This window comes from Uranotaenia lowii, chromosome 2 (assembly GCF_029784155.1).
Source record: "Uranotaenia lowii strain MFRU-FL chromosome 2, ASM2978415v1, whole genome shotgun sequence".
Classification (NCBI taxonomy): domain Eukaryota; kingdom Metazoa; phylum Arthropoda; class Insecta; order Diptera; family Culicidae; genus Uranotaenia; species Uranotaenia lowii.
In genome coordinates, this window is record NC_073692.1 from 81,202,039 (window position 1) to 81,316,710 (window position 114,672).

At 33.6% G+C, this 114,672-nt stretch overlaps 1 protein-coding gene across 2 annotated transcripts; it reads left to right on the top strand.

Annotated features, from left to right (window-relative positions):
• The first annotated feature begins 1,665 nt into the window (after nt 1–1,665).
• Nucleotides 1,666–94,581, top strand: LOC129748612 (FK506-binding protein 2). Of its 2 annotated transcripts, none has more exons than XM_055743273.1 (5): nt 1,666–1,807; nt 18,314–18,492; nt 84,555–84,643; nt 84,715–84,902; nt 93,718–94,581. In XM_055743273.1, the coding sequence occupies exons 2-5, from the start codon at nt 18,314–18,316 to the stop codon at nt 93,898–93,900; spliced, it is 639 nt and encodes a 212-aa protein (XP_055599248.1). In that variant the 5' UTR covers nt 1,666–1,807; the 3' UTR covers nt 93,901–94,581. The 2 variants fall into 2 exon arrangements, with proteins under 2 accessions (XP_055599248.1, XP_055599249.1); XM_055743274.1 differs by lacking the exon at nt 1,666–1,807 and adding an exon at nt 10,995–11,212.
• Nucleotides 94,582–114,672: the final 20,091 nt, after the last annotated feature.

Sequence of the window (114,672 nt, forward strand, 5' to 3'; positions counted from 1 at the left end):
TTTATCTTTAACTTAGTTTATGCTTATCTTTAACTTAATTTATGATTCCGCGCCGGTCTCCCGGTGCATAGGGCCGTGAGAAAGTACCTCCACTGTTGACGATCCAGAGCCAGCGTCTTCATTTGGTATAAATAAAGTGGAACGAGGTTCCAAAAGAAGTAGTCTTAGTTCAGACATAACAGTGGACACTTCATTGAATCCGAAATATTCTACAGCGACCAAAAAAAGGTCATATCCTATAAAGTTCGCCATCCAGACTTTTCCACACTCTTCCAGACATTTTTTCAAAATCTTCCAGGCATTTCTGAAAAACAGTTGAGTGTTGACATCACTGATTGGTAGGTGAATGATTGTTTTTTTTTTCTTTTTTATTAATGAGGAATTTGCCTAAACTACCAAATAATTTCAAAACAAACACTGATTGCAATTAAATTTTCAAGAAAAACCTTAATTTTCTGCAAAGAATTCTACTAAATTTTTGCAACATTCCAAAATGGTTGGCTCTATTCGGTACATCCTTTTTAAACAACATTCGTGGCCCGACTTAAAAGTCGTTTTGGCGAGGGATGCACGGATGGATCATCCTGAAAGATGGAAACTTATTTAATTTTTGGCATTTCGGCGAGTTATGGAATACTAAGTAGAATTATCAGACAGAAATTAAAGCATTGATATCCTGGAAAGATCAAAGCTAGAGCGTTTTGGGTAGAAGAAATCGAATAAGAGTTTGAAAGTGTGAGCTAGGGCTTTTGTTTTGCGAACTGCTTTGGACTATTTGGACGATTAGAGGAACAATAGATGAGATCAATAAACCCATCGCCTTCCTTTCCCACATCGGAACACAGACGGGCCGAACACATGAGATTGCTTCGATCTTTCCACCTATCAATGCAATAATTTCTGTCTAATAATTCTATTTTGAATTTCATAGCTTGCCGAAATGCCAAAAATTAAATAATAATATAACCCAGTGCCGATTTTTTCGGATCAAAATTCGAAAAAAAAATAAAAATCACTAAAAGTCGTTCTAAAGACGTTCGTTTATCACTGTGTCTTTTAGAAACCCAAAAAAAAATCGGCATGATAAAATGATAAAAAAATTATTTGGACACTTTATTTTGCCCCTCACTATGTATGAAATATCGATATCTGAAAATCCGTTTGAACAAAATCTGTGTTTTGCAGACAACTTTTGCATCTGGCATCACAGAATGGGTTGTTCATTTTTCTTTTTCCTCATTCACTTCTGAAACCATCATAAATGATTGCGTTTGCCGGAGGGATTCTCCTACTTCCCCTTTTCCTTTAGCATATGTTCATTTTACACGTCAGTGTTGCTCTTTCCTCCTCCAACAATCGTAAGATTCTTATAGCTATCTCAGTCGTAAAGTGAACTTGCAGAATTCAGAGAGCATGTCTCAAAGTATAGTAAAGTATGCAACCAGTTTCGGTTCATTTGCTAGAGGGGTTCACAGATGCAAGATACATCATATTGGAAGCATCTTCACTTTAGACATTGAAGCACCCCTTGGTCAGCAACCTGTTGAATATCAATGAATTCCATCCACCTCTCCTCCCTCTCTCACCCACAATCATTCAACTGGTTTGGTATTGTTGGGTATTTTACCGTAATGAATTCATTCCGTACAACTCAGTGATTCGAACGATTTAGTCGTGTACGGACGTGTGCTTCGAGAGTGTTTCGGTAGTGATAGTTCTGATACCGGTGTTATTTTTGGGTTTACGGTGTGTGATCGGATTCCAGTTGTTTCCTCAGGTCATATCCGGAACGATCCCTTTTGGCAAGGTAATTAGTAGTTTATTACGGATTCCAAACCGTGGAAGTGCGCCTTCCACGCATTACCACTACAAATCGGCGGCCATTCGGAATTGCCTTGTGAGTGTTATGCAAATCCGATGTTGGCGCTACCGGCCAACTCATTCGATTGCCGTATTTCTTTTGGGCACGTAATCATTTACGATTTGTGGTGCTCGCTGTTTGAGTTGTCTCCGGTTCTAAATGAACCCCGAAAAACGTACGAGACGGCGAGGGGCGTACGAATCAACGTTGCTTATCGTTTTTTTTTGGTCGATGTTGTTGAACGGCCAATCCCGCTGCCTAACGTCGCTGCATTCCGTCATCTGTTTCCATTCGTTGCTGTGTGGAATTGTCGATAAGCCTTAGCTCAGAACTTCTCTTCCAATGACCTGTGTAGGTACCTACCAAATCGTCTACGTACTAAGAAACGTCTCGCTTGGTCAACTTGCTTGCCGGCCGAGAGGAACAACGTGGCACTGTTTGGGCGTCTGCGAAAACGATTCAGCCCACTCTTAGCCAGCAGACGCAAGCTTTTGATTTGGTACTGCACAAACATCTTCTGTTGCTGCTAAACCGGAACACGAATTCATACATATGTGTATACTTATCCAATATAATCTGAAAAACCAACTTGGTGCCGTAGCAGGGCAGTGCGAGCGAGACGGTTAATGTTGTTGTGCATGCCTGCCTTGGGTTGTTGTGTTCAATTTTTATTTTTAGAGTTAAAAAATGTTACAATTATCTTGAAGAATATTTGATAGACAATTGAACAAACAGCTTTAAAGCTTAATATAATTTTGGCACTGATGGATGTGACAAACTCTGAATAAAGCTCTCATATCAGCTGTTATGATTGTTCAGTGGTAGATTGTTGATCCCATTGAACAATCAAACGATACAGAGTCGAGATATTTTAAGTGCTAGCAGGAGCAATAAAAGCAAACTTTAGTGAATTTTTCTAACTGTTTATTCTACCACGTGTTTTTGTCCTGTGTTGTCCTTAGTATTTTGCAACTTGAACTCTTTTAATTTCGCCACTTATTTATCTATTTATTCGTTTTGTCGCATTTTTTCTCGTTTATAATATAAAATTGATAAAAGTCAAATTGGTTTTAATTAAAGTTTTTGATTATGAGGTATCCAAACAAGTTTTGTTTCTTTTTTAATCTTTTGTAGCTGTATTTTATTTTGGTCTGACAAACATGGACGGTGATGATGAAGTAATTTGTTCTGACTGCAAAAACAACCTTGACAAAATCATCACATGTTTATATTGTTTTAAAAGTTTCCATTTGCGTTGTAAAAATTTGATTGGCAGTGCAGCTAGAAAAATGAAGGCACAATAAAACTTTTGCGATCCGAATTGCGCGTGCATTTATGCCAAAATAATATCGTTGCGTAAAGATCATGACACAATTATAGAAAGCATAAACATGAAAATAGAGGAGACTGTTCACAATGTTGTTTCCAATGAGATGAACTCTATTAAAACGGATATGAGATCAGTTACTTCTGCAATAGAGGCGTCACAGGAGTTTTTATCTTCGAAATTTGACGAAATTCAGACAGACTTCGAAGATTTAAAATCCCGTAATGATGCTCTAGAAACAGAAGTATCTGGTCTCAAATCTAAACATTCCAAACTTACGGATCAAGTTCAAAAGTTGGAAATTAACCTTGACCGTTTTAACAAAGAAGCTATTTCAAAAAATATGATGATTTTTGGAGTGCCTTTTAAAAGTGGCGAGAACACTCTAGATTTGGTCCGTAAAATTTGTGGGTCGTTCGGCTATGAATTAAAAATTGAGCACATTGAAAACGCTGTCAGATTATTTTCTTCTAATAAACCAAACGATCATTTCCCACCCATCAAAGTATTTTTAAAAGATACAATTATTAAGGAAGAAATTTTTAGCAAGAAACGAAGTTTTGGAAAACTTGCTTCTACCTTAGTTGATTCTTCATTCCTTGGAAACGGAAAACCATTGAACGTCACAGTTAGAGATGAGCTTACACCACTTTCTATGGAAATTTTAAATGAACTACGCGAGTACCAAGATATTAGTTAGGGAGTTAAATATATTTGGCCTGGTAGGGGTGGTGCCATTTTTATTAAACAAACAGACATTTCTAAACCTGAGATTATAAAAACAAAACAAGTCGTTTTAAACTCAGGACAACTTAAAGCTTAGTTTAAAAAAAATTGTCCATCTGTGTTTACTAACCATGAATTTACCACATGTTGAAAGTCAGGTTAAGCAGTTCATGAATTAAAATCTAGATAAAATCAAGCTACTGTATGATTTCAACTTAAATGTTATAAAAATTGATATTTTGTACCGATGTTATTAAAACGGTTTTGTTATGTTGTTAGGTAAAAATAAACATGTTCGTCGCCATGGGACCCATAAACGGGTGACATTCTCTTACTCAAGGAAGCCGCACAGTTTCGTCACGCGCTGGAGTTCTAGGAACCACTCATTATCACATCGAATTTTAGTTCCCGGTAGAGCAACCTATAGGTATGGCCATGTTACATCGTGTTTAGCTATCAACCTGAAGGGTCGCGGGTCGAAACTGATAACACGACAATTTTGTTCACAAGGTTTTTTTGATTGCTGGAGTTAGTACTACAAGATGCTAGCTATGAATTTCTTGAAAAATGTACGCCTTAGTGTTGAGTTTGAATCAGATCTTTTCTAAGAAACATGAAGCTTCACTTTGTGTGTTCGTTCAGAAAAAAAGGACTGCTGGTGGTGACCGCTCATTGGATGATTACTTGTGAGCTGAACACAAAGCCGTTCGAATTTGTAAAGGAACTTCAAAGAAATTAGATTAGCTTCAGCCCATTGATCGAGCTTATCAAGCTGTGATTGACCTGTTTTACGAGACTTTTGGTTGCTTTAGTAATTTATTTATTTAAGGATATATCGGCTGAAAATTCTTGATTTTTGGGATGCTTGGGCAAAAGGCTTGTAGTGGGCGAAAAACACATGCGAAATAAACATGGAGTGTATCGATAGAAAATCCAGCAGTCGACCGATGGAACTCAACATGTTCGTATGAAGCGTTCACGGTGGTGAAAATGGCTAACGCGCCGTTGTACAGAAGCGATAGAAAGTAAATCACAAACTTTTTGGGGCTTTTCTCTTTTATAAGGAAATACGTATCTTCTTAAATAACTTTCCAAGAGGAATAATTTTGCAGTTCCTATAGTATAATTTTTTTAGAAAAAAAAAAGAAATCTCCTTTTTTCATATTTAAAGGACAAACACGAAATTATTGCTACCCTGAAAATGCAAGCCATTTTTCTTATAATGTTTAAAATCAAACCAAAATTTTAGGGTACTTTACTTCAAAAATCAAAAGAAAAGTTAAACGATGGAGACTTGAGAGTAAAATTAAATTGAACGCATATTTGCTTGATACTCTCTATCAGAGTCTTCACACTGTCATCCAATCCAGCAGCAGTTTCTCAGTTTTTTTTTTTTTTCATTTTCTTAACATGTCGTCTTTGACTGTTTATTTGTTCTTCCGAAGTTCCCGCTTCATTATTGCCCAGTACTGCTTCACCGGGCACAGCTCCGCACAGTTTGGCGGATTCATGTATTTTGGAACAAAATGGACAGAATTGGCCTCATACCACTCCAGGACATTTTTCGAATAGAGGCATGATGCCAAATCTGGCCAAAATAGCGGAGCTTTGTCATGCTGCTTCAACAACGACAAAAGGCGCTTCTCGAGGCACTCAGATTTGTAGATCTCGTCATTTACTGTGCCCTTTGTCACGAAAGGCTCACTCCTCAGTCCGCAAGAGCAGATGGCCTGCCAAACGTGGCATGTGGAAGCGAACTTCGAAATTTTCTTCTTCTTTAGTTTGTCGTCCACATCGAACTCTTTTGGTGCTTTATTATTATGCTGTTTTAATATACCTTCCGTATACATTATAGAATGGTCGTATGAAAGTTAAAAAAAACAGCATTTACCTACCCAAGTGGAGGCAATATACACACATAAATTTCATTTCTTTCTAAAGTGATGAAAACTACACCAATTGTTATCTGACACCTAATTCGTATCTATCTGGAGAATGCAAGAGAGCGCAAGATTTTGCTCTCATAGCTTTCAAATAGTTGCCAGCGACAATGTTTTCCAGTTCACTAATTGGTCAATATAACTCAATTCTCATCTGATTTTTAGCAATCTTGATGTACCGTAAACTGGGGGGAACTTTGATCAGCTGGGTAGCTTTGATCAACATGAAATTTTTGCAGATAATCATCAATATCTAAGTATAAAGTTGAGATATCTGAAAACTGATTACTACGTTTGAAAGCCTGTAAATTTAGTTACAAATAAACTATATTTGGTATTCATAAGAAGATTTTTTATATTACCTAAAATGTAATATTAAAATGTTTAAGTATCTGGTTTTTTGAAGGCTCACAAACAAACATCTCTCCTGATCAAATTTGACCATTTAGAGGCAAATGGGTTGTTTTATGTGAAAATTGAACTATTTTCTTTGTTAAGGTTAAGTTTAAGTGTTATTTTTATGGTCATTTGATGATCAGGAGTTGGCCATGAGTGAAAATAATGGTCGGTCGTGTTTTTGACAGCTCCGCGAAAATTGCCTCGGAAGTTTTTGTTTAGCATCGAAAAACGTAAAACCAAATCAAAGGATCAATCCGGATATGAAGATTTTAAAATATTCTCAAGAAGTGTACTTAATTTGAATTATTTGGACCACGGCACTGCGACATTTTATGGAACTGGCTCCCAGCACACGAAGCGTCTTCTAATCGATCAACAAAAAAGCCTCAAGAAATGGACTAGATAGGCCCACATCGTCAACAATTGATCTGGTTACCCCGGTTTGGTGAGCTCGTTCCATTCTTTTTGATATAATTTTTGCATTCTTTAAACATTATTTTAAATTATCATCAACCTCAACATTGAATTTAAAACGGAGTCCAATTACTCCAAAATTCAAATTTTTGGTTTGATATAAAAATGGTGAAAATATCTTAAAATGTAATTTTGATAGGGAAACATAAACGTCAACTAGACTTTATACTTGACGTGATCTGCAAAGTTCGAGAATTGAATTTCTTAGGTCAGGATCTAAGAAAAGGTTTGAGTCGGCTTTGCTGTTCGACTTTTTCATTTGTTAACCATAACAATTATCCATTAAGAAAAAGATTCTCATCAGATCAAACATAGAAAACTGAAATTTGCCTGAAAAATATCTTCTCAATGTGACAAAAGTTGAAAACATATGACGATTAGATGCTTAAGACACGAAATCAGTAATTAAGTAATAAAAAATTCAGATAAAGAATCCAAATAAGTTAAGTACCTTGAAAATGATATCGAGTTCTCAATACTTAGAAAAATCATGAAACTGAAGGAACAACACAAGGCTTGAAACTCTCAATGAATTTATTCTCTGTTTTAGAATCTATAAGAACACATAATTATAAAAATAGGAATATTAATTTCGCATCAATTATACTTATAGTTACTTATTTACCTGATTTTACCTGGATGATGTCCGGTTAAAATTCTGTAGATTTAATTTATTTATATTAACATGAAGCTTTCTATTAAAAATTTTCACTTGGCAGGATTTTATTATATATTACAATTTGATTCTATAAAGAAGTTATTATTTCTGTTTTCATGCATTACATCGTAGGCGATTTGAAAAAAAAAGTAATGAGCAAATCATGATATTATCTAGGGATTATGAACATTATTACACTGCAAAAACAACAATATTTTTGTTAAAAAAAATTCATTATTCAAAAATTTATTGCAAATAATAGCAATGAGTTCTAATATGTTAAAGATTCGTTTAAACAAATCTTTAGTTAAAAGAAAAGCAGGGGTTTATATGTTTTTATTGATAAAATATAAAAAAAAGTGTTCGTGCGTTCTACATAAACAGTAGGAGTACAGGAATATATGAGGTTTATTCTTCAAGATCACAACACAGTCAAAAGTGTCTCCAGATCATATCCTTTTACTCAATCTCCCAAACAAAATTATTTGCTAGGATGCAGAGGTGACCTCGGTCCTAATGCACAATTTTTTATTCTTTCATCCCTTTCTCTTTTTTCGTACCTATCTATTGACTACTAGGACGTGGCCGGCGCCGGTATTGATGTTAAAAGTGAGAGCATCAGGTTTGGACATTGTGAATGTGTTGTCAATCCCAGACACCATTCTTTTGACCTCTATTCAAAATTGATGGCCTCGGTCAATCACGGAGTAGCAACCATTGGCGATGTGGAATTCATTCTACTGAGCCACGCCTGCGATTATGGAGTTCGAAATGCGTTGATATTGTTTCAATAAAAAGAAATGTTAAATGTCAATATAACAAGCTTAAAACTGTTACAAAAATTAAGCATTTTCGGGTTCCATAGTTTAAAGGTGGATGTGAGTAGTCAATCAAGCTAAGCTAAGATATTTTTATGGTCATTTGATGATCAGGTTTGGATATTGAAAAAAAAACGGTCATTTTCCTTGAAAAAGCTCGTATAGAAAAAATGACTAAAAACCCTATCAAATGGTTAAGTTCAAAGAAAGAAAGTAAATGGGAACAGAGCGAGGACTTCACGAGGGAATTTCATGAAAGTTAAATTTCATTTGTTTTTGAGGAAAAAAAAATATTTAGAAGTGTTTATAATTTTTGTCCCTAAATGTATGCAGCAACAATGTCCATCTTTTGAGTAAATTTGTTTTTGAAAAAAAAAACGTTGATAAATTCAATTGAGTCCAAACAAAAATTACTGTTATCAATGTCTTGAGCCTTCTGTGCTAAATGGCATCCAAACAATAAATTTTAAGTTGTTGAGGTACGTAAAAACCATAGTGATCAAAGTTACCCTGAAACTCGAGATCGGTTTTGTAACAAACAATTAATTATAAACACAAATGTCGTTTGAATTTACTGCAATCAATGATCATGTTTAATACTCCTTACCTCAGTAAGTGTTTTAAAGCTTTTAGGTATAACGAATAAGCAACCCCTTCCAAAATATTCAAGAATGAATGAAAAAAGTGATCAAAGTTCCCCCAGTTTACGGTACTGCTGGTTGCAGAGAGAACATGACGATGATTTTCTCACTTAAAGCTCGCGCGGGAGCAAAATCATTTTCAAATCTACAAACATGACGGACTTTCTATCATATCCGATTGAAACTGACTTCAGACAACATTTTATACGATCTTTTCACTATGCAGTTGGAATTGCGATTTGCAACACCATTGTAAACGACTTTAGTAATCATTCTTATACAATTTCATGTCTTTTTAAGTGTCTGAACACGAAGCAATGATGTATCTCACATATTTAAGATGTTTTCTGTGGTTAGATAAGCGCCCCTCTAAAGGTAGCCATTATGCCCTTAATTCACCTACAGTGGCCAAAAGGTTGAAAGTCAAAATATCTAGTCCAATAAAACAAGGTACTTTCTGGAAATAACATTTGGGTTAGTGGCATTGGGGTATCAGTAAATTTCTTGGTGCTGCTCTTGTACCCCTTTGGCTCCAAACAAAATGTGACTTTCAGTTAGCAGTGTTTTTTCAACGACAACAAAACATAAGAAAATAGTGAAACAAAATTATGATTGAAATAGCATAGGGGAGAATGAGGATACTTGATTCCTTAGCTATATCTCGAAACTGGAATGTCTTACAAAGATCAAATGTTCTAGAAAAATGTGCCAAAATGAGCAAAATAACAATGCTTGCAGTTTAAAATTTTTTTAACAAAATAGTTTTTTGAGTAATTGAACTTTTTTTGATAAATTTCACAAAATGTAACATGAAGATCTTTTTTCATCACTTTAAAATGTTCCTTACATGGGAAAATTATGAAAAAAATATTTGTTCCAATGTATCAATCGTTCGAACGTAAAATGAACTTCATAATGCCATATTTTCAAAGCAACGGAAAACTCTCAACTTTTTTCAGGAAAAGTTTTCTAAAATGTTGATTATGGGTACAATTGATCCCCCTTCCAAACGGTATATTCTTCTTCTGAATTGATCGTTATGATTGCTGATTACGAAATTACTAATATTTATCCAAAAACTAATATTTATCAAACAATTGTCTGAAGAAAAGAGCAAAAATAATTATTTTTTTCTAAATTATAAAAAATAGCGCCTTTGAGTATGCAATGTTATTAGCGTTAGGGCAAAGTTATAGAATATTCTTCTTATGTCTGCTATAAATTGTGAAATGAGAACAAACATGACCGAAATAGTCAATTAACATTCTATCTTGGGGTTTTGTTTGATTTTTATGCAAGGATAAGGGCTTCCTGAATAAAAGATCAAGTCTCCTTCAATAGGGGATTAAGTCTCCCCTACCTTCAGAAAAATCACAATTTTTTTACTCCCACGAAAATGCTTCTAGTTCTTCAACGGGTTCAAGTATCGTTCTAATTTTTGGAGCATAGAAACTTGAAGTTACAAGCTGTCAGAAAATGTCAAAGACGGCGAGTTGCTAAATTTTTCCAAAAAGATATGGTGAAAATAAGAAAAGGGGATCAAGTATCCCCACTCTCCCCTATACGAAGTTTGGGCAGTGAGTGAGAAGAGGGGAAACCTCAAATTGCATTATTTAAAAAATATATATATACCTGGAAAATAAATTGCTGTAAAAAGTCATTTAAATCATTTTCAAAATAGAAAAACTATTGCCCAAATAACTACTAAGTTATTTAAATAAAAATAAAGACTTAAAAATGTTTTAAAATTAATCCAGCCACTTGACCAGCACTGTACCCAAGCATCCCAAAACCTGATGGAGACGGTACCATGTCTTCGTTATTTCAGACCCCAAATGGATGAATTGGAACCACCAGTTTAGCTCTCTTTCAGCAGTGCGGGCCAGATCATAATATACGGATAGGTAGTAGCTAGTTTGCCTGACTAGGAACACTATCTAGCGCCCCTAGTCGTCGATTCCAGCCCAGACGGCAGCTTCATATTTGCGAAAGCACACGAAAAGTCACGACGACGACGACGACGACGGGAAAGGCAGAAGAAAGTTTCATCGTTGGAACCTAGGAGTAGGCCATCATCATCCGTTGTCGTCGTTGCTTTCGATGAGCCCGCGTGTTGGTTAGTTATTCATTCATTCAGTGGGTTCAGTCTTTCACGTTAAGTCATCGCGGACGGTCGTCAAATCGTGGCGGGTGCGCTAAGTTCGGAAAAATCGAAGTTCGGGCTCCAAAAAAAATTAAGTGGGTCTTTAATCTACTAGTGAAAACTTTGTGGATTACCTTTCATTAGTGGGCTAGTGTTGTTGCTATCATTCAAATCGGTACCTGGAAGCTAGCAACGATTTTGCTAAGTGACATATCTTAACGGAAGGTTAGTATTGGGAGTCCGATTCATCTGGTGATTGCAACTTTCGAGAGAAATTGTCCAAATTCGGATAGCTGCAGGTGATGTGACTTGTGGAGCTGAGCCGAGGAAGTGATTGCAAATATAAAGTGCAGAAACCAGTTTTCGAATAACAACCTTACTCATGCCGCCGGTTTCCAGTTCGGCGGGTCTCTGAGCTGATCGTTGGCTCTTTGGGACCTTTCTTTCGAGGAGAAACATCATCGTCACACTTATTTTGCAAAGTTAATGATTGCGTAATTCGCAGGTCTTTGTTTTTTATTTTTTCGAACTAAAAAAACATGAATCGAAGAATATTTTTATTTTCAATGTTCTAAATCTGAATATTTGTTTACTCAACTAAACTACATGATCAAATCTTTATTCTTCTATTAGCGTATTATAGATGGTGGAGAATAAATGTTAGTCACCTTCGGCACACAAATATTTTTGATAAAAAAAAATTACATAAATCTGATTTTCATTTCTTCACAATGTTGGCGTCTAAAAAGCCATCGAAAATTTTCATTTGCATGGACTTACATGATTTAAGGCGATGAATAAACTAGTTGAAATAAATTCTATTTTATTCGATCATTTTTATTGACAGGTTTTTTTAATGTTTAATTTAAATGATCAATACAAGTTGTGAGAAATTCAAGGGTAAGTCAAAGAAATCAAAATTTCAACATTGGAATAAACTTGTGAAGCTTCTGACAATTTATAATTTAATCTCAACAAGTTAGATGCAATCAAAAGATAAAGAAACTGAACAACTTTAAACTATTTCGAACTTTTTTCATTTATCAGTTCAATTTGAGAAAATGGATGTAACAATTCGGAAATCTTTAGTAATACTTTCAACAATTCAATATTTTAGAAGTTCTGCAGAACACCGCCTTTCCTAGCTTCGGTTATCTGAGCATCCGTGGTATCAGAACTTCCATTTTCATACAAAATAAAAGGTAAATTTTATTTTATCATTACGATAGACTGTAATGCTATTTCATCGTCAAATTACCAGCATTGAGTTGGTCTATTTATTTCGTGTATTCTGAGGTTTTACTTCACCGAGGTTTAGCTACCCCCGACAACCGACAAGCGGAGTTTTACTGTATGGAGATCTATCAAATTTTTTCATAAAGTTCAAGTACCTACTCTTAATTTATTTTTTTTAAGGCTAGTTCTAATTGATCGCTCTAGAGTGTCATAGATTTTAAATTTAATTTTTTAATAATTCTAGTGCACTGAATATTTCCAATTTGTTGGTGATAAGTAAAATAAACATTACTTTAAGGCTGAGCAAATTTTCACTTCTTGTTTTTCACAGCAGGTTAAGCCAGAATAAGTTTAAGCTTCTGGTTACTTTTCTCAATCCTTGAATGGTTATCGAAGTCACCAGATAGTAACCAGCAATGTATAATCAATGTTCATTAATGTTTCCTAAATGACTTCTCGTAGCTCCATTTCGCAGGCATCTCTGAGCGGGCACTCGAAACATCACTGGCTGCTTTCTACTTCTGCTAGTGTTAAAATTAGTATCTGAAAAGGAAATTATGGAGTGAGTTGCAAATGGAACAAAGCGAAAGTATAAAATTGACAAACATGCAAAATGACATTAGAGCCAAATATGTAATACAGAATGTCGTATCTGCATAAGACCGCTGCAAGCTTTGTATAAAAATTTCAAATTTTTAAATTTTCATACCTCCCACAACTTTTTGTTGTTGTTTTTGCTGCCATAAATAGCAATAAAAATTTTGGAAGTGATCCATCCAGCCCTGAGAAAACAAATTTTGTCATTCAAAATTCGCCAGAGTTGTACTGAATATTCTAAAAAAAATATAACTTTGGTTGAAAAATATTCCTTGATTCTTGCAGTGCAATTCAAGTGAAAAAAGTACAAACTAATTTGTACCTAAGAAAAATTTGGATGTTATACAATTTTTTTTACAAAATACTTGTCTATTTGAAAGCTGTGTAACCATAGTAAGAGAATGAAAAATCTCAGAAAACTGCTTTGCATAGCCAGGGAATTTATTGATAGGTATATATAACCTTTGGAAAATCATTTCATGAATTTATTAAAAGCTCTAGCAAGCAAAGTCTTCTGTTTTTAAATACTTTTAAATTGATTCAAATTTTTTATTTGAAAATGGATATAACTTTTTTCATGAAATCCTTAGCTGATAGTCAAAAATTGAAGATTAAAAATAATCAAAACCAAAAATCAAAGACAAACTTTATTTCAAGCTTTTTAAAATTTTCTGGATGATTTAATGTGCAAAAATTTCTTTTGAATTACAAATTTTTATTCAAAATCGGAATGCGTTGCGCTAACTCAGAAACCAACAAAATCATCTGAAATTTTACACTGATGCTTGGTGACGCACAATGCATCCAAAAATTATATGAAAGCAAAAAGTCATGTTTTCAGCGGTGTAATCTGCATGTTTTCTCGAAAAACTTAATTTATGCATGTTTCGTACACATAAGCATATTTCTCACTTGTTTTTGTATCGCATATTTAAATTGCAGGTAATGCTGAGCAATTCTTAAAAAAGTAGAATTAATATCGTGATGCGAAACTTTAACATCAATTTTCTGGAAACACGTCAGATGGCTCATACGACCAAATCAAAACAAATTCTCGATATAGTGCTTTTTTAACCACTATAGTTTGTAAACAATCTAGAAAAACAATAATTTGGACCAGAAAATTTCGGACAAAATTAGACCTTGCTTGTATCAGTTGAAAATACTCCACTTTCCGACGTGTGCATTGGCTAAAGCAGCCTTCTATCAATTTTCGAAAAAATAACCACACATGGTAAATCTCATTTGATTTAAAATTTTCAGGTCCAAACATGCTTTTTTCTGAAATATTTGAAACTGAAGGGGATTTAAAAAAATCAAAAAAATTACACAAGTGACAAGATAAGTCTCATTTGGTTCAAAATTGTAAAGTCCGAACAAACGTTTTTCACAACAAATTGAAAAATATAGGAGAATTGAGGGTAAAATGCAGAAAATAAATCAAATTTAATTTAAAAAAATAGTAATTGGGTTCGGCAACACTGGAAATAAATAAAATAAATCAAATTTCTATGGCATCATTTGTTATTTTGGCACAATTTGGTAAAACAAACAAAACAAAGTTAGTCATTGATCTTTTCTTGTAAGTGACAGGCATGTCTGAGTGAATCTCTGAATTGAGATTCATAAGAATCATAAAATCACGAAAATGGCGTGGTTGGTAGAATAAGGACAGAGAGCGCAGATTGTCAAGGCTGCTGCTACGAACAAAATTGTTTCTAATTCGGCCTCTTAAAAAAGACGGATTGGCTTAGAAAGCACAGCTTTGAAGGCTGCTGCCGATTGTTTGTTCTAATTTTATCACCCGGGAGATAAAGACGAAAATGGCTTAGGAAGCGCAAATTTTTGAGGTTGCTGGTGCTGATTGTTTATTATTATTTGGCCATTCGAGGGAAAAAGACGGAATTGGCTTAGGAAGCTCAGATTTTTAAAACAGCTCCTGTTAATTGTTTGCTTTGATTCGGCCCTTCGGTGGAAAAAGAAGACGGAATTGGCCTAGGAAGTACAGACTTTTAAGGCTACTGCTGCTGATTGTTTGCTTTAATTTGGCCTTCCGGTGGAAAAAGTCGGAACTGGCTTACGAAGCGCTGATTTTTAAGGCAGCTTCTGCTGATTTTTTTCTTCCATTAAGCCCTTCGATGAAAAAAAAAAACGGAATTGGTCAAGGAAGTGCAGATTTTTAAGGCACCTGATGCTGATTTTTTGGCGTTTTGGTTTTGTATTGATTTGGCGTTTCGGTGGAAATTGACGGAGAAGCACAGTTTGGGAAAGTTGTTGCTAACAAAGTTTTTGGATTGTCCCGGCTCTGGTAAACGAATATAGAGCGACAGGAAAAGCACAGATTGGGAAGGCTTTTGTGAAGAATAATTTCGGATTGGATTAAGAATATGCTGACAATAAATAAAATTTTAAGATTTAGAAAGCTTTTGTTAGGAAAGGGATGTAGAATTTGTATCAGGGATATTTCAAAAATAAAATTTTGTATTTGTGAAAAATAAAAGTCTGTGAATAAAAGATTCTATTAACAAAAAAGTTGAGAAAAAAATGTAGGAATGAGATGAAGGATAGCAGAAATTGAATAATGCTGAATATGGAATAAAAATATAAAATATTTGGTAGATATAATTTTGTTTTGGAGAAAAAAAAGTGGATAAAATGAAGGATATGCAGAAAATGAATCAAATTTAATAAAATACATTAAATAATAATAATTGTATCCGGCATCACTTTAAATAAACAAAATAAAATAAACACTAGGCAAAACTAGCTAAACAAAGTTAGTCATTGTTCTATTCTTGTGAGTGACAGACGTGCTTGAGTGAATCTCTGAATTGGGATTTCAAAACAATTTTTTAACAATTTTTCATTCGAATACCCAACTAGAATTCAGAGGCTTCAAAAGGGCTTATCTTGTTAAGGGTGTCCTAAAAAATATTACCTTGTTGACTGATTCTTTCTCAAGTTTCAGACAATAAACTTTAAACCATTTGTAATCTTTTGGTATTTTTTCTTTATTTTAGTTCAATACCATATTCGTACAATCATACATAAGGCCCAAATATTTCTACAAATTATTGCGCAACATCTGATATCAACTACTTTTATATAGAAACCTACTTTTTCGTCATTTCTTCCTAAAAATAAACCTCTTTGGGACGCTCACTGAATGCCTGCTTCGAAATAACACAATATTTTTCAATGGGTCTTAATCATAGTGCTTTGGAAGAATTTTTGATACAAAAGTGACTTTTTTAGGCTTAATATCACTTTAGGATGCCCTTTGAACAGAGGATCGAATAAAACTAAGATCACCCTTGAACTTTCAACTGTCCAAAGAATGCAAATCCAGCTAGAAGTAATTTTTACAGTGAATCGAGTTTTTGTTAAAAAACATACATCGTTATAGGACCATTCCGAATTTAACTTACATTTTACAATGCACCCAAACACGAACAAAAACAAAGATTTCATAAATGGTATTTGCGATGCAAATCGATACAGTAGTTTTGCAGATGGAGCCAAATCTGTAAATCGTTTTTTTTTTTTTTGCAAAACTAAGAAGTTTGCTAAAATTTCAAAAGCAGTCATACGTTTTAAATTATGTAAAAATTATATTTATGTCAAGTTTTATCAATAATCTAACGGAAAATCATTCTAATTAGTCTGAAAAATGTGGTACGATGATTTTTATTCGAGGCCCTTGGTGCCGAAAGGATATAAGTAATATCTAAGTGACTTTTGGTTTTAATTTTGCCGAAATTTGTATTTTTTAAAACATTGAAGTATGTCCATCAAATTAAAAAATAATAAAAAATTATTATTCTGACCAGTTTTCAAACTTCTGAAGTTACTTTTCGACATATTTTTTCACAACTATCCTACCGCACTTGTGGTTGCATGTGAAATTTATCTGACGCCATGTACCTGTTGCATAACCAACCGCAGATTCGCATGCTGCAGCTACAGTTTGCTTAACTCTCTAGATACTATCAGCCCGATTGCATTCATAAGTCTGAAGTGGGTACCGCATCCAAACACATGGTCAACAAGCCCAACCGAGGCTGAAAGAGGATCGCTTAACGCTGGTTCACGATTTAGCGCTTTCCCAAAAGCACAGAAAACTAACCCCCCTCGATGATGGCGGCCGGTGACGGCCTCTAGAAAATCTTCATTATGCTAACCGTTCGCGAAGAAACACTTTGGGAGACCCACTTTCTAAAAGTCATCCAAACAACTTCACAAATCCTGTCCACATGTTCACAGACGAGGCCGCCTATTGGATTTTTTTTTATATTTTACTTGTTTTTTTATCTGTATCAAAATCATCACTTTTTCTGGTTACCTATTTTTAAATTTCTCAACAGCCATAGTGATTATCGATAAACCGAGAAACACCGTGAGGACTACTCCCATTTTTGTATCCAACCATAATTTTGTTTCCAAAGATGATTATTTTGGTAATTTCTTCTGTTTATTTTTTAATTGAGATGCAGAAATGAACTTGATACAAATGTTCAAACTTTACAAACTGGCGCAAGAAGCACAAACTCCATAGTAACCAGTTCCAGTGACATTGAGTTCAGTGACTTTACAATTTTACCATATCACAAAAATCTTAGAAACGGCACGGTGCTGTGAATGGAATTTGCGAACTAGCTTTTCCACTTAGCTACCTTTGGCTTAAGATCTAGGCCTAGCTACCTTGCCTTGACTGCAATGTTTCCTCTACCTCTACCATATGCTTAGAGGTTCGGTGCGAGTAAGTTCAATTCTTAGGTTAGCGTTTTGCAGCCAAGATTTTTTGTAACGAAATGAATTTGCGGCTTTATCGGTGAGGGTTAAAGAGTTGAAATGAAAGACGGATAGAAGATCAGAAGAAAATTCTAAGGTGGTGAAAAGAGCGAAGAGCATTTGAAATAGAAGCTTGACCACATGCTAAATTCTTTGCCCCGCATCAATTAACTGTATTGAAGAAGTAGTACCCAATAGAGAAGGCACTACATTTTTCGATACAGTTAATTATGGATGGTTCGACCGCCATGTGAGTGTGCACATGTGCTGAACGGACGGCAAGATCTATCCGTCTTTCATTTCAACTCTTTAACCCTCACCGATAAAGCCGCAAATTCATTTCATAAAACAAATTCACGGTGATTTCTCCTCTTAATTTTTTTTTTTAACGGATGATTACACTAACAATACATTATGTTGCAGTACCTCTAATCTAATCTTATTTTAATGTTAAGCTACAATTCAAATAGATTTCACAGTTGAACGGCCTTATTGATAATCATTGCCAAATTATGTGGAAAATTGTGCAATCACAAAGAGATTACACCTAAATTCTGATTATTTTCAAACTCACTGAACGAACAGAATAACACTAACCGACTAACCTTGAAAAAACCACAATCTCTTCAAAAAGGTACAATGCTTGCTCTAATCAGAACCACCATTAATTATTCCTGCTGTGCCTCTTCTTCTCAATTGCAGATGATTTCCAAAGTGCTAGTCCTGTCCTGCCTGGTGGCGGTATCGATATGCGCCGATTCAAAGCTGAAGGTCGACGTGGTCAGCGTACCTGAAGTTTGCAGCACCAAGAGCAAATCCGGGGACATGCTGACGATGCACTACACCGGCAAACTGACCGATGGAACCAAGTTCGATTCAAGGTAAGACGGGGGAAAACGCTAGAATGAGGAGCATGGGGAAGAGAATTTTTAGGCGTTACAAAGTATATTTAAGTATTGATTGCCGATGCAAATCTCACTGAATATCTCCTAGCAGCGGTCATTTATGGGGGTCAAGCAGAGGGGTCACTTGATTTACAACCGTCAATGCTGCAATCGTGGAGTGGGGATTTTAACGTGGCCAACATTTGTTTGGGAATCACACACAAATCGATTGTGGAACTAATGCTCCACATTTTGGCACCTGCCATTAGCGATTTTTTGCTTCCATTGATTTGGCCGTGCGTAGCACTTGTTGAGTTCCCGAGGTTATCAGCTTCTGATATCTCCCCCTAGGTCATGCAACTTCGTTGCAGTTGCTCATGATTTTCCATAGCTCGTTGCAGTTGTTGATATGCAAAAATTAGCATAATACCATTGAAAGTGTGATCAGCATAACAATTGAAACAAGCTTTGCTTTTTCTCGATGGTTATTAATAACATTCAAAATCATGGAATCAAAAATTGGTTGCTGTAGCCTAAAATTTGTGGAAAACTATAAGATCTTTTGGTATTTTTGGAGAATGATTTGCAACATCATTATTTAAATTGACTCAATTATAAACAAGCACAAAAAACCATATGTCCTTTATAAAACTCACCCAAAATCATATTGATGATTATGCCATATTTTTTGACATTATTTATTTTTATTTTCATAGTATTTCATCCCACGACATAACTGGACAAACATAATCCTAAAATGCTAATCGGTCCATGGCGACCGTTCTCCATTTTCTCAGGCATCCCATATTCACGACACTTGGTCTAACCATCTCGCTCGTTACGTCCCTGCTCGTCTCGTTCCTACTGGATTCGTAGCAAACACCTGTTTTTCAGGACAGCCGTCCGGTATTCTCTCAACATGTCCTGCCCAGCGTATCCGTCCAACTTTCACCACCTTCTAGATACTGGGTTCGCGAAGAGTCGCTCAAGCTCGTGGTTCAGCCTTTGCCCACACTCTCCGTTCTCCTGCACGTCGTCAAAGATGGTTCCTAACACTCGTCGCTCGAATAACTCCGAGTGTACGCAGGTCCTCCTCGAGAAATATCCTCGTCTCGTGCCCGTAGAGAACAAACGGTCTAATAAGCGTCATGTACAGGAGACTGAGTCGATTTGGGGTCATTTTCAAATTTCTCAAACCCTGGGATCCAAAAATCTTCGTTATGGTTGTAAACTTTTCCATGGTTTTTGTGCCAACTTATAAAATCTCCAAAGGAGATTTACCAATGAACAACTTTGTTGAAGATCTTAAGTTAGTATCTTATGAGGCAAATTGATATACAATAAAATCCATTGACATCACTGCTGAATGCCTAACGAGGTATTGCATGACTACTTTCCATGGAATGCTTTGGTTACACTTCGTGCGAGAGTTAAGTCTTCCCGAGCGCAGAAGCTTGAGGAGTCCATAGTAGGCACAACTTTGGCTGATCATTTGCCGCCGGATCTCACGGCTGGTGTCATTGTCGGAGATTACCTGTGAGCCGAGGAAGACAAAGTTTTTGACTATCTCCAGCACGTCGCCGTCGATCGTGACCTTGTTCTTACTAAAAAAGCGGGCTTGATCGGTCTCGGATTCGCCAGCATATACTTCGTCTTTATCATTAATCTTAATCACTAACCCAATTCTTCCTGCTTCGCGTTTCAGTTGGCGGTAGTTCTCCTCCACCGCCTTAGATGATCTGTCGCTTATCTCAATGATGTCGGCAAAGCAAATAAGTTAACTGGATCTGTTGAAAATCGTGACCCGTGCTTTGCCCACCGTTCGTTGAATAAAACCTTCTAGCGCCACGTTGAACATCATACGATCGCCTAGTCGAAGCCCCCTGCGTGATTCGAATGAACTGTACAATTCACCCGAGAACAGCTCATAGCACTGCATTCCATCCATTGTCGCCTTGATAAGACTGGTCAGCTTCCCGGAAAAGCCGTCCTCGTCCATGATTTTCCATAGCTCGTCACGGTCGGTCGTGTCGTATGCGGCTTTGGAGTCAATGAGTAGATGGTGCGTAGGGACTTGGTGTTCACGGCATTTTTGAAGGATTTGCCGTAGTGTGAAGATCTGGTCTGTCGTGGACCGTCCCACCAAGAAGCCGGCTTGATCACTTTCCACGAATCTGTTCGCTTGTGGCGTTAGACGGTGGATTAGGATTCGGGACAACACTTTGTAGGCGGCATTCAAGATAGTGATCGCTCGGTAGTTCTCATAGTCCTATTTGTAGCCTTTCTTGTAGATGGGGCATATTATTTACCCCCTCCTTCCACTCCTCCGGTAGCTGTTCTGTGTCCCTGATCCGGACCATCAACCGGTGTATGCAATCGGCCAACTTGTCCGGGCCCATTTTGATGAGGTCAGCTGCGATGTCATACTTCCCAGCCGACTTGGAGCTATTCAGCTAGCGAATGAATTACTTAACTTCACTCATCGTTGGTAGTGGCTCCTTTACGTCGCGAGTATACTTCCTCCTACCGTCTCGGTCTCTTGCATATGCGCCGTTCAGGTGTTCAGGTGCTGCGTCCACCTTTTGATCACCTCACGATTGTCTGTCAGGATGCGCCCGTCCTTATCCCGGCACATTTCGGCTTATGTCACGAAGCCTTTACGGGATGCGTTGAGTTTCTGATAGAACTTTCGTGTTTCTTGGGAACAATGCAGCTGCTCCAGCTCCTCGAGCTCCTCCTCCTCTAGGCGGCGGTTTTTCTCCAAGAAAACTTGGGCTTGCTGCCTCTTCCACATTTCGACGGGTGCTTCTTTACACTACTGCTACCCGCGCCCGGCATTCTCTTCTTCCATTGCCCTCATACAATTCTCGTCGAATCAGTCATTCCGTCGAGTTCGTTCCACATGCCCCGTGACGTTCTCCGCAACGTTATTGGCTGTTTTGATGGTATTCGAACAGTCCTCTAGAGAGACTTCCTGACGCTCGCCTACTGCCGGCAGCGCTTCTTCGAGCGATTGCGTGTAGTCTGCCGCGACCCCAGATTGCTTCAGTCGTGCGATATTTAACCGAGGCGGGCGCCGGTTTCGTGTGTTGTTCACTACGGAGCGTTTTGGGCGCATTTTCACCATCACCAGATAGTGGTCTGACTCGATCCGCACTGATCCTTCCAATTGTCGGTCTAAATTCCTCCTCCTGGCCGACCTGAGCGTTGAAATCCCCGATGACGATCTTGATATCATGTTTTGGGCAACGGTTGTATTCACGCTCCAGCTGCGCGTAAAACTAGTCTTTGTCGTCACCGGTACTTCCGAGGTGAGGGCTGTGCACGTTGATGATGCTGATGTTGAAGAACCGGCCCTTGATTCTCAACCAGCACATTCGTGAGTTGATCGGCCACCACCCGTTCACGCGCTTTTGCATCTTTCCCATCACTATAAAAGCTGTTCCAAGCTCGTGTGTGATGCCGCAGCTCTGGTAGATGGCACGACCATCTGGGTACGTTCGTACCGTCGTACCGTTGAGTCTCCTAATTGCCCAGTATTTCTCAATAGAGGGCAGTTGGGTGGGTATAGGTTTTTTGGAACAAACTTTACCCCTTTCTCTACTACCATTCTTCAACGACATTGCTGTAATGACAGCGTGCCAAATCTGCCACAGGTGCGAATGCCCTCTAAAATTATGAATTTTCGTGCAAATTTGTCGGCAAAAACAAATTTAAATTTGGCTGGAACATTCCCCCGAGCCGTTGCCAAGTAAAATGGATGACCTGATATTTGCCCGAAGTCTGCCTTGACATAGGTTTCATCGTCCAACAGAAAACACCTGTCGAACTTGGTCAGCACCTGGTCGAATAACTTCCGAGCACGAATTTTGGACACACTATTCAGTTTTATGGTCCGATTTGGCTTTTTGCTAGCGCGATACGACTTGATTCCTTCCCGGAATCAAATTCTTATCACGGCACTACATACGTGAAGCTTCCAAATCCGTCCACCAGGAGCGCCACAATATGAGCAAAAGTTTTTCCAATTCTAAATGAAGTAAGCTTCATATGCATAGCCGATTCAGACTAGATAATAAGTGGAAACCACGTATTAGATTACAGTATGGTTTTTAAACACTGATACGTTCCACGTAAAAAAACTGTGCTTATTCCCGAAAACAGTGTAAAATAGACCATTCAAATTTTGCAGCTCTGAAATTTGAAACAATAAGACATGTTACATGACATTTAAGACCTGAGACCTGAGATCTGAGACTTGAGACTTGAGACCTGAGACCTGAGATCTGAGACCTGAGACTTGAGACTTTAGACATGACACCTGAGACCTAAGTCCAGGGACATGAGATCTGACACATGAGACCTGAGACCTGAAGAATGAGGTCAAAGACATGGAACATTGGACTTGAGACCTGAGACCTGAGACTAGAAACCTAAGACATAAAACACGAGACCTGAGACCTGAGACATGGGACATGAGACCTGAGACCTGAGATTTGAGACTTAAGACATGACACCTAAGACCTGAGACCTGAGACCTGAGACCCGAGACCCGAGACCTGATACCTGAGACCTGAGACCTGAGTCCTGAGACATAAGATATGAGACCTGAGGCACTAGACAAGAGCCCTGAAAGATTAGACATGAGATATGAGACTTTAGACCTGAAACAAACTACTAGTGTTAGTACCATTATAAATATTATAGAAAATGTAATAGAAAACAGTTTTCTAATATTTCCTATTAGAAAAATATTTCTCAAGTACTTTATTCGGAGACATGTCTTTAAATATACGACTATCTCAAGATATATGCTTCTCTTTTTTTCAAATTCGAGAGATATTCGGTATGTATGGTCAAAAATTCGCTCCGGTATAAATATCGATAAATCGGCATATGTGGCATCGCTGAATGTAATCCTTGTGTCTTCTCAGCCAGTTAGTCTCAGTGTAGTTAATAGCATCTTTGTCTTCTATGCCAACTGCCTTGAGTTCGAATCTTGATCATCGAATAACATGGTACAATAGAATTTATGTACGGCAGTTTAAGACATTAATAGGTCATATCTTGAAGTTGCTTGTATACACTTAGGAATCAAGATAAGTGCACACTAAATAACACAACTTAACAAAATTTTCAATTCAAATAAAACATTTTATTTTTTTAACTGATCTTGTTTTTTGAAATAAATAGTATAGGTAAAATTCATTAAATATGTTTTTGCATTTTCTGGCAAAGCAATACAACATTTCAAATATTTTGAAAGTTGATTTTTCCTCAATAATCAACACTCTCGTAGACTTCGAGAAATTCTGAGTTCTGAGAAAAAGATTGTTGAAATTTTTTTTTCGTTATTTTCTTCAGAATCTGCAAAAAAAATGGGAAATTTGACAAAATTTAAGAGAAATTTCAAATATATTTTAATTATTTATTTGTTCAAACCTATAAGTCGAATAGTTTCGCATTCTTCAACAAAGTTGTTAAATGTGTAAAAAAATTATTCTCAAATATTCCATGACTTTCTTGAACGATGTAAGAAATAGTTATAATTTTTGCTATTCCAATTTCTAAAAATTGTAGAATTAAATATTTTTAAAAGGCTTTTTTTTCTCCGAAAGAAGATTATCTTAGCAAGATCTGAATCCATGATTGAGTGAAAGATAATTTTTTTTTTCAAAATCAGCTTTTATTTTTCATGTGGGTTTATTAGTTAGGTATCAAAGATCGATTTTACCCAAAACTGATCTTTTTTTAAATTTCCATACGCCATGTCATCGAAACTATAGGTGATAATCGTTTAAATGTTTTGAGTTTAAAATTGCGCTATTTTTTTTAAACAAGGCACAAAAAAATGTTTATTCCTTGTGTAGTATTCAGTGCAAGTAATTAAATAAAAACCTATTTTAGAAATTTTCATACCGAATACCGATTTTTCGGGCTTCAAAATACCAATTTTAATGTGGCATCACTGACCTCGTCAGATGTGTGTCAAACTCTAGACTCTAGATGAAAACCTTAAAACCGGCTGACTTGGCTAAGACCGTCTATGTCTTTTTTTAAAAAAAGAACGGGTGCGTAAAGAATGTTTATGTAAATAAAACTGGTCGTGTATTGCAAATTGTTGATTTTGATTAGAAACCTTTTGTAAGGTCTTTTGAAATTGCGCAAAACTCTTTAAAAGCTACTTGGTCCAAAAAAATACATATGAACTAGCAAACAAAGCTAGTAGATATTTGAAAAAAAAAATTAAAAAAATTATGCTGTTTTATGATGGTTGTATAATTACAGTTAAATATCCCGCAGAAAAAAAATTCTGCCCTTATTCATTATCTCCGATTGACTTTTGAACTTCAATCCAATTTGTGCGACCCTATTGTAAAACTACCGATCAGCAGACATTTCCCAGTCCCTGCAATGCCCCAATAAATCATCAGCTGATTTTCCCATCGTTGTTTCCGGAACGTCATTGTCCTGTTGCACAACACACTTACCAAATACCCACACATGAGTTGGTATCGAAGCTCCAATACAAAACCATTATCGACCAACGACCACAAATTGTGTGCTGGCTGCTGGTGGATGGATGTTGGCTACTGGCCCTTGTTTTTGTTGTTGTCTGTTATCAGCACTTTTCGATCAGGTGCGAACAGAAAACAATACAAATATGCGTGTTGATTAAAGCCACTTTTTCAACCTCACCGATAACATCCTCCTCTTCTCACTCTGTGTGTGAGTGTGTCTGTTGTAAATTTTGCAATGTTGAGTATGCAGAGGGCAGCCTCCGTTGTCTATACAAAACTATAGCTGAACCCCTCACTTTTGACGCCCCCTTGCTCCATCACAATCGCATCGAGATTTATGTTGACAAACTATTCATCTCTGCGTATTTGTGTAGGTATGGAAACACGTGGCAGCTTGAGATTTTTTTGTGTGTGCCATGAATGGGTGTCACTTTGGCGCCACAAGATTACCCTCTATAACACAGCTTTTATGTGGATTCGATTGGTGTTGGACGGTCGGCTCGATCTTTCAGCTGTTTTAAGTGAAGCTTTGGTTTTGGAAAAAGTGTCGTAAAGTTTATATGGAAATTTATTTGGCTAGTCTTAATGGATCATTATCAATATCATATTTTTCTCTGTTTATAATCCAAAAATCGAGTTGTCTCAAGCTACAATTATAATTTTGATATTGTTTTTCGACTGAATGATTTTTAATATTTGTGGATTTAAACGGCTTCGTCAGTCATTTGTGGGAATAAAAATGAGTTATTTATATTATTGTCCAAACGTTTCGGCCATTTATTGTGGCCTTCTTCAGTGGGTAACTGTAGGGTACTTCTGTCCATAATGCCCTTGCGGGGTAGAACGCCAGCAACTATAATTTAATGAATTTTGAAGATTTGCGAGGTTTTTAGTGGATTCTTTGTACACGAATGTGTTCTTAAAATCAATACCTTGTAAGTTTAATAAAAATGATTACCAGATATTCATTTAAATACGAATAACAATCAAATAAAATTTTGTGATGGCTATTCATCACTAAAGTTGTAAAAAATGATCCAATGAAATAGGCTTGAATGAAATGGCCAATGAAAAACATCCTCACAATTGATTTTATTAGTTGTACAATTTATATACTCGAATTATCAATTGATGAAAAACTGTGGTAAAGTGTTGTTTTATGGTAAACTGAAGATTGATTAAATTTTCAATATCCGATCAAAATGCCCCCATCAATTTTTGGACAAATTGCCCTCCTCTCCAGGTGCTGTTCGGTAAGATGTAAACAAAACCACGTGTTTTATTCTAAATTTTGAAGTGCAGTTTTCTATGCATACAGACCGATTATCGAAATGATATATCGGTCATATCCTTTGCTTAATACTAGCTTATCATTAGGATGCATAATAATTACAACTTTCGATCGGGTTCGAGTAAAAAACGTGCACTGAAAATCGAATCGGTTCACTAAATTTGTCGCCAAAAGCAGCAGAAAAATTTGGTTGACACTGACACAGTTCAAAATAAAATCAAAAATTTCAAAAAAAAAAATTTTTCATTGGAAAATGTTAACAAACCACTTGTTTCTATATGTAGATAAAAATGAAAAAAAATATTTTTTTTTGTCACTTTTTTCAGAATTAAATTTAAGATTTATTTTTTTTTTCAGTGTGAATATTGTGTTGTTTTCGAGTCGTTTTGATCCAATGTTTTGGAGCATTATTTGCCTACACTGGGGCGTTTAACATCCAATGATTTCAAAAGTTGCTTTTAAAGGCGTTTGTAAAAAATAGAAAATTTTCATAGTTTTTTCAGTAAAAAGTGATTTTTTGGACACAATATGAGTAGAAGATAGAAATACGAAGCTCATGTTGCAATGTATTTGGGTGTTCTTATGTTTATGTATTCCGCATACTCGGTCATTTCCCTTAGCAGGTGCATTTTCCCCCGAAATACCTTAAATTATTGTAATTTTGTAACATTGTCTAAATTTTTGATATGTGAACATATTTTTTACTCACTAATTGTCAGGGTCGTTTTTAGTCTATTTTTTGTTGTGATTACATATTGTAGTGCCTGGAAATGAACACAAACACGAACACATTAAACTTTAGAACCAACGTAAACAACTTCAGTTCCTCATATGCAAACATCCTACAATGTACAACCACACGAAAACCAAGAACAAATGTTAGTAGCATAGCAATAACCAATCACGATCAAAACACTAACACAAAATCCCAGTAGCCATTAGTAAACAAAGCGCTGCCGCACAGCTTATCTAATGGTGAAGCGTTGAGGTTCAATTTTCGACGCAGTGAGTTTAAAAATAGGAAACGTTTAATTTTTCAAACTAACATATTTGAAACAGTATTCACAGATAAAATTCGCACTACAATATTTAATCACAACAAAAATAAGACTTAAAACGAACCTGACAATGAGTAAGTAAAAAATATGTTCACATAACATAAATTTAGACAATGCTACATAATTACAATAAATTTACAGTTACCCACTGAAGAAGGCCACATTTCCACCATCATTTACATTGAGTCTTAGCTATCATTGGATGTAAGTGTTACTTTTGTAATCAGGTGTTATCCGGAAAATGGTTCTTGTTCCTAGCTGGCAAACGGCAGAAGGACATAGTTCGTGAGCTGTCCGATATAAGTGTGTGTAGAAGTTTTGTATACCGTACAGTTAAAAGATACCTGGAGACCGGAAGTGCCAAAAAACGGTATGGTGGGGGACGCCGAGCTACTGTGGTGACACCTGCCATGGCGAAGATCGTCAAGAAGCGCCTTAAGAGATATCCTCGTCGTAGTGTCTCCAAAAGGTTTAAGACCTTACGGTGACGCTGGTTTTTGTCCCTGAAGGAATGAAGATCAACCAAAATAAATGTCGGGAACTAGTTCTACAGAATGTCGTCGAACCGTGGGCACGTCGACATTTTGGTTCCAAGGATTGGGTTTTCCAACAGGACTCGGCGCCGGCTCGAAAAGCGAAGAAAACCCAACTTTGGAATGCGCAATATTTTCCAGGGTTCATTTCGAGCTCCGAGTGGCCGGCGAGTTCGCCAGACCTGAACCCTATGGACTTCGCTGTTTAAAGTATGTTGAAGGCCGAAGTTTGCTCTAAGAAACATGAAGATATGGAGGTCCTGAAGCGACATCTCGTTGCAGTTTGGGATAAAATACCACAAGAACACCTGCGGGCCTCAAACGATGCGTTCCTCGACCGTCTGCGGCGAGTGGTTAAACTCAAGGGTGAACAAGTCGAACTTTACCAGTAAATTTTGAAAAAGTAATTTGTTTTCAAGAGACATTGATTGAATTTGAAATCAAAAGTTGTTGTTTTGATCAATTTATATGTTTATTTCAATGTAGATGGAAGATTTTGAACGTCTAAAAGCAGGCTCTTGTCTCGCACTATATGCTGACTTGCACCAGAACCGATGAAGAATTTATTCTTCCGTTACTGCTGGTGGCTAGTGACAACAGTATGCAAACGAAGAGTATGTTGATTCCTGGAATGTTGTTTTCTGGTAAGTCCAGATCAACAACCTTTTGCAGCTTTCTTCGTGTTTCCGCTCAGAGCCTTTATGTCGTCTAACCATCGCTCAAACCACCTCCTGCAAAGCACCAAGAACTCAAACGCTTTGAGCGCTCCAAAAAGCCGGAAGACAGCGTTCATCAGTACGTGACGAATCTGGCTTCAATGCGTCGCTGATGTTACTAGAAACTAACCGCAGCCAAAAATACCCCCTCCAAAGCCACAGAAAAATAAATCTGTCGGCTTGGATCAGCTCACGCGTGTCAACTGCAGCGCAGCTCCATATCCCGAGAGTAGCACTCTCGACAAGCAGCTTCTTCCAACCTCAAATCCGGGCTAATCAGACCTGCCAATCTTTTCAGACCTGCCCAATCCTGGTTACAGATCCCGAGTGTTCTCCACCCACCGTCGGAAATGAACTCACGCTACTAATCGCATCGTGGCGTGAAGGCATCGAGAGTAACCCTTTTGAAACCAACTTTGCGGCCTTGAACTCCAGTGGCACCTTCTGGCTGACCTGGACCTTTTTGTGGCTTCTGCGCTGGCGATTCTCTACGCTAGTGGTCTCATGAACTTGGGACAGCTCATATATGCTGACGAGAGTAACCCACTCGGCTATCAACTCCACCCAATTGTTCCGGGTGGACCTCCCGACCGTCGCGCTGAACCATCTCGTTTGCAGTTCATTGGACTCCTCCCGGCCGTCGGATGTGAGTTTACACTCCCTAACCGCAGCGTGGCTCATGACGGCATCAAGAGTAACTCTCGTGATCCGCGAACCTTCCTGGACTCTGACGGTACCTTCTGACTGGTCGTGGAATTGCCTCTGCCTTGGCTGCTCCCTCTAAGTTGACTCGTCTCGGCACTGGCTGGTTCTCTGGCTAGTGACCCTCTTCTTGGTAGTTCTCTGGCTGCAGGCTGGTCCACTCGCTAATAACAAGTATTGGAAGTACCCTTCTCACTAGCTCTCCTAAATCCAGACGTTTCTGGGCCCATAACCTTCTGGAATTGATTAATTCAACGCAGGTTTCAGTGGTGAAATAGATTTGTTCGTCAAGGTTCGTTCATCAAGTTCTAAAATAACTACTCATTACATTAGCGATTTCTTATTCGTCACTATTCTTCTATACTCACTTTCCCTAATCGGGAATGTACTCATTTCTCAATGAGTATTCTGCGACATTTACTCATTTTTATATGCCAACACTTCTTTGTAACTGCAAACAACAATATGAGTAAGTATCAGGTTGCGTGTAGGATGGTGACAATTGTATGGGGGACTGAGATAAAGAGAAAAGATACGCCAATGATCAAGCAAATTGTGCAGCCAATGATTGAAATTGTGTTAAATTGTGTCCAGTTGTGCGGGAGAATGAGTAAATTCGAGTTAAAATGAGAGTGCTCAGGAAAAAATAATTTTTGCGAATTGTTACAATTTGCTGCAAATTGTGCAGTAATTATGTAATTTTGATCAATACCATTCCAAATACCAAGAATTCGCTCTTATTGCTATCCCCGGCATTCATACCGTGTAGGTACATAATCATCAACCTACTGTTCTCAGCAATCATCAATTGAGAATGCCATAAAGAGAATGGCCCGTTATTTATTGAGTAAACAGAAACAAAATATGCTATTTTGGTGATGTCGGAAATTTCTGAAGCCGGCGGAAAACGGTTCTTCTGCATGCATCAGAAACCGTAAATATCAACAAACGTTTTTCAGTTATTTTTGTTCACTTTGTTAAAAGAAAATAAATACTCATTCTCTTTTTTTCAAAAAGTCGCAAACGAATAATTTAATTTGGTGCATTTCCCTTTTTCAAAAAAATGTTATCAAAATTTTATTTTCAGCTAATTTTTCAATAAAAACTAATATCAAAAGTTAACGGGTACTAACAACGATTTATAAATTTTAGTTTTTCCCAATACCCTAAATCTTTGCATTTACATTCGCATGAAAAATTGCTAAAAAATTTGGATGGCTTACAGTCTTTGAGAATTGCACTACCTTCTATTCTAAATGTTGCTACAATTCTTGACTTATAATTTCAAAAGTAGCAAAGTCTTCCGATTCGTTGCCTAATACCTTAAATTTTCTTAAAAATTAGCCCCCACAAAATGTTGAAGGTGCCCTGTCCGAACTCTGCGGACTATGTGAGGGAAACAAAAGAGTATATTAGTTGCGTGAAGTAACTCGCGTTTACCAGGGAGCACAGGCAGAGATCTCTACGATGCATCAATACATTTGGGGAGGCTTTTGAGAGGTCAATTTGGAGAAGGTGAACCCTGAGAGATGCTAGGCCAGCAATGCGGATGATGATTTTGTCCTACCTCACCTATTGTAACTTAGTTAAACGTAGTTGATAAAATTTAGGATTTAAAACGCCTTTGCCATTTAGGGTTTTTTAAGGATTTGCCTATAAAAGTATTGTAGGTTTTTTCGAAACGCAGTTGTGCATACCAAGTATGACATAAACGTAAGAGTGTAGAAAACGATACATGTTACTCGGAAAATTAACAGATCGTTTACATGTGCCACGTTAACAAGTCCGAATTAATGTATGTACTGCAATTGTCAGAAAATCTGACTTCAAAAATGATTTATGTAACTAGAAATAAATTTCTTCAACAGTTGTCTCTTTTTTTTACATTAAATAAGTTTTATTTAACCTTTAATTTTTTGTACATAGCAAATTTTTAACGGTTTAAGTGTTCTGCGAATGAGCAACTCATCTTTGATTTTTTTATATACATTTAGATATGATTCTGCAAGAAGCATTATGAGGTAGGCAATGAGTTATCATTATTTTTTTTAATTATTTAAATTTAACTACCATCTTAACCTAATTAATTAACCTAAGTTTTCCATTTCTCGGATGATAGCATGTTCAGAAGCAAGGCACCTCTCTCTTAATCTAACTCTGTAATTTTGAAATTTCGTCTGGAGGATATCCAGGCAAGCCCTTTTGAGAACCTCGACTGTTCTCGTCCAGGGAGGTAGATTTAGGATCATCTTTAAGATCTTGTTTTGGGTGCGTTGGAGTCATAACCTATGGATCTAAACACAACTTTTCCTCACTGGCACAGCATACTCAATGATAGGGTAGATGATTTGCTTATATAGAGACATTTTGTTCTCTAGACTCAATTTGGAGGTTCTGTACATCAACGGGTACAGGGACCGGATTAATAAATTACATTTGGAGATGATTTTGTCAACGTGTGCTCTGAATATCAGATGACTGTCCAAGGTGAGGCCCAGGTAAACTACTTCATTTGACCAATCGATAGTGGAGATACCAAACCGTTTTTTGACGTTGTCAACTGGTATGAGTTTTAAGGATCTCGAATGTAGAAACATGATGGTTTGAGTCTTAGTAGCATTTATGGCAATTTTCCAACTTTTATAGTATTCTGTCAGAGTGTTAAGGCCTTTTTGGAGACTGTTTGTCAGAGAGCGGATGATTCGACCTTTGTGCATTATAGCTGCATCGTCCGCGAGTTGAGATCACACGCCACCACCAGGGAGTGATGGGATGTCAGCGGTGTATATATTCTACGGAATAGGACCCAAAATGCTTCCTTGAGGAACCCCAGCCATAATGTTGTTTTTCTCTGAACAAGCCCAATGAAGGGAGACTCCGAATGCTCCAGGGAGGTAGCTTTTGATTATCTTAAGAGCAAGTTCACTGGTGTTGGGAAAAAGTGGTAGAAATTTTGACATTTTGAAAATTTTACCATGCAAAAATGTTTTCAAGATCTTTGGGCGTTGTATTTATACAGCACTGTTTCTATTTCAGCCGTATTTGATAGAAATATTGCTTTTTTTTGCATCACAGCATGCGAAACTACAACGCGTGTTGTTATAAAACGTTAAGGCCACAGATCTTGGTAATGTTTTTGCATTGCTAAATTTTCAAAATGTGCAAAAAATGAAAATAATTCTGCCACTTTTTGCCAACACCAGTGAACTGGCTCTAATAAGATAGTCAGATAAATTGTATCGCTTCATTTTAAAGATCAACCTTTCATGCCACACATTGCCGAAGGCTTTTTCGATGTTCAAGAGTGCCATTGCTGCTGTTTTAGAAACTGACTTGTTGTGCCGGATGTAGTTATAGACACGGGCGAGCTGATGAATTGTTGACCTACCACTACGAAACCCAAACTGCTCTTTAGGTAAGACACCGTTTGTATCGACAAACGTCAATATCCGGGTTTGTACGGCATTCTCGAAAAGCTTAGATAAAGAGGAGATTAGACTTATTGGTCTATAGCTTTTTGGGATGGAAGGATCTTTCCCAGGTTTCAGAACTGGAATCACTTTAGCCAACTTCCATTCTGAAGGAAAGTAGGAAAGTTCCCAGCACTGGTTAAATATTTTAGCAATGAAAGCGAATGAGTCACGGCTACAGTTGTCTCTTTCAGAATTCAATGGTGTTACTTAAAGTTAAGAAGTACATAGTTCATATTGAAAACTTTTTTTCTTCATGGATTATAACTGTTTCGTCTAAAAGTGTTTCGTTTAAAAAATTACGCTGAGAACGAATTTGTCAAAATTAATTCGAAGGGGAGATATTCGACGCGAGGAATATGTTTTCTTGGACTTCGTAAATCTTTGCCGCCAACTTCTTTTCATAAATAAAATTTGAAGGACTTGACTTCTACCAAAGATATTCTATTCTATCAAGATACCCGGCTGAATAGTTTTTCGAACAAGTAGTCTGGGACATCAACTCTTTGTTTACGGTGCTGCCACCAGCGAAAAAGTCTTCAAGCTTTCAACTTGCATTCAAGCTTGCAAACACCAAAAACCAAACAACCAAGGTGTGTATATATAGAAGGTGACACCGTATCGAATTCCCGAACCATGTTGGTTTTGCAACTGTGAATTTTATGGAGTTTGTCTAAAAATGGATCTGCTTAGTTTAAGGCCGATATTCATAGAATCTCAAATTCAAAGAGGAATACGGTCAGACAAGCGACCATCAGAGCAAAACTAACTTATTTAGAATTATTATCATGTTTTTAAAGCAGTCATTGGTCATAGCATAGACCGCAGAATTTGTGTGACTACAATTAACTAAAATAAAAATTCATATCGAAAGGTCCTGTGATTTCAAATTTCGTTTTATTTCGAACATTTTCTCCTTTCAACTAAACAAATATAATTGTAGAACCAAGGAAGAAGTGCATACGGTTCTTGGGATTATTCCGACCAGATGTTTCTGCAGATGGTTTTTCTTTGATGATTGATCATGTTGATATAGGCAGCTCCAATTTGCAAACTTAATTCAATTGAATAAGAATGGAATAATTGGAAATGCTGCATCGTCAGCTGCAGTTCGGCGGAGAGCGAATCCTTTGGTGGCTTTTCACAGATAAGCTCTTGTAGGTGTTTCGCAATTTTTTTTAAGTTCTTTATACCGGCGACGGCATGTAGGTTTCCGAGAACTTGAACGAATGATGTCCGTGAGTAAATACATTCGAAAGCAGTCCTGCATTTGGAACGATGTTCCAGGAAAGGATCGTCGTCCCGTTCTGGTTGTCCCTGAAAAACAAAATGAAATTTTCCGACCATAAACAATTTTTTTGAAAAGTTCAAATTTCACCTGAACCATTGCCATCGTCCCAGAAGTAGTACCTAGTGATCATGTTCTTGAAGTCCAGCAAAGCGTTTTCGCCTCGCAGGATGATTTTGTCCCACAGGACCACCTGATAGAGCTCTTTCTGTTCCGTCTGGGACTCGGCCGTCAGATACAGGAATAGCTGCTTCACACTATTTAGATCGGTATTGATCGAACGTCAGGAAGCCCAGATCATTATTTTCCGGGGAAGCGCTGATCTGCCAGATCTAATCGAAACTCGAATTACTCCCACACGAAGAAACGAATCACGACAGAGAGCTTTCGGCGATTGTGGTGTAAACAAAAAATCCAAAGCATGCTGTTAAAATTTTCGAATGAATGGTTAAAGTCTTATTCGTCAATATTATTTTGGCGCTAGTGTTTTGCCCCAAAAAATTCTTAGAAGCCGATAGTACCTGCTTCTACATAAAACATTTTCAAGCAAATGAGCCACTGTTTCATTCACAGGTGATTGGTCAAATAGCCGAGGATAGTCGCTGACAGAAACTGGGATGAATCTCTGTTGCTGCTGTACGCTGGTGCTCGATATTGCATTTATGTTGGCTTACGCCCCGGTTGTACGCAATGCGGTTTCCATTGAACTTTCAGAACGCAAACCATTGCTGGTGCGTGTGAATCGAAAGTGTTGGGATGCAGTTTTTTTTTCTCTGATGGTGCCTCACATACTATGTAGGGTTTATTGGGAGTTTCGTAATTTATTATACGTCCCCGGTAATATATTGCTGGGAGGCTGGACACTATTCATGGCGTTCTGAGGGAAAATGATATGGAGTGAGAGGTTTCAATGTGTTTTAGAGGTGCGAAAAATATCTATGGAAAATAATTGAATTTTTTGAACTAATCAAGTATGCAATGTTTAAAGTTTATAAGGTGATGGCACCGTTTTGGTCGTTGATGCTATATTTAGAAACCAAGAGCTGTTGATTAAGCTCACTGCCTATAATTTTCCATGGAGCTTAAGCTAGTTCTCGATGAAGAATTTTCGTGCCTTCAGTTTCGATATCGGCTTAAACTTTTTAATTAATTAGACTTACTAATCAGTTGGTAGATTTCATCAACTATTTTCCTAGATCTAGCGTGGCTCATTTAGTTCGATTTTACCTTTAACTTTCTGAAGGTTCATGAATTTGTACAACGTACTACCTAACTAGAAATTGTTGCATAATATCCACAATGTTCGCGTTATCAACGCAAGCGCCAAGATGTGGCTTAGGCACTCATTGTTAAACATGGAAGCCTACCCTTCTCCTAACATGGTGGAACCGGGTCTGAAGTTGTTGTTCCGAGTCAGCTACATAGACCTACCTCATTCATAACTTCCAGTGCGGCTCACAATCACCGGAAAAGCTTCAACAAAAACACATTTCGATCGGCCCCTCTCGCTTCGAAAATAGAAAAAGCAAAACCACCTCATCGAATACCGCTGACAGTCATTTGCAGTTTTTCTTCTGGCTGTCATAATCGTTTCTTTCAATTGAATATCGAGCCCCGGATTGACAGATTTGAAATCTGTTGAAAAGCGATACAATACATTTATCTGAAGGGGAGAAAATTATCGTCTAAATACCGTCTCATTTGTAGAAATTCCTCTTCCAACAAATGTCTCTCAATTGATGAGGGTTATTAGAAAAAACACACCCGTGTGCAGAGTATTCAAAGTGTTTAATGAGCGTTGCAAACTTTCTGATGAATTGTAAACGAAACGTTTCTGCAGCAGGTAACCGATTCCAGCGTTCGTTCATGTCACTCGTCAAAATTTCTCGTAACGGAATCGGCCTGTTTGCATATTGCCAATGAACTCCGACGTTGCTGCTGATGGAGAGATATAAATAATCGAAGCACGTGGGCTGCAGGCTATTTTGATAGCAATTATGAGGTGATAATTAATTGATTCACGTCGGCGCGTCTTGGAGTTTGACTCGTCTACGAGGCTGTGTGCTTGTATAAAATCTTGATTGACTGACTAGGATTCCGTAGACGATTGAAGGATTCAACTGATTTACTAAGTATTTATTTTCTGCAGGAGAAAACCTTCCCACAATTCTATTTAAAGTTTACAAAAATATTTTTAAGCAATGGCAGACTATTGGAAGATTTAGTTAAATATTGATTTCTGAACTCAAATAAGATTGAATAACCTTAACCTATCTTTAGTTTTTTTTTAAATTGTGGTGGTTTAAAAAAACCTGCAGTTATTAAAAAAAAATAAAACAAACGCACCACAAAAACCCTACCTGTAAAGAATTTAAAAAGTTATAATGATTATTATGGATGCCCGGAAGGTAATTAGTTTTTTTCCTGTCAGCTTTTATTTTTAAAATAACTTTGGAAATAGGCAAAGGTCGATTAAGAAATTTCTGCATTTTTTTTGACAAATATTTCAAATAAAGCTTTGAAACTGATTATCAACTTTTCTTAAACTGCATATACTTTAAACTTCTGTGAAAAAAGAATTTTTTTTTAGATAAGTTAACCACCGTTAATTAAGTTTTTTTGTAAATTATTTTTCGGCATATCGGTGAAATGTATATTCTTGGAGAAAGAATATCAGAAATGAAATTGATGAAGATGGATAGAAAAGTGAGAAGAAAATTTACAGATGTTGAAAAGAGCGAAAGAGCATTTTTGCGAGGAAAACTTATTAACGTACACCATACTTTACCTCGCAACATTTCATTATTTAGGAGAAGTAGAACCGGGATAGAGGTGGCACTACCTTAACCTATACAATGAAATCTGGTTGGTCCGAAGTCTACATGTGGTGAACACGTATACTCCGGACGGGCTCAATCATGATTTCACTTAAAAGTCGACTTCATTTTAAAACTCATATACATCGTATCATCAAACAAGAGGGACAGACAAAATCTGATAATAGATTCGAGTTCAAAACGCCTAAATCTACCTTATTTTTTAAACATAGGCTCCAAAATGCTGTTGTCTTGACTAACCAATGGAAATATTTAAATAAACTTTTAAAATGGTAAGATGTCTTTTTTTGAAAAAAAAATCCTTCCAAATTGTTAAAAAAATAACCTCCTTCATCTTTATGTTTTGATTATTTTTTTTCAAATAAATTTACCGAATTTCATAAAAAACTTTGTATTAGTAAAACCTTATGTTTAAGCAATTTTTTTAATTTTTTGTAATTAAATAAGGTTGTCTTTGTTTTTCATTCCTGAGTTTTTGTATTTTGAAAAAATAATCTTCCAGCCTTTAATTCGGAATTTTTGATAAGAAAAACATAGTGTCTACATTTTGTTTTTTTCTAGGACCCAATTTTCCAATAGACGGCGACAAAAAATTCAGAGCTTAAATTTTTAACTACAAAACTTGCGCTCAAAAATAAAAATTGTTTAAATAAAATAACTTAAACAATTATTTTGAAACCAAATTTCTTTAATTAATCATAATTCTCAATTGATCTTTGAAAAGTTCACTGAATTTTAATGCCCAATGTTAACTTAATTAGTATGGACTTCGCCCTTTCAATATTTACAACATAACTGGGAATTCTTTAATTTTATTTCTTTCAGTTCTTTATTGCAGAAATCACCCATTATTACTCAACCTGTACATTGTCAGTCTAAGCCTTCAATGACTAATTGAATATGTTGTTTTATAAGCCCTTTAACTGAATTTGGCAAAACAAATTTGCAGTATATAAAAGTTTTTTTCTACGCAGTGGTTTACAGCAGGGGTGAGCAACCTTTTGAACCAACGGGCCAATTTAAATTCAAAATCTTGTCGGCGGGCCGCACTTAAAACTTTTTTTTAAATAATTTGCAGAACTTCACGTCAGTTTTTATAAATATAAAGTTTTGGCAAAAACAAATCTGAAAAAAGAAAGATTAATCGAATTTACGAGTTTAAAAACAGAAAATCAACACGACTTGTTAAATTCCCAATATTGAAAAGGTACATCACTAAATCTTTGTCATTTTTACTATCTCTCAATTTTTCAATAGTCAATCACCGTCTTCTTGGCGTTGAACGTTGAAATGCAAATTGACTTTCTGTGTTTTGTTTTTCCATAATTAAAACTTGTCCTCAAAGCCTAGATTTTTTTCCAACAAACGATAAGAACCTCGTTTTTTAAATCGAAGTTCTGTATTAGATCATTGCATTCAGATGTTGAGCAAGGTTGTATAGAAATCACAGAAAAATTTTCAATTTCACATATTTTCAAGCCACTATCTTCAAAATTCTAGAATTTTCCAGAGTTTCATAATTTTTAATCTTATTTAGATATCATTGGGATAAGATTTCAAAAGCTATATTATGAGTGAAACAACTCGATTTGTCGATGTTTGTTATAAATTTTCTATAAATTTTCTGAAAAAAGCATCACAGATAATCGTCAAATAACTTTTGGGTCAAATCACAGAATTTCAGATATCTATTGTTTTTATCAAGAAATAATCATTTTTGTTGGTAACTTTTATGCCGGCTGATTCATGTTAATATAAAATCTAAAATCGTTCACCCAGGCTTAATTTTTAAACTTTCGTTTTTTCGTCAATATTCAGAAATAAATAATATTTCCCAAGGTTTGGGTTTGATTTTTTTTGCTGACATAACAAGCCTTTTTACCGAATTAGATAGAAAATTATCTGCTGAGCATATTTTTTACCATTCAACTTTATTTTTGCTTGAAACAAAAAAAATGACTTCACTAATGGACTTCGATATTCCTTTGATCATGTGTAGCTTTACTTGCTCTTCCTCACTTTAATGGATTTTGCTTTTCAAGGTGGTAGGAGTTAAATAATTAGGAAAAGTGTATCCTGATTAAAAAAAAAACTCAAAATTACGTTATGCCAATAAAAAATATTGCACTTATGCCTTGAACAGAACATAATAGATGCTTAAAAACCAGAAAAAGTTAACAATTTCAATGATTGTGGGGAAAATGCAGATAAGTGCATATTTTTAACAAGTCATTTCAATTTTCCTAACAATCCATTGTTGAAAAAAAAGGTAAGGCAAACAATTTTAAAAAAGCTACGCGGGCCGCACAAAAGGGTTTCGCGGGCCACGTGCGGCCCGCGGGCCGCGGGTTGCTCACCCCTGGTTTACAGGATAAATCAATTTTCTTCCATCGCGTCAAATCAGGCGACTTTTCAGCGTTTTAAAGAAAATTCTCACGGTATCGAAGGTTCTTTCTGCTCTGTTGAACGAAGAAATACAACAAAATTTTGTGAAAACGTTTTGCATGAATTGACAAAAAAGTAGTAGTTTTTGGTTTTCGATTTAAGTGTGTTTTGTAATCTTACGAGTGATCTACATTCGTTGCGTCATATGTCACGATTTTTTTGCAACAGGGTTTCGCTCCTGTTGTGACGCAACGGAAATAGTTGCACAATTTTTCACCAATAACGTGATTAACTATTGATCGATTTATTTTATGAGAGTTTTAGAAAAGCTTATATCACAGGAAACATTTCTCTCGAAACTGCTCCTAGATTAGAGTTGAAATAAATATTTTATAATGGTATGAAAATAACCGAAAATTCCCATCAAAATTATGTAATGCGTGTTACATTAACTTTTCGTTTCAAAAAGTAACAAATTTGCAATAATTAATTTATGGAATAAGTGAAAAATCGTGATTTATTTTAATTTTTTTTCTTAATGTACACATAATTTCCGACTGTATAAAACGATTTTTGAGGAGAAATAAAGAATCATGGAATGAAGCGCCTGAAAACAAGCATTTTTTGAGAAAAATCAATTAACATATCCAAGCTATTCAAAATCTCAAATTTATATTGATAAAACACATGATTTAGAAAATGCGTAGGTACCCAGACAACCAGAAGTCGTATATTATTTTACAGATTATATCGTATGAATGTTATTTAAACTCATTTTCCTATATCTGCACCTACAATGTGCGGCCCATGCATATTCTTTGTCGTATTTAAATGCATTGCATGATTTTATTACGACAAAACAATCCAAATCCAGAAAATGTGTGCTAATGTACCTATATGGCCTCCAAAATGATACGTATATACTGGTTTTGCTGCATTATATACGATATGTTTACACGCATCTTTGCTCGTATATTTGTGTTGCAAATTTGATATACCCACCAAATGGTTGTCTGGGTATACAATTTAAAAAATCTGTGAAATCTGAAATTTTTTCCAAAACATCTATAATCGGTGACAAAGATTCAATGATGAAAATTTGCTCGAAATTCTGTGAAATTGAAGATTTTTCTGTGATTTCGGCAATCTTGCCTGAAAGACGAAAAAGTTAAATAAATTTACAATTTGCTCCACATCACAGTTTTTGTGGCGTCACATCATTTCATTTTCCCCTTTGAAACAAACATCTTTAATCCTCAACCGATTTCAATTCTGTAAAAAAAAACAATGAACGTGACTTTCAAAATTTGAAAGGAATTCGAATTTTCTTTACAGTGTATCCATATCTATAGGATGCGTTGTAAACCTAAAATCCCTCTAAATTTAGTTGCGTCACATCATAAAAAATACCCATTTTTCCAATCTATAAAAATTCAAAATGATAAAAAAAATAGCTCCAAATGCCTTGATATACTGGAAGCAGTTGGTATTCGTTAAGTTTTGTACAAAAAATAGAGTATAACCCGTGTAGTGGGAAAATTCGAAACATTCATCAAAAAGTACATTTTCATTATTTAAAAGAATTGTATGTATCTCAGTTTTAATAAGTCGAATTTAAGTTTTTTTTAATGCATAGCAATGCTGAAAAAACAACTTTTAAATGGTGTAAACGAATTTAAACGAATTTAAAAAAAAAACTTTGTGGTGGACTAATGAGTATTAAATAGATGAAATTGACGGATGAAAATGAAACTCATGTTTCATCTTGTTTAAAACGAAAAAGTTTAAAACAAAAAAGTGGATAATTTGAATTTTCCTTGATGTTCACATTATTTCAAACTGTTTGAAAGGTATTTTAGAAAAAATAAAAATTGATAATATTCCAGAAAAAAATGAAAATTGAATGATATGAAGGGTCAGTTAAACGTGAAATTTTCAAATTGATTGTATGAAAGAAATCGGAATATTCCCGGACAGATTAACAATTTATACAAGACTTAAGAAATCTTTCATTAAAATTATAATAATTTAAGGTTTCTTTGTTCCAAAACAATTAATCATGCTGGTTTCATCGAAATGATCTTAATTTAACCCGTATTTTTCAAGTTTGTCATATTGGCAAAAATAAATGAATTAATATTTGAGTTTTGCCTATATCGTGGAAATAAATAAGGTTATTCAAGACAAATTTTTTCAAAAGAATCTTCTGACCAATGTATCTCATAAGACGCTGCAAGCTTTGAATGGAAATTGCAAATTCTTAAATTTTTACACTTCCCATAATTTTTTTGTTTTTTTGCTGCTAGAAATAGCAATAAAAAATTTGGAAGCGATTCATCCAGTTTTGAATAAGCGTAATAAATTTTAATTTTATATGCAAATTTGTATGAGAAAACATAATTTTTCATTAAAAACATTGCCATGTATGTACTGAAAGTTAAAAATTAAATAAAAACTATCAATGAAAAATATTCCTTGAATCTTGCAGTACCATTCATGTGAACAAAGCACAAACCTTACATGTACCCCCAAAAAGATATTCGATGTTATTAAATTTTTTTTATCAAAATATTTTTTTTCAATCTCAGCGCTTTTGACTGCTTATTTGAAAGCTGTGTAACCGTAGGATGAGAATTAAACATCTAAAAAAAACTTCTTTGAACAGCCAGGAAATTCATTGATTTGTATAACCTTTGAAAAAACATTTTATGAAATTATTAAAAGCTACTAGCAAATCTTCCAATTTGAAATACTTTTCAATGGTTTCAGATTTTTTATTTTAAAATGGTTAAAACTTTTTCCGTGAAATGCTTAGCTGGTTGTCATGTGGATCAAATGAAGTTTAAGAACAGTTAAAACCAAAAATCAAAGACCAACTTCATTTCCGGTTTATTTGAAATTTCTGGATGATTAAATGTACAAAAATTTCTTCTCCCATACAAATTTCCATACAAAATTGACACTCGTTGCGCAAACTCAGAAATCAACCAAATCATCTCAAATTTGACACTTATGCTTGGTGACTCAAAAGGCATCGAAAAAACATATGGGAGCAAAAAGTCATATTTTGCAGATATCTATTATCTCATTTTAAGCTTTAAAAAAATCTTTATGATATGTTTCTTAAAAAGTTTAAAAAAAATAAAGAACGCATCTTTGAACATTTTGCAGGACAAGGCAATAAAAACTGTTTTTTTTTATTTTTTCAAAAAATATATCTAAACAACATAGGGTACACTTTTTTCAAAATTTTTAATTCATTCAATTCACAGGACGTTAAAACTGCAAAAAAAATTAAAATTAGTTCAAATTCATGCTTTCATGTTAAACAAATTTTTGAGAAATTAAAAAAAAATGAAGTAAAATTTTGGCATCTACCATACAACTGATTATAGTTTTAAATATGTGTTTATTATATATTTGTTTAATTTAAGATTCATTTTCAAATCTCTTAGCATTATGTCTGATTAATATCTAATTTCGTTTCAAATGAGGCTTAAATTTCGTATTCACAATATTTTTAAAGTTGCAGTGAACGTCTTAAAATTTCAAAGTTTAAGATTGTTCTACTTTTTTTTCACTCGGGCGATTCGTCAATATGATTTATCGCCCCAACAACTCCTCGAACCCTTTCACGCTGATTGAACCCTTCTGTGGCCAAAATAAAACTTGGTACATGCTTCCAGTGAAAAAAAAAAGAAGTAAACTATAAACTCTCCAGTGCAGCGATCCCTTCTTCTTATCATGGACTGATAAATTATGCACCAAACAGGCCGTTCCCAGCAGATGGGGTTTCGTCCGTTTCGTTTGGAATCCGGAATCGAAAATCGAAAATCAAACCATTTCTAACACCAAACACGAAGAAGCTGTTCGACCATCATCGCAAACCGAACACACACATCACGTGCCCGGAATTTAAATCCCAACTTTCCCCGGAGTCCATTTACCGATTGGAAAACATGGCAGGAATCGTTGAAATTTTGTCGCACTTTCTGCTGGTTGCAGTTTCGAAGAGTGGCGGATCATGAAAATTACGTGTATGTAAGTACATTTAAGTGGTACATTTTTGAGAAACCGGAAATGCTATCATGCGTCGTGGAACATGTGTGGCTAACAGTTCCGATGCATGCAGATTGCATCATCAACGATTTTTTGTGGTTCAGATTTCAATGGGAGATCATATGTTGAGAGTGTATTTAATTTTATTGAACTGACATTAAAATGTTACAAGCATTCAACAATTGATTACTCCATGTTGGAGTTGGAATTGTTTTTTAGGCAAATTTATTGATTGATGAACAAAATGGAACCGGACACTGAAAATTGTATAAGATTCTATCAATTGTTAGTATTCAGTTTTCATTCTACATATATCTTTTTTAAGATTAGAAAATTTGCTTTTAAAAAATCGGCAGATATGATTTTTTTACATGCGAGAAAGAGTACCATCGTTTAGTTAACGAAGAACAATCTTAAAAAGTGGACTTTTCACATGGCGACCGTCAGAAATTTGGCTTATTTGCCACTGCAGTGGCGATTAAGTCAAATTTCGGTTATGTTCTGCTATGTTATGATGAAATAGGTCAATCTTAGACATTTTGTCGAACCAACTTGTATTTGATTTGTCAAATATAACCGGGTTAAAATGCTCAACATATCAAGGAGTCACTGTACTTGAATATTTTGACATTATTCGTCAACATATCCCTTAAATGTCATAAATAAAAAAAATCCATATCGATGAGTTTCGGGAAAAACAAAGCGAAGTTCTCTCCTCACATGGCGACCGTCAAAAATTTCGTATCAAAGTCAGATTTGGACTGATCAAATTTTACTCAAAACATTCAAATATCACTTTACTTGAACATTTTGAAGCTTTTTTGAAAAAAAAAATAAAGAAAAATAAGAACAAGATTTTTATTATCTTTAATCTTTCCAGCTGGTCAAAGAGTAAGAAAATTTTATCTCATAAGCTCAAACGAAGTCGGTCCAAAGTCCAAAGTCACTGAGAAGAAAATCCATCAGAGGCTAATTTCCGGAAACTATGAGATGTCCTGGAGGCTGTCCTCAAGATAAAAAGGATTGGAAAAAAAACTTTCAATTTCTAAAGTCAGTCGCCTCAGTCTTCCCTTGAAGTGGGCTAAACGTTAAAACGGCATCGTCCTAGAGACTCTCCGAAGCCGGAGGGGCTAAAGTTACGATGTGTGTCACTTTTTTGCACCGGAAGGACACCGGTAATATGATGAAGATGAAAATGGTTTATGATTTTTTGTCTCTACCGTCGTCACAGAGTGGCTGGCTGGAGCTTACAACGACGACGTCTAGCCACTGAACCGCTAACAAGTGATAAATTAAGCGTTCTTATGTCGTGCTTTGGATGCATCATTATAAAATTTCTGACAAATGACAAGTGGGTGCTTCATCCTGTTCCTAGGATTTTCCCACCTTCACAGAAGCAAAGCAACATTCTAGGGATGAACGAAACCGTTTGGGGGGAATCTAGAATTGCCACCACTTGAGTACGTTTTTCATGCCAGGCTTAGAAGCTGGCATAAGGTAGGAACATTCTGTACCATCCCGGCGGTGACGCTTGTATCTACATGTGTTCATTCCCGGGGAAAATGATAGAAACTGAGAAAATCCTTTAAATGCGGTTATTTAACTATCCTGTAGCAAGTAACTGAACCTTTCGTCGGTCTCCGTCGTTGGCTGACTAGCAGTTTAAAGTTGTGCCAAAAACGGAACCAAATCAAAGGGTAAGTTTTGTTTTAGCAATTTCGGCAACTTCCTTCCTTCCTGTCGGCACCTTTAGCCTTTCGTGGTAGTCAAAATCTAGTGTGTTGAGAAGAATGTTGAAGCTGCATGAATATTAAGGCCCCGTGAAAAGGGTGCACTCATGTGTGGGATTCCGCGATTCTTGCTTTGGCATAGGAAGGGTTCTGTCTTATTTCAGGAAAGAAGAACGCAATTCTATTGGATTAATCAGATATGCATGTAGGAAATCTAAAATGTATAACTTGGCAGCCTTGTTTCGACGGAAAAAAAACTGGCATGTATGTGTGTTTTCAAATCCTGAAAACAATCATCTGAAATTCTCTGACAGGATTTTAACTATTTTTGTCAATTTTGTCACTTTTGGTCATTTTTGTTATTTTTTTTTCCATTTTTTCCATTTCGTCAATTTTGTCAATTTTGTCAATTTTGTCAATTTTGTCAATTTTGTCAATTTTGTCAATATTGTCAATTTTGTCAATTTTGTCAATTTTGTCAATTTTGTCAATTTTGTCAATTTTGTCAATTTTGTCAATTTTGTCCATTTTGTCCATTTTGTCAATTTTGTCAATTTTGTCAATTTTGTCAATTTTGTCAATTTTGTCAATTTTGTCAATTTTGTCAATTTTGTCAATTTTGTCAATTTTGTCAATTTTGTCAATTTTGTCAATTTTGTCAATTTTGTCAATTTTGTCAATTTTGTCAATTTTGTCAATTTTGTCAATTTTGTCAATTTTGTCAATTTTGTCAATTTTGTCAATTTTGTCAATTTTGTCAATTTTGTCAATTTTGTCAATTTTGTCAATTTTGTCAATTTTGTCAATTTTTTCAATTTTGTCAATTTTGTCAATTTTGTCAATTTTGTCATTTTTGTCATTTTTGTCATTTTTGACATTTTTGACATTTTTGTCATTTTTGTCAATTTTGTCAATTTTGTCAATTTTGTCAATTTTGTCAATTTTGTCAATTTTGTCAATTTTGTCAATTTTGTCATTTTTGTCAATTTTGTCAATTTTGTCAATTTTGTCAATTTTGTCCATTTTGTCAATTTTGTCAATTTTGTCCATTTTGTCAATATTGTCAATTTTGTCAATTTTGTCAATTTTGTCAATTTTGTCAATTTTGTCAATTTTGTCAATTTTGTCAATTTTGTCAATTTTGTCAATTTTGTCAATTTTGTCAATTTTGTCAATTTTGTCAATTTTGTCAATTTTGTCAATTTTGTCAATTTTGTCATTTTTGTCATTTTTGTCATTTTTGACATTTTTGTCATTTTTGTCATTTTTGTCATTTTTGTCATTTTTGTCAATTTTGTCAATTTTGTCAATTTTGTCAATTTTGTCAATTTTGTCAATTTTGTCAATTTTGTCAATTTTGTCAATTTTGTCAATTTTGTCAATTTTGTCAATTTTGTCAATTTTGTCAATTTTGTCAATTTTGTCAATTTTGTCAATTTTGTCAATTTTGTCAATTTTGTCATTTTTGTCATTTTTGTCATTTTTGTCAATTTTGTCAATTTTGTCATTTTTGTCATTTTTGTCATTTTTGACATTTTTGTCATTTTTGTCATTTTTGTCAATTTTGTCAATTTTGTCAATTTTGTCAATTTTGTCAATTTTGTCAATTTTGTCAATTTTGTCAATTTTGTCAATTTTGTCAATTTTGTCAATTTTGTCAATTTTGTCAATTTTGTCAATTTTGTCAATTTTGTCAATTTTGTCAATTTTGTCAATTTTGTCAATTTTGTCAATTTTGTCAATTTTGTCAATTTTGTCAATTTTGTCAATTTTGTCAATTTTGTCAATTTTGTCAATTTTGTCAATTTTGTCAATTTTGTCAATTTTGTCAATTTTGTCAATTTTGTCAATTTTGTCAATTTTGTCAATTTTGTCAATTTTGTCAATTTTGTCAATTTTGTCAATTTTGTCAATTTTGTCAATTTTGTCAATTTTGTCAATTTTGTCAATTTTGTCAATTTTGTCAATTTTGTCAATTTTGTCAATTTTGTCAATTTTGTCAATTTTGTCAATTTTGTCAATTTTGTCAATTTTGTCAATTTTGTCAATTTTGTCAATTTTGTCAATTTTGTCAATTTTGTCAATTTTGTCAATTTTGTCAATTTTGTCAATTTTGTCAATTTTGTCAATTTTGTCAATTTTGTCAATTTTGTCAATTTTTTCAATTTTGTCAATTTTGTCAATTTTATCAATTTTGTCAATTTTGTCAATTTTGTCAATTTTGTCAATTTTGTCAATTTTGTCAATTTTGTCAATTTTGTCAATTTTGTCAATTTTGTCAATTTTGTCAATTTTGTAAATTTTGTCAATTTTGTAAATTTTGTCAATTTTGTCAATTTTGTCAATTTTGTCAATTTTGTCAATTTTGTCAATTTTGTCAATTTTGTCAATTTTGTCAATTTTGTCAATTTTGTCAATTTTGTCAATTTTGTCAATTTTGTCAATTTTGTCAATTTTGTCAATTTTGTCAATTTTGTCAATTTTGTCAATTTTGTCAATTTTGTCAATTTTGTCAATTTTGTCAATTTGTCAATTTTGTCAATTTTGTCAATTTTGTCAATTTTGTCAATTTTGTCAATTTTGTCAATTTTGTCAATTTTGTTAATTTTGTCAATTTTGTCAATTTTGTCAATTTCATCAATTTTGTCAATTTTGTCAATTTTGTCAATTTTGTCATTTTTGTCAATTTTGTCAATTTTGTCAATTTTGTCAATTTTGTCAATTTTGTCAATTTTGTCAATTTTTGTCAATTATGTCAGTTTTGTCAATTTTGTCAATTTTGTCAATTTTGTCAATTTTGTCAATTTTGTCAATTTTGTCAATTTTGTCAATTTTGTCAATTTTGTCAATTTTTGTCAATTATGTCAGTTTTGTCAATGTTGTCAATTTTGTCAATTTTGTCAATTTTGTCAATTTTGTCAATTCTGTCAATTCTGTCAATTCTGTCAATTTTGTCAAATTTGTCAATTTTGGCAATTTTGTCAATTTTGTCAGTTTTTTTCAATTTTGTCAATTTTGTCTGTTTTGTCAATTATATTGATTTAACCAATATCGTCAGTTTGATCATGTTTTCACCATATTGCAGGTTTTTTTTAATTTTTTTTCTTATTCATGACAATTTGTCAATTTAGTTGTTTCGGCCAGTGTTTGTAAGTGAGTTTAATTTTTTTTTTGCAATTTTGTGAAGTCGGTCAATTTTGTCTATTTTGAGAAGAATTTGGATTTTGGTAAACGTGTTCGTTTTCAGAAATATCGCTATTTTAGTCAATTTACAAATTTGGTCATTTTGAAAATTTAGTAAGTTTTGTCATTTTTATCAAATTTGTCCAGTTAGTATTAAAAAATAATTTTGGCAAACTTTTTTCAAACCTAAATTTTTTGCAAATTTTTGTCATTTGACATAATTGAAGAAAATAGCCAAATTTACTAAAAAAAAAAGATTGCATAGGTAGTTGTTTGAAGTTTCAAAATTCCAGCTGGTTTTGCTTTGGAGTAAGAGAGATGCACACATTATTTCACTCGATTTCTATATCCTTGCTTCCTTCATTTCAGAGGTTCTCAGAGAAATCGTTTAATCAGTTAAAATACATGGTTGGGTATCTTTTACTTTACCATATGTTGTGAATTTAAAAAAAAGTACATTAAGATTGTACGTATTTAAAATTTTTTCCAAAGAGACGAGATAATATAGGATATTCCAGGATCCAGCCATTCCAAACCATCAATAAGTTGAACATTATGTTATGAAAATTTGAATTACTTAATATTCGTTTATTTTATAAACCATTTCGAATCTTCAATTTTTAAATTCATTTTGGAATAACCGCGTTCAAAATTCTTAAAGTATAACTTAATGATTTAGAATATAGAAACCTTTATTTCGTTTATTATTTTGTGACATATGTTTCCAAAAAGCCTGTAAAAAAGGCTACAATCCCCTATTAAGTATAATGAATCGGGATTTTCTGTATGATTTGTTGTCATTTGATTATTAACTCGCTTACTTCCTCGTCTATTTTTTAATGCTCACTTCAAAAACGAGTTATACATTTATATATTTATTCTTTAGTGTATGAAAATACAGTTCATTCTCTGAAACGGTAGTATTTCTCAAAAATAAAGTTATAACCCTGAAGAAAATACGTTTAGTGTTGTGAAGGGTATTCTGCTTTGTTTACATTTACTTACAAATATCCCTACTTAAATTTAACCAGCATGTTTCCCTACCATAAAGACACCTGTTACAGTGTTAAAAGCCGATTTATCAACCAAACTAGAGCAGGCAAAAAAAAATGCAGGAAAGAATCAGTCACCAACTGCACTTTACTTAGAAGAATAATCAGCGTAAATCTTTCTCACGTCGCACATTTTGCTGTGGCTATTCTGGTGCTTTTATTCTCTCAGCTCGTTATCGTTATTTTTTGTTGTTGAAAGCGTCGTGGTAATTTTACCTTTAAATAGTATTTAAAGTAGAGGCTATAATTTTTAAGATCCTATTGTACTATCAGTTTTAATTTTTCTGTATTACAATAATTTTTATTTTTCTCAGTCTTAAGCTGAACAACATTTTTCGTTATTCTGTTTCCGAACGAGTGAGTCAAAGTTTAAAGACTCGTTGCAGAACTCTTAGCCGTTAAAATCAATTCGCGGAATAGCTCTTGTTACTTCTCGCCTAACTCATTGAAGGATCAAGTCCTGGCCCCGCCCGAAAGTATGCAAACGTATTCCATGCAGAAGGTCACAAAACACAAAACAACCCCGAACGACGACATTGTCTTTTTATCGTCTTGTGGGACATTTTGTAAACATCAAGTTTCGTCATCACGGCTGGCGTTTGGGCAAGTTTTTTTCCTCTGCTCCTTTTCCCGATGTTATTCCCGCTGCTCTATCGCAACAATTTTTTCGCCAGGACCGAACTTCAATCTGATTAATTATTAATGCTTATGTTCACATTTCGCCCCGGTTCTTCGTCTTCTGTTGCTGTTACTGTGCTTGTACCAGATGAAGTTTCTTCTCCCCGATGCTGCTGTTTTTTTTTATTCGGTTCCTTCCTCAGAGTTCTTTACCCCAATTTTCCACCAGGGGATGGAAATGTTTCCCTTTGTACTGCATCCGAATGACTTGGCGTCGACGTCGAATGGCGGACGTGCCTCGACAGCTTCATTGCTCTTTTGCCTGTGCCTACGCTTGTCAAATACCTACGTTGGTGGGGCAAATTGCTCGAGTAAAATCCTTTTGGTTCCGAAGAAGCTTCTATGTTGATCTTAAAAAAGAAAGATTTTTGTTGGAATTTTGAACTCACGGTTTGAAGTTTTTTCTTATTTGGTATTTTATTCTATATGTTCGAGTTTAAAACACTAATTTCAAATTGCTTTAGCATATAGTTTTTCAATTTCCTTTCAGTTAGAACAATTTCAATTCTTACAGATCCTTTAGCCGAGTGTGTTCCTTCTTTGAAAAAAAAAGGATGAACGACAGAAAAAGCGTCGTACTTTCGTCCATTTCATCGTTTGTATGACGGAAAGGAAAATAAATTTCGAAAGTTCTCCCCGGGGTGTTCTTGATCAGAAGCTTTCGGATCGGAAAGAAGGTACATAAGAGCGAAATCGTTTCTCGTATGCCACCGTAGTTATAGGCTTATTTCGTTGGGCTAAATCTTTGACTTCCTTACTCTCGTTTACCACCTGAGGGAAAAAATATATACCCAAGGGTTTGGATGAATCTGGCTTTGATGGATTAAGCTAATAAAAAGCTAGAAGGAAAAAGGTGGCTGCCAGGTAGATGCACCTCAGAGAATGTGAGTTGAGTTGATAGATTTTGTTCAAGATTGGGATTAACTTATTTGTTTTTTTTTCTCAACTTTTAGTTGGATGAACGAACAAATAATCAACAAACTAAAAATATCATTTAACAAACCAGGGTGTCGTCTGTCACGAAAATTTCTGCTTTATTTTCAGATGATACCAAAAAAAATGAATTTTACAGATCTGGCCTCTGTTTTGTTTTATGTCATATCTCATATCTCATATCTCATATTTCATAGCTCATATCTCATATCTCATATCTCATATCTCGTATCTCATATCTCATTTCTCAAATCACATAACTCATATCTCATATCTCATATCTCATATCTCATATCTCATATCTCAAATCTCATATCTCATATCTCATATCTCATATCTCATATCTCATATCTCATATCTCATATCTCATATCTCATATCTCATATCTCATATCTTATATCTCATATCTCATATCTCATATCACATATCTCATATCTCATATCTCATATCTCATATCTCATATCTCATATCTCATATCTCATATCTCATATCTCATATCTCATATCTCATATCTCATATCTCATATCTCATATCTCATATCTCATATCTCATATCTCATATCTCATATCTCATATCTCATATCTCATATCTCATATCTCATATCTCATATCTCATATCTCATATCTCATATCTCATATCTCATATCTCATATCTCATATCTCATATCTCATATCTCATATCTCATATCTCATATCTCATATCTCATATCTCATATCTCATATCTCATATCTCATATCTCATATCTCATATCTCATATCTCATATCTCATATCTCATATCTCATATCTCATATCTCATATCTCATATCTCATATCTCATATCTCATATCTCATATCTCATATCTCATATCTCATATCTCATATCTCATATCTCATATCTCATATCTCATATCTCATATCTCATATCTCATATCTCATATCTCATATCTCATATCTCATATCTCATATCTCATATCTCATATCTCATATCTCATATCTCATATCTCATATCTCATATCTCATATCTCATATCTCATATCTCATATCTCATATCTCCTATCTCCTATCTCATATCTCATATCTCATATCTCATATCTCATATCTCATATCTCATATCTCATATCTCATATCTCATATCTCATATCTCATATCTCATATCTCATATCTCATATCTCATATCTCATATCTCATATCTCATATCTCATATCTCATATCTCATATCTCATATCTCATATCTCATATCTCATATCTCATATCTCATATCTCATATCTCATATCTCATATCTCATATCTCATATCTCATATCTCATATCTCATATCTCATATCTCATATCTCATATCTCATATCTCATATCTCATATCTCATATCTCATATCTCATATCTCATATCTCATATCTCATATCTCATATCTCATATCTCATATCTCATATCTCATATCTCATATCTCATATCTCATATCTCATATCTCATATCTCATATCTCATATCTCATATCTCATATCTCATATCTCATATCTCATATCTCATATCTCATATCTCATATCTCATATCTCATATCTCATATCTCATATCTCATATCTCATATCTCATATCTCATATCTCATATCTCATATCTCATATCTCATATCTCATATCTCATATCTCATATCTCATATCTCATATCTCATATCTCATATCTCATATCTCATATCTCATATCTCATATCTCATATCTCATATCTCATATCTCTTATCTCATATCTCATATCTCATATCTCATATCTCATATATCATATCTCATATCCCACATCTGAAATCTGATATCTCATATTTCATATCTCATAACTTATGTTTCAATCATTCATTTAAAATTGCCAAAAATGACAAAAATGACAAAAATGACAAAAATGACAAAAATGACAAAAATGACAAAAATGACAAAAATGACAAAAATGACAAAAATGACAAAAATGACAAAAATGACAAAAATGACAAAAATGACAAAAATGACAAAAATGACAAAAATGACAAAAATGACAAAAATGACAAAAATGACAAAAATGACAAAAATGACAAAAATGACAAAAATGACAAAAATGACAAAAATGACAAAAATGACAAAAATGACAAAAATGACAAAAATGACAAAAATGACAAAAATGACAAAATTGACAAAAATGACAAAAATGACAAAAATGACAAAAATGACAAAAATGACAAAAATGACAAAAATGACAAAAATGACAAAAATGACAAAAATGACAAAAATGACAAAAATGACAAAAATGACAAAAATGACAAAAATGACAAAAATGACAAAAATGACAAAAATGACAAAAATGACAAAAATGACAAAAATGACAAAAATGACAAAAATGACAAAAATGACAAAAATGACAAAAATGACAAAAATGACAAAAATGACAAAAATGAAAAAAATGACAAAAATGACAAAAATGACAAAAATGACAAAAATGACAAAAATGACAAAAATGACAAAAATGACAAAAATGACAAAAATGACAAAAATGACAAAAATGACAAAAATGACAAAAATGACAAAAATGACAAAAATGACAAAAATGACAAAAATGACAAAAATGACAAAAATGACAAAAATGACAAAAATGACAAAAATGACAAAAATGACAAAAATGACAAAAATGACAAAAATGACAAAAATGACAAAAATGACAAAAATGACAAAAATGACAAAAATGACAAAAATGACAAAAATGACAAAAATGACAAAAATGACAAAAATGACAAAAATGACAAAAATGACAAAAATGACAAAAATGACAAAAATGACAAAAATGACAAAAATGACAAAAATGACAAAAATGACAAAAATGACAAAAATGACAAAAATGACAAAAATGACAAAAATGACAAAAATGACAAAAATGACAAAAATGACAAAAATGACAAAAATGACAAAAATGACAAAAATGACAAAAATGACAAAAATGACAAAAACGATAAAAATTTGATCCAAAAATGACGCAAAAGTGACACAAAAATGACACAATATAGACACAAAATTGACTCAAAATTGACACAAAAATTACACAAAAATGACACAAAAGTGACACAAAAATGACACAAAAAAGACTCAAAAATGACACAAAAATGACACAGAAATGACACAATAATGACACAATAAAGACATAAAAATTACACAAAAAATGACACAACTGACAAAAAAATAACACAAAAATTACTTAGAATTGACACAAAAATAATTCAAAGATGACTCAAAAAAAAACACAAAAATGACAAAAATATGAAACAAAAATTACGCATAATTTACAAAAAGTAAAAAAAAATATGCAAAAATTACAAGATTAATCGAAATCCTCAAGATCGCAAAATTGAAAATAACTATATGAAAGTTTTTTAAATCACTTCGAACACATATAAATTATATTAAAAGTTCAGTTTCGTGTATTTTATAACAAGAATCTTGATATATCTTCAGCTTTTACGTTTTGAGTAAACTTTTCGCCACTCTCTACTTTGAAAAACCAAAATAGTAACAATTTTATTTTTGCTTTCCGTTACAGGTATGTCCACATGATACTAAATACCCCAGTTTTTCAACAACTTAAAGGTAAGTTTTGCACCCCAGATTGAAATGATTAAAATTCCTTGCATCGAAAAACCTGCTGCATCCTCTGAACTTTCAATTGCCACACTCGGTGATCATTCTCGAATAGGATTTTCGTCTCGGTCATGAATCCTTTAGCAGCCCCACATTCCACGGGCTCGGTTTCTTGAGCCATGAAAAAAAAACTTTCCTAGTTTCATCCAGACCGTTTTGCCACTCAGATGGATCCACGACCCCGCAATTGCAATGTCTTTTTTAGATATTCCCCGGTACGTGTGGTGTTGGCGGCTTCAAACCAACAACTCTTGCAAATAAACAATCCCCTGAAATAAACATCCGAATCATAAACGTAAATAATGTAAAACAGCCGCAGATCCTGGGAAGCGTCTTTTTTTCCTTCGGTTTCCTGGAAGCAAAATTGTTTGCTTCCTTGCTCTGGAAAGAAGTAGACGAATGTGTGAATGTTTTTCGGGTGTGCCGAATTTGTTGCTGTCCGGCATACTACTGTCGACGCTCCTTTCCGAAAGCAAGTCCTAGCAGCAGCAGCAGCAGCATTTCAACATTTATGACCAAGGCCACCGGGCAGTAAAATTGGGGTTTGTTGTTTTTTTTATTCGTGATGGACCCCCGTTTGATGGTTTTTTGGTCTGAAGAATGGCTGAGAATCGTGATGTCGGAGATGCAACATAAAGTTTAGGTCGGTTACACGTGAAGTGAGAGCTTGAGCTTTTATTTGTGCGCTATTCAACATATGTTAAATAATCGCAAAGTGAGCTTTAAGCGTAAGGGGCATTTTCCGTTAACCGATTTTTTAGAAAAGCTCCAAGAAACTTCTCAATTGTTTTTCAATGGCAGGTTCATTGAACATATTTTATCCATCCCATATCTTATAGCATATCTGGCATGTACTAGATAAGTCGCCTCGAGCGACATGGACCAGTATCCCAGCATGCCACTGCCACCCAGCTGTATTGAAATATTTTTTGATTTTTTTTTTTAGATTATGGCTAAAAAAAACTAAAAATCGGTGTTAAAACCGTACTTTTCAAACAATCAATCATTTGAGTTGTTCCAGGCAAGGTAGAGGAATTTTGAGAAGTGGATTGGAAAGTTCACGTTGTTTGACTGATTTAGTCTCATTGCACAGTTGGTGCAGAACATCAATCAAACTGTACGAAATTAATAGCGCATAGGAATGAAGAGATTTTTGTTTCCATAATAATATTATAATCGTTTCAAAATCTTTATGTCTTTCGCGACTTATATCAACGATGCAGTTGAGGGATAGTCATTTAAAAACTTATCCGATACAACTGTGATGTTTACTCTTGGGCTCGAACTCACGGATATCGGCTCAGGAAGCAACTGACTTGCCAACTGAGCTATATCACAAGCCCCAGGGATGAAGAGATAAACATTTGATGTGTTCAGCAAAATTGTTCAGTTTTACTTAGTGCATATTTTGGTATAGAATATTGTGGGCTGGTGGTGTAAGCATTAGTACGTACTAGCCATTACACTCTTGAAAGATGTAGGGGAAAGTCGGGTAAGACGGACACAACGAACACTTTCAATATTTCGAGAATTACAATGTTTGGTACTAATCTAATGATGGGAATATGTTCGCCTGAGTGTATCAACACTTTCGGGACCCTTTGTTTATTTATAGCAAGCAAGGTCCCATAATAGTAAATTAAACAAACAAAAACTTTGAGAATCCATTATTTGATGTAATTTTTTCTCCTCATAAAATAGTTCATAACTCGCAAAATTTTCGAAAATGTCAACCGTTTTCAAAGGGAGAGTGTTTATTAGGCTTCTTTTTAACCATATGGAGGAAAATCAGCGAGTTTCCGTCAAAGGGCTTGAACATCAATCGTTTAGAAAAAAAAAGCTGCTAAGACGGGTAAGACGGATACCTCAAGGTCGGGTAAAACGGACACATAAGTTTCTCCAGGTATTTTAAATTTTTCATCGGTTTGATCCTCCATATGCCTTCAGAAGACCTTGGCAAGATCAATTGCCGGTCGGAAAGCACTCAACATATCAAATAGGCCATAAAAACTGTAAAAACAGCATCTCTGGTGAAGAAAGCACCTATAAAATACGGAATTCCGAAACCACACTGTTTCGCTTCTGGACTCGGACCAGTTGGTTCCATTTTGGTTTAAAAACGTTTGCTTATACTGAACTCACAAAAATATCAACATTTACAGCGATTTTCGCGACAAAATGTACCTTTTCTAGCAGTGTCCGATTTTCTCGACCATTTTTTAAAATATTTTTATTGATTGTATCCCATCTACCCGAAAACCATTGCCCAGAATGAATTTTTCCCAGAATGACAAATACCCGAAATCAAACCTTAGAATGAACCATTTCCCAGAAAAAAATTCCCCAGAATGCACCATTTACCAGAATTTTTTCCCCAGAATGGACCATTTCCCAGAATTTTTTTCCCCAGTATGGAACATTTACCAGAATGGCACAAATCCCAGATTTTTTCCCCTAGTATTTTTATTTGTTTTTTTTTTCTAATGAATTCTTGAATATTTCATATGATTCGAAATTATTTTTTTCAAAATGATTTTTTAAATGAAACAACGACTTTGAAATTTTCCAACTAAATTTATTTTAGAACCAATATTGTGCCTTGTTTATGGTTTGGGTACTTTAATTGATTCAATGCTTACCATGGTCCTTTAAAAACCGTTTTGGTATCCGCTAGCGATTTTCCATATTGAAATTCCAAAGTTTTTACTGGGTTTTCCCCGGTAATAAATGATGATATTTCAGTTATTTATTATAGGGTAAGTGAGCCTAATTTCGCTATATTATGTCAGAGGTTTTTAGCTTTGATATGAGTAGCCCGAATCATGAACTCTTAGATATACAATTTCTTGGTAACTAAGTTCCAAATTTTTTTCAGAACTCTGTTAAGGTTTAAAATAATGATTTCAAGCTTTAATTTACGAGAAATATCATGTTTTATAAAGTATGTCGATGTTCCTAATTTGACACTAATTGTTCCTAATGTTAACATATGAGGAAAAATCTATCCGCGTACCCAATATTTGTTCCTGATTTTGCATATGGGTCGGTTTTTTAATACTTTAATGAAAAAAATCTCAATACTCACCATTGAATAAATTTTACAACGTTTTCGGAATAGGAATAGAAAAATAAGGACTATTTTAATCCTACACAATATTCATTTACGCTAGTTTTTAAGAAAGTAGTGGATGTTGAGCTTATTAAAATTCAAACTTTACCTTTTCCAATGGATACATTTATTCAAAAAGTAGAAAATTCATTGTAATATATACAAATAAGATACAGTCAAACAGAGCATCATGCAACAGCTTGGTTAGATGCAACATTTGTGTATCACAACACTTATTTAAACTTTATTTGAGTATAATGTAATAAAATTAACATTTAATGATAACAAAACGATGATGCCATAGTTTCTCAAGTCGTGAGATAGTTTTTTTTTAAGTTTTTGATTCTCATAGAAAATTTGAAAAATCGTAATTTTGACATTTTTTATGCCGTTAAAAACTTTACACAGTATGACGGATTGGCCTTATGATATCACCTAAAATCTTTATATTGATTTTATTATCCTATATCAACACTGTTGGTGTGTAAATATTTTTCGGAAAATTTCTTAATTTATTTTAAATAAATATTTTTAAAATTCCGATAGCAGTCTGGGCTAAAATGCATCAACAGACAAATCAATTATTCACAGTTCAAATTATTACTATCCATACGCTAGAATATCGTTTTAAATTTAGTTGATGTATGTAAATTTATAAAGCACTTTTATGTTTTTTTTATAAAATCTTTGACCAAATAAAAATCAAATTTAATTTGAACAAAACAAAAAATAACTGCAGATCGTGCTTTATGCGTAACGAAATCACAAAAATATAAAAAAAAACTATTACCTTTCACACTTTTTCATGTGATTTTACGTTGAAAACATAGGTTTCTGCAACTTACCCCTTTTTCTTAGTAGAGTAATAATCGCATGTTTTGTTAACTTAAAAATAACTGGTAAAATCAATTATTTTTCTGACTACGTTAATTTGATGTCCCATTAACCTTTACACTTTTGATGTATAAGCGGTATGATTTTCTGTGGACTTTAGGTTTTTCGAAGCCATTGAAATGGAAAAGTTTTGCATGATGGCCCAGGTAGCGGTATACAACGTATTTTATTGAGATTTTTTTAAAGTTTTTCCCTTTCAATTCTGTTCTTGTTGAGATGCTTTCTGTAAGTTGATAATGTCCTTTTCAGGTTCTTTACAACCTGGCGAAAATATTTTTTCAACATTTTTAGCTTTGACATACACTGAAATAATAAAAATATCATGTTTTATTAACTCAAAACAGTTTATTTTAACAGATCGTTGAAAATGAAGTTAAAACACAATTCTACCAACCAAATTTATTTCAAATAACTTTTATGACCTACATATAATTTGGAAAACTTTGACTATGTCCATAATTTGGAACACATTGAAAATAGTGTTCCTAATTGTGGACATAAGCTGTTTTTAGTTTTTATACGAAAAAAACATGGTTCTACTTATTACTAAAATCATGATTAAAAACAACTGGACGAGAAATTAAAAAAAAAATCGGATGACAAATTCAGCTTTAATCTTCTATTTCCAAACAGGTGTTTTTTAAGAAATTTGCTAACAATTCCATTCAATTTGGACATACTTTTAAACAATCCGGATTTTACAAAAAATCCTGTGAGCTAAAAATCTAATTTATTAGTAAAATGAAAGTTCACATGATCCGTTACATTATCATTTTTTTTTAAATTGTGATAAGTGAAATATAAGGTCAAAAACAGTCAAAATCGAACAATATGTTAACATTAGGTACACATGCCAAATTAGGAACACTTACCCTACTCGTTTTTGATTAAAAATCATATTGAATCGAAAAATATCAATGTAAAGGGCCTCAAATTTCTAATATTTGTATTTCATTACTTGTTGACCGGTTAGAAATCATAACAAATACTTCGACGTCTTCTTACTCGTAGTGTTTTCGTATTAATGACAGGTTTTCATATATATATTTTTTTTTGAATAAATCTAACGAAATTGGCACCTATTCGTTTTTTTTTGCTCCACAATTTCAACAATTTTGCAAAAATAATTCCGGGTCAATTGAAATTATAATGTACTACTTTTCAGTAACTGTGAAAATTTCTAGAATTTCTAGAAAAAAAATGGCATAGTTTGTATAAAAATATGTAAAAAAATATATATCAAAACGTACTATCAAATCAACTTGAATGAGGATTTGTCTTACAAAACTTAAAATCACCAGTTTGCAGGAAAATACATAATTTTTTTCTAAAGTCGGTTATATTTTATGTTCAAATCCAAAGATATTTTTTAGAAAAAAGTGTTTTTTAACACAAAAAATTGAATATCTTTAGTAGTAGTCATTTGCATTGAAGGTTCGTAAAAATAAAGAAAATCGTGTTAAAGACAGGGCTGAACTAAGATTGTTTGATTAGAAGATATTATTTTGTATCAGGGTAACGAGCTTATATTTCGACAGGAGCTTGTTTTCAAAACAATTTTTACATAAGACATAAACAGAGGCCGGCATTAGAACGCTATTTGCTAGTTAGTCCGCTACATTTTTGTTTGTTTGTTTGATTACGGCCTAAAAACCTCCATCACCTTGTGGAAAATAACATTTATCAGCATTCTAGGATGAAGAATTGCATCTAGTGCATATATTCCATCGTAGGAAACTTCAAGCAAAAGTTGAACGTAGGAAGCATTAAAAACTCAACCCCTGCTTTATAGGGGAACATGCCCTATTATGCGCCACATAAGCGAATCGCTGATTTTCTATGTATTCCACGTACAAATTGTGTTGAAAATGGGTGCAATCGTTGAAGAAAAGTGTTTTCTACAAATGCCAATAATATTTTATTTCTCAAATTGCTATAGTTGCTTCAAAAACTTGATTTTTTAAAACCATATTCAAAGCCACAGAACAAAACTGTGTTGCAAATACGCGCTGCTGTGTATTCAATATGCGCCTAGCAGCCGAACACACCCGAAAGCATCCGAAGACCAAAAACACACCAATACTTACAGACACTTTGACTGAAAAGAAAATCAAAATGGACTAATCAAAATTTTGAAAAAAAGAAAAGTAGATTTTTTGGGCTGAATTAACGCTCAAAATAGGGTTTTAGAACACGGACAAAATCCGGGCTTTTCCAATGAAATCTGGGCAACCGAGTCGGACCAGACTTTTCCCAATTTTAATATTAAATATCCGGTCCAATTTAAACAGAACCGGGCAATGGCAACCTTATCAAAGAAATTCAGGTCTTAATATTAAATTTTAAATTAAATTCATTTTGGAGGTTCTGGTTCCATATTTCTATAACCAAAATTGTATTTCTACATATTTTCGTATTTCTGATTTTGTATCAAGTTTAGGATTCTTGATTTTCAGTTCGAATAATCATAAGAAATTAGGAATAGAAAGCGGCTTTGAAATCCTTGTTCGAATTCGGTTTGCATTTCATATCAAATTTTAATAATGTTTTCGAAATTCTTCTGCATTTTTAATATTCGAATAATGGTTTTCCGAATATGAAAAAAGAAGAAATATATTTTATATTCAAATTCGAAGTTCTTAAACTTAATTCTTACACAAAATTTAAACATTTAAAGCTTCTAAGTGGCGATCCAAAATTGAAAACCAGATTCTAATTCATCATTCGAAATTCACATTTTAAATCAGATTCACAAAACAGATTAAAAATTAATAATTGAAATAATGAACAAAGCTTAAACCAGCACTACAGAATTCAAATAATAGATTCAGGAATGAGAGCTCTAAGATTTGGCTCATGAAATTCTGATCAGGAATAAAAATTCGGAGATCGTATTTTTTGTATATTTCGGAAATCGTTTAGAAATTCGGAAACAGATTCAAAGTTAAATTTTTGAATTAAAGTTTAGAATTCAGAAAAAGATTTAGCTTGTGAATGAGTTTTTCAATCAATATAAAATTATTGAGAAATTCAAGAGAACATAAACTAAAAAATGTGCTTGTCATTTCAATTTCCAGATTTCACAGTTTTTAATCAGAATAAGTTTGTACACACAATTCAGCTGAAAATCACAAACTTGAGTTTATTTTCTAAGTTTTGATTAATGCAAAATATCCCAAATTATATTTGAAAAAAAAACCATTCACAGGATTTTTAGTATGGAATTGATTTTTTATGAAAAATATTGCCTGTTTAAGAAACATGTACCTCATCTTCACCTAAAAAATCTGCACAAATTTTCTTATTTTTTTGGTGTATTGTTTTACATTATTAATATTGCAGCTTTTTTTGCATTTTGCATCAAGCCAATTAAATTCGAAATTTTTTTTATCTCTTACTTTTCTTTTTGGAAAATTTTATTAATTTTCATGAAAGGTTAGAAATCTTGGAATTTGCAAAAGAGTTTATAAGGTTGGGCTTGTTTGATTTGAGTATAGAATAAGTTTTTTTTAAAGAAATTGAAGGCTATCATAAAAAGTACTTATTTTATGCTCAAATCAAGTAACTTTGATCTATCAGACTTTCAAACAAATTCAAAAAATTTAACCATCGATGAAAGCAAATTTTATATTTTGTTTCTAGAGGTTTCATTAAAAAAATTTTTAGCTCACCCTTTAGGCTAAGGACCATTTTTCTGAAGTTACTTTTTTAAGGTTTCATTAATGACCATCCTTGTAGCATTCGTGTCTTCTGTTAAGTTACAATTTCATACGAAAACTATTAAGGAGCACTTAAAAATGAATAATCATATAGTTACAAACATAATTTGTTTTATTTTTTTTATACGTGTGTTTTAAGGCAAAAAATCATAGGTAAAAATTAGTCACCAAAACCCCCCCCATGAGTCGGTTCTTCCTACGGCCCTGGAAGAATTCAATAGTCGGTTTGGTGCACAGTCGATGGATCCAAGCTGGATGTCCAGACATTTTCATGTTTCAGTCGGTTGATTTCTTCCAGTATTATTCGTAGCGTTGTGATGTGGTCCACCGTCCACACATGATCGTCCGGATCGGAATCCAGCTTGTTGTCGTTGGAGTGTAGCGTCAATCTTCTTCTGGAATCTGTTCAGGATCACTTTGCAGAGTACTTTGAGGGTTGTACAGATCAACGTTATGCATCGCCAGTTACCATACTCTGTTAAATCTCCTTTCTTAGGGAACTTCCCAAGGATACCCTGCATCCAGTCTGTCGGGAATGATGCAGTATTATTTCATCATTATTCAACATTTATTCAATTCTTACACTATTTGGACAATGAAAACAATTGAAAAAAGTATTTTTCGTAGTTTGAGGTCAATTCAATTCAACTGATTCATATAATAGCGCCAGCACTAAATTTTACTTCGGAAGTCCGGACTTCCGACATCCGAAAGACTTCCGACAAAGGAAAGTGAAGTACTAGATTGTCGGAAGTCTGTGTTTTGTTGCCAGTTCACCAGCGACGTTTCTAAAAATTTTAATTATATTCACAATAGTTCATGAAGTAGAGGTTTTATTTTTTTTATCTTACGATGAAGCTTTGCTGCAAATCCATTTCGAAAAACACACGAATAAACACTGACAGCACCGGTCGGCCGACACCTACCGTCAGATTAATTTAACATCTTTTGCTCTCTGTTTCTGTTCCGATGCCAATCCCGGAGACTTAGTTGATGGTTGTTTTGCATTAATAAATGATAGCCTTTCGATTGGGCTCGAAGCCTTTTATTTTCGTTTTTTTCACTTGCCCTTCTTCCATTGGAAGGTTCGATTTCGACTGGATCAATCCTTTCACAATCTTCCCAAAGAAGAACTGCTGGAAATCCTCCCAGCAGACAGACGAAGGTGCCGGATCTCAAACATTTACTTTTCCCGTTTGAAACAAATTCTTCCGGAAGCAAAGACCCGAGCAGCGGTCGAGAAACTGCGAAAATCGAAATACATACTTTCGATTTATTTTACTTCTCCACTCCAACAGGGCTAGTGCTTAAAAATCCGGAAAAACGATCCACTCGAATGTTTTAAGAACCGAGCAACCGGTTAACCCGTTGCCGAATATAAAAATAAAATTTTGTATGCACGTAGCAAGTATAAATTACAAGCGGAAGGCGCTTTCCCAAAAATCGAGGCAAACAAGTCCGTCCGGAAAAGCTTGAAAGATTTTCTTTTTCGCTTCGATCGAAGGTAACATTAAATGGGACTGCACCAGGCAGCAGTATTGGGGTGTTAAAATTTTGCTTTCCCGCTTCTTTTCGGGGCCAAAACATGAGCCCGAGTCACGATTAGATTGTCCTGGCTTCGAACAAGATTGGTGAGATGCTGCATTGGATTGCTGAAAAATTGATTATGTAGTGGCTCGTATGCTCACAACAGTCAAGCCAGCTGTGTTTCATGTTCTGGACGAATTAAACGGAAGGCAACAAATTAAATAGTTGTAAAAAGTGGTACAGCTCCTTATATAAAATTGATAAATAATAATAAAAAAAAAGAAAAACGATTTTCGTAATCTCAGAGCAGAAACTCAAGCAGAAAAAATCGGCTCATATTCGGATGTGATCCATATCATCCACAAATTAATACCGATTTTGACAACATATTTCATTAAAAGCCAAAAAAAAATTTAACATGATTGAGTGAGCTAATAAAAATACAGTCAATTAACAACATTCTGAAGGGAAGAGGGGTGGAAGATGTGAAGATGATTTATAAATAACACATCATGGTTTTAAAAAGTTTTTTTCAACTATGGTTTTCACTCCCATTTATTTGATTTTTAGCTGGTAAAAATCAAATAAATTGTGTGTAACTGTGATCTCTACAATTTGTTAAAAGAAACTTATATTTTGTCATCTAGAAAAAAAATCCAACAAATATTGAGCAACAAATTCTCCTCGAGGAGCCTCTTCCAAATATGTTTTTTTTTGTCATTTAATCTAAGCTAGACATTTGCTAGCTTCAATAGATGTTTGCCAACTAACATGTTCACAAGCAATAAATACAAAATGGAAAAGAAAACTGTCAACGCTTTCATCCCTCCGAACTCAATGATTATAGGTCTTTGGTGGATGACTTTAACATATCGTTTCAAAGCATCTGTGCGGGTTCGGCAAGAGAATTATGTTTTCCAATTCACTGAACTATACCGCTACACATATACCCGCACTAACTATCTTATGCAGTGAGCTCGATGACACATTACATAGTAATGTTACAGGGCTTCTCCCTACTTTCGATGTTTTTCACTTGCGTGCTAATTCGTTGAACACGGTTTTGTTCTCATTTTGGAAAGCATTTTTTTTTCTTTATTTTTTGCTCGAACATCCCGAGCAGACTTTAAGGGCAAAATTCTACTCAATTTTACTATCATGCCTTGGTATCATTTTGCCCGCATACTGCAATGGCAAAATTTGGGTCTCACTTTTCATATACGAATTATCTTAGTTTACTTCGAATGACTAGTTTTGAGTGTTTAATGATGGCAGTTTTAGGTATGATTTACAGCCAAAATTGAGCACCGATATGGCATAGTTGTGCCCTCAAAATCTTGGTTTTAGCCTCATCCATGATTTTTTGCAGAACATTTAAGTAACGTTTACATGAGTAAATTTTAACTTTAAGGTTTGTATGGGAAATTTGAATATTTTGTACTGGAAAATCAACATAATTTTTGGGTTTTTCTGTGGAACCGACCTTGCTAATGGTTTTTGTGCCTATTTATAACGAAAACGAAGCTTTTAAGACCCCAAGGTTTAAGACATCCAAAAATGACCCAAAATCGACTCAGTCTAATGATCAAGTTTTGTTGAAAAAGGCAATTACTCATCATCTCTACAAAAATGTTATCTAAGAGTATAAGAATAGTTCTAAATTTCAGCGCAATCAATAGTCACGATCACAGACGTTATCTAGACTTTCTAAAAACGAGTAATATTCGAGCTTGTCTACACTGTATAAATGTATTCCACGAAATAATCAAGTTGTAAACATCACCCGCCCTACAACTTTCATGCATTATTTATACACTTGTGAGCGCAAATCCGCGGCGAATCACTTCCTTCGGGAAAATCGAACCGGAAAAGGTTTCCGAAATAAAATCCGACACAATCATAATCGTACGCCCATTGACAGTCGCTTGCCCTCCGACCTTCCTGTTTTGGAGACGTCTTTGAAGCCCAAAACTGTCAGCCAACACAAGTGCGGGTGTTATTTGGCTAGCAAAATATGTGTGTGATTTTCAACCAAACGAAGGGTGAAAAAATGTATCCTTTAGTTTCCCTTTTTTGTGGCTTGGCGCGACACGTTTTTGCCACACACCACCATATAAATGTATCAATAACCATAACAATAAACAGTGCAAATTGCTTGCTCCCCGGTTTGGGACACTCGCTCGGGAATATGACGAAGAAATATACGGTGGAACCATTTTTACTGATTCCTTTGCGTTTCTTGGGGTTGTTTTGAAGAATTTAAAGTTTTTTTTAAGGGTTTCGGGGATTGGACCCAATGTGCTGTTTTTTTTTTTTCATAAAATGATTTTTTTCCTAAATTATCTAGTTCAGGGGTGAGCAACCCGCGGCCCGCGGGCCGCATGCGGCCCTCGAGACATGTTTGTGCGGCCCGCGAAGCTTATCTCAAATTAAATTTATTTCACGTTTTTTTTCTATGATAGGTTGTTAATGATCATAAAATAGCAGTCCCTACTAAACCAAAAACATGAAATATCAATAAGTTGATATGCACGTCACTTGTTTACAGTTACAATTTCCCATAATCATCAAGATTTTTGAGTTTTTTGTATCATTTAAGCTTTTTATTGTTTTTTTTTATTTATTGGAAAAACGTTATATAAGGAGGTAGTTAAGACGTTATTTTTCGTTTCAAACAATGTTGAAATTGTATGATGAAGTGAAATATTTTTGTTCTTGATTAATGGCTGAGCTGAAAAAAAAGCTGATTTTCAATCAATTTAATACCCTTTTTTCAATCAAGGACTCCGATATTGTCAAGATATTCTTGTTTCACGGATAACGCTTTCAAAAATTGGATTCTACATTGTAAAGAAATTAAAAAAAAATAAGATTACAACTTCTTCTGACCTCATTAAAGATTGTTATTGAATATTGAATATTGAAGATTTTAATTTTTTCAGCAAGTTTGTTGAAGAATGCGAAATGATTTGACTTATGGTTTTAAAAATATCAAAAATTCAATTTAGTTTGATTTTTCTTTAAAATTTTGTTTAAATTCCCGGTTGATACAGGTTTGAATAACAAAAAAAATTACATATCTTTTTTTCTCAGAATCCAAAATAACTCGTTGTTTTTTTTAAGTTTATAAGGGCGGAACTAATTTCAAATCCTTTTTTTGCCACTCGAAGTTGGAACATCACGAGGAGGGGAAAATAAAAAATAATGCGAAAAACAAATAAATTGGAATAAATTGCACGAAACATTTTGTGCAACTAAATTGCAAACAATATCATTGCACAAAACCTATAAATCAAGTGATTTTTTATCGAACAATTCAATAAAATCAAGAAAACAAAAGGTGATAACCTTTCCATCTTCCACAATCTGTTTTCTGCTCTTGTAATCTTTCGAATATTTGATAAATTTTTCAAAATTTTCATAAAATACATCAAATTTCATTAATTCCCCCTTCGGGTTTTTAGAAATTTCGAAAGGGAGGTGACAAAAGAAGAAATTGATATTTGTTCTGGTGTGATTGGGTCAATTAGAATGTATATTTAACAGTTTTGTCAAAAAAAATAAAGGACATGAATTGAAAAAACTATTTTTTAAAGTTATCTCGAAAACTACAGCTGACAAAAAAACTAACTGAAAACATATTTGGATTCAGCGCTCCTGAATAAGTCAAAATCAGTTCTGAGATTCCTTGCACCTCGGAAAAATGTGAATTTTGTTAACTTGTGTTATAAGTGATGCTATTTTCAGAAATTTCATAGGTAAATCATGCAAAACATTGATTAAAAAGAGTCATTCAACTCAAAAATTAGACATCCACATTATCAAAGTCATAAGATTTTCATGATTTAGCTTTTGAAAGCCTATCCCAGAGATATCTAAATTTAATTTAAAATTTATGAAATCTGTAAATATTTTCTAGAATCAAAAATGTAAACTGTAACATGGACAAATCTGCTTAAATATTTTTTTAAAATAATTTTGAAACTTTGCTCAACATTTCATTTCAATTATTTCACACAAAACTTCAAATAAAAAAATTACTGTTTGTTGAAAAAAATATAGGCTTCACGACCAAATTTAAATGAGTTGTGATAAAAACTTTTCAATGGGCGCAAAAAAAATCGTTATGGTTAAGCTCCATGAAAATTTTTGATTGAAGTGATCACGAAAAAAACCATCGCATCGGTTCGAACAAAAAAGGGTTTTTGTTAGAAAACGGTTCAAACCTTTTAAGGAAGCATAGAAAGACCTACAAAATTTTTCGATTCTGTATGAATAAAAGGAAAGCAAATGACGTTTCCTTTTTGAAAAAAAAAAAAAATATTCGCTAAACATTTCAAATCACTCAAAACATTCAAATTATTCGAAAATTATCAAGATTTATTTATGAACCTATTAAATTTCACCTGGTTTAATCAGCGTTAATTTAAAAAAAATGTTTATGCAAGCATATGAATACGTCTTTTATCCTTTTTAATTTTTTGTATAAAATTTTTCGTTATAACGAACAACGTAAAGCTCAGCAAACTATTACTAAAAATTTTATTTTGATGCGGCCTGCCGAAAGAATTTTAAACTAAAAGTGGCCCGTGGTTTCAAAAGGTTGCTCACCCCTGATCTAGTTGATATTCTTTACCCAACAATTATCCATCAATCTTAAGGTATTAGAAGAGATTTGGCTGAATGGCAGCACTTAATCAGAATAAAAGGGAAAATAGTTCCTGTATCTTTTTCTTAAAAATTTGAAGCACCATAACTTTAGCCTTTTCAAATTGTATATTTAGAAGTTAAAGTTAAAATTATTTCAAGAATCTTTGACTGATTTCTTTTAAATCAGCTCTCCCTAGAAATCGGTACAAAATTTCTAGTTTTGGAAGCTATGCTTCAATCTTTTTTAACGTTATTCAAAGTAGAAGAAAAAAACCTTTGGAAAAAGACTGTTGCTCAGCTACTTAAAGCTCTCTGAAAAATTCCTGATAAATTAGTTATGGTGTATTTTAGATCATGAAAAAATCGTTTTATACCATCAAATAACAAATTTTTTTCAGTCATGGTGTGGTGAAAAAGTGGAATGTAAAATTGACGTAATTTGACTCTTTTTTTTTGTATTTGAAACATTTGAAACAAATTATTCAACTTTTAACAAAATTCAGTAAAAAAAACTTTACTTATAACAATAAAACTTTGTCCACAGGAAAGGAAAATTTCACACCGGATGCATTTAGATAATGTCCCAAACGATTGATTGCCAAATGGTAAAAAGTGCGAAAAAGGATTGCGTGAAATTCTATTCGCCGTGTTATGGTGTCGTTCGGAGTAGTTGCAAAGTTGCATTGCAAAGCACTATTTAATGCCCAAATCTACTCATGGTCACTGTTATTTAGCAACCGTAGTTCAGAAATCTTACAAAAAATAGTTTTCCACTTAAATGTATGGCTTATTTTTATCTTTTGTACTGCAACAACGTTGATCCATAGTCAACCCTTCTAAGGTAAATTTTCAAAAATATGGCTAAAATTTTTTGAATGGTTGGGAAAAATAAAAACTGTGACAGGAAAAATGCTGATGTTGATGATAAATTCAGCAACATGTAAATAATGTTGAAGACAATTTTTGAAAAAAGTTTGTGCAAAGAATTCTGCACATCCTTGCTTAGTCGGAGGCAAAACACAGACAAATGTTTTGTTTCGCTGATATGAAGTTGAATTTACGATTATATATCTAGTTGGGGATATGGAATGAACATTTATTTATTTTGATCAGATTGGAAATCCATAAACAATTTTATTTTGAAAATCGTACTTTATTTATTTTCAGTCAAAAATAAATCTGTTGATATATTAACGATGAGAGTGAGAAACTAATATTTTCACTGCAATTTGCACAAAAATCTGCTGGAAGGAAATTCCTTAAAGAGCGAGGTGATACACGCGCATACTATTTATACTCCAGGACTAGAAGTTGGTCACTTTTTAGTAACTTTATCACTTTTTTTTAAACTGGTCACTCACTGGTTACTTTTTTTAAAATTTAATTGTAGAGAAATGAATCCAACTAAGATGAAATTTCAGGGACTAGATAAGAGAAAATCGATGTTGAAAAACATGCGAAAAAATTCGCCTTGTCTCCCGGTGAGACTTGAACCCACATCTTGCGCCTCTCCGGGCCCATGTATTAACATTCTACTACAGGAGACCAACGCCAGGTACATGGGCCACGGAGAGGCGCAAGATGTGGGTTCATGTCTCACCGGGAGACAAGGCGAATTTTTTCGCATGTTTTTCAACATCGATTTTCTCTTATCTAGTCTCTGAAATTTCATCTAAGTTGGATTCATTTCTCTACAAAAAAAGTTTCGCTGACTGAATGTTTGAGTCAACACCCATCTCTGGGTCGAAATTTAAAAATTTAGATTTAGTTTAAATTAAATTTTAAGTCACTAATTTTAACCCTTCATTTCATGATATTTTTTTTTTATTTTTTGTTGAAAAAATTCTCAATAGTGCGCAATGATGAGTACATGAAGGGAACGATAATGAAATAATATAATTTTGGAGTATTTGGCAAAATTATTAATTGTTGCAAATTGACAAATGTTGCAACAACGTGAAATGGTTATACCTTTACGTTGCTCACTCAAGACAGTTAGAAATAAATGTTTACTTCGAATTTATCTTACACTTATCTGAAAGAAAATAAAAGCTCTTGTTAAAATATGATTGTGACGAAAATTTCCAATGTTTAAAAATACCATGTAACTTGCGTGTTATTATCTTGTTAATCCTCGTTATTTTTTATTTCTCTCTCTATGGATCTGAAGACATTATTTGAATATTGTTTCTGAAAAGGAAATCAACTGAAAAACATTAGTCGTATTTACCTTTCCGCTTTGTGCTGGTCGACTTCTTATGAGAATTCTCATTATTTAAATTATTTCTGCTGGTTTTTATCTAAGTCAGACAGATTTTTTGCTTGATGATACGAAATTCGAGGTCTAGTCAAGCATCAGTGATATTTGAGAACTGACTATCAGATTATACAAATAATGTAAATGCAGTTGAAATCCGAAGTTTTCGCGCTGGTGATTGGCAACCTTGCCAACCAGCGACGATGAAAAATTCACCAAACACCTCGGCAATCGGCAACCCTTTTTTTTTTGGTTCCAACACGTGGAAGATGTTTGATAGATGTCTGGTCAAAATGCAATGTCGTCAGTGATATCGCCGTCGCTAATGTGGACGAAAACTTCGGTTTGGGGGTTCGGCGACAAAAATATAGCTAAATCTACCAGCTGTTGAATTATTTTAACGAGCAGTTGAGAAATCCTATAGATCCAGACTTTACATAAATGCTAGTTTATTCGTAGTTATTGACATAGATTAGGCAATATTATGGGTTCAGTCAAAAATCTGTGATATACACTGCCGGCCAAAAGTTTGGGATCACCCGCTAAAAAACATGCAAATTTTGATCGTTCATATCTCAGCCGTCTTAGGACATATTGCAAATCTTCTGATCTCATTTAAAAGATAATGAGCAATAGCTATTTTGGAGGTATTTTGCCCATAAATAATGTTTAAGTTTTGCACCTAAAACTGAACCTAAAGTTAGAACATTTTCAAAAAATTGCACTCAATATTCAAAGCCAATCATCTCGCAATAGGGTGAATCAAATTTTTAAATTTGAGTTGCATTAGAATCCTTATTCTATACTTCTTAAAACACAATAAAAAAATTTTGAGCAAAAATTTAAGAATGTACTATTAATTAATAAAATAAACACTTAAGTTATCGTCCAAAAGTTTGGGATCACCTCTCAGTATGGTGTATCGGCCAAATACGTATTGCAGATCTGAAGGGTGCATTTAAAAGCTTAGGAATTGTTGTTTTTTCATAAATTCATACAAAAATTATATTTTTAAGTGATAACCATAAAAAATTTACCTGAAATTTATTGTTTTTTGAAAATTCACACTTATGATTGTGAATTTTTTATGGTTATGTATTTAAAATATATTTTTTAATGAATTTATGAAAAAAACAACAATTCCTAACCTTTCAAATGCTACCTTCAGACCTGCAATACGATGTTAAATGAAAGAATGATCCCAAACTTTTTGCCGATACACCATACTAGGGGTGATCCCAAACTTTTGGACGATAACTTAAGTGTGTATTTTATTAATTAATAGTACATTCTTAACTTTTTGCACACAATTTTTTAATGTGTTTTGAGAAGTATAAAATAAGGATTCTAATGCAACTCAAATTTTGAAATTTGGTCCACCCTATCCCAAGATGATCGGCTTCGAATATTGAGTGCAATTTTTTGAAAATGTTCTAACTTTAGGTTAAGTTTTGGGTGCAAAACTAAAACATTATTTATGGGCAAAATACCTCCGAAATAGCTATTGCTCATTATCTTTCAAATGAGATCAGAAGATTTGCAATATGTCCTAAGACGGTTGAGATATGAACGATAAAAATTTGCATGTTTTTTAGCGGGTGATCCTAAACTTTTGGCCGGCAGTGTAGTAGAGTCACCCATACAAATTTGGATATCAACCTGTAGAGTTTTTTTTATCCGTGTGGAGTTAAAAATGTTTTGATCAATGTACTGAAGATTTATTTTTCCCCTTGGGGGGGAGGGGGGTGATCGCCCCCTTCACCCCCCCCCCCTCCCCGTAGACCAGCGCATGAAACACAGTCATTTTGAAATAATGTTTATAGCTGGTATGTTTTGTTCATTGTGTATAGTTTAATGGCGTCAAAAAATCGAAATAAATTCAAAATTGTTCGATGAAAATCGTAGCTCTGAACAAGCCTGAATTTACAGATTAAATTTTCTGCTGAAGGTTTTTGTAGCTGGATCTACACTTTAGAGGCCAGTGAAAAAGGCCTCGTCAAGCTATAGTGAAAATAACCGCTTCATTTTGACCTGTTTTCGATCGCTCCACTGTTCAAATATTTGCCTTGTACCAAATATCATTTATACTGGATTATTTCGGAAAAAAAACACTTATAAATATATCGAAGAGTTAAATTTTGAGGATAAAATGAAGAAAAAATTAATTTCTGTAAAGAAAAAGCTGCATGCTGCAAACATTCAGCCAAACGGCTGATAGCCTGATGTCCGATTCCTATACAAGCTCTTGGTTATCCCATTATGAGCCTTGAGAATTCAAGTACCGTCAACTGGGGCATCATGCAACACTTTTTAACTTCAATGGCTTCTTAAAACTTATTTAGGCCGGAACAAATTTAAAATCCTTCTTTTTTCCCACTGAGTTGGAACTTCGCGTGGGGGGAATAATAAAAAATAATGCGAAAAACAAATTGATTGGAATAAATTGCACAAAAGCTTGTAAACAACAAAATTGCATACTAAATCATTGCACAAAACCTATAAATCAAGTTTTTTTTATCGAAAAATTCAATAAAATCAACAATACGAAAGGTTAAATAACTGGCATCTTCTAAAATTTGTTTTTTGGTCTTGTAATCTTTTGGATTTTCGTTTTCGAAATTTGCATAAAATACTTCAAACTTTATTTATTCCTTCTTTTGGGATTTTTGGAAATTTCGAAGGGGGGTGACAAAAGATGAAATTGATATTTGTTCCTGACTTAATGTCCACAATTAATCATGTTGTATATAAAAATTTTTAAGGCTGATGGGAAATCAAATTGACGAAGCCAGAAAAAATGTTTGTTTATCCACTTATTTTTAAATTTACAAAGATATGCGATTTTCACACTACTACTAAAAAGGGATAAGTTGCAACAAACTTTGTTTTCAATGAAAAATCGAATGAAAACGTTTGAAAATTTAAAGTTTTTTATATCTTTGTGATGTCATAGCACCAATTGGAATAATTTTTGCTTTTGATTGAAAAATTTACAGTTTTGCCGTTAAAAATGTGTCAACAAAACTAAACATAACGGGGTTGCATACATTTAGGGGTAAAAAATACTACAAAAAATTCTACTAGCTGAAATTATTAAAAATAATGTCATGTAAATTAATGAATGTAACTCATAATTAGAGATGTACCAAATATTCGGTCGGCCGAATACCGCCAAAAAACCGCTAAGCCGAAAATATTCGGCTCACCGAATAGTTGAGCTAGGTAATCGGCCGAATAGGCCAATTAGGCCGAATATTTATGATTTTTAAATTTATATAAAAACAGACTTCTCAAATTTTCCAACTTATGTTGGATAATTTATTAAATTACCAAAAGTAATGTTGAAAAAACCTTAAAAATCATAGAAAATTTATGATTTCAGTAAAACATTTAAGATGTATTGGTTTATGTTTCACTGAAGATAGCTTTATACTTCGATTATCATTTATTCCAAATTTTCTTGATATATCCAGGCTTGCCAAAAATAAATATAGAATTAGAGTAAACGTTAAATCTGATCGAAAAGGCCACATGTTTTTTTAAATTTTTCGCATTTTATCCGGGTTTATTAAGAAATTACAAAAATCAAATGAGATAGGTATTTTTTTTTTATTTTTTAAATTTTCTGTTACAAAACGATTTTTTTGAGTAAATTTCGTTAGATACGATTTGAACACTGCTGTTATAATTCGATGAATACTTCCAATTTCATGTTATTTTGTTTCTTTTTTCTCTTGTATGTTTGAGAATAATGCCTAGTTTCTTTTCAGATTTTCCCTCTTTTACAAGTTTTTCAAAAAATCGTTCAGGCCCAGTCGTGTTGATACGTGCCGTAGAAAGAATTGTATGCTTAAGGTTAAAAATAATCGTTCTTTTTGGCAACTATTTTGCTGTTCGACGAATAAAGCATGGATCACTACAAATCTGGACGCATTAAAAAGGGTCTATCTCGGAGCTATGTAAACGAAATAAAATTGTTTGGCACTCAAATTGTAGGATTTTTACTGCACTTTTAAGAAAAAATAATAAAAAAATATTCCGATGTTGTTTTGATGAAATTTCGAACTTTTCGTCGAAAACAACTCATCCAAGTTTTGTTCCACAATCTCTTCATGTCTGTTGCATCCCGAGTCGTTCTACCATTCTTCTTCATCTTCTGATTAACAATTGCCCAAAATTTTCCGATAGGGCGGAATCGAGGGCAGTTGGGTGGGTTGATGTCCTTTTCGGCAAAATCCACCAGTTGGCCCGATACCACTGTAGTATCTCTTCGCTGTAGTGGCAGCTAGCCAAATCTAGCGAAAACTTTACTGGTCCTTTGTGAGATCTAATGTAAGGAAAAAAACATTTTTCAGGCACTCCTCCTTGTACATTTCGGAGTATATGGTCTTGTTTTTCACAAAAAACCGGGGTTTTTCCAGATCAAACACTTTTCTGGAAAGTTATTAGCAAAAAAGAATTTGAACTTGATGTGGACATCACCCCGACCAGTGGCTCTGTAAAATTTTTGGTCAGGAAGCCTCCCAAAATCAGATTTCGCGATTTTTGAACCATACCACATCGGGGTTTTTTGACGTGGGTGTCCAAAATTAGTTTTCGTCTCGCGGCTTCTATCACGTGTAACTTTTTTGAAACAAAACGAATCGTAATGAAATTTTCAGCACTGATAGAGGAAACATTTCTAAACAAAGTACTGTCAACAAATTCCAGATCCGACAACTAGGAGCGCTATGGTATAATAATAAGTGAGCCCAGATTTTCGATGATTCATGCTTTACCACTATTCGGTACATCTCTTCTCATAATCGTAAAGTGTTCAACGGCATCGAAACATGTAAAAATGTGTATATCTATTGCACAAATATTTGAGTTTTCTATAAAAATCAAAAACATTAAAATAAATATCTCACTACGTGAAAAACTTTGTCTTCATCATTTTGTTATCATTAATTGATATATTAAAAAAAAATGTAAGTGATGTCTCGCTTGACGATTCCAAACAAGCTCGAAAATGGATACTTCCATATTGAGGATTTTTAGCAATAAAGATTTTTTTCTAATTTCCTTCTATTTTTAGGGATAGTTTTGATATAAATTTCTTGATCGCCACCTTATATCGCCCATCTTATTTCGTCGTATGCTTGAAGCTACGAAAGATGTTTCAAAGCCTCTTATATCTTACCATAAGCTTTGGTTTAAAATAAAACTCATATAATCATGATTTTAGATTTAAATGTAACTTACTTCTCAAAATTAAGAACTCCTTGAGGATATTCATCCTTCTGGAAAGAGGAATAAACACTAATCGTTTTTTTTTGTTGCTGTAAGATATCTTTTCAGTGTTTTTTGAGTTTCAACTTTAAGTGATATAATGTTGGAATTTGTTTCTGGTATCCGCTGATTTTTTTTTCAAATTCATAAGAGTTTACAGTAAACACATTTGAAAATGTATCAGATAGGTGAGCACGGGATCTGAAGTATAATAAATTGTGGTCCTCTAGTCCTCTATTCTATGCTCATTCTATAAAACATTTCCGATAACAGCTTTGAATATTTTAATACTGATCCATTAGCAGTTCGCTGAACAGGATTTCTTTGGTATATGAGTTTCGCATGCATTTTCTAGAGTGCAAAAACTCACAATTCCTGAAAAAATCATATCAATAAACAGATCAAATTTGTCAAGAAATACCTTAAATCTTAACAAACTTTGTTGTTCTCCGGTGCGGCAAAACAAAAACAACCTTACCAGATCATTTAAATTTCTCATCAGTCACCTTTATTTGGGCAGGCAGGCAGGCACAATCGCGCTCAAGTGAACATGAAAAATTGTTGCACTTGTCTTGTTGATCCCCAGGAGAATCTGCCGACAAATAAGACCATCCATTCCACTTTTGCGCCATCCATGTTCTACTTGCGTTGCCACTTCCGCCTTTCGGTTCGGTAGAATGTTGACGATGATTATGATGTTTGTTTGTGGGGTTGGTGTTTGGTACATTTCCCTTTCCGGGTCGCGCGAGTATCATATTCTTTGCATCCTTGGCACTTTGCAAAGGATAGGTAACAGCCAGGCTTAAGATTTCAGCAATTGTCTCTTCTCGATAATCTTGCCTGATACAGAGCTTCTTTCACCAAGTAGGAGCCTAAACACATTAGGTGGGAGAGTTTACAGATTGGTTCTTTTCCCACCACCTGAAGGTTTTCCTTAGCAGGAAGTGCAGAAACAAGTTTCATCCTAGAGATTTGTTTGTTTTGTTCACACCAACTGAATTGGTGCGAGGATATTGGAAACGAGTTTTTGAAAATTTAAACGCTTTTAAAATTTTCAAACATGAGCTTGGAAAAATTTAAAAATAAATTAAAATTATAAATTGAGTAAAACATCAATACTTGAAATTACATCAAATGCAACTTTGTAGAAAACATTTTTCTTCCTTCATAAGGTCCACGTAATTGCTCCATGAACCAGTAAACCGCATCTATAAGTTGAGCCGGCAAGCTCAAGTAGCTCACTCGAGCTCAACAGGAGACAAATTTATCGTTCGATATGCAGTTGCCACATTTCTTCGGGCAAAAAAAAAACACTTCCCATCTTCCTTCAGGGCTCTAGCTGCGGGTATTCGCGGTTGTTGATGCCTGAAAACCGTTGAAAAAAGAGAAAAACCAACCAACAAGCTACATCGGTTCAAAATAAAACAAGCAAAATTACTTTCCATCCTTGAGGCTAGGAGCAAAGCAACGTCTTGTCTCTTGCCTGAGCAAATCCCATCGGAAGTTGACGCCAAATTCCATCGCTCAACCCACACCCGGCCGGCTTGCTGGCTGACTGATGGGCCCCAAGGCTTGTAGGAAGTCCCGGATACTCTCCGCCAGTCTAAACTCTAAACGAAAGGCATCGCGACCGTCTTGTGTCTTGTGATGTCATGTGGCTAACCGTTGTTGCGTTGGAAGTGAATGGACTCATTTCTCCATTTCAAGTGACATCATTAGATGTCTTGGGTAATTGTCAGTAACGTAAGACCGAAGAGATCAGCGGAAGCCGTTAAGGTCAGGTCGCGTTGAGAAAATGAGTTTTATTGAGTAATATATAATATAAAAAATTCAAGGCTTTAAAAATGATGTTTTGAAATTCATGTTTCCCCACACATACTTATAAAGGAAAGTGTTAAGAAAATATATCTGTCTCAAATCAAGCTGTTCGAAAGATTTTTGAAATCCTGTGTAGTGATCCGACATACATGGATTCAATTTTTCCTTTTCGCAAATATCCAATTCATGAGACTGTCTCCTCTTAAGTTTCAGTTCTGATCTGATTTTGAAAATAACTCCTTCAATTTCAGTTTTCCTCTGCCTCGGAATTTTTTCGAAGGTCATGATAAACTTCGAAAAAATGCCGAGGCAGAGGAAAACTGAAACTTCAGAGGGGACAGGCGCATGGAATGGATTGGATTTTTGGAAAATTTGAATAATCGTAATTCAAAATAACTACCCAGCACTGCTAGGCATTGTACTGATCCCATTCATGGATGAATATGGATGTTAAATTTATCTTACAGCTAAATAATGCCTTAATTCATGTCCGTAAGAAAAAATGTGAAGGTTTCTCCAAGAGAAAGAATTGACTTCAGAAGTACCTGGTCAAAATCTGGCTCTGAATCCTCTTTCAAATAAACAAAATATGTTTGTGCTTTCTATACGTTTGGATCAGTGCATGAGTTGCATGCAAACATGTGAAGAAACCGAAGAAGGTCATTTGCAATTTTTAGTCGGATAGAACAAAAAGTTTCAAAAACTTCGGATATCTTATCCAATTCACTCAACGCCAAAATTTAAAAAAATAGAGATGAGTAATTTTGAAAGATCATTCAGATGGAACAAATTTTTAAATTGAAATTCAATTCCTGATGAGAATTAGCCTCAACAATGAATTGTAAATAGTTGAACACTAAAAGAATCTATGCAAAATTTAAAGAAAGGTTGACAAAAATGACAAAAATGACAAAAATGACAAAAATGACAAAAATGACAAAAATGACAAAAATGACAAAAATGACAAAAATGACAAAAATGACAAAAATGACAAAAATGACAAAAATGACAAAAATGACAAAAATGACAAAAATGACAAAAATGACAAAAATGACAAAAATGACAAAAATGACAAAAATGACAAAAATGACAAAAATGACAAAAATGACAAAAATGACAAAAATGACAAAAATGACAAAAATGACAAAAATGACAAAAATGACAAAAATGACAGAAATGACAAAAATGACAAAAATGACAAAAATGACAAAAATGACAAAAATGACAAAAATGACAAAAATGACAAAAATGACAAAAATGACAAAAATGACAAAAATGACAAAAATGACAAAAATGACAAAAATGACAAAAATGACAAAAATGACAAAAATGACAAAAATGACAAAAATGACAAAAATGACAAAAATGACAAAAATGACAAAAATGCCAAAAATGACAAAAATGACAAAAATGACAAAAATGACAAAAATGACAAAAATGACAAAAATGACAAAAATGACAAAAATGACAAAAACGACAAAAATGTCAAAAATGACAAAAATGACAAAAATGACAAAAATGACAAAAATGACAAAAATGACAAAAATGACAAAAATGACAAAAATGACAAAAATGACAAAAATGACAAAAATGACAAAAATGACAAAAATGACAAAAATGACAAAAATGACAAAAATGACAAAAATGACAAAAATGACAAAAATGACAAAAATGACAAAAATGACAAAAATGACAAAAATGACAAAAATGACAAAAATGACAAAAATGACAAAAATGACAAAAATGACAAAAATGACAAAAATGACAAAAATGACAAAAATGACAAAAATGACAAAAATGACAAAAATGACAAAAATGACAAAAATGACAAAAATGACAAAAATGACAAAAATGACAAAAATGACAAAAATGACAAAAATGACAAAAATGACAAAAATGACAAAAATGACAAAAATGACAAAAATGACAAAAATGACAAAAATGACAAAAATGACAAAAATGACAAAAATGACAAAAATGACAAAAATGACAAAAATGACAAAAATGACAAAAATGACAAAAATGACAAAAATGACAAAAATGACAAAAATGACAAAAATGACAAAAATGACAAAAATGACAAAAATGACAAAAATGACAAAAATGACAAAAATGACAAAAATGACAAAAATGACAAAAATGACAAAAATGACAAAAATGACAAAAATGACAAAAATGACAAAAATGACAAAAATGACAAAAATGACAAAAATGACAAAAATGACAAAAATGACAAAAATGACAAAAATGACAAAAATGACAAAAATGACAAAAATGACAAAAATGACAAAAATGACAAAAATGACAAAAATGACAAAAATGACAAAAATGACAAAAATGACAAAAATGACAAAAATGACAAAAATGACAAAAATGACAAAAATGACAAAAATGACAAAAATGACAAAAATGACAAAAATGACAAAAATGACAAAAATGACAAAAATGACAAAAATGACAAAAATGACAAAAATGACAAAAATGACAAAAATGACAAAAATGACAAAAATGACAAAAATGACAAAATTGACAAAAATGACAAAAATTACAAAAATTACAAAAATTACAAAAATTACAAAAATTACAAAAATTACAAAAATTACAAAAATGACAAAAATGACAAAAATGACAAAAATGACAAAAATGACAAAAATGACAAAAATGACAAAAATGACAAAAATGACAAAAATGACAAAAATGACAAAAATGACAAAAATGACAAAAATTACGAAAATGACAAAAATTACAAAAATTACAAAAATAACAAAAATTACAAAAATTACAAAAATTACAAAAATTACAAAAATGACAAAAATTACAAAATTTACAGAAATTACAAAAATTACAAAAATTACAAAAATTAATAAAATTACAAAAATTACAAAAATTACAAAAATTACAAAAATTACAAAAATTACAAAAATTACAAAAATTACAAAAAATTACAAAAATGACAAAAATGACAAAAATTACAAAAATTACAAAAACTACAAAAATGACAAAAATTACAAAAATTACAAAAATTACAAAAATTACAAAAATTACAAAAATTACAAAAAATTACAAAAATAACAAAAATTACAAAAATTACAAAAATTACAAAAATAACAAAAATTACAAAAAATACAAAATTACAAAAATGACAAAAATTACAAAAATTTAAAAAAAATTACAAAAATTACAAAAATTACCAAAAGTAAAAAATATTCCAAAAATTAAAATATTACAAAAAATACAAAAATGACAAAAAGTGCAATAATTACAAAATTGGCACACAATTACAAAAAAAATATACACAAAAATTACTCAAAAGTTACACAAAAAGAACACCAAAATAACTCACTACCTTCACAAATCTTTTACAAAATCATCACTTTATTTTGATTAAAAATTGCACAAAAATTACACAAAAATTAATCGAAAATTCCAAGGCTGATTTTAAAATGGGACAAAAATTTCATTAAAAATGCACAAAAATAGCATAAAATTATACAAAATTACACAAAACTACACAAAATTACAGAAAAATTATTAAAAATTACACAAAAATTTAAAAAATTTAACTGATATTCAAAAACTTTACACCAAAATAACTTTAAATTACACAAAAATTAAACAAAAATTACGCAAAAATAGCTATATTAAACAAAAATTTTGAAAATAATACAAAAGTTTCTCAAGAATTACACAAAATTATCCAATAATAACAGAACGATAGCTCAAAATCACACAAAAAATTCTCAATAAAAATTGCTCAAAAATTACACCAAAAATACTCAAAAACTACACAAAAATCATTGAAAATTACACAAAAATCATTAAAAATTCACTCGAAAATGGTTTGAAAGTTACAGGCACTTGAATGAAACAAAACTTGCATAAATTGATGTTAAAGTTCTTCATTAAGTGGGTTTGATAACGTCTATTTCACAACATCACAATTGATTCTTCTAAATCAAGTTTATATAACTGGTGAAAAATTCTCACCATTACGTTAATCAAAGTAAAAACATTAAAAAACGTTTGTAGAAAGTAAGATAAATTAAACTTTAAATAGTTTTTGTCTAGAAAAGTTTCAAAGAATGAAATAGCAAATATCGTGAATCGGCAAGCAGTAAATATAATTTGAAAATAAATCCTGAAACCTAAAGAGACTCAGAGGCTGAGTTTCCAGTAGTTTTAATGTTTAAAGTTACTAGAAACCTTTTCTTGCCCAATAAATTTAAAACATCTTAAAATCTCTATATAAGTAAAACATATTTTGTTTTCATCTTTATTCTTGGAACGAAAATTTAAAGAAACTTTTTTAAATTCTTAAACTGCAGTTCAATTTTAAATTAAGAGTTCCAAAATGGTACTTGAACGTTATAGATAACTGGTTATTTCAAAACTTTGGGCATTCAAAATCCTCGTTTTCTTTTGTCAAAACTTTGTTATACTTTCTGAGATATCATTTGAAGAATTGCTGTCAAATTTAGCACTGTGTTGGAAATTATGTAGTTTTGTGTTTTAGAAACAAAATCATTTTTTAATTGCTTTAAATTTCGAGAAAGCATATTCAAAAAAAACAAATCACATATTCAACTTAAATTATGTAACTTCATCTACAGAAACAGTGTTATCATTTGATTTTGTCAACTTCGTTTATTTATGTGTTCGCTTTTAAGTCTGTGAAGATTGTGCGAAACTGAACAGAGTCCGTACTTTTACCCAGATTTAGATAGCAGTCTATCAAAAAATTTATTGTTAACAAAACAATAAGCAGAATTTTTGCGAATTTTATTATTCTAAAAATTCATAAATAATAGACAATTTAAAAAAAACTTAAACCCGGAAACGGAATTGATAAGAGCATTGGGATCAATCGAATCAAAAGTTGAATAAAAGTTGTGATTTTAAAAGTAAGACATCAATAAATGATTTCTTTTTATCGAGTGAACAGTTCAATTATTACTATTTCAATAAGATATAAGAACTATTACAATAAACATTTTGTTGAATTTGGATTTAAATTTAAAAACACTGAGCTGCATTCACAGTTTTCCATTCTTGAAACACATTTCAATATTAGGAGTTCAATGATTAAACCAATTTAATCGCTAGTCCACTGATGGCATGGGTTCGATTCCCATCTCGGTACTGGATGTAGAATGTTAATCTTAAGTTGTCCACGTCATTTATTAAGTCTGTCAAGCCTAAACCGGCCAAGACGGTGTATGTCTTTTAAAAACCGAAATCGCAAAGTGATAGAAATATAATTGAATATCATACTAAGGATGATATGAACCAAATTTTTATGCATAATTTTAATATTTTAATAATAAATAGCCGATTTTCAAAACTGGCGGGCTAAATGCGCATATTTATGGTTTTAGCTATATTTCATTTACACTTGCAATATTTTTTTTATATTATTGAATTGAAAATGGTAGAAACGGATGTAAAACATACATCGAGGCTGAAATTTTGGTGAAATTTTAGTTATCACTAGCTCTTTTGCATGAAACATAGGTATGCCATATAGTCATATTTCATGAAAATATTTTGTTCCTATCGTATTTTTATCGGATCAGTATTAAGCTCTTCTATGTTTACTCTAAGATTGTGATTTTAGCAAGATTTAATGTTTCAATGATAACAAGTAAAAAATGTATAAGAGTTAACTGTTTTTTTCTAGATATAGGCATTTAACCTGCCTGATATGGGCATTCAAAACCTGTCTCTTATTCCAATATCTTATCATTTACAGCTTTGCCAAAAGCTTCAATTTGTTGAATTTTCGATGTTCAGATGAATAAGAAAGAAAAACCATTAACATTTTTGTTTACAAACTCTGTACGCACGATAATTAAAGTTCAATATATTTTAACAAAACTTGCAAAAATCTTGTTGGAATTTTTTATTTTTTATAATAAATTCAAATAAATTAAGTTTTAAAGACCTTGACCTAATTTGATGTTAGGAAATAAAAAGATAATATGTTAGTTTTAACGAGTTCATATAATTAGCTAAGTCATCAAAACGCTTTTTTTTGAGTAATCAAATTTTTGCTTCTGTAATACGATACATTTTTTAAAGGTACATTTGCAAAATAAAGCTAGTTTTCGTAAGTTAAAATTTAAATGATGCACCCGTTTTTTCCTAGCATTTAATCTTCCTGTGCCGATCAATGTTTGGTTTTAATTAAAAAATAATTTCATAAGGATTTCTACAATTTCCTCCTGCTTGCACCCATTCATACGAGAAAGGGCTTACCTAACGTCTTCCTTTGCTTGGAAGTAGTACTCCCTTCAAACAATCTCCGCCACACGGCTGATGTGAGGCAAAACAGGATCCGGGAAACAAACAGAACCACTTTTCACCACTTTTTACTCCTTCCGGGGCTGAACTCCCCGACATTGTCAGTGGATGTCGTGTAGAAAAGTATAATTTTACAGCACATGAATCATTTCACTTGAACCAACCCATCTCCCCGGCTGAGCACGCTCTTTCTATTAGTTTTGCATTTATGGGAATATTTGCAAATGAATTTAACCGAAAAACCCCAAACCTTCGTTTTTCGAAGGTGTAAGGACGATGGAGACTGTTCAAATAATGTAGGAGTTTCCCCCTTTTCTTCTCCATAAAGTACCTAAAGCAAGGCAATGATAATTTTTCAATTACATTTTAAATTCATTACTAGCCCAAGCAAAAGTTACTCGAGTAGTGCAGTCGTATTCTAACATTTCCATTTTTTTTGTTTTTCCCATCTATTTGCAGCTTTGACCGTGACCAGCCATTCACCTTCCAGCTCGGAGCAGGACAAGTCATTAAGGGTTGGGACCAGGGATTGGTTGATATGTGCGTTGGTAAGTTGAACTGTTCCCTTTAAATTGACCAAATGAATTCGGGTCTTAATGTGTTTTTGTTTATTTTTTAGGAGAAAAGCGTAAGTTGACCATCCCTCCAGAGCTCGGATATGGAGATCGGGGCGCTGGAAATGTCATTCCTGGAGGTGCCACCCTTATTTTTGACGTCGAACTGATCAACATCGGTGACTCGCCCCCAACCACCAACGTGTTCAAGGAGATCGACGAGAACAAGGACATGCAGCTGAGCCGCGAAGAGGTTAGTGGATCTGCTCAAAGTATTTTTTTTTAATTAATGATTTACCTAAGAGAAAAGATAACTTGAAAAAAAGCTTATCAAAAATATTATAACTTAACAGGAAATATTTACTAACATTGCTTAAACTCGCAATTCTAGAACTTAATTTAGGGCTAGAAATGGTAATGTAAGAGCTTTTGTTGTTGCGGAAAAAAGATCGAGGCTTTATAAAATTTTACAAAAAAGTTGATGAAAAATGAAAACATTTTATATCTGATGGCGTGCAATGGAACGAACAAAGGTTAGTTTCAAAAACCGATATTTGCGTTACTTGAATTACAAAACAAGGGCCACACTTACCTTCATTATATTGGATTGAAAACCCAACTTAACAAAATCGCTAAATGTTTTGTATAAAATAGCGATAAATAATTCAAACACCAATCGCTTATCGCTGAAATTATAATAAGAAAAAAGGAAAACAAAAACAAGCTTTCTTTAAGCCGCTTCAAATAATAAATTAACAAAAAAACAAACTATTTGAAAAAATTGTATACAACTCTTTGCAGTCTGGTCCTTTCAAGAATACAGGTTCGGTGTTTTTCATGAAAAGTGCCGTAAAATTTATGAAAAGTTTTTTTTTTTGCAGTAGAATTTTTCTACTGACCCTCTTTGAGCAATTGATGAAGATAGTTAGGCTTCTAAGTTGTGAAATTCTTGGCGTTGATTAAGTAAACACTGTAAAGACCATCGTTGAATACATGTTTTACTTATTCAAGGCTGGATTAAAGGGGAAGGGGCTATAGAAGGCAATCGCTCCACCCTTCTCCTCTGCTCAAGAAACTTAAAAAAAAAGGTTTTGCTTTAAACAGTAATAAAAACCAGCATACCAGATCTGAGTGTTAAAAATTTATAAATCTAAAACTAGCTCGGGGGTCCCTGAAATATTAATTATTTCAGGATTCACAATTCAATGGCTTATAATAATGAACATGATATTGAAATATATTTTCTAGATAACCACTGTACGCATAATAATAACGGAACAAATATAAAATTCTATTTTTGTCTAATCCCCTCTCCCCCCCTTCCCCCCATTCACCGAATATTCCGAAGGGGGAATAAATAACATTGTAGGTATTTTAATGAACAGTCTGAAAAAATCTTCTTAAATTCAAACATTTTAAAGAGCGAAAGTATATCTGTTAAAAATAATGATTTTAACAATTTTTATTTCGAAGATTTTATCAAATTTTCAATCTAAAATAACATGATTATTCCATTTTGTGCATTGAAGATTATATGCAAGTTTGTTGCTTGCAAAGTTTTGTCCAGTTTATTCCAATTTATTGAAAATTAGTATGACTGTTATTATCCCCCCCTCTTGGTGTTTAAACTCCAAGTGAAAAAAGAAGGATTTAAAATTTGTTTTGGCTATAAAAAATGCATTAAATATAACGTCATTTCTCTGGGGACAAATGTTAAAAGGTTTTTGTGATATGATTTCATTTTGTAGTTATTTATTCTCATTTCTCAACATTCAAATACGGTTTTTTTTTTTGAAAATTACATCCGGTCAGTTCTGAACAAAAAAAGCAAAAAAAAAATATAGCTTATTAAATACTAATAACAGCATTTTTGAATAGGGCTGATCCATCAATAATTTTTGGAATTCTCCAGAATACAAGTTTTGACCGATATCCCATAGTTCCGGTAGAAACCGCTCTTTATTTAGATTATTCATTCCATTGTCAATTCGGAGTTCTATTTTTTACCTAGTCTGATTATGTATTCTTATTTTTATGAATTCTTATCCTTCAACACTTTTCTTTGGATTCATATTTTGTTTTCATGTATTTTTTTTCGTTGATTTTGAGTTTTAATGTTGAAATAAAAAAATCACTTTGATCGTTAAACTTTGATAAATACTTTAATTTATTATTAAAAGTTTGAAATATTCATCAATCTTTCATATTCAATATATAATATAAAAGATTTAATTTTTTTCAAAGAAAACTGAAATAATTTAGTTATTTTATTCTAGAATTGGAATCTTTATCAAAACTTATATTCTGATTTTCAACAAAATGCACACTTTTTTAATTTTTATTCTGCAAAACACATACAAATTTTAATTCTGAATTGTATCACTTATGCAGAATTATATGAGTTCTGACATTGATCTTTTTTTTACAGGATTTGTCAGTTGAGTTTGGATAAGCAATTCTATTCTTATTCTATAATTCTCTAGTCCCAATTTTTAAAAGCTACAATTGCATTTTTTGACATAATTCTGAAATAAGATCCTAGTTTTTTTGTGAAATCTATGCTCATGCATGGATTCTACAAATGAAGTGTAAACGCGTGTCTTCAATAGTTTATTTCAGTGTGAAATTATCAAAATATTTGATTATCAAATGATTTGATTTGGCTTTTTTTTGTGTCAGACCATTTCGGAGGTACGACAAAAAACACTTTTGTCTTGTGAACAGTTGACTGAAAACAGAAGTTTTAATACATTTAGATTCAAATTCTCCCACGAATTTAAAACATACACAATTAATAATAGAACAAACCAGGGTTGGTAGATTTCGCCCGTCACGCTAGACCTGACTTGTTTTGTTTCATCAATCGACCGGCACTGTATTCAATTGACGGAACCCTACTACTCGCATGACGGATAAAGTGGGCCATAGACTACACCACATTTGTACAAATGCGATGAAATTCGATGATATTCTGTCGCTGTGAACAGGATTTGCATCATGTATGGAACTGCTGGAATGAGCGCTCAAACGGTTTGAGTAAAATCGGTCCGGATCGAAATATTTTGTACAAACAATCCTCTGTGGCATAGTGTATGGTGCTGTTTGTACAACATTCAGGCTTTTTACTCAGTCCCAGCCGGGGTGGAGGTGGTTTTTTGTTGTTGCTGTTTCCGTTAGCCATCGTTTGTGTTTGCGCGAAATTTGTTTGTATCGTGTGTGGGCGAGCAAAGATCGAATTTGCACACGCCATTTGTATAGTCTATGTATAGCCCACTTTAAGCACGAGTCAACATTTCTCTGTCTTTCGTTGCGATTGGCAAAGCTCCACAAATACAATAAGAAACTGAAAACGGGCTTGCTGGCAGGAGCAACAATAAATGCGTTTCTTTTTTTTTGTCTTCGGTCGTTTGAATGCGATTGGTGATTGCTTGACTATGAAATTCTTTTAGCTTCAATCGACTGGGGGATAAGTGACTGGCAAACGAAGTGACTGGCCGATGAGGAGCAGTCAATTGAGTTTGACGGACCAAGAGGCTCCACAGTCACAGTTTTTTGACTAATGACGATGACTTTTGCCAAGCCTGGAACAAACAACTTTACAACATTATGGCGGTGGTTGAATAGTTCAGCTGGACAGTATACTTAAAGGTGTTTAAGTATCACATCAGGTCAATCAGAATTTTTCAGGACACCACCAAATAAATAGAAATAACAGGCAGATCTGCTTAGATTGCTTGGATATAGGTGAATTACAGGTACTGAAGGTGTCTCAAATTATGCAACTGAAGCGAACAGAACCATGCCTGGCCTTCAGTGTATATCGAAAAACACCATTTAAATATCATCAGAACCAAAGATTATCATCAGATAAACTATTTAATTGTCGATTTGTTTGATGTTCTCATCAATCATTTAACTATGAGTTCGGTCATATCTTAGATGTCTTTTGAAAGTCAGGGCATATCAAAACATTTTACAGACTTTTATTAAAAAATCAGGACAATTCAGGCGTTTTTTGAATATTAAGGCCAGTCTTCGAAAATCAGGACAAGTCCTGAAAAATCGGGACACCTGGCACCCCTGCATCAGGTTGACCACTAGTAGTGAGAACGATCAGGTTTCTTAAAAAAAACCGTCTTATGCAGAACTTTATCTTGTTAGCAAAATAATTAAATATGTTTTCAATATATCTGCTACAAATATATCATTTCCAAAAAAATTTAGGGGCCCTGATGCTCCGGGCCCTAACCCGGCCCTGCACTTATTAAAAAAATGTATGGCTAAAATTCTCTGAAAATAATTTTCACTCAAAATGTAAGTGACGATTGGAGTGAATTTTGGCCATTCGTCAATTCATGTGAATTTAAAATGACCGTCAAGAAAATTTCAAGTGAGCGGCGAAATGAATTTTAAGTTGGAATAAACAGAATTTACAGGTGTAATTTCGGCATTTCAATTATCCATGAAGTTTGGGATTCAAACCAATTTATTATTGAAATAAATAATGGAAAGATAAGAGTTTTTTCCAATTAATTTGTTGGGTCCAAATAAAAGTTCCGATTTTAAAAACCGTCCATTTTCCACTTAGACAGGACATACTATTTACTGTTTTCTGCAAATGGTAATAAATAAATTGGATAATTTTCGAGTATTGACTTGATTGATACTTACTTTTATTTTTTCTGTGCTTGAAAGATTCAAAAAATCTTAATTGGACAATATTGGACGTATAGGCACCATTTTGCCCCCTCCCCCCATTCTGATGGTTACGTTTAATTCATCACAATTCACCTTCAATAACAAATAACTAATATCATTGCAATGCTAAACGATATTTTCATCGAGCTCTGGAAGTATACAATTGCTTTAATACTCATAAATAACTCTTTTTCTGCGTCTACAAGCAAAAACACAACTCGTTTAAGTTTCCATTACAAACCACAATAAACATATTTTATCCCAACATTGTTGACATGCGCTATTCGTAAATTCATTTCAATTTTAAGTGATCGGTCAAGTAAACAGAGAAGTAAGTAGACATCCAGTAGAATTTTACTGCCGGTCACTTAAAAATCGAGTGATTAGTATGTGAATATTGACTTGCTCACTTTAAATTTAAGTCAAGGGCAAGTGAAATGTATATGAGTCACTTGAAATGGAGAAATTCACTGAATTCTTACTTTTAAGTGAATTTTCAAGTGTATTTTAAGTGTGATTTTGGGTTCAGTGTAGGGATACCATATCCTGCAATCCCAAAAGATAGGGAAAACTTCACTACTGCCGGACACCAATAACTTCAAAAATATATTTTTGCGAATATTGGTTGCTCTACCTATTTGAAGGGTATCAATATTATGATCACTAAACTATCCTACCTACCTTACCTAAGAGTCCGGTGCCGATTGACGATCCGGAGCCAGCGTCTTCACCTGGTCCCAGTCATGATTCTCGTCGACTGTTCGGATTTCAGAGGCTAGGCTTCGCTGCCACGAGTTTCTGGGTCTGCCTCTTCTTCGATGACCTTCTGCATTCCAATCTAGTACCTCTCTGCAAATCTCGTTTTCATCTTTCCGCAGCGCGTGCCCAATCCATCTCCACTTACGTTCCAGAATCTCAATTTCTAGCGTCCCTTGATGACACGGGCTATGAAGTTCCACGTTTGAGATCCAATTGCCAGGCCACCAAGTGCCACTAAACTATATTAGAAAAAAACAATTAATAACATATTCATGTAGTAAGAGAAAACAATTTATTTTAGTTTGAATCCTTATCTTCAGCTTACCATTTGAGGGTGCTATACTGCCCTTCTAAGCAAGATTGTCCCATGTGTGAAAACAAGCTAGCGAGAAAAAACGCGATTGAAATTTCGATCTGTTTTTCGGATTTTTGTTAAATTTATGGCTCTTCCGCACCTTTCATGCATATTGTTTTTGTAGTTGGTCAATTTACATTGGAATCTATACTTACTTTTTGTTTTTTTTTCCTCAAAGCAGAAGATAGTCGTCAAAAACGCTTCGTGTGACACTTTTGCGTAGAATTTGAGCGTGTGTTTTTTTGTTTCTATCACAGCAAGAAAAATTTGTGTAATTTTAGATTGAAAACGATGCACGAAAACGGAACATCGTTTATAATCTAAAATTACATCATCATTACATTGAGGCGTGTAAATTTAGACCAAAAACTGGCACGGAAAGAGAACAGCTTACTGTCGTGTAAAAATACACAGCGATGTAAAATTTTAGATTTTGTTTCGGGATACTTGCACTTTTATGGAATAATGAGATATGATGAGCCTTTTGAAAAGAAAAATTACACTAGTTTACTACTATTAAACATTTATTTAAAAAAAACATGAATAGTGAAAAAAACAAAGTACATCCACCATCACGAGCACCGCCATGCTGGGGCATTCTGCTGATATTCTATCCGGTCAGCGTCACTGGGGGACCAAAGGGAATCCGTTCCGGACTGTCATGGTCCTGATTCAGACGTCACTGTAGGATGGATTTTGCTCAAAAATGCCTCGGATTGTTCAGGCAAATTCCTCTCCTAGCAATCAAATTCCGAATCCCTGCCAATGCCCTGCCGTCGCTGTAATCGAGAAACAAATAATTAATTTCAATAACATCATTTGTTTGTTTATTAATTCAAAAACCTACCACTTTTACCATAGAGATGATGGAGCTTCGTCTTGGAACGACACTCGGTTTCCGAAAAATGACTCGACTGGCAAATGGCACGAACAAACAGTATCTGTCAATTTTAAATCAAACAGATATAATTTTACACTGCTTGTGATATAAATTTCATTGGATGCTTTATTTTTACATCACGGAATGTAAAATTATACCGAGATAATTTGTCTTTATTCGCTTTTTGAAAAAAGACTACAATTACATCAAAAGGAGTGGAAAACTACATCATTTTTTAATTACACTTGTGAAAAAATAGATCACTTGCGTTTTAAATTCCGTATACTTTTAGAAATTTTTTGCTGTGATAGAAAAACTGTCACACGAGCTCTTTTTTCTTCTTTGTTATTGTACGGGAACGGGAGAGATTTTAAAGTGTTCCGGAAAAAAAATATAATTGAGCGTTCAAAACAATTAATAAGATGAGTGCATTATTGATGCTGAAGGTTTACGGTGTGGAGTCAAGTTTAGAGAACAGTGACAGACAGTAATGACGATTTCCTCGGATTCAATGACACCGAAATCAGAATTGGATCAGAACGGTTCTTAAAATGTTTTTTCTAAGTTTAAGGATGATCCGATTCAAGTTTTTTTTTAATTTTTTTTAGAACCATGAAAGAAATAATCAAGGAAGATTCTACGCGGAAGCGCAATATTGCGCATCGATTAATTGTTTTCCTGTGGATGCCGGAAGCATTGCCATAACCATATTAGCCGGGATGATCGAGCTCATTTGAATAACACATTCTGGAGCTTCGATAACGTAGGCCACAAAATACTATAAGTATCCGAAAATATGCTTAATATGAGGAAAAAAAATAAGACAAAATGATGGATCTGAACCGGAAGTGGAGAAAAATCTTTCACTGAAGTGACCCCCTCTCCCTTGTCCATCCCTGTGACCTTCATTCATAAAAAAAATACATTTAACGTTCAACATTACAGACTGTAATTTACAGTACATACAATGTGTCACAAAGGCGATTTTTGAAGAATTCTGTTACAGTCGAGTGGTTTTTGAAGAGTTTTTCTCAGTGGGACATTCTTGCGTAGAAACATCAACATAGAGACAACCACCTGGATGAAAATTTCGTAGATGTTCAGAACAAAGTATACTTTTTTGTGTTTGTATTCGAAAGATAACACCATAATAAGCAGTTTCCAGCAAAAAAGTGAAAATGACCCAAAAGTCACATGGGACATTCTTGCGTAGAACGGCAGTATAGAGATCTCTGTTATGTTGTGAGCCTACTTGGTTGAATGATTCACCTGAGTCGATTGCTTTGATTCAGCTATAAAGAGGAAAAAAAATGTTTGATTTTGAATTTTTTCTTGCCCGATGAAAGACAACAATATGGTGTCTGTTCATAGAAAAACGCACTTTTTTTTTTATTTCCTTGACGTTTACGTGCAATTCACATTTAAAACCAGCCGAAAAAACTGACTATAATACAACTGCAAAGTTTAGGCGATCCTCTCCGTACTACTAGGCAAAAGCTTTCGATGCCTATCATCAGGTTTAAATACTAAGAAACAAACATCATCAAAAAATGAACTATTTGAAAAATTATCTTCTGATAGCTAGAATTCAGATAAAAAAGGAGTCACTCATAACAATGAGTGAAGCTGAGAAAGCCATTCGCCAGATGTACAGCCAGCCAGCTCCCAATTTTCAAAGAACAGGTTTTCAAAAATGGTTACTTTGGGTAAATTGAGTCAAGGGTGTTAAAAAGTTTATTTTTTTTTTTCAAAGTGGATAATGAGCACCAGCAGACTAATATTTATCCAATAATAACGCATGTTCTTCAACATTATTAGAAATTGGCATGACATTTTCGGTGTCACAATAATTACGTTTTCGCCTTTTTGACAAAGAACGAATGATTGCAATGGTAAAAATAATCTCTGAATAAAGAAAATTGGAATTCAAATTTGTTTTACAACTCAATCAAAGCAATCAAAAGATTCTATTTTTAGCAACTTACTATCTTCTTCAGTAAGCGTTTTCGATCAATCGAAATCTTTTATAATACCTTGATTGAATGAAAGGGAAATTTTCGATTGCGATAGGTCCCTTGAATAAAGGATCAAGTCTTATTTAAATATAAACATCTCTATGTTTTTCACTCCACTCAATATATTTTAATTCATTCATGGGATCAAGTTTCGTTTTAACTTTTGGACCATAGAAACTTGGAATAAATGCTGTCAAAAAACGTAAAAGATGGTGGGTTACTAATGTTTCCAAAAAGTAGTGATGCAACCTAATAGAATGGGATCAAGTATCCCCATTCTACCCTATTTATTGTTTACTTGAATATTTGACAACATCAAAAATTTCCCTATAACTCAAACATGTTTTATTTACTGTTTCAGGTCAGCGAATACCTGAAGAAGCAGATGGTGGCCGCCGACGGTGGCCAGGAGTCCGAGGACATCAAGAACATGATCGCCGAGCATGACAAACTGGTGGAGGAAATCTTCCAGCACGAGGACAAGGACAAGAACGGCTTCATCTCCCACGATGAGTTCTCGGGTCCAAAGCACGACGAGCTGTAAAAGATCCTCGATCTTTTCCGGGAAGCTTTACTTCCGAACTTCCCCCCCCCCTTTACCTTAGCTTTAATCCTCGTTGTTCAATTCTCAACTCCTTTCGCTGTTTCCGCCCTAAAGCGGAAGCAGGTTCCAATTTGTTGCAATTTTTAACTATTTTTCTTGTTTCCTGTTTACTTAAGCATTTAAGACTCGTAGAATGGTTTACGTTAGTAGATGAAAAACAGAGAATTATATTTTTTATTTCCGACCGTGATGCGACTATTTAAACCTTCATATTTTACAACTTTGAGAGGTAGATTATTTATTTTACCACGGTATGTCACTCGAAGCAGTTATTGTTGTGAAAAATTCGTTCATCGTTAGCAGTTCGTTTACGAAGATAAAAAGTCCGTTTCTATTGGTGTAAATATATTAAAAGTGGTGCAATCATTTTTTAATAACAAATTTTCTTTTGAGTTTATTTATCATCGAAAAATTATTTGAAAAAAGTAACGTGTCGTAAGAAAAATTTGCACAAATTTAACTGTTAGCTGGGAAAACAGGCTAGAATATGAAGATAGGAAAAAAACAATACCGGTGTTCAAAAGTTAACATATTTGTTTCGATACCGTAACAACGCAACACATCACACATACGAGAAACATATCACAGTTTAGGAAAGTAATAAAAGACATTTTGTAAAGACGTGTTTGTTGTTTGAATTGATCCTGAAAGAAGTTCATTTGGCTCTAAGTGATCGATAATTGCCAACAATCTTGGCATCAAATAAAAGAATACATAACAAATTTCAATAAATTAATATCTTGTGTAATATCATGCTTGTGATACCATTTTCGTTCGAGCTCAGGTAAATTGTATGGGAGTTTGTATAGGAGTTTGTATGGGAGCCTGCCTCCCATAAAAATTGAGATTCTTAAAACTATGAGACAAACCATCCTTGGCCCAAAACACCCTCGGGTAGCAAATTTCACGAAATTCCGGCCACCCGTTTGTAAGTGATGGTGTTACAAAAAATACTTCTCTTTATTCATATAGCTCAGTGGTCAGCAACCTTTTTAGTCAGTAGAGCTGAAAACTTCTAGTTTTCAACATTTCAGATTTCGAAAATGCTACTTTAATTAAATAATTCATTTTGTTTATAATAAACAAAAACCAAAATATTTGAATAATCAATGAACATAAGTTTTTCAAAAATAACTTAAACAGTATTTTTTTTCAACTCCTGTATTTTTCTTTTAAACCTGTTTCTGATCACCATTAAGGTGGCACATGGGTTCTCTTCTGGATAGCCAACTCTTCTAACTCTTCAAATATATGCCAGCGTATTAAAATGGACATAAAATCAAACTATGATTTTATATCAATTTTAATACGCTGACAAATATCCACTCAAGAATATTTTAAATGCATACAAAGCATAAATGAATACTTTGCATGATGTGAAGTGAAAGATTTGAACAAATTAATTAAAACAAGCAGAATATTTATAGCTTCTTCGGCAAAGAAAAGCTTTTGAAATGACTAAGTATATGGAAAAAAGGGAAAGAAGAATGAGGTAAAATTCAACTGAATTTTTGGTGGCTGAAAATTTAAAACTTCAGTAAATTATTCCCCGGCTACTGGAATCCAAAATCTCATTTATATCACATGTGATTTTTTAATATTGTGCGTCCTGAATGAAAAATGAAATTCAATACATTTTATATTATTGGTCGATGTTTGTTAAAGCTTAGATTTCCGGTACAAAAAATCTGTAGTTCGACCAGTATAAATTTGTAATAGTGTGATTTTATTGGCTAAATCAGTTCAAAGATACTTCTAAAGTTTAAAATAAAAAATCAATAAAATTACCTCCACGGGAATTGACTCGACTAGTTCACATAAAATTTAAACAAAATGTGAACTTCATCGACTGACCCACATTTTTAATGTTAATTGAGCGCAGAGCCCCAATATGAAATTCAAAAAAATCTTAGTAAAACGGTTTTTGACTTATGCTTAAAATATGAAATTCTGGAAAAATAAAAAAAAGTACTTGTATTTATATTCCAATACATCGGACTACATAATGTTAATTTTTAATCAGTTATCTGCATAATAAAGGTGAATAAATTTGCAACCGATCACCTGAACTTCATTTTCACGTCTGATCAACATTATTGTTGATAAAAGTGAAGTTTGAGGATAAATACTTTATTTTTGAGAAAAAATAGATTTAGACTCGATGATAACATTTTAAAAATCTGATTTTTCATGGATCGTAAATTAATATTGCAAACAAAGATTTAGAGTGGTTTTTTGTCAAAAGCGGTTGAAAATGGAACTACTTTTCTTAATATAGGAAAAATTAAACATAGTAAATCTCACTCGCTCCAAGCTAAAATGGGTCATTTATTTATCAGAAGGTAACATGGCAAATTTTCATTAAGATCTGACCATCAGGAAGGGTTCTTTGAGTTTCAAATGTAAATAAATTTCCAAGGTATTTAGACCGAGAGAAGCAAAAAAACACTGGTTTGTCATTAATAACTTTTTTTTTCATTGCCTGATTGCATTTTACGAAAAAAAAAAATTAAAAGCCTTAATTAGAACAAATATTTCAACCAAAGACTGCAACATGATTGGACTTGAAACAAAAAGTTGTTGCGGTTCAAAGATTGTATTTTGGCTGCAAATTGTCGTCTTACACGTAATGAGTAAATTTATATGAAGGTAAGAGTTATTAATGAAAAAAAACAGTATTTTTTGCTACTCTTGAGCAAAGTACCTTAGAAACCCATTCACACTTGAGACCCAAGGAATCTCTCCCTATGCCAGATCTTACTGAAATTTGGCGTGTGACTTACTGATAAGTTAATGATCAGTTTAGCTTGAAGCGAGTTAGATTTAATATGTTTAATTGTTCCTATATTAAGATAAGTACACTGTAGTTCATCAAATTATTTAAAAATGCAAATATTACTGTTTTAGTTAAATAACTATACCCAAGCAACCAAAAGTCACATATTTAATTGAATGAAGGCTTTGAAAGTTACACATTAGCTGACAAAAAGAATCTACTGCTCAATTTCCTTAAGTGAACTTTATGTACTCACTAATGAACTTGAAAGCTGCTAAAGTGATTATTATGTACTTTGTATGTGACTTATTTTGCCCAATTCCCATGAGTAAACTATATGTACTCGTTATTGAACTTGAAAGCTGCAAATGTGATTTTTTATGTACGTTGTATGGGACTTAAGACACATAAAGAGCACAAAAGTGCTCAAAACGGAATCTACTAAGTCACAAAAAGTGCATTGAGGAGTTTTCAACATCTAATCATCACATTGAGTTTTAGTTTCAGTAAGAACAACATCTAGGCATGGTCTGGGTGTAGCATGTTCGATTCTCACCACAAAGGTCGGGGTTCGATCCTCAAGCCGGGCAAGTTGATTTTCTGATGTGATATATGCAAGAAATGTAGGAAAAAAAGGGTGCAGTTGAGATAGGGAGAGATTTTTTTTTCTCATTTTACGATTTTAAGAAGATCATTAAGACTTGTTTTGGAACTTGAAAGTATCAATAAGAACTTAAATTTTGAGCTGCATAGAACGGAGTTCATATCAAAGATGGGGTTGTGTAAACGATTTTTGGTTTGGGACTTTTGGTTGCTTGGGTAACTTATTCAATTTTCAACCGATTTTGACAAATAACCACCCTACATCTTTGTTTCAAATATTAATTTACGATCCATGGAAAATCAGTTTTTTAAAATGTTATCATCGAGTCTAAAACTGTTGATAAAACTAAATTTTCTCTAAAATATAGCATTTTTCCTTTTTTTTTTCTATCACAACCTCACTTTTATCAACCATAATGTTGATCATACGAAAAAAAAAAATCAGGTGATCGATAATATTTATTCGCTTTTAATATGCAAAAAGAGATTTAAAATTAACGTTATGTAGTCCGAAATATTGAAATATGAGTACAAGTATTTTTTTTTCCAAAATTCCATATTTTAAGCATCACTCATAAACTTTTCTATTAAGATTTCTCGAATTTCATATTCGGGTTCAGCGCCCACTTTCACATAAAAAGTTTTGTCCAGCTTACTTTGTTCAAAAATGCTGTAAACTAGTGCTATTAATCAAAAATGAAAAAAAAAGATATGTCCGTTACGGAAATTTGTGTGCATTCGGTTTATATTGGCTGCAGAATCATACTTGAAATTTTTAATTTGTTCGAAGACTAGAAGGTTAATTATTTACTTTTATTTTACTATAGAAAACTGCTTCCAAGTTTAAATGGTTTAAAGATTTATTTAAATATTTATTAAAAGTATTTAGCCTGTGATTAAGTTTTCCAAAAGATTTTCAAAATTTAAATTTTTATTCATTTTTATTCATTCTGATTCGAGTTTTAAAAGCTGTCAAACTTTTATTTGCAATTCGCAAATCTAAGTTTTGGAATTATGTATTTGAATTTCGTATAGCCCGTTGAATTAACATTTCAACACGTTATTTATAGAATAAGCATCCCAGATTGTTTTTGTATGTATTATAATCTCAATACCGGGTAGTATCCAGGCAAATCCAGCCAAAATCTACGTATTTTTTCAAATAAAAGCAAGAGAAAAACTGACAAATAACACACACAAAAAATGATTTTACCAAGGTACATCAGCTGCATTCGAATTTATCTCACATTTTAAAAAAATGCAAGCAAATTTATTCTGCTGAAACAAGTTGAAAATTTGTAATTTCGTAAAAATTGTGAATAATCCTGGAAAAAACGGATTTTTTTTCCTCGATATCCGGGCAACTAAACAGGACCTAACATTCCCAATTTTTTTCTACAAATCTGGGCAAGTCGGTTAAAACCAGAATATCTGAAATACTGATATTCAGATACATTTAAATTAAATGTTTTTCGAAATTGCTGATAAATTTTAATACAGTTTAGGAAAATTCAACTGATCAATTTTCATAGAGGACAACTCAACTTTGGTGTCGATTGATTCAAAAATGGACACACATTTTGGAAATAAATAATTTGATTTAAGTTTTTGTTAAGTTAGTTTTTCTTTACATTTACGGTCAATGATAAATTAAATCTTTATCATAGAGATGCTAATGCTTTAAAAAGCAGTGAAAAGCAAAAAACTGTAAAATTAGGCGTCAAAAAATGTTTTTTAGCCATTTGGCCCTAAACGCTTCGTCCTACAGCGGATGAAATTTTAAAATTCACGTCTGGACCCATGTAAATCCGTGTGCCAGGTCACAAATATAATTTATCGTTTCTTCACGATTTTATTAATATTTTATTCAAAAATATTTGTAATGTTAGCGCTAAAGAGCCGCAGCTTTACATCAATAACGACCTATGGACTAGCTGGCTCTGAATGACAAATTCTAGATAGAGACAACGCTCACATCTAGAATACCAAGTGAGGAAGCGAATCGACATGGTTGAACATGATTAAATGATTTGTTTTATCAATACACTAAAATTTATGTTATACACTACCTGGGGTAAATAGCGAGACGGCTTTATACAAACTTGAAGTCTACATAACGTTTCATTATGAATTGAGCATGACGATGATGAAAAGTTGAAAAAAAATCTTGTTTGTTCGAGAATAAATAGAATATTTTCAATGAAGTCTGCTTGAATGTGTTGCGTCATAAGTTAACCATAATGTTTATCAAAAGATGCATTATTTATTGTAGCATGCACTGTTTTAAAAATGTTGAGCTATTCGAGCAATTAAGCACCGTAAAACTAGCAGGTTGGAAAATAGCTTTACAAGGGCCCTGACTGATGACATATTTTGTCAATATGTGTCTACGCAACTTATTTTCGGTAGAAATAGGACAAAGTCAAATGATGATAGGCAGCTATTACAAACTGAAAAAATAATTTTAAAAAACATACGTTGCTTCTTTGTAATACCTCTCTACCACTTTTTGTTGTGTTCTTTACCTATTTTTTAATTTTCTTTAGGTATTTATTCAATCAACAGGCCAAGTATAGATATAAATGATGACTTAATATTAATTAGAAATTAAACTTATTGTACATCAAACTAACGATTTCTTAATATACTTATAAATTTTCTTCGGAAATCATCCCCGAAACGTCAAAATTGAAGAGCTCGGAAAAAGCGGTTGAAAGTTTTTATACCACCGATGAAAGCACTATTTGCTCCGTAGTTAAAGGTCCTGGTTTCCAGGTTACGGGGACTCACACAAAGAGGAATAGCTTCCAGTAGTGTAGGACGATCGATTCGCGATGTCAGTAGATCCGTGTCGAAAAAGGCTCGTGTTGCATTTCTTCGGGCTTGAAAAGTATCCATATCTATGAGATGACAGCGGTGTTCGTAGGTGAAACGGGTCTTGCCAGTTTAGGTATTCGAGGGCATAACGCCTTAAGCGACGCTGGATAGCGTCGAGCCGCTCAATACCGCTCTGGTAGAAGGAACACCAGACAGCTAATGCGTATTCGAGGATAGATCGAACTATGATGCAATACAGGCTCTTCAGGCAGTACACGTCCTTGAAGTCCTTGGCCACAAGAAATAAGTATCTGAGGCTTCTAGAAGATTCATCGACGATTTAGTTCGTATGTGTTTTGAAATCTAGCTTATGGTCGAGTATTACACCCAGATCATTGATGAGGTCCACCCGCGCATTGGACTCATATCCTAATAAGTACTCCGCGAAAAAAGGCTAACGTCTTCGTGAGAAACTGACGGCGGCACATTTACTGCAATTCAAAGGCAGGCAGTTAATGTAATACCACTGTGCGAATAGTTTGACCTGGTTTTGCAGAAAACAATGTCGTCCTGACCCTTTAATGGTGTAGAACAGTATAAAATCATCAACATAATTAAGTTTCAGACCGTGTCGAGGAGTGAGACCACGTCGTCAGAATAGATTAAGAAGATAATCAGTCCTAGGTGACTACCTTGAGGCACACCGGAGGAGGCAGGGAACTAACTGGAGACAGGGAACTACCTAGAGACAGAGTCTCCTTTGCGAACAGGCAATTTACGTCTAGTTAAGTAACTGCGGAACCAGAGAAGTAAAGGTCCACAGAATCCTAAACGTTCAAGCTGTCCAATAGCAATATCGCGATTCACCTTGTCAAATACTGCTATTTCGAACAGTTTGTAGATCGCACATATAGTGGAGATTCCTCTATTGTTGTTGATATCTCTCATGTAAGCTTATTCCACAGTGAATTTTACAGGAGTCAGTAAAACTGGCATAAATCGTTTAAGAAATGGTAGATGGTATATCGCCCGGGCCTTTTAGAGAGGGAGTTTTTTAGCTTTGCCGCTGCATTAGATATGACTGCATCCCCTACTACAACCGTGCTTATGGAGAAGCCGAGTGGCGAAAAATTTCTGACAGCACTCTCCACATGTTCTGAGGATGTTGAAGCAATAACAAAGGTACTCGAAAATTTTTAAGCAAAGTGATCACTGATTCCGCAATCAGTGAACATCATGCAGATTAGACCATCGCCTTGTCGAAGCCCCTTGCGTGATTCGAATGAACTTGACAATTCACCCGAAATCTGCACACAGCACTGGGTTCCATCCATCGTGGTCATGATCAGTCTGGTCAGCTTCCCGGAAAAGCAGTTCTCGTCGTTGATTTTCCATAGCTCGTCACGGTCGATCGTGTCGTATGCGGCTTTGAAGTCTCTCCATGAAGCCGACCTGATGACTTCCCATGAATCTGTTTGCTTGTGGTAGTAGGCGGTGGAGTAAAGCACTTTGAAGGCGGCATTTAGTGTCCACTTTGGTTTAGTGATCACTTGGTAGTTCTCACAGTCCAATTTGTAGCAGATGGGGCATATAACCCCATTTTTCCACTTCTCCGGTAGCTGTTCTGTGTCCCAGATCCAGCCCATCAACCGGTGTAAGCTTCCTTAACTTCACTCATCGTTGGAGGTGGCTTCTCAACGCCGGCCGTTGACTACGTCGGCGTTTTTCCTTCCCCCACCGGCGCACACGGTTTGGTTCTGGTGTTCATCGAAGTGCTGTTTCCATCTTTTGATCAACTCACGATTGTCCGTAAGAATGCCCCCGTCCTTATTTCGGCACATTTCGGCTTGCGGCACGAAGCGTTTGAGGGATGTTTTGAGCTTCTGATAGAGCTTTCGTGTTTTTTGGGAATTATGCAGTAGCTGCTCCAGGTCCTCAAGCTCCTTCTCCTCCAGGCGGCGCTTTTTTTTCAAGGAAAATTCGGAGTCGCTGCCTCTTCCGCTGTCGGCGGTTTTCCACATTCCGACGGGTGCTTTTTTTGTACGATTGCCGCCCGCGCGTCTTCCTCTTTTTTTCCATCACCCTCGTACACTGCTAGCCTAACTAGTCGTTCCGTCGAGTTCGTTCCACATACTCGATTACGTTCTCCGCAACGCTGTTGATGATGTAGTGATGGTATTCCAATAGTTCTCGAGAGGGACTTCGTCGAACTCGCCCTTATCCGGCAGCGTTTCTTCAAGCGATTGCGCGTAGTCCTTCGCGACCTCAGGTTGCTTCAGTCGTGCGATATTTAAACGAGACTGGTGTCGGTTTATTGTTTATTGTTTATTGTTTATAAAAATTAAATCATCTGACATAGTTGTCTTAATGAGTATCTTAATACTAAGTTTTCAGAAATCGTACATTTAGTTACTATTGATTGCTTCTCATTTGATCACAAAGGTTACATTCAATCAGACGTTTAAAGGTTGCAGTTGAGACATTAAAATCAAACAGAGCGTAGTAGCGTAAGAAGCTTATTTTTGCGGAACGTAAGGGGTCGTTGTGTCCATAACGCGTACTTCTTGTTTCCAGTGAAAGCCAGTCACGATGTCGGAGAGCTTTTTCTGGTGCATATATATTGCAACGAGATAATATCCAGGAACAGTCGATTTCATTGCGAAGAATCTTTGCCACGAACAGTGATTGACCGATGGTATGACGATTTCACAGCGTCTGAAGCCCAAGCAGAGCACAACGTTGTGCATACGGCGGCAGGTTTAGAGGGTTCTCCCAAGGCAGCTCACGAAGAGCATAACGGACGAATTTACGTTGAATCGCTTCAAAACGCGCTACCCATACAGCTTCATAAGGCCACCACACCAGGTTTGCAGATTCTAAAATTGAACGCACCAGACAGCAATACAGAGCTCGTAAGCAGATAGGATCTGTAAATTCTTTACTCAAACGTATGATAAATCCCAGCATTCGGTTGGCCTTTTCAAGTGTGACACAGTAATGACGCTTAAAAGTCAGGTGACTATCCAAAACAATGCCCAGGTCCTTTATTTGATTTACACGTTCTAAAACTTCGCCTTGTATGTTATAGTCGTACATGAAAGGATTTTTCTTCCGTCCGAATGTTATGATACAGCACTTAGAAATGCTCAAAACTAGTAGGTTTCCAGCGCACCAATTTTCTACGGTATCGATAAATTGCTGTAATATATGACAATCGGATAAACTGTTTATGACCAGAAAAATTTTCAAATCGTCTGCGTACAGGAGTACTCCGCATCCAACAAGCAGCAAATTTATGTCGTTGCAGAATAGTGTGAACAATAGCGGGCCCAAGTTACTACCTTGTGGTACCCCTGAAGTTGGGATGAAATCTACAGATTCTGATGATCCAATTTTAACGGCTAGACGACGATTAGTAAGGTAGCTTCTGATCCATGCACATAGTCTTTCGGAGAATCCCAAACGTTGCAACTTTTGAAGCAGAATTACGTGATTAACTGAATCGAATGTAGCAGTAATGTCAGTGTAGATAGCGTCAACTTGCTTGCCACCATCCATGTTGGATATACAAAATGATGTGAACACTGCTAAGTTTGATGTTACCGAGCGTTTCGGAAAAAATCCGTGCTGATTGTCTGAGATCCAAATACGACAAGCTGAAAACATGACATCGTTGACAATTCTCTCTAAGACCTTCGAGCAGGTAGCTAGCGATGTGACACCTCGGTAATTGCGCACCTCTTGCTTATCACCTTTTTTGAAGATTGGGCTCATAAAAGATTTTTTCCACATGGCAGGAAATTGCTGCAATCCAATGGACTGATTGAAAATATAGGTTAGAGGCTTCAACAGTCGAGGGAGGCACTTTTTTAACACGCAAGCAGGTATTCCATCCTGTCCAGCTGAAGTAGAGTACTTAAGATTCCTAATAGACTCTGAAACCATTTCCTCGCTTATAACAAACACGTCAAGGTTTAGCACATCCATGGGCAATCGTCTGATTGCTGCGTTAATTTGATCTGCGGTTGGCGATTGTTTTGAGAATACACTGAAGAAGTGCTCCGCAAACAGATTACAGGATTACGGTTTCGTATGTTGTTCACTACGGAAAGTTTTGGGCGCAAGTTCACCATCACCAGTCTGACTTGATGTTGACGCCTCGACAAGATCTGACATCCGAGAAGTGCCGGCTGTCTATCAAAACGTGATCGATCTGCGATTGCGTTTGGTAAGGTGATCTCCAGGTGTACTTCAGTGCGAAGCGATGCTGGAAAACGGTACTACGTAAGGCCATTCGTTAGGAGGCGGCGAAATTTAATAGTCTGAGGCCGTTTATGTTGGTCAGGTGGTGCGCACTGATTTTCCAATTGTCGGTTTGAATTCCTCCTCCTGGCCGACCTAGGCGTTAAAATTCCCGATGACAATCTTGATATCATGTTTTGGGCAGCGGTCGTATTCAAGCTCCAGCTGCGCGTAGAATTCGTCTTTTTCGTCACCGGTACTTCCGAGGTGAGGGCTGTGCACGTTGATGATGCTGATGTTGAAGAACCGGCCCTTGATTCTCAACCGGCACATTCGTGGGTCGATCGTCAACCACCCGATCAAGCGCTTTCTCATCTTCCCCATCACTATAACAGCTGTTCTAAGATCATGTCTGTTGCCGCAGCTCTGGTAGATGGTTCGACCATCTTGGATCGTTCGTAACATGGAGCCTTTCCAGCATGCCTCCTGCAGCGCTTCGATGTCGAATTTGCAGCTCTTCAATTCGTTGGAGAGCACTTGGGTACTGCTCATGAAATTTATAGATCGGCAGTCCCACGTTCCAAGATTCCAATTGCAAGTCTCTTTTCGACGCGTGGGTAACCCCACAATCTTGCAGGAGGTTCGTCGTGATGTAGCTGTTTTTTCGTTCTAGTCGATAGCAAAACTAGTTGATTTTTTCATGTCGTCCTAATAGTCAACGCATGGTAAATTCTTGGCAAAAATAAATAGATAAGTCTTTTCCACCATTGAAACCTACGTTTCCAACAGGTAATTGGCCCAGGTATTTCTGAATACTGGAAGCGAAGATTAGTTCGAAAAAGGTACTTTTAATACATCAGCTAGTCAGTTGCCACCAGTGCAGAGAGACCATCCAATACAGAAAGTCACCATCGTGTTGGCCACGAAATGCTCCAGGTCAGTCAGAAGGTATCTTTGGAGTTCGGGAGGACAATCGCTAGAGTAGAATGTAGCTATGTGAGAACTTACTTATAAAGGAAATAAACAACAAACTAATTCCATTCTAACTCTGAAACCTGTGATAACTCATCTTTTAATATAATGGTTTTTTTATGAGAAAACAAGGTCTAAGCTGGAGTCCTTGAACTTCTTCTGAAATGAAAAAAAAACTGTTAAGAAACAGTACGGGTGATAGTGCTGCGATTTTTAAACTCTTAACTCGGGTGTTTTTATTTTGGTTTCCAGTGATCCAAGGAAAAACCTTTATGGAGGAAAACTTCGATTTCATCGCCCCCCGTATTGAGTAATCGGCCTGCCAAACATCACGCTGCCAAATCTATCGATGCATGAAAACAATTGTATGGCGGCGCGTTCGATGCGATACAACAATTCACGTGTTTCCACCAAAACCATTCATATGTGGGTCCCAGCTTATCGTGGTTGCCGACTCGTGTGTGGGCATGTTTTCTTATTTCTTTCGATTTGTCGATTGCCGATGACGATGTCTTACAAGAAAATGATTGCCGGCAATGTCCCGCAAAGAGTTGCCACCTCAAAGAGGATAGGTATGTGGCGCACAGTTTTCGGCCGTCTTGTGGGTTGCATAAAAGCGAATCTTTTTAAAATTCAACAATCGATACCATCAGTCCAGCGAGTTGTGGCCACTCCGATGTGGGTAGATATTGTTATTGATTTTTACGAAGAAAAATGCCCATAAGCAACTTTTGATGGTTTGGGCTGAGGTACACTACTTACTTTGAGTGAGTAAATGAACGACAGCGATCATACACTAAAAAGCCATTAAACCTACGAATAATCGCCTTGAGGGTCCTAACAAATGTACGTACAGCTCTATTAATTACTGATGGGTAAAGTCATTTTCATGTCAATAAGACACAAACATGTCTATCGCTTACAAACAGTTAATTGATCGCTAGAGGGAAGTTGATCAGAAGCAAACACTTCCAGTAATAACATTTATAACGATTATGACCATTTGTTTTGAAGAAAACCGCTATTCTAAAGCCATTTTTAACGATAAAATTATTTGAAAATGTAAATTTGCTTGCATTGCATGAAAATATGAAAGGAATTTTCAACATTTCTGCTGCTTTTGCCATTCTTGTCATTTTTGCCATTTTTGCCATTTTTGTCATTTTTGTCATTTTTGTCATTTTTGTCATTTTTGTCATTTTTGTCATTTTTGTCATTTTTGTCATTTTTGTCATTTTTGTCATTTTTGTCATTTTTGTCATTTTTGTCATTTTTGTCATTTTTGTCATTTTTGTCATTTTTGTCATTTTTGTCATTTTTGTCATTTTTGTCATTTTTGTCATTTTTGTCATTTTTGTCATTTTTGTCATTTTTGTCATTTTTGTCATTTTTGTCATTTTTGTCATTTTTGTTATTTTTGTTATTTTTGTCATTTTTGTCATTTTTGTCATTTTTGTCATTTTTGTCATTTTTGTCATTTTTGTCATTTTTGTCATTTTTGTCATTTTTGTCATTTTTGTCATTTTTGTCATTTTTGTCATTTTTGTCATTTTTGTCATTTTTGTCATTTTTGTCATTTTTGTCATTTTTGTCATTTTTGTCATTTTTGTCATTTTTGTCATTTTTGTCATTTTTGTCATTTTTGTCATTTTTGTCATTTTTGTCATTTTTGTCATTTTTGTCATTTTTGTCATTTTTGTCATTTTTGTCATTTTTGTCATTTATGTCATTTTTGTCATTTTTGTCATTTTTGTCATTTTTGTCATTTTTGTCATTTTTGTCATTTTTGTCATTTTTGTCATTTTTGTCATTTTTGTCATTTTTGTCATTTTTGTCATTTTTGTCATTTTTGTCATTTTTGTCATTTTTGTCATTTTTGTCATTTTTGTCATTTTTGTCATTTTTGTCATTTTTGTCATTTTTGTCATTTTTGTCATTTTTGTCATTTTTGTCATTTTTGTCATTTTTGTCATTTTTGTCATTTTTGTCATTTTTGTCATTTTTGTCTTTTTTGTCATTTTTGTCATTTTTGTCATTTTTGTCATTTTTGTCATTTTTGTCATTTTTGTCATTTTTGTTATTTTTGTCATTTTTGTCATTTTTGTTATTTTTGTCATTTTTGTCATTTTTGTCATTTTTGTCATTTTTGTCATTTTTGTCATTTTTGTCATTTTTGTCATTTTTGTCATTTTTGTCATTTTTGTCATTTTTGTCATTTTTGTCATTTTTGTCATTTTTGTCATTTTTGTCATTTTTGTCATTTTTGTCATTTTTGTCATTTTTGTCATTTTTGTCATTTTTGTCATTTTTGTCATTTTTGTCATTTTTGTCATTTTTGTCATTTTTGTCATTTTTGTCATTTTTGTCATTTTTGTCATTTTTGTCATTTTTGTCATTTTTGTCATTTTTGTCATTTTTGTCATTTTTGTCATTTTTGTCATTTTTGTCATTTATGTCATTTTTGTCATTTTTGTTATTTTTGTCATTTTTGTCATTTTTGTCATTTTTGTCATTTTTTTTTTCATTTTTGTCATTTATGTCATTTTTGTCATTTTTGTCATTTTTGTCATTTTTGTCATTTTTGTCATTTTTGTCATTTTTGTCATTTTTGTCATTTTTGTCATTTTTGTCATTTTTGTCATTTTTGTCATTTTTGTCATTTTTGTCATTTTTGTCATTTTTGTCATTTTTGTCATTTTTGTCATTTTTGTCATTTTTGTCATTTTTGTCATTTTTGTCATTTTTGTCATTTTTGTCATTTTTGTCATTTTTGTCATTTTTGTCATTTTTGTCATTTTTGTCATTTTTGTCATTTTTGTCATTTTTGTCATTTTTGTCATTTTTGTCATTTTTGTCATTTTTGTCATTTTTGTCATTTTTGTCATTTTTGTCATTTTTGTCATTTTTGTCATTTTTGTCATTTTTGTCATTTTTGTCATTTTTGTCATTTTTGTCATTTTTGTCATTTTTGTCATTTTTGTCATTTTTGTCATTTTTGTCATTTTTGTCATTTTTGTTATTTTTGTCATTTTTGTCATTTTTGTCATTTTTGTCATTTTTGTCATTTTTGTCATTTTTGTCATTTTTGTCATTTTTGTCATTTTTGTCATTTTTGTCATTTTTGTCATTTTTGTCATTTTTGTCATTTTTGTCATTTTTGTCATTTTTGTCATTTTTGTCATTTTTGTCATTTTTGTCATTTTTGTCATTTTTGTCATTTTTGTCATTTTTGTCATTTTTGTCATTTTTGTCATTTTTGTCATTTTTGTCATTTTTGTCATTTTTGTCATTTTTGTCATTTTTGTCATTTTTGTCATTTATGTCATTTTTGTCATTTTTGTTATTTTTGTCATTTTTGTCATTTTTGTCATTTTTGTCATTTTTTTTTTCATTTTTGTCATTTATGTCATTTTTGTCATTTTTGTCATTTTTGTCATTTTTGTCATTTTTGTCATTTTTGTCATTTTTGTCATTTTTGTCATTTTTGTCATTTTTGTCATTTTTGTCATTTTTGTCATTTTTGTCATTTTTGTCATTTTTGTCATTTTTGTCATTTTTGTCATTTTTGTCATTTTTGTCATTTTTGTCATTTTTGTCATTTTTGTCATTTTTGTCATTTTTGTCATTTTTGTCATTTTTGTCATTTTTGTCATTTTTGTCATTTTTGTCATTTTTGTCATTTTTGTCATTTTTGTCATTTTTGTCATTTTTGTCATTTTTGTCATTTTTGTCATTTTTGTCATTTTTGTCATTTTTGTCATTTTTGTCATTTTTGTCATTTTTGTCATTTTTGTCATTTTTGTCATTTTTGTCATTTTTGTCATTTTTGTCATTTTTGTCATTTTTGTCATTTTTGTCATTTTTGTCATTTTTGTTATTTTTGTCATTTTTGTCATTTTTGTCATTTTTGTCATTTTTGTCATTTTTGTCATTTTTGTCATTTTTGTCATTTTTGTCATTTTTGTCATTTTTGTCATTTTTGTCATTTTTGTCATTTTTGTCATTTTTGTCATTTTTGTCATTTTTGTCATTTTTGTCATTTTTGTCATTTTTGTCATTTTTGTCATTTTTGTCATTTTTGTCATTTTTGTCATTTTTGTCATTTTTGTCATTTTTGTCATTTTTGTCATTTTTGTCATTTTTGTCATTTTTGTCATTTTTGTCATTTTTGTCATTTTTGTCATTTTTGTCATTTTTGTCATTTTTGTCATTTTTGTCATTTTTGTCATTTTTGTCATTTTTGTCATTTTTGTCATTTTTGTCATTTTTGTCATTTTTGTCATTTTTGTCATTTTTGTCATTTTTGTCATTTTTGTCATTTTTGTCATTTTTGTCATTTTTGTCATTTTTGTCATTTATGTCATTTTTGTCATTTTTGTTATTTTTGTCATTTTTGTCAATTTTGTCATTTTTGTCATTTTTGTCATTTTTGTCATTTTTTCATTTTTGTCATTTGTGTCATTTGTGTCATTTTTGTCATTTTTGTCATTTTTGTCATTTTTGTCATTTTTGTCATTTTTGTCATTTTTGTCATTTTTGTCATTTTTGTCATTTTTGTCATTTTTGTCATTTTTGTCATTTTTGTCATTTTTGTCATTTTTGTCATTTTTGTCATTTTTGTCATTTTTGTCATTTTTGTCATTTTTGTCATTTTTGTCATTTTTGTCATTTTCGTCATTTTTGTCATGCTTGTCATTTTTGTCATTTTTGTCATTTTTGTCATTTTTGTCATTTTTGTCATTTTTGTCATTTTTGTCATTTTTGTCATTTTTGTCATTTTTGTCATTTTTGTCATTTTTGTCATTTTTGTCATTTTTGTCATTTTTGTCATTTTTGTCATTTTTGTCATTTTTGTCATTTTTGTCATTTTTGTCATTTTTGTCATTTTTGTCATTTTTGTCATTTTTGTCATTTTTGTCATTTTTGTCATTTTTGTCATTTTTGTCATTTTTGTCATTTTTGTCATTTTTGTCATTTTTGTCATTTTTGTCATTTTTGTCATTTTTTTTTTTCATTTTTGTCATTTATGTCATTTTTGTCATTTTTGTCATTTTTGTCATTTTTGTCATTTTTGTCATTTTTGTCATTTTTGTCATTTTTGTCATTTTTGTCATTTTTGTCATTTTTGTCATTTTTGTCATTTTTGTCATTTTTGTCATTTTGTCATTTTTGTCATTTTTGTCATTTTTGTCATTTTTGTCATTTTTGTCATTTTTGTCATTTTTGTCATTTTTGTCATTTTTGTCATTTTTGTCATTTTTGTCATTTTTGTCATTTTTGTCATTTTTGTCATTTTTGTCATTTTTGTCATTTTTGTCATTTTTGTCATTTTTGTCATTTTTGTCATTTTTGTCATTTTTGTCATTTTTGTCATTTTTGTCATTTTTGTCATTTTTGTCATTTTTGTCATTTTTGTCATTTTTGTCATTTTTGTCATTTTTGTCATTTTTGTCATTTTTGTCATTTTTGTCATTTTTGTCATTTTTGTCATTTTTGTCATTTTTGTCATTTTTGTCATTTTTGTCATTTTTGTCATTTTTGTCATTTTTGTCATTTTTGTCATTTTTGTCATTTTTGTCATTTTTGTCATTTTTGTCATTTTTGTCATTTTTGTCATTTTTGTCATTTTTGTCATTTTTGTCATTTTTGTATTTTTGTCATTTTTGTCATTTTTGTCATTTTTGTCATTTTTGTCATTTTTGTCATTTTTGTCATTTTTGTCATTTTTGTCATTTTTGTCATTTTTGTCATTTTTGTCATTTTTGTCATTTTTGTCATTTTTGTCATTTTTGTCATTTTTGTCATTTTTGTCATTTTTGTCATTTTTGTCATTTTTGTCATTTTTGTCATTTTTGTCATTTTGTCATTTTTGTCATTTTTGTCATTTTTGTCATTTTTGTCATTTTTGTCATTTTTGTCATTTTTGTCATTTTTGTCATTTTTGTCATTTTTGTCATTTTGTCATTTTTGTCATTTTTGTCATTTTTGTCATTTTTGTCATTTTTGTCATTTTTGTCATTTTTGTCATTTTTGTCATTTTTGTCATTTTTGTCATTTTTGTCATTTTTGTCATTTTTGTCATTTTTGTCATTTTTGTCATTTTTGTCATTTTTGTCATTTTTGTCATTTTTGTCATTTTTGTCATTTTTGTCATTTTTGTCATTTTTGTCATTTTTGTCATTTTTGTCATTTTTGTCATTTTTGTCATTTTTGTCATTTTTGTCATTTTTGTCATTTTTGTCATTTTTGTCATTTTTGTCATTTTTGTCATTTTTGTCATTTTTGTCATTTTTGTCATTTTTGTCATTTTTGTCATTTTTGTCATTTTTGTCATTTTTGTCATTTTTGTCATTTTTGTCATTTTTGTCATTTTTGTCATTTTTGTCATTTTTGTCATTTTTGTCATTTTTGTCATTTTTGTCATTTTTGTCATTTTTGTCATTTTTGTCATTTTTGTCATTTTTGTCATTTTTGTCATTTTTGTCATTTTTGTCATTTTTGTCATTTTTGTCATTTTTGTCATTTTTGTCATTTTTGTCATTTTTGTTATTTTTGTCATTTTTGTCATTTTTTTATTTTTTTTCATTTTTTTCATTTTTGTCATTTTTGTTATTTATGTCATTTTTGTCATTTTTGTCATTTTTGTCAATTTTGTAATTTTTGTCATTTTTGTCATTTTTGTCATTTTTGTCATTTTTGTCATTTTTGTCATTTTTGTCATTTTTGTCATTTTTGTCATTTTTGTCATTTTTTTCATTTTTGTCATTTTTGTCATTTTTGTCATTTTTGTCATTTTTGTTATTTTTGTCATTTTTGTCATTTTTGTCATTTTTGTCATTTTTGACATTTTTGTCATTTTTGTCATTTTTGTCATTTTTGTCATTTTTGTCATTTTTGTCATTTTTGTCATTTTTGTCATTTTTGTCATTTTTGTCATTTTTGTCATTTTTGTCATTTTTGTCATTTTTGTCATTTTTGTCATTTTTGTCATTTTTGTCATTTTTGTCATTTTTGTCATTTTTGTCATTTTTGTCATTTTTGTCATTTTTGTCATTTTTGTCATTTTTGTCATTTTTGTCATTTTTGTCATTTTTGTCATTTTTGTCATTTTTGTCATTTTTGTCATTTTTGTCATTTTTGTCATTTTTGTCATTTTTGTCATTTTTGTCATTTTCGTCATGTTTGTTATTTTTGTCATTTTTTGCTCTAGCCACACACAAAATCAAACCGAATTTTCTTCTTTTAAGAATAAAATTAAAAATGGCCTCTCCGAACTTTCAACGGTTTTATGATTATTTTAAAACAAATTTGTCAAATATATTCAACAAATTGTCTTGAAACAATTTATTGAAATTTTTTTCATATAACTGAGGACTGATTCAAAATTGTAATAATCGGAATTTCATATTTTGCCAGATCTTTTACTCGAAAAAGAAAAAAAAGGTTGTTTTTCGAACGCAGCCATGATCTTTCTTTTTCACTCAAAACATTCCGTTTTCATTGTTGCTATCAAAATCAATAAATTCAACTGCTGTTACCCAAGTGAATGCTTGAACTGCTTCACTTCCCCGAAGGTTTTCGCTTGCTCGCGTCAATACGTTATGCTACTTTATGGCGCTCGTAAAGAATTCCGAGCATGTTGTTGCTGTTTCGAAAAATTATTCCTTTCTCGTTATCCTACGCGTCAAGATGAAGGTAGGTATACGCATACGCATCGCATGGCAGCAACACGCCTGTCCGATTCAAATGATTGCATATGCGCGTGGTGCTCTCCGCGTATCGAAATCAAACCATTTCTGCGCCAAAAATCGCACCACGCACGCATTGGCATGGATGGAATAAACTACTTGGCTCAGCAATTCGCGCAAACGCAAATATTGATCGATGCCGTTTCTGGTTTAGCTTGAAGTTCCAACAGCAAAGTTATGGCATGTGGCGTTCAGCGTTCTCGGTATAAAATGCACCCACGGATCGAATTGCTTGCGGAATTGGCCAGTTTCTCGAAAGTAATATCGAGACGCTACTATCAGTGTTTTTGTTTGCTTAGCGCACTAAGATTCCTGGATGTGTAAAGACATTACTCAAACGTTGAAGCTATTTCCCATTGGATCTTGTAACACTTTTAAAGTAAACATAACAAACAGCCAGTAGTCTTGTTTTGTCAACACCCCTATCAAGGAAATTTAAACTACATTAACATTCCGATTCTAAATTAGTAAATAAGCTAGTCAAATAGTTTTTCCCTTAAATACACTGTGTCAAGTGCTCAACGATAACATATATGAAATTGCTGATGATTTCCGTCGAATTTTGAGTGTCTGGTGCTCCATATTTAAATCACAACAACAAAACAAACCGCGACGCTGCCGGCCAAACAAAAGCAAGGTGCCTTGTTATGATATGACCGGTGGCGGTAACTCTAAACCAAACATTGCGCGTATTGCCAGCTCGAAAGCCCCATACAAATATCTACAGGCAGCAGCCGCAAACAAACCTCCATTCGATCGAAAAATAAGTTCAGCTCAGAATGAACTCCACATCTCTCAGTTCATTCATCTTTGATGATGTATCCATTTTCAAACAACCGGCTGGCGTGCTTGGGAGAATCAAGTTAGATGATACCCATGTAGATGCGGTCGTCGGAGTCACTCAACCGTGCTCAATTTGTGGTTTTACTGGTCCACGAAACTTGTTTTGCTGAGGCGTGAGCTCGGACTCGAACGCCGTTGGCTGGAAATTTCGTAGAACTTGTCCGGCATCGGCGATCGAGCGAGAGAGCTTTGGATTTGTAGCAGTTTACATTTTCAGCTTTTGGGATGGTCATTTTTCGAATAGAGTTCATTCTTTCACCGGCTGAACTATCTTATGGAGTTTGTGAACATGAATACACAACTATGATATCTAAGTTCATAAATAGGGATGTCGTTTTATTAGAATATAAATGGTAAACATGAGAAAACTATTTAAAAAGTTTAAAGGGAGTTGATTTAGCTCTACCCTTAACTCCTGGTAATGCAATCAAGAAGCTTGTAGTTTAGACCCTTTTTCATACACAGGTAGACTCACCAAACCTTATCATGTATCCAAGACTTGGATCCAGACAATTTCAGTAACCCGTCGCTAGTAGCACGACGTCGTCTACGAAACCCTTTACTTCCTTTGGCAGGCTCAATGTCAGCACCTCATCGTACGTAATATTCCACAGGACCGGGCCCAGTATCGACCTTTGCGGTCCCCGTCATATATTGTAGCTTAAGGTTCTGGAAATAGCTTTCCATTAATTTGCAGAGATATTTCGGTAT

What these genes read in the sequence shown, in the direction of transcription:
- LOC129748612 (XM_055743273.1), top strand. Translation starts at nt 18,314, where the DNA reads ATGATTTCCAAAGTGCTAGTCCTGTCCTGCCTGGTGGCGGTATCGATA. An exon ending in ATTGGTTGATATGTGCGTTG is followed by an intron (nt 84,644 to 84,714) that starts GTAAGTTGAACT and finishes TTTATTTTTTAG; the next exon opens with GAGAAAAGCGTAAGTTGACC. An exon ending in TGCAGCTGAGCCGCGAAGAG is followed by an intron (nt 84,903 to 93,717) that starts GTTAGTGGATCT and finishes TTACTGTTTCAG; the next exon opens with GTCAGCGAATACCTGAAGAA.